At 35.7% G+C, this 144,179-nt stretch overlaps 3 protein-coding genes and 1 long non-coding RNA gene across 7 annotated transcripts; 2 read left to right on the top strand and 2 right to left on the bottom strand.

Annotated features, from left to right (window-relative positions):
- Positions 1-37,746: 37,746 nt before the first annotated feature.
- LOC128549688 (uncharacterized) lies at positions 37,747-54,744 on the bottom strand. The gene is made up of 2 exons (XR_008367864.1): positions 54,205-54,744; positions 37,747-40,579 (listed from the first exon to the last, which is right to left on the bottom strand). It is a non-coding gene; the product is annotated as an uncharacterized LOC128549688 (long non-coding RNA).
- Positions 48,958-101,793, top strand: LOC123539907 (uncharacterized). Of its 4 annotated transcripts, none has more exons than XM_053526978.1 (11): positions 48,958-49,375; positions 78,736-79,532; positions 83,973-84,141; positions 84,514-84,654; positions 86,420-86,530; positions 89,037-89,240; positions 92,467-92,618; positions 93,178-93,304; positions 95,600-95,835; positions 96,511-96,674; positions 96,967-101,793. In XM_053526978.1, the coding sequence occupies exons 2-11, from the start codon at positions 78,810-78,812 to the stop codon at positions 97,124-97,126; spliced, it is 2,187 nt and encodes a 728-aa protein (XP_053382953.1). In that variant the 5' UTR covers positions 48,958-49,375; positions 78,736-78,809; the 3' UTR covers positions 97,127-101,793. The 4 variants fall into 4 exon arrangements, with proteins under 4 accessions (XP_053382953.1, XP_053382951.1, XP_053382954.1 ...); XM_053526976.1 differs by having other exon boundaries at positions 48,959-49,375; positions 78,703-79,532; XM_053526979.1 differs by lacking the exon at positions 48,958-49,375 and adding an exon at positions 49,495-49,726.
- Positions 101,794-119,659: 17,866 nt separating this feature from the next.
- LOC128549328 (uncharacterized) lies at positions 119,660-120,763 on the bottom strand. The gene has a single exon (XM_053525923.1). It carries the CDS (start codon positions 120,761-120,763, stop codon positions 119,660-119,662), a length of 1,104 nt encoding a protein of 367 aa, XP_053381898.1.
- Positions 120,764-124,155: 3,392 nt separating this feature from the next.
- Positions 124,156-134,583, top strand: LOC128549687 (F-box only protein 5-A-like). The gene is made up of 5 exons (XM_053526975.1): positions 124,156-124,273; positions 127,082-127,853; positions 128,100-128,214; positions 128,647-128,784; positions 129,840-134,583. Exons 2-5 carry the CDS (start codon positions 127,090-127,092, stop codon positions 130,080-130,082), a joined length of 1,260 nt encoding a protein of 419 aa, XP_053382950.1. The 5' UTR covers positions 124,156-124,273; positions 127,082-127,089; the 3' UTR covers positions 130,083-134,583.
- The last annotated feature ends 9,596 nt before the right edge of the window (positions 134,584-144,179 follow it).

Raw genomic sequence — 144,179 nt, 5'->3', positions numbered from 1 at the left:
GATTTTAGTGCAAAATGCTCTGTTAATAAGCAATGTCCGTATTTATTTATTGCTTATGTGATCAACTGTAATTGTGGATGGAATATATAATTAGACTTTTGTAGATATAAATATAAACATAGTAATATACATTGACAATAACATGGATCAACTGTTTTTAATAAGTAATTTTAAGTTATGTAATGATAGTCTCCTATAAATCTGTAGTAGATTGGCCATGCTTTTTATTGATGTATTTATTATATGTTTTGTAATATGTAAATATGCATGGATGAGACATAAATAAACTATTAAACTCTAAACTCTGTAAAAGCTAGCTTTAACATCACTATCAGTAGCATACTGTTAATTGATACAAAAGGTGTCAAAAGATAACAATAGATTCTGTGTGATATTTTGGTTGACAAAACTAATTATGTCACACTTTAATTGTTATGAATTTGCACTTCGGAGCTGTCCCAGGTTCAATGCATTAATTTGCATTAGATACACTGTGAATGTTATTGAAAATTTAATTAGTTACAAGCAAATAGTGCTAGTGTTTTAAGTAAAATGGTGTGTTCAAAAATGTTTCATAACTAGATAGCCCATATATGATTTAAATTTTATCAGTATTTAGGCAGAATATTGTGCATACCTGAACATTTGGATTGTGTTTTATGTCGTTTGTGGTATATCTCTGGATCGGATCTGATTCACACCAAGTTAACTTGAACCTTGTATTTCCAGTGATACAGAAAATAATGCCTAAGTAATGCTAAGCATTAGCATTAGCATTACTAACTTTGGCATTAAATTAGCATTATTTTTGATGCTAAAGTTATGGCATTAATCATTACTTGGCATTATTTGAAAAAAAATAATGCATTATTAATGCATTAGCATTAGCATTACTACAACCCTGGCTCTGACAAGTGAAAGTACACTATTAGTGAAATTGTGGTGTTTCATAAATAGAGTAGATCTAGTATTTTCAGGAAAAAAGTGAGTTCATTTAAGAAGTTATAAATGTATTGAGAGAAATGTGACTTGAATTTTTACTTAGGAACCTACTGGCAGCACCAGCAATACAGAGGAGAGCTTTGAAGAAGCAGGCACACCAGCAATGCAGAGGAGAGCTTTGATGAAGCAGGCACACCAGCAATGCAGAGGAGAGCTTTGATGAAGCAGGCACACCAGCAATGCAGAGGAGAGCTTTGATGAAGCAGGCACACCAGCAATGCAGAGGAGAGCTTTGATGAAGCAGGCACACCAGCAGTGCAGAGGAGAGCTTTGATGAAGCAGGCACACCAGCAGTGTTATTCAGACGCAACAGACTCAGCTTGGTAACAATGTATTAGTGGGTTTAAATTAAACTACAGTACAACCTCTCCAGAGCGGCCCTCTCTTAAGCTAAAACCTCTCTGTAACAACATCATCAAAATTTCCCTAAGCTGACAATATACTATCAAATTTTCCTCTCCAGAACAACAACCTCTACATAACAGTATCTTGCTTTCTAAACGTCATCATATGATAACGTATGAGCTTATATATAAAGTGAACAATCGTGAAAAAACAAACTGATTATTAACCAAGTTGGGTAAAAGTTTGATAACGTATATCCTTGGGACGGGGGCGGCACATTTTAATGCAATCTCACCAGGCATACGTAAGTTTTTGAGTGGCAACACAGAAAAAAATGCCAGACGACCTTCAGCTTTTTTTGAAAGTAAAGAAAATGAAAGTAAGCAGGCTAAACTTGGAATCGATAGTCACATTTGCAACGGTCACCCAGTCTAAATGTATGCTCGTGGACATTTTCTAACGATTTGAAAATACATGGGTTTTAGCACATGTTAGCTTTTTATCTACGAAAAATATTTTTGAACTCGGAATAAACAAATCCCACAGGGGTCCGTAACGGAACAAGGGTATAGGGAGAATTTTAGAGCTTCGTCAAATCGTTCAAAAGGTCCTTTTTGATGTTGTCTGAAAATGTCATTATATGCCTCAGATGTACGATATTTTCGTATTAAAGAGCTGCAGACCTAGACATTTCAGAAATATTTTCAAAATGAATTTCGTGCCATAAATGTTGATTCTACGGAAGTGTGAAAGGTCCATTAGACGCTAATACGTTTTATTACGGCCGCGGAAAGGATATATAGATGATATTACACAAGTATCTTTCCATACTGAATTTATTAAATGAGTTGACTAAAAATAATGCAGGGATCTGCCATGCATTTTATCTTTGTTTTCAAACGAATTAAATCTTGTGTATATTCCTTTAGATATGTAAAAGGGCGCTATCGTTAAATTACACAAAGGTACAAAATGACCCAAACAAATATCGTGTAATTATATGTGCTTTATTGCCCAAAATTCTAAAAGCGTACGAAGTAATTCATCTTCGCTGTAAACACAAAATATTAAGTTCTTTAAGTGTTGGTCAACAGGGTGGCGTCCATTAGCGATAGATATACGTCATTTTATTCAAATTCCTGGCGATATGAATACAGTTGCTCAACATGTGCCGGAATGACATATAATAGAACGAAAAGAACTGAGACAACGATTTTAAGAGCTGAAAATTGTAAATATTAGGAAGTTTATATGACAAAAATTGTCATACAAGACACGAGCGCAAAACTGCGACTTGCTTACTTTAGTGTATAGGCAGCAGAGACTTTCCATCAGTAACTTTATCTATATATTTCACCTTGAGAGTTCTTAAAGGTTTAACTTTTTTTGAAATATTGTCTATTTGTTGAAAAATTTCATGCAAAAAATGTCACAATTTATCCAGGACATTCTTGATTTGTATATATTGTAATGGAGTTGTAGAAGATGAATATCACTTTACGATGATGATGTGTCCACTGTTGGATGATATTCGTAAAAGATATATTCCGCAAAAATATTATGATAACCCAAACCTTAATAGTTTTTTTTCGGTTGATGTCATGTAGGAATGAAAACACAATGAAGAATTTGGCTGCATTTATCTATCATGCCTTTGAACTAAGAAAATAATTTATAATTTAGTTACCTTTTGACATGTATATTGAAAATAGTTGCTAAATTAACTTTTGATACTTTTATGTAGCTTGACGTACAATTTATAAGTAATTAATTGTAATTGTTATTGTACATGTAACATGTGTTAAAATATGCTATTTTTATGTACATACTGTGTCATGATGCTGTTTATAATGTAAACTATTGATATGTATATATGTTTTGTGTATGGGCCGGATGCTTTAATGCAAATAATCTAAACTGATCAGATTTGATCTTTACATATTCACTGATCACTGATCTCTAACTGCTGTAATTTATATTTTTTTTTCCATGCACAAAAGTAACAAAAACCGTTTGAAAGAGATCTGATGTACATGTCATAGTCACCTTAGCCTATAATATCGTTTTAGCATAGTTGCCTCAACGTCTTTATGAATATTTTATCTAGGATCATTTTTTCAGCTCAACTCTTTTTCAGAAAATGATTCTTTCATATTTTTTCTTATATTCTGAAACAAATATTGCCTACTTAAAGTTTGTATTTAATGTTCCATGCCTATTTGTGCAAGCAAATCCAAAGTCTGAACAATGATAGTACTTCATCCAAATTATATTTTATTAAATGTGTATGTAAGTCAGGACTGAATGTCGTAATTTATTTAATAGATCACATTACACTAGTGAATTACCAAAATTTATGTAATTTGTTATTTCAATCCCACGACGTCAAACATGTGATGAACATAATCAATGTAATATTGATAATTTCATACTCGTATGTTTTTCCTTTAAAGCTCACTGGAACTCTGCATTTGACTGTTGGCTTATTCAAAGTCTTCTTATGAAACAACTCTCTACAAGGTTCTTACACTTAATAAAATTTAAACTCTCTGTAATAAAAAATGAGTTTTTTTAATTCCTCTCTTAAAAACCCGTCACAGAACCACTGTCTGAAAATATAGATACCTTAGTTATATATATAGCACTTAAAGAAGTTGAAATGATTTACACGAACGGATGAACTGATAAAACTGTATGAATAACATTAAAATATTTTACTTCTTCTCTCCCCTCCTCTACCTATCCACTCTTTGATTTTACTTACCTGTGTACTATTTATCTCAAATAATCCTGTTGTTCAATTCTGCGATATGATACAAGTGTCTGCAAAAGGTTCTATCATTGGGTTCGGATTTCTTAAGTACTACGTTTTATCAAATTATTTTTTATTACAAACTTTCAAAGTATTACCCCTTTACCGAAACACAGTTTTGTAACCTTTGGACCAATTTGCAAATCGCGAAAAGCAGATAAAGAGTCTTCTTTTAGTATCTGTTTGTTTGAGACACTGATAAATGGCGCTGCCAAGAGAACTTCTGGACTTATATTTCTTTCCAGAAAGGCTTTTCTTAAGCCTTGGAAATATAAAAGTCACAGGGACTCGGGTCAGGTGAATAAGGCGGATGGTTTTCAACTTCCACCTTTTCAGAAGCCAAAAAAGACTTAACAACCTCGCACTTGTGAGAGGAGGCATTGTCGTGTATAAGACGGACTCCTGACGGACGTTTCCTATTGTAAAACTATTTCACTTTCTTTAGTACAGAGTACTTGTGGAATCGTCCAGGGACTGTATGACCAGATTGACAAGGCACTTGAACGACTGGCTCATTAGAACTGAAGAAAATTGCGTACATCTTTATCGAACTTATGGTTCTCCTGGCAATACAGCGGCATTTTTGATATTTTGCATTGCTTATTATCAGCCCTTCTCTCTGGTTCAAACATGTGCTCCTAGGTTTCGTCACCTGTTAGTAAGTTAGAATTAATCTGACTATTACAGCCTTTATATGTTTTCAAAAGTTCCCGGGCACATTAAGGGGTTGTTTCTTTTACTCCTCAGTGAGCAAATGAGGTACCCACTTAGCGCAAGGCTTTCTCAGGTTCAAACTTTTTTTTCAGAACGTTTTGCATACTTTCTACTGATATGCCAGTACAGCTGGCTATATCTTTCACCAAAGATCACGCATCCTGTTCTACCACAGCTTTTACAGCAGCGTTGTTTGCCTTCGTAACAGAGGTTTAAGGCCTACCAGAACAGGTATCATCCTCAAAAGATAATTTTCCAGCTTTACAAGCTTTAACCCACCTAAAATCTGTGCGCACTGAAATGGCCTGAGGTCCATCTATACCACACAATTCATCAAATATATGTGTGAATCTATATCAAGCCTAATGCGGTATTTAATATAGCTACGGGTTTCAGTCTTGTCCATTTTACAATGTGACAAGTAAATTGGTCTGTGTATACAACTGGATGTATTTCAATTTGAAATAACTTGGTGATTTTGGAATATCGTTAGCTAGAACACACCATTCAAATGCAATGAAGCGTTTCAAAAATTCCTGGGATAAAATACGGAAGCCCATTAGTGACAGAACGTTTTGCAAGACCCTCGTACCTAGCTTACATGAGGCATGTCTATTCGCCTAAGTCTAACTTTAACTCTAATAATATGAAATATTTAAAGTCAATAACAAAGTGAATCATTTATACTGAACGAAAGAGGTTGTCATAGAAAGTTATAAGAGCTGTCCGTAATACTACGCACTAGACTATACGACAACTTCTTAGCTGAAGATGACTTATGTAACTGAATTATTTTATTACTATTTTACAGTGGCAATTATAACAACTTGCATGCAAAACTTCAAACATTTTTTCTAAGCCAGATATGTGCCATGATAATAATTATTTTCAACGAAGAGTTACCTAACTTGATTATTGCAGTCGGCTAAATAGCATGGAAGTATTGTATTAATTTCAACGAATTACATGTCGTTTTAATACAAATCTAAATCAAATTTTAGTAACTGTTTCGGAAAGAATATAAAATATTACGTCCTGTACTTTTCTATAAAATATATCAAAAGCCCGTTTTTATCGGTCAAATATTGCTTTTAAAACTTAAAAAACAAATATTACTACATGTAGGTAATTTCAGAAACTCATATTCTTTTGACTCTATTTTATTTCATTAACGGAATGGCCTCATGGCCTTTTTCAAAATGATAGATTTCAAGTAATTCTCTACATCATGGCGTTCTTTCAATGCAACTGCAACGATGTTGAGAGCTACTTGAAATTTAGGTCATGAGACCATAACGTTAATGAAATAAAATAGAGTGAAAACTAGAGAATCTTCGAACGTTCGATGTCCCTTAGGCTAAAAACAGTGTTATCAAATTATTTTGACAAAAAGGCTGTGTCGACAAATATACTATTTTCAATGTTGACTTATTTTGATTTACCTTATTTTGATACAAACACGTCTACAATTACAAGTTTTACTGCTTTAATGCACAATTTGAATTATTTGCTGAAAAAAGCACTGATAATGAAAGGAAATATCTTCCTTGTTTGCGTGAGCTACGTGCGACTTAGGCCAGAGTTTTTTATTTTTCGTTTTACGGGAGCGCCGGTCCTAAATATTGCAAAAATGAAATAAAATTAAAATTCATTTTCTCGAGTTTTATTTTATTTTTTCCGCCGGTCGGTTGTTTACAGCCCCAAAGAAAATAAAATTAATGTATTTTCACCTGGACGTAATTTCACAGGAAGGGAGTTTAACGCGTGCAAAATATCGTGTTTTGTGGTACATTTATCGGCATTAACAGGGTGTAAAATTCCACTCGCCCGCTCGCATTGGCGAGTTAAGTCTGAGTAGGACGAGTGGACCTCGCTGTGTACTCGACCGATCGGGCGAGTGTTTTTTTTACGTCCTTACTTTACCAAAATTCAGAAATTACATCTACAAAACGTCAACAAACTTTGAGATGGTTCAGTCGCTACCTGGATTGACTGGAATGTACCCGCGAATCGTAAAGATATCAAAACGTCATGCCGGTAATTTCCCATTCCACAAGCACGTGTGACCTATCGTAACATCTAATTTACATCGACACGTACACAAAAACCGTGCGTAGTGCATTCATTTTTTAATATTTTCGCTTCAAGTTTTCAACACCCCTTGAGAAATAATACTTTTTGAATTCTATAATGATTTTAATAAGATATCGACAGAAATGTAGGCAAAATTCTATAAAAACGGTCGAATTTTCATATATTCATTTGTAAAAATTCAAACAGCGCGATCTTAGTTATTTATTTCTTTCTGAAAGTAAATAAATGATGAATACTATGGGCTTAAAATTCAGACTTTTGACCAGAAAGTACAAAAAAACAGAATAAAAAAATCTTAAATAATGAAAAGGCGGCAGCAATTACAATACATGGAGTAAAACGATTTCTGTTAGTGCGGCAGAATAGGTTACGTGACCTCGTGAACGTAAATAGAAATGCGATTTTAAAATAAAGCAATATGATGTCACTGCGGTTTTTAATACGTTTTAAATGAATCTTTGTATATGTATTTTTTGACAAACAATTTAAAAGTTTTTCTTGTCAAACAATAATATAAATTCCTTGAGGGCAAATAGGTCACAGAGGTAGGATATCCACTATAGTAACTATCGTTTGAGACATTTACCTTTTATACGGGATATAGCACATTCGCTTTTGATAACAAATTAAAGAAGAAACTTTTTATTGATTTCTATTTCTCAGCAATTTTAAGAACCGATGCGGTACGATCAGACAGTGATGTGTCACATGGCGCGAAAACATGACGTAATGCCATGACAATCTCGAGCAAAAATACCGCTTTGATCCCCGCTTCAGATGTCAAGATACTGACACACTTCTTTTAGCTCTTTGAGGGGGTGTAAATTGATCATGAAAACAAGGTCAACATTACCTAGTTTATCACTGAATAATTACCGATAATCTTTAACGTGTTTTTTTCTCTCTTTCTACACGGGTGGATGGACGATGATTATTGTGTCCAAATTTTTTTAAAAACTTTTCAAAATATATATTTTTCGGGAAATAATACTATTGTACATAATACTCCTTTCATAAAAGTGACAGTATTAAAAGTATTAAATTGTCTAAAGATTGTCTTGCTCACATTTTGTTTTCAATAGATTCAACTTACAAGTTTGCCATAGAAAGGTAATACAATATCAAAGGTGCTTTGACATTAAATTTTATTCAAAACATTAATTGTTTGCAGAACAAATAAATGTTTGTAACAGCAGATTTGTTTTACATTTTTATTTCAATGGTGACCCCTCACACTTTACACAGGCTTGAGACTGTCTGGCATAAACCAGCTGGTAGTGTTGGCAAAATCTCAGACAGATGGTCCATTTCTTTTGTAGCTTCATAGAATTCATAAGTGTATAAAGAATATTAAAGAATACTTTTTATTGGAGACAATATTTTGACAAAAAGTGATGCAACTTCAGTACTTGAACTAGGTGCAAATTACAGAGTTAAATGAGGTAAATTTTCAGTTTACTTTTTGCTAGATTATCTTTCGTTTTTCATCACTGAAAAAAAATCTTGCCCTCTGCACTGTGACTGCTATTCAAAGTTATTAAATACTTCATTTTGCTGATAAAACCCAGTATATTATGAGCTGACATAAAGATGATATTGGTGAAAGATACAATAAGTAAATATTATGTATAAAAAGCAGAGGTTACACAGCAGAAGATGCAAGCAAACCAAACCACCAAAACTACTACACTACTAGGCCACTTTATACCAGACGTGTTTAGTCTCTACTTGCTGTCACTGAAATTTACTGTGGCTGTTGTAACAGATAAAATAATTTTTGTCTTCCAATTAAATTAAGTAAAACAAGCTTTCTGAATTTTAAAGACTTGCCAGTGTGAGCTACAGTGCCTGAAGCAGTTTATTCACAAGCATGCATGAAAATAATTGTCTGGCATGTATATTTTGACAAAATTTTATTCAATGTTCATCCTGTATAAATGGCTTTTATAGTCTTAAAACTTAACAATACATCACACTATTTAATACTGGACACAAACACAAGTAAACAAAACTTGAAACGAAAGTTCATCAAAATAAAAAAAATCTTAAAAAATTCTATTTTATTATTTTTTTTTTTTTCCGAGGTGCTCACTTTCAAACTTTTTATTTTTATTTTTATTCCCTCCTCCCCCTGCTCATTTTTCAAAAATCTTCCGTAAAACGAAAGATAAAAAAACTCTGGCCTTAGCCACATGCATATTTTTATGCACATTTAAATGTTGCAAACCGTGCGAGGTAAAATTGGTAAAACAATTGTTCAGACTTGAAATATAATCAGTTGCAATATCTTCTAACCAAACAAAAAGAAGAAACTTTATTCATTACTTTTGTTAAAGAAGAATTTTAATGTGAATGAACAAGGAAAATATCTAAATCAACAAGAAATACATGTATTCAACTGAAATAAAATACGGCTGTGAAATGAAGAAATGTCAAAGATACTAATTCTGTTTGATACTGTTTTCCTTATTCAGATTTAAGATATGCAATACTAAGCATGCTGAATTGGATAACTTTGCAGTGCAATAGATCTCAACAAAGGTGATAAGGTTGTTTCATGTATGTCTACTACTACTATTACGACCACTAACACTACCACTACTAACACTACCACTACTACCACTACTCCTACTACTACTACTACACTACTACTAATTCTACTACCTCTACTACCACTACTACTACTGCAACCAGCACCACCACTACTACCATTATTATTATTACTACTACTACTACTACCACCACTACTACCACCACCACCACTACGACTACTACTACTACTGCTACTACCACTACTACTACTTCTACTACTACCACTACCTCCACTACTAGTACTACTACTACTACTTCCACTACTACTACTATTACTACCGCCTCGAGTGCGGGAGGTCGTGGGTTCGATCCCCGGCCGCCTCATACCTAAGACGTAAAAATGGTACTACATGTAGTAGCTTCCTCGCTTGGCGCTCAGCATAAAGAGGATAGTGCTAGGACTGGTCAGCCCGGTGTCAGTATAATGTGACTGGGTGGGGTATCACGCCATGTGTCTACGGCGTGATATTCCAGTGAGGCAGCACTATAAAGTTGGGCATTGTGCTCACTGCTGCACTATACTACTAGACTACTACGGTTACGACTACTACCACTACCACTACTACGAGGTCGACAACGATGACTATTACGACGACTACTACAACTTCTACTACTACGACTAAGAAGACGACGAGTACGACTACAACGACTACGACTGTTACTATGACGACTTCAACGACTACGACTAAGAGGACTACTACGACTACTACTGGTACTACTACTACTACGACTACTACTACTAATGAACCATTATCATCTTGATAAAAAAACAGAGCCTCTGGTTTTATTTTATGGCATAATGATGGTGACTATCGAAAATCCCGAAAATTAAAAAGGTGGTTTTCAGGAGAGTCAAAAAACTAATTTTTAGTGTTTTTTCCCCGCCTTTTCTAAAACAAAAATAAAATACCGAATAATGAATTTTTCAGATCAATTTCTGAAAAAAGTAAACAACACAGAACATCCATATTTGCAATGCTAATGGGTATTTGGATGAGCTACATGCTTGTATATTGATAAGACACTTGTAAATTAAGATTTATTTCTTCATGTTTCACCCCTTTTCCTTTGGCTAATTGACCCCATATTTGGAGAGAATGTGCGCGAGAAAATGCTGAACATTATCCGGCAAAGGAAAAAATAGGCATTTTCGTTATTCGGGATTTTCGATCGACACCGTAATGTACTACTACCCCATATTGGGAAAAGATAAGGAACAATATTATGTGTGTACACGTTTTTTATTGTTTAACACAGAAAGTAACAAACAACAATACATATGAATTAAGGGTACAAGTATTCATGAATTAAAACATACAAATCAAACATATGCATAGCATGTCTATTACATTTATCTGCTGTACAACATTGACAGGGTTCAGATTTAGGTTATTAGCTTTTGTATATATTAGATATACACATATTTGTTTAAACCATTCACCTACGTCTTTGTCATTTTGATAATAAAAATTAAGGTTCTGCTCGAAATTTAATAGTTAAAATTGTGTTAAGGTCACAACCTCTGCTTAGAACGTCTAAGGCAAATATGTATTAAACACCACACATAGCACTATTTCAACTTTCAAGTATGACAGTATTCATGGTCCAGTTTCTAGCGTTAGTCTCTATAAAGGGTTTAATGTGTTCCTCTAAAGGTAGTAATCCATTAGAATCAAAGTAGATGGCATTATTTTCTTTAAAAAAATATAGCCACCCAATAGCTGGGCAGATTAAGTCAATTATTCGGGAAAATACTGCATTTAGTGATGCTAGCATGAAATTTGGCATGTGTACTCGTCTGAGCTTTCTTCTTTCAAAAAACCCGTTAGCCACTTGAAAATTCAATATGGCGGCCATTTTTCAAGATGGCCACCACAGGAAGTTGATTTTTGACTTGAACAGACCTAAATCGAGTTCTTTTTTGTAAATTTTGAGGAAAAGATATCTTTTAAGATGTTTTGAGTGTGCAAAACCTACTTTTGAGACACAATAAGACTGGTTTCAAAATCCAATATGGCGTCTTTTTTTTCAAGATGGCCGCCATTTTACGTGAAAGAACTAATTTACCATTAATACTGACGTTCCTAGTTGAATCAATTTTAATGTTATAGTCGAATAACATACTTAGAGTGTTGAAGGACAGTTTTTGTCTCGCCTGACGGCGAACTAAGGCGTAGCTTTTCCGGCGGGACGGCAATGACGACGGCGGCGGTGGCGTCAACGTTAAGTTTGTATGTCATGTCCTTATCTCAGAAACTACTCTGTTTATGGGGTTGAAACTTCACACATGTCTTTGGGGCCATTAGGCGCTGTACCAGGCCAAGTTCCATAACTCTGACTTAGATTTTAACAGAATTATCTCCCTTTTTAACTTACAATTTTCAACGTTAGGTCTTCGTATTAAGTATTTTTCTCAGAAACTGTTAGGTTTATAGAGTTTAAACTTCACATGCGCCTTCATGGTCATTAGGCACTGTACAAAGCCAAGGTCCATAACTCTGACATGAATGTTAACAAAATTATCCCCCTTTCAAATTTAGAAATTGTAAAGTTTTTATGTCTCTACATGGAATGTTATTCAATTATGTCTCTTTATGGCCGTCGCTGCTGATTTGAACTTGTGGTCCAGCTTTATATAACGCAAACATTTTTAAAATTAAAGTGTATATAGCATTCCACGTAGACACATCAGTTTTGATAAACAGAAGACCTGCTTTGTGTCATAAGTGAAACAATGCAGATCTACTGTACTTGTTTCCCCTGGAGGCACGTCTCAAGACTTTATATTTTTGCCAAATAGTTGTCACATTTGTAGCTGTATAAATCCATAAACGGGAGTCCAAAACGATTGCATTTACACCTAGAACAACATTGTTTTACATGCACATTTGGTCAGTTCTTTACAGCTATTTGCAACTGGTAGGTTGTTGTCCAGTGCATCTGCCAAAGGTCACATTGTTTCTCCCATCCCTATTCAGCAGGATTTTTCGACTTCCATTTGGCAAACAATGCCTGTCCCCATATCCAAACAGCTTGGTATGCAGCACGCTTTGTGTGTTTGGCAAGGGCTGCTTGTGTTGGGCCAAGAGCATCATATGACATCTGTTTTCGGACAAACATGTCCAGTCTGACGCCATAAATATCTGCTATAGAACTTGACCTGTTTTACATAAAAATTACAAGCTTTTCATGAACCCCCCTTGTCCATTAGATATCACTGGCTGATATACACCTAAAATCTTAAAGACATCTGTCACTTCCGAACAAACATTCCAAGTTTGTCAGACAGTCTTTTTACCTTTTCCCCGGAAATCTGACACTACATCAAAACCTGTAAACGCATGAAAGAAAGCAATACCTTTTGCTTTCTCATGGCCAATTGATTGAATGACATCATTTATCGGAATCCATCTCAAATTTGTTCCCTGTACGAAGGCTACCCACAGTTGTTCAAGGCCACGATCTTTCAGCTCAGAAAATACATGAATAGCGGTGGCAACTAAATCTGTGTCTGTAGCTTTACTGGCAAGCTGTTTATGACCCTCCACAACAGCATGCATGCATAACCATCCGTATATCGAATTCCTCATGACTGCATGGCGTCAGACCTTCAAAACTTATTCTCCTGATTGCAGACTTGTTATCATTATCCCACAAGAAACTGCACCAATTGGGTGGGATTTTCCTGTTGCTAGTAACACTTTGTCTAGCGCCATGACCTCATTTCGTTTTTGTTGTCATCGCTTTTCATTTTCTGAGCTGGAAGGGCTTGGCCTTGTACAGCTGTGGGTAGCCTTCAAACAGGGAACAAATTTGAATTGGATTCCCATACATGATGTCATTCAATCATTCGGCCATGTCAATCTGTATTGACAGGTTTCCGGGGAAAGGGTAGAAAGGGCTGTTTGTAAAACTTTGAATGTTTGCCGGAAAGTGACAAATGTCTTTGAGAACCAAGGAGTATATCGAACAGTGATGACTAATGAGAACAAGATGGTTCTTGAAAAGTTTGTCATCTTTAGTGTGTCAGACTGGACATGTTTGCCTCAAAACAGAGGTTATATGATCTTATTCCCCCAACTCAAGCAGCCTTTTACGAACACACAACGTGTGCTGCATACCTAGCTGGTTGCATTTGGGGACAGGCACATTCTTGCCAAAAATGGAAGTCGAGAATCCTGCTGAATGGGAATGGGAGAAACATGGTGATCTTTGGCAGATACACTGGACAACAACATACCAGTTGCAAATAGTTGTAAAAAAACTGACCAAATGTGCATGTAAAATAGAATGTTGTGGTAGGTGTAAATGCAATTGGACTCCCGTGTACAGATCTATACAGCTGCAAATGTGACAACTATTTGGCCAAAATGTAAAGTCTTGAGACATGCCTTACAGAGGAAACAAGTATGGTAGATCTGCATTGTTTCACCTATGACACAAAGCAGGTCTTTTGTTTAACAAAACTGATGTGTCTACGTGGATTGCTACATACACTTTAATTCTAAAAATGTCTGCCTTATATAAAGTTTGACTACAAGTTCCAATCAAGCAGTGACGGCCATAAAGGTATATAATTAAAATATATTCCATTTAGAAACACAAAAACTTATTGTTACAATTTCTAATTTTAAAAGGAAGTCATTTTGTTAAAATTCATGTCAGAATATGGAACTTGGCTTTGTACAGTGCCTAATGACCATGAATGCATGTGTGAAGTTTCAACCAAATTTGAACAGTAGTTTCTGAGAAAATAAACACTTAATACGAAGACTTAACGTTGAAAATTCTAATGTTTAAAGGGGGAATAATTTTGTTAAAATGTATGTCAGTGTTATGGAACTTGTCTTTGTACAGCGACTAATGATTACAAAGACGTGTGTGAAGTTTCAATCCAATAAACAGAGTAGTTTCTGAGAAAAAAAAAAACTTGACATACAACCTTAAAGTTGACGCCACCACCGCAGTCGTCATTGCCGTCGCCGTCGGAAAAGCTACGCCTCTGTCCGCCATCAGTTTTAAAAGTCGCAGGCGAGATAAAACTGTCCTTCAACACTCTAAATATGTTATTTGTCCATAACATTAAAATTGATTTGACTAGGAACGTCAGTGTTAATGGCAAATTAGTGCTTTTTACATGAAACGGCGGCCATCTTGAAAAAAGACGCCATATTGGATTTTGAAACCAGTCTTTTGTGTATCAAAAATAGGTTTTGCACACGCAAAGCATTTTAACAGATATTTTTTCTCAAAATTGACAAAAATAAACTCTGCATAGGTGTGTTCAAGTCAAAAATCAACTTCCTGTGGCGGCCGTCTTGAAAAATGGCCGCCATTTTGAATTTTCAAGTGGCTAACGGGCTTTTTGAAAAAAGTAGGCTCAGACGAGGACACATGCCAAATTTCATGCTTGCATCACCAAATGCAGTATTGTTTCAGTTATCTGCCTAGCTACAATGATCTCCAGGTTGATATGAGTCATGCGTGTTAACAATATAAGCTTGTGTATGATTAGGCTTTCGTTCTGTTAAATGATCCTTAGGACAGACTATGGCATTGAGCGAACGCGATAGAAATAATTTGTCTAGTATATATTGTAGTTCAATAGTAGCCATATTTCCAGGTGACTTTAACTCGTTCCTCCCATACTCTTATCCACGGTTCATTAGGATCTGAACAGTTTAGATTATGTTGCTCGTTTATATCGCCAAACGTTTAAGTAGCTTCTTTATTGTTGTTTGTATCCGTTTCTGTTATTTTATCATACAATCTCTCTTTTTGCATATCAAGTCAGTCAAGTGCCATATCAATATAAGTTCAACCAATTTGTCCCACACATAATATGGTTGTTTTGACTGGGATGGTAAGCTTTGCATCCTAGACAGTACTGTTTCATGCGCTACAGTCCATGTTTTTTCATTTCATTGAAAATCATCTACGATAATGGTGTGAAGATTATAGTGTAGTTTAGAAGTATTTATCATCATCCCAGGCGGCTCTAACTAGTTTCGCCCATACACTTATCCACGACTTATTCGGATCTGAGCGGTTCAGTTTCTGCTGTTCTTTTATATCGCCTAGCATTATTTGAATAGCTTTTTTATTTTTGTTAGTGTTAAATGGTACATGTTTCATCTCGTCAAAAAAACGTTCTGTCACTTTTTGCATATTAAAATGATCAAGTGCCGTATCAATATACAGTTCTACCCATTTGTCCGTGTGTGTGAATAAACACATAATATGCATCATCTGACTTGGATGGTTAACTTTACATCCTAGACAATGTTTCTTCATTATTATATTGTCTGATTTCTGCAATTTCGCGTTTTCGCCCCGCGACCCTGCCGAGCGAAAACACGGGCGAGAATTAACAAGTTAAATTGCGGGGGAGCGGGGCAAAAACTCGCTGTTTAGTGGGGTCGCGGGGCGAGATTTAGTAACTGGTACGTCGGGGACGCGGGGATGAAACACGGTTATCAGCGCTGCTTAAACGGCGAGTTTTTGCACCGCATCCACGACATTCTAGTTACTAAATCTCGGCTTTTCACCCCGCCACTCCGCTAATTGTCGTGTTTTCGCTCAGCGGGGTCGCGAGGCGAAAACGCGAAATTGCAGAAATCTCGGAGCGAAAACACGATAAGTAACGGGGTCACGCTAATATGCGGGTTGTATGCGGCAGCGCGACTTTTGGCATTTTCGTTTTGTAAGTGTTACGTGTTGCAGTTATCTATGTAGTACTGCTGGCATTCAAAGATGTGTAACATATGGTAACATCCATCCGACATATTGAAAACAGAAGCTTGTAAACCCCTACAAATGCTAATTCACATACCGGAAGACGAAAAGACGAAAACTCGCTATTTAGAAGGGTCGCGGGGCGAAAAGTCTATATTTTAAGCCTTAAAATGTCGGGGGCTCGGAGTGAAAACTCGCTGTTAAGCAGGGAGATAAAACACGCTGTTTAGCGGGTCGCAGGGCGAAAAGTCAAGATTTAGTAACTGGAATGTCGGGGGCGCGAAGCGGAAACACGATAATTAGCGTTGCTTAAACGTCGAGTTTTCGCACTGCGTCCCCGATATTCCAGTTACTAAATCTCGACTTCTTAATATCCCTTTTTTGTATTCACAGTATGTGTTTTCAAATTACATCTTCAAAGAGTTTGACGTTTACTGTAAGAAATTGACCAACCAAAACAATTTACAATAAATAAGTTATGCTAGGTAACCATAAAGCTAACTGAGCATTCTATCAATTTGTCTCAAGAAATGCCTAATACATTTTTTTTTATAATTTCCACAGGAATAGATCTAGTATATCATTAGAATAACTAACACCCGAAACCTACACGTGTCAAACAGCGCTACTATGGTTACCAAATTTGCAATCTACGCCGCGGGAGATTAGCGAGTGATCATGTGCAAATTAACGACTGCGGTATCTATAATTATACGTCCCCTATTCTGCAAAACTTAATGAAACTGAAATATTCAATAAGAAAAGTCCATAAACTACACGAAAGCTGAAGGTCAGTACTGCCGCATGCACACAACTACGGATCAGATCGGACGGCTATGGTGCCTTTTTGGCGACATTGAGTACAATTTACATTATCGTGGGCATAATTTATTCGTTGGGACTTAATTACGAGGCCTACCCTCACCTCCAACAATTAGTCTCCTCATTTAATGTCTGGTAGCATACCTGAGACCTTCGTTCAACATTCAAGCTGCCTGATGTAGTGCATGGTAGTGTCTCGAGGCCTTCCCCACCTCCAGCAACAACTCATTTAAAGCCTGGTAGTATACTCGAGACCTTCCTCTAACATTCAAGCTGCCTCAAGTAATGCATAGCAGTGTCCCAAAGCCTAACCCCACCTACAACACTACGTCTGGTAGTATACTCGAGGTTGCATTGAATAATATCTGGTAGTATATCAGAGACCTTTCTCCAACATTCAAGTTGCCTCTATTAATGCCAGACCTTCTTCCAACATTAACCCGCCCGCTTAGCTCAGTAGGTAGAGCGTTGGTCTACGGATTGCAGGGTCGTGAGTTCGATCCTCGGGCGGGGCGTATGTTCTCTGTGACTATTTGATAGACGGCATTGTGCCTGAAATCATTAGTCCTCCACCTCTGATTCATGTGGGGAAGTTGGCAGTTACTTGCGGAGAACAGGTTTGTACTGGTACAGAATCCAGGTACACTGGTTAGGTTAACTGTCCGCCGTTACATGACTGAAATACTGTTGAAAAACGGCGTTAAACCAAAAAAACAAAACAAAAAAAAACAAATCTTCCAACATTAAAGCTGTCTCTAGTAATGACTGGTAGTATACCCGAGACCTTCTTCCAACAGTCAAGCTGCATCAATGATATCTACCGCAAGCAATTCCTGTAGTTTCACAGAGTCATCAAAATACATGCAAAGTTTCAGCAGTTTCAGATCAAGGGGTCAATCTCAACAACGGTCAAGAGTTATCTCAGACAATCCCCATACTTGCAGAGACTCGTCAGGGTGCAAGTAAAGTATCAGCTGTGCTTTCTACCAACAAAATTAAAATTACTATACATGTACAACGTGAACCTTCCTCTCTAGTTAAAAGTCAGACCTCCATTAAAGTATGTAGTATCAACCCAAGATCTGTTAAAAATAAAGCACTCTCTTTTTGTGACTAAATCATTTCAAACTGCCAAGCCAAGTTTCTGTTACAGAAACTTGGCTTGGCAGTCTTGTAGATAAAACCTGCTTAAGTGAACTTGTTCCAGATGGTTACAAAATCAAGCACGTCCCCCGCTGTAATGGCAGTCGTGGCGGTGGCGTAGCAATCAGACATAGAACTTCTATAGATATTCGCCTTCTTGCATCAACACGAGACAAAGATTTCTGAAATTTCGAATACATGGACTGCAATTTGAGCATAAAAGATTTCATTTTGCATCCAGTTGTCGTTTACAGAATACCACCATCCCGGGGACACGGACTTAAAACCGGAGACTTTCTGGAGAATGAATGGCCCAATTTCCTGTCTAGATTTGCAACAACTGACAAACAAATCATCATTGTAGGAGATTTAAACTTTCATTTTGACATTCCGACTGACAGATACACAGCCAACCTTGTAAGTACTTTGGAATCTCACGGAATAAAACAGCATGTGAATGAAGCCCCTAACGTCGATGGACACATCCTTGATGCTGTCATTACAAGAGATAACGATGACATCGTGTCAAACATTGAAGTCATTGATCCAGGTCTGTCTGACAACAGCGGTAAATCTCTCTGTTTCCTTTCGAAAACTTAGGCCAATTGATGTTGACTCATTCAAAAGGAATCTTCAGAACTCAGAGTCTTTGAAGGAAATCATGCAAATGATAGATGTTGATGAGTTAGTCAACACACAAGAACTTGCATCAGTTATTGATAAACATGCACCATTGCGCACAAAAACCATCATTCAGAGACCAACTTGTCCCTGGTATGCACAAAAACTTAATGATGCTTAACACTTAAGGCGCAAGTTGAAACAGAAATGGCGCAAATCAAGAGTGACAACAGACCACCAGCTGTACAGAGAACAGTATGCAACAGTAAATAGATTACTAAAATGCGCGCCGCTGTGTTTTGTACACATTGAAGTGTTTGCAGTTTGTCTTTGGAAATTCCATACAGCAGCGAGTTACAGTAGCCTACCATTCAAACTGCCTAAATCAATGACTGGTAGTATACCATTGGCCCTTCCCTATCTTTCAAGATGCCTTAATGGCTTAATAACCCGCGACTTCCTCCACCATACAAGCTTAATGTGTGACAGTATACCCGCGCCCTTCCTGTACAATTAAAGCTGTCTTGATATACCCATGTCTTTCCTGCAACATTCAAACAGACTTAATGTCTGGTAATATACCTGTAGCCTTTCTCAACCATTCAAACTGCCTAAATGTCTGGGAACTATACTCGTGGCCTTCCTCTTTCCAGTCAGCCCTCGACACTATAGACAATAGGAAAGCGGTTTTACCACGGAATCATTGTTAGTTATTACGGAAAATTGGAGAGACATTTTTGTTCTCTTTATTAGTGTAATTATATAAGAAATACCACTTATAAGCTGTTCAAAACACAAAAGGCCTGAAGTCTAGATTTAATAATAAGTCCAGACTTAAATAATATACTGTTTCTACCATTTACTCTGTATTAATGTATGGTGCTAAACCCGCGGCCTTCCTGTATCATTCAAACTGTCCTATGGTCTGTTACAATACCCACAGCCATCCTCCATCATTCAAAATATCTGTCTGGTACTAAACCCGCAGCCTTCCTTCAGCATTCAAACTGTCTTACTGTCTGGTACTATACCCGCAACCTTCCTCCACCATTCAAACTATATTACTGTCTGGTACTATTGTACTGGTACAGACGTCTGGTACACCTGGCATGTGTTTAAAACTGGGGCACCTTATTTGCAGATTCTTTTTTCTTTTTAAATAGGCAGTCTGAACAAATGTGAGCAAATGCTTCAGACACAAGAAATGAAGGCAGTTTGTTGTATGCAGGTTGCTACAAACGTTTATATTTTGAAAGGAACACGGAAGTTCCCATTTTACGGAATAAAAACGAATACATTTAATATGTGTCTGTTTCAGGCATTATAGTTTTAAACTATGTTTGCTAGGGAATGTGGGCCCAATATCAATTTTAATGCGCTTACAAAAGAAAAGCGTGTTTTTTCAGTACTGATATGGCCAAGTTTCCGACGGGAAATTGAGGGTAATACAACAACTTGTATGGATAAAATGTGTTAGGAGGACATAGTTTAATCATTTAATTTATTAAACATTTATTGTTTTAGAATGGTGTGGCTAGAAATTTGCATTACATTCTATAAAAACACCTATGTGCTTTACCTTTTCCACAGTGTTTTCTTTGAAGGTACATTGACTGTTATACTCAAATAAACATGAAATCTGATTATAACGGTATATAAATCTTATGGTTAATACTGAAAATTACTCGCTATACCCGAAACAAACATGTAATTTGCAGGCGTTTATACGAACGTTCAGAAACGTGTATGAATGTCAAAAAAGCATTACTTTAGTTTTACAAGGGTAAATTCGGAAATGTGGATTGTGAGGTAAAAAAAATGACGGACTATGTATGAGGATGCAATAATACACTCAAATTATATGACTGAAATACTGTTAGAAAGGTTGTTAAACGTAAAGCAAACACTACCAAATTAATATGGTCGGTTACTGTAGTTAATCTTTTACGTAAGCAGCAGATAATCGCTACATTCAATGTAGGGGACTTGGGACTGTATAACCAGTAGGCCCTCCCTCATCGCGAAATCCAGGAACCTACTAGAGTACAACCTCTATCACCTATCATCTATCATCACTGTCTTAAAAACCTTTTTATGCAGAGAGGGATCAAATTCTCACACAATTCTTAAAACTGGAAACCGATACAGTATTTTTCAAGGGAGATTGTTGCTCTTGCAAAGTGTCGTTTAGGGAGTAAGACGCATGCAAAGCATTGTATAATGTTATTTAAAATATTTTATGATTACTTCTTTATTGATTAGGCACATATACATAAAACTTTGTTGAGATATTAATTTTCTTTTTTACTATCAGTGCTGTGTTATAATACGGGACTGCTTTCAATGAGTTACAGTAATGTACTTGTATGGAATTTAACTATTGCTAACAATTGGACTACACGAGTAAATTGAATGTGTATATTAATCGTTTTCCTTGTGCAGTCCAATATTAAATAAACTGTCCAATATTAAACAAATATTGGACTCCACGTGGAAAATAATGTACTGAGTCCCTTTGAAAGCAGTCCAATACTAAACTTACAGTACTGCGAGTACACAGGAGTGACGTCATGACAATTTTTAACCATGGCTTTCCATCACCATTCAAACTGTCTTATTATCTAGTACTATAACCGCGGCTTTCGATCACCATTCAAACTGTCTTATTGTCTGGTACTATAACCAGGACCATGTTTCACCATTCAAACTGTCTTTTTGTCAGGTACCATAACCACGACCTTGCTTCAGAATTCAAACTGTCTTATTATCTGGTACTATAAACACGGCCTTGCTTCACCATTCAAACTGTCTTACTGTCTGATACTATAACCACGGCCTTGCCTCACCATTCAAACTGTCTTACTGTCTGATACTATAAGCACAACCTTGCCTCACCATTCAAACTGTCTTATTGTGTGAAACTATAACCACGGCTTTCCAACAACATTCAAACTGTCTTACTGTCTGGTACTATAACCACGGCTTTCCAACACCATTCAAACTGTCTTACTGTCTGGTACGATAACCATGGCCTTGCTTCACAATTCAAACTGTCTTATTGTCTGGTACTATAACCACGGCTTTCCAACACCATTTAAACTGTCTTAATGCCTGGTACTATAACCACGGCCTTGCTTCACCATTCAAACTGTCTTATTGTCTGGTACCAGAACCACGGCCTTGCTTCACCATTCACACTGTCTTATTATCTGGTACTATAACGACGGTTTTCCAACACCATTCAAACAGTCTTACTGTCTGGTACTATAACCACGGCCTTGCTTCACCATTCAAACTGTCTTATTGTGTGAAACTATAACCACGGCTTTCCAACAACATTCAAACTGTCTTACTGTCTGGTACTATAACCACGGCTTTCCAACACCATTCAAACTGTCTTACTGCCTGGTACTATAATCACGGTTTTTCAACACCATTCAAACTGTCTTATTGTCTGCTACTATAACCACGGCTTTCCGTCACCATTCAAACTGTCTTATTGTCTGGTACTATAACCACGGCTTTCCAACACCATTGAAACTGTCTTACTGTCTGGTACTATAACCACGGCTTTCCACAACCATTCAAACAGTGTTATTATCTGGAACTATAACCAAGGCCTTGCTTCACCATTCAAACTGTCTCATTGTCTGGTACGGTAATCACGGCCTTGCTTCACCATTCAAACTGTCTTATTGTCTGGTACTATAACCACGGCTTTCCGTCACCATTTAAACTGCCTTAATGTCTGGTACTATAACCGAGGCTTTCCATCTCCATTCAAACTGCCTTATTGTCTGGTACTATAACTATAGCTTTCCAACACCATTCAAACGGTCTTACTGTTTGGTACTATAACCACGGCATTCCAACACCATTCAAACTGTCTTATTGTCTGGTACTATAAGCACGGCTTTCCAACACCATTCAAACTGTCTTACTGTCTGTCACTATAACCACGGCTTTCCAACACCATTCAAACTGTCTTACTGTCTGGTACTATAACCACGGCTTTTCAACACCATTCATACTGTCTCACTGTCTGGTGCTATAACCACGGCTTTCCATCAGCATTTAAACTTTCTTGTTGTCTGGTACTATAACCAAAGCGTTCCACAATCATTTAAACTGTCTCACTGTCTGGTACTATAACTATGGCTTTCCAACACCATTTAAACTGTCTTATTGTCTGGTACTATACCCACGGGTTTCCAACACCATTTAAACTGCCTTATTGTCTGGTACTATAACCACGGCATTCCAACACCATTCAAACTGTACTGTCTTATTGTCTGGTACTATAAGCACGGCTTTCCTTCCATCACCATTCAAAGTGTCTTATTGTCTGGTACTATAACCGCGGCTTTCCAACACCATTCACACTGTCTTATTGTCTGGTACTATAACCACGGCTTTCCAACACCATTCAAACTGTCTTACTGTCTGGTACTATAACCACGGCTTTCCAACACCAATCAAACTTTTTACCGTCTTGTACTATAACCGCGGCTTTCCATCACCATTTAAAGAGTCTGATTGTCTGGTACAATAACAACGGCCTTGTTTCACCATTCAAACTGTCTTATTGTCTGGTACTATAACCACGGCCTTGCTTCACCATTCAAACTGTCTTATTGTCTTGTACCATAACCACGGCCTTACTTCACCATTCAAACTGTCTTATTGTCTGGTACTGTTATCACGGCCTTGCTTCACAATTCAAACTGTCTTATTGTCTGTTGCTATAACCACGACTTTCCAGCACCATTGAAACTGTCTTATTGTATGGCACTATAACCACGGCCTTGCTTCACCATTCAAACTGTCTTATTGTCGTGTACTATTACCACGACCTTGCTTCACCATTCACACTGTCTTATTGTCTTGTACTATAACCACGGCCTTGCTTCACCATTTAAACTGTCTTATTATCTGGTGCTATAATCACGGCTTTCCATCACCATTCAAACTGTCTTATTGTCTGGTACTATAACCACGGCCCTGCTTCACCGTTCAAACTATCTTACTGTCTGGTACTATAACCACGGCCTTGCTTCACCATTCAAACTGTCTTATTGCCTGGTACTATAATCACGGCTTTCCAACACCATTCAAACTGTCTTATTGTCGGTTACTATAACCATGGCCTTGCTTCACCGTTCAAACTGTCTTATTGTATGGTACTATAACCACGGCTTTCCAACACCATTCAAACTGTCTTACTGTCTGGTACTATAACCACAGCCTTGCTTCTCAATTCAAACTGTCTTATTGTCTGGTACTATAACCACGGCTTTCCAACACCATTTAAACTGACTTAATGTCTGGTACTATAACCACGGCCTTGCTTCACCATTCAAACTGTCTTATTGTCTGGTACCATAACCACGGCCTTGCTTCACCATTCAAACTGTCTTATTGTCTGGTACTATAACCACAGCCGCTTCACCATTCAAACTGTCTGATTGTCTGTTACCATAACCACGACCTTACTTTACCATTCAAACTGTCGTATTGTCTGGTACTGTAACCTAGGCCTTGGTTCACCATTCAAACTGTCTTATTGTCTGGTACTATAACCACGGCTTTCCAACACCATTCAAACTGTCTTACTGTCTGGTACTATAACCACGGCTTTCCAGCACTATTCAAACTGTCTTACTGTCTGGTACTATAACCACGGCTTTCCAAGACCATTCAAACTGTCTTATTGTCTGGTACTATAACCACGGCTTTCCAAGACCATTCAAACTGTCTTATTGTCTAGTACTATAACCACGGCTTTCCATCACCATTCAAACTGTCTTACTGTCTGGTACTATAACCACGGCTTTCCAAGACCATTCAAACTGTCTTACTGTCTGGTACTATAACCACGGCTTTCCAAGACCATTCAAACTGTCTTACTGTCTGGTACTATAACCACGGCTTTCCAACACCATTCAAACTGTCTTACTGTCTGGTACTATAACCACGGCTTTCCAACACCATTCAAACTGTCTTACTGTCTGGTACTATAACCACGGCTTTCCAACACCATTCAAACTGTCTTACTGTCTGGTACTATAACCACGGCTTTCCAACACCATTCAAACTGTCTTACTGTCTGGTACTATAACCACGGCTTTCCAAGACCATTCAAACTGTCTTATTGTCTAGTACTATAACCACGGCTTTCCAACACCATTCAAACTGTCTTACTGTCTGGTACTATAACCACGGCTTTCCAGCACTATTCAAACTGTCTTACTGTCTGGTACTATAACCACGGCTTTCCAAGACCATTCAAACTGTCTTATTGTCTGGTACTATAACCACGGCTTTCCAAGACCATTCAAACTGTCTTATTGTCTAGTACTATAACCACGGCTTTCCATCACCATTCAAACTGTCTTACTGTCTGGTACTATAACCACGGCTTTCCAACACCATTCAAACTGTCTTATTGTCTGGTACTATAACCACGGCTTTCCAACACCATTCAAACTGTCTTATTGTCTGGTACTATAACCACGGCTTTCCAACACCATTCAAAACTGTCTTATTGTCTGGTACTATAACCACGGCTTTCCATCACCATTCAAACTGTCTTATTCAGGCCCGTAGCCAGAGGTAAAGAAATAGGGAGGCATTTGGTAGGGGTCCGGAGGCATGCCCCGCTCTTGTTTTTTTTTTTTTTTTTCAATGGTGCCATTTCGTGCGTTTTTCTGCATTTCAAACATGTTTTTGTTATTTTTAAGATACCGATTTCGGAAAAAAATAAATGACATTAAAGGATTCGCGTACATTTTAGTTAATATAGTTAATATAGATCTACAGAAAAAAAAGAGTTTTGAAATAGCCAACGTATTTGCGATTATTGTCACTCTAAAACGCTAATTTAAAGGCATGTGGTCATGTTTGCTTGGTTCATACATCTTCAGTTGAGTAAATGTATATATGTTCATGTATAAACATTTAGCATGGCAGACGTGAAACGAAAATTTGAAAGAAGCAAATTAGGCCAGCATTTTTTAATTTTCTGGTTTACGGGAGCGCCGACCCTATTTTTTGACAAAACAAAATAAAAATAAAAGTCATTTCCAGTACTTTTATTTTCATTTTACCCGCCGACCGTCCATTTTCGCTGCTGCCAAAAATAAAAGTTTAACTGTAAGGTAGAGGTTTTTTAATCAGATCAGGATCAGCAGACGCATGAAAAATGGCAGCCTGCAAGAAAGTAAACTGTGTGAAATTAAATTGGAAAAGTATGCAAGTTAACAGACAATAATCTTTGGAATAAGTTTGCAGAGATAACAAGTATTGTAAAGAAATTGGATCTGAGTAGAAATTACAGCACCTAAAGCTCAACATTAGGAATAATCACATACGAAAAATGACCTTCAGTTCACTATCAACGCTGTCCATATGTTGAAAAATCTGGCGTATCACATGTACGAGATTTGTTGTCTGTATATTATAATTGGACAACGATCAAATTCATGTGGGACTGTCAGAAAAATACCACAATTGATAAAAAGGAAAGAAACCAAAGAAATGACATAATGGAAGAGCAAAAGTGAGTATCAACTTGCTAAACACATTTTTTTTACTTTGAAGTCTTTGGATTAGAGAAGAAAAAATAACTAATACCACAATTTTCAGTAGTTCTGCTCAAAACAAAGTGCAATTTCAATGTAAAATGACACATGTCCCGGCAAATGCTTGACAAAGATACATGTGATAAAAATTCAAACTACATGTACATGTACTATATGATGTAGTCAAAATAATTGGACAGTCAGATTAATGGTTGTTTAATATGTTTGACAGGCGATCAAATCCGAGTGGAGATATTAATTGCCCATATGAAAAGATTATCGCAATATTTCCTAGATCGCGTCAAATTAATTTGACTAAAGTTCTAGCCAGGTACTGTAACTCAAAAGATAATTATCAAACATGAAACTCCCAGCAATATTCTCATGAGTCCTGTTCACTTGAAGTATACCGATAAAATCTGTAAGAAGACTCTTTGAAAGTATGTTTGGGACAAACATTCAGACACGATATGACACAATTGTGCCTTCGACACTGAGGAATACATAATGACATATCCAGTAATAAATGTTTTTTCGGACTCCTAACTTACTAAGTCCAAGTCCCATCTCAGTAAGGAGTCTTATAAATCTCCGATACTGTTGTTTGAACATCAACCGATAAGGTTTTATCAATCATCTTAATATAATATTTCATTTTTGAAATTCAGCACTTGGATAAATAGTGCATATCACATGTCAGATCTAAAAGATCAAATGTTGTCATAAAGTTATACGTTAATCAAAATCTAAAATGTCACACATTTATATAAAAAAGTATAAACGGGAAGATTCCATACTTACGAACAATTAATAAGTGTATCTGATATAAGTTCTTAACTTTTAAGAGACCATATATTTTTGAGAGAAATCTTATAACGAAGTTTTGAAATGCTGTACGTAGATCTATAATCGCGACTTTTTAGAAACGATATGTTCAAAGGCGTAATAAGAACAAAACCGCATGCTTGCAAGACTTCATTCTGTTGTAATGTCAAAATGAATCAATTTAGAAAATATATCAACATTCAGTCAGATAAGCGCCACGTTTTATTTAGGTATGCATAACATAAAACTTCTTTCGCAAGAACATGAACTAACTGACCGCGACAGTGAAAGCTGGAATATGAACTAATGGGCGCATAGATTGTACGAAAACTATGCTATAGCGACTAATGAGGCATGCCTCGGTCATTTTTCTGCCTCATTTGCCTCGGTAGTTCTTTTTTTTATTATTATCTTTAGTCTCCGTCTTTCAGTTTGCCTCAGCTGTATAAATTACCAGGCGGTAGTGTCTAATCTAGGTTTAGTAATATGTGTCACATCCGATATAGCTCCCTTCGGATATAGCTCCTCGGGGAGCTATATTCGGGGCTCCTGTGTAGCTATATTCTCCGTATACAGCTCCCTTGTTTAAACAGGAGCTATAAACGGAACACCTGTAGCTTTGTTCTGTATAATTATAGCCCCTCGGGGTTTTTATGCAACATGGACCACGTGGCTTTTATAGGACATTTCGTTATGTCGCATTTTTAAAGACCATATAATGTCAAATATTTCAAACATGATGCCTTAATTCCGATGCAAGGGTCATAACTAGTACTAAACCACTATTTGCCAGTCAACATTTCTGGACAGTCTTGGAACTTTGGGGCAACTACCTTATTTCGTCAAGTTCGACAAAAAAAAAAAAAAAAAAAAAAATCTTCAGGTACACCTAATTAACATTTGTTCCAAATTTGATAATTATGTCACTTAGTACAGAAGATGTGTGCCTGTCACAGTATGATCAAGTAAGTATTTGGACTCGAGGTCATATTTGCTGGACCAGATACAAAATGTTAAACCCATGTTTCTAAATTAAATTGCCAGTTATTATTTTCTTGTACAAGTTGGCGATTCTTGGTCTAATTATATCCGTTTTCGGGACTGTGTACCTACGCACTCTCGCTTTCTAGCTCAAACGTATGAATGCCACGAGAAATAAAATTTATAAATCCCCACCTGTCTTTCAAGTGGTGTGGAAAATTGTATATCAATATGACACTCTGCCAAATATTCATGTTTTTAGTACTGTTATAGTATTTTAATTTTTCCATGATAAGGAGTCATATTCGGGTCTGTCGTATACAGCTCCTATGTCCCAAGGAGCTATATACGAAAATGTGTGCCGAATACAGCTCCCCGGGAAGCTATATCCGAAGGGAGCTGTATGGGGTGTGACAAATATGTCTTCAATTTTCATTTTCGGATAGGTATGTTATATGACAATTTTTCGTGATATTAAGAAGATGGCGGAAAATAGTTTAACAAATTAAAAGGAAGTAATAGTGCGTCAGTTCGGTTATGCCTTTTAAGATGGTGACTCAAAACATCTTTTTTTCTCATAATCTTGGCAGAAAAACAGGGAGGCACCGGCCTCCCTGTGCCTCAGTGTAGCTACGGGCCTGCTTATTGTCTGGTACTATAACCACAGCCTTGCTTCACCATTCCAACTGTCTTACTGTCTGGTACTATAACCACAGCTTTCCTGCACCATTTAAACTGTCTTATTGTCTGGTACTATAACAACGGCCTTGCTTCACCATTCAACCTGTCTTATTGTCTGGTACCATAACAACGGCCTTGCTTCACCATTCAAATTGTCTTATTGTCTGGTACCATAACCACGCCCTTACTTCACCATTCAAACTGTCTTATTGTCTGGTACTATAACCACGGCCTTGCTTCACCATCCAAACTGTCTTATTGTCTAGTACTATAACCACGACCTTGCTTCAGTATTCAAACTGTCTTATTGCCTGGTACTATAACCCAGACCTTGCTTCACCATTCAAATTGTCTTATTGTCAGGTACTATAACCACGACCTTGCTTCGCCATTCAAACTGTCTTATTGTCTGGTACTATAATCACGGCTTTCCAACACCATTCAAACTGTCTTACTGTCTGGTACTATAACCACGGCCTTGCTTCACCGTTCAAACTGTCTTATTTTATTGTACTATAACCATGGCCTTGCTTCACCGTTCAAACTGTCTTAATTTCTTGTACTATAACCACGGCCTTGCTTCACCGTTCAAACTGTCTTATTTTCTTGTACTATAACCACGGCCTTGCTTCACCGTTCAAACTGTCTTATTTTCTTGTACTATTACCACGGCCTTGCTTCACCATTCAAACTGTCGTATTGTCTGGTACTATAACCATGGCCTTGCTTCACCGTTCAAACTGTCTTATTGTCTGGTACTGTAACCACAGCCTTCCTTTACCACTCAAACTGTCTTACTGTCTAGATGTAACCAGTGGTCTTCAATCACCATCCAGTCCGACCACTTAGCGCAATAGGGAGAGCGCAGATCTACAGATCGAAGGGTCGTATGTTTAATCTCTGGGCGCAGCGTATGTTCTCCGTGATAACAGACATTGTGTCTGAAATCATTCGTCCTCCGCCTCTGATTCATCATGGGAATCTGGCATTCAGTTGCGGAGAACAGGCTTGTACTTGTACAGAATCCAGGAACGCTGGTAAGGTTAACTGCCCGCCGTTATATAACTGAATTACTGTTAAAAAACAACGCTAAACCCAAAACAGTCAACAATCATTCAATCTGTCTTAATGTCAGGTACTATACCCGCCATTGACGCTGCCTCAATTAACCCTGGGTATTCCAGCTTGAGAGTCGCTATTTAACAAAAACTGTTGATGTTATCTAAAAGTAAACAATGACAACTAATCGTTTGCAAAACTATGTTTATTTAATTTATTTAAAGAGGAAGTATAATTCAGGTCATGATTGTTGCATATTTTTTGTATGTAAGCTTTTTTATGAACCACCGATAACCCCAATGAGTGTTAGTCATTTTAGTGAGAGGGATAATGCAAGATACAGAAGACGTTACATTTCCAGAAGCTGTCCTGGATTTGTAGCGAATCCCTACATGGGTGTCTTTATTTCGTTGAAGAAACGGGTGATCGAACTCACGAACTCTTGTTTCGTAGTCAGGCAGTGTTACCACTGGACCACTTCGTCCTTTCTTTTCACACTATCAACTGATCTATACAGTTCAAACCCACTGAGCAATGTAGCTATTAGTGAACATCACTGTGAATAACATTGTTAAAAATGGTTGGGAAAGTTTATAGCGTGCATTTGTGATAGGAATACTTAGACCAGTTGGTGAGTCAGTAGTCTAGCCACTTGACTAATAAGGATATTTCTGCGTTTTTTCCTATTTTTTTTGTATAATTCAATTTCATAGTGACAACAGCCAGTCTATACTAGAGATTCCTTTACAGAAACGATGTTACAATTATCAGATATAGATATTTGGCATAGGATATATAATGGCTAAGTTCACTACCTCATATCAGTGTAAAAATGACAGTCATAGTCTAGCTGCTAGTCTAGATAGTAAGATTTACGCAAATATAAATATATTGCAATTTCGGCACGTCAATGCAAAGCTATATCCGCGGTGATAATCTAATAGGTGCTTTGGCTTGACCTCTTAAGATAAGTTATTTTTAAGTAAATGGCTTTTTAATCTAGTGCTAGGGGCTGACGTGGTGTTCTCCCTTTCATTAAAATTCATGAACAAAATCATTCAAACCGTGACTGCTTTATTTTTCGTTGCTTTGTTTGGAGCATCCGAATGATTTTCTAATAAATTTACTCAACTATCATAACAAAAGTCTTACGTGTTTGTGGCTCTCAGCTCCAGGGTGGCCAACCCATGTAAATATCGTACACGCGGAGAAAGTCGCTCGATTCTGATAAATTTTTGCTTATAATTTCCCTATTACTAGAAAGCGTCGAAGACAGAAAAAAAAACTGCCTGCCTCAACACAAAGCGTCTGCCAGACATTCTCAATACTGTACTCAAACACTTCGCCCAATACCAAATGTGTAGGTAACTGGGAATTTTGCGGAGTGATAGGAGAAAGTATTGCGAACGTGTTGCAGACATTTTTGCCGAGTAAAGCACTCGTTTTCCTATCTTCTGCGCTTTATAGCTTATTAAAATCCATCAAATAATAAAAATGTTATAAGCTAAATTGTTACTTGAATCAGGCTACTTTTTCCGTGTATAAGATACCGAAAATCACGTTTACTGGCCACCCTGAGTACTTGGGCTCAATGTTATTATTATCATTTTTTATCTGCTTGGATCAAAGAGCCAGTTAAACTTATATGTATGGCAGAGGTAAGGTGAAGCCAGAGAAAAGGATGTAATACATAATGAATAAACAAATTTTAACATCCTCACAAAAAAATTATGATACAGTGCGGTTCAAAATGTATATACCATGACCAAATATGCATGAACAAACAAAGTTTTTCAAACTAAATTTTACATGGGCATGTATTTCAAACCACTTGCTGCTAATTGGTACGATATCCACCTTAACTTTAAGAGCATGACGTATCCCCAAGGATGAAAAATTACTTAAACCCTGTCAAATCGAACAAAATAGGAAGCAAATACAGTACTAAAATTTTATATAAAAAAAGACATTTATTCATAAACCTTGCTGTATTAAGTTTCATACGAAATGGTCTGCTTTAACCTTACCAGCAAACGATTTGTAAGTTAGATGACGCAATAAAAAAAAATAATGGGAAAAACCGGGGATTACCCAAATATTTCAAAATATTTTAATGGTGTACTTCCATTTTAAGGTTTTATTTTAAGTTACGGTGATTGAAATACTTATACAATGTTTTGGTAAAAACTGCATGATAAAAGTACGTTTTGTGTATGTAGTACGTCAAGACCTGACTTTATTATAGTTCTGCACGTTTGATGCACCACAGGATTCTGAAATTCTATCAATAAGACCATAGAAGTCTATCTTTACAAAAACTACCCCCTATATATATAAAATAAACACCAGGAATGAAACGTCAAAAACCTAGGGTCTCCTGAAAATACGAACGGAACACAGGGTGATTGGAATTTAGCGAGCATGATGAAGAAATAACACTAAAATACACCTACCACACTCGACAGTGTTCAAATCTGATACACTTTACGACAGTAATCAGACATTTTCTGAGGTTTTCTGAGATTTTCATCTGTCGCCGAAGTCATTCGCTGACGTCACAACAATAACAACAATTACAGTTTTTGTAAAGATAGACTTCTATGGTCTTATTGATAGAATTTCAGACTCCTGTGGATGCACAAGAAATAATGGCGGAATGCATTTTATCCAAATATAACGTAGAACAAAATCTGGACTCGGTATACGGAATCTGAGATAAATGATCGACATTTATTAGAAAAAAAAAGATTTTTTTCTTCGTGTATATCTTTCCTGATTACGTATTTTGTAACTGAAACTAGTATTGTCATTGAGTGCCCTGTGCCATTGACTTTCATTTAATCTTTGGCGGCTTTTGTTTTAGACAGCCTGATGATATAATCAGTTAAAAGTCATTTGTTGCCTTGCTGTCGTTAATTATACGTAATATTTTACAGAATGTTCTAAACAAAATTTTACTCCTCACTTTATTGTCTCCAGAATTATATTGCATTTTTAATCGGTGGCCATTAGATTTAGCATCTGTATAACATAAGCACATATAAGCAAATGTTATTATTATTATTATTTCATCTTGTAGAAAGAATGCCAGAAATTTCATGCATCCCATTATATTTTTTCAGTCTTCATTGTTAAATAAAATTAATCATCGGTGATAAACGTATGCCTTAATTCAAACGCCGTTTTCATAATTTTGTTTTATTGATTTAGAATGAAGTAAGTTGAATCTAGAATGAAAACGCTTTCCAACATATAAGTAATTGGGGTTCGTTTTGCGCCAATCTAATTGGTTGATGGCCTGCGTCCAGTGGAAAATTTCCTACTTTCAGAATCAGTAATTCAATGGACAAAATAACAGTACCTGTAAGACAGAATCTGAATTCCTGACTACAAGTGTAAAGATCTAGTAGGAACATTCATGTTCCAAGAACACAACTACACAAAACGCAAAATAACATGCATTGTCAAAAACATATGTCTAGAAAGTGACACATTCCAAGAACACAACTAACCAAAGCGCAAAATGATTCGCATTGACACAAAAATACGTATACAAAGTGACACATTCCAAGGACACGGCTAACCAAAGCGCAAAATGATTTGCATTGACACAAAAATACGTATACAGAGTGACACATTCTAAGGACACGGCTAACCAAAGCGTAAAATGATTCGCATTGACATAGAAATACGTATACAAAGTGACACATTCCAAGGACACGGCTAACCAAAGCGCAAAATGATTCGCACTGACACAAAAATACGTATACTGAGTGACACATTCCAAGGACACGGCTAACCAAAGCGCAGAATGATTCGCACTGACACAAAAATACGTATACAAAGTGACACATTCCAAGGACACGGCTAACAAAAGCGCAAAATGTTTTGCACTGACACAAAAATACGTATACAGAGTGACACATTCCAAGAACAAGGCTAACCAAAGCGCAAAATGATTTGCATTGACACAAACATACGTATACAGAGTGACACATTACAAGGACATTCTAAGGACACTGCTAACCAAAGCGCAAAATGATTCGCATTGACACAAAAATACGTATACAGAGTGTCACATTCCAAGGACACGGCTAACCAAAGCGCAAAATGATTTGCATTGACACAAAAATACGTATACAGAGTGACACATTCCAAGGACACGGCTAACCAAAGCGTAAAATGATTTGCATTGACACAAAAATACGTAAACAGAGTGACACATTCCAAGGACACGGCTAACCAGAGCGCAAAATGATTCGCATTGACAGAAAAATACGTATACAAAGTGACACATTCCAAGGACACGGCTAACCAAAGCGCAAAATGATTTGCATTGACACAAAAATACGTATACAAAGTGACACATTCCAAGGACACGGCTAACCAAAGCGCAAAATGATTCACTCTGACACAAAATACGTATACAAAGTGACACATTCCAAGGACACGGCTAACCAAAGCGCAAAATGATTCGCATTCGGCTAACCAAAGCGCAAAATGATTCACAATGACACAAAAATACGTATACAAAGTGACACATTCCAAGGACACGGCTAACCAAAGCGCAAAATGATTCGCATTGACACAGACATACGTATACAAAGAGACACAGTCTAAGGACACTGCTAACCAAAGCGATTCACACTGACACAAAAAATACGTATATAGAGTGACACATTCCAAGGACACGGCTAACCAAAGCGCAAAATGATTCGCATTGACACAAAAATACGTATACAAAGTGACACATTCCAAGGACACGGCTAACCAAAGCGCAAACTGTTTTGCATTGACACAAAAATACGTATACAAAGTGACACATTCCAAGGACACGGCTAACCAAAGCGCAAAATGATTCGCATTGACACAAAAATACGTATAAACTGGGCACAGCTGAGGAAGCTAGAGTTTAATGGCTTCAATGTGGATGAAGATATTGGGCAATAGCTTTAGTCTTTGTCAAAAGTATTAAGTATTAAGAGAGATAGAGATAAAGATAAAGTGTATCAAAACATAAAATAAGTATAAAAGGGACATGGTGAGAAAATGCATCAAAATTAAACTAAAATTCTAAGCAAAAAGGGGGCATAATTCATGAAAAATTGATGCAAGAGTGATGGCCCTGGTGTCAAATAATGTTGAAAAACTACTTTTAGTTTAAATCAAATCCATTTAGTTTTAAAGTTATAACTGAGATAGAGAGAAAGTGCACCGAAACTGTAACCTGAAATTCTAAGTAACAAGAGCTGTCCGTAAGACAGCATGCTCGACTTTTCTCAGTGCTTGACTCTGAATTAGAGCTTTGCCAGTAAAAAAAATTCCAAGTCAAAAAAGGAACATAATTCTGTCAAAATTCAAACAGAGTTATGGGAATTGTGTCTCCTGGTGTAGACTTTGATAGAAAGTAACTATTTTGAGTTTCAAGTCGAAAGCCTTAATAGTAACAGAGATATTTGACTTTATCAAACATTTTAACAAAAAATTCTAAGTTAAAAAGGGGCATAACTCTGTCAAAATTCAAACCAGAGTTATGGGAATTGTGTCTCCTGGTGTAGACTTTGATAGTAAATAACTATTTTGAGTTTCAAGTCAAAAGCTTTAATAGTAACAGAGATATTTGACTTTATCAAAAATTTTAACAAAAAATTCTAAGTTAAAAAGGGGCAAAATTCTGTCAAAATTCAAATCAAAGTTATGGGGATTGTTTCTCCTGGTGCAGACTTTGATGGTAAATAAGTATTTTAAGTTTCAAGTCAAAAGCCTTGATAGTAACAGAGATATTTGACTTTATCAAAAATTTTAACAAAAAAATCTAAGTTAAAAAGAGGCATTATTCTGTCAAAATTCAAATCAGAGTTATGGGGATTATTGCTCCTGGTGTAGACTTTGATAGTAAATATCTATTTTAAGTTTCAAGTCAATAGCTTTAGAGATATTTGACTTTATCAAAAACTTTAACCAACGGCGACACCGACGCCTACGCAGACGCCGGGGCGAGTGCAATAGCTCTACATTTTCTTCGAAAAGTCGAGCTAAAAAGGGGGATAATTCATGAAATACTGTGCAAGAGTTATTGCTCTTGTGACATATGATGTGAGTGATGATGCTGAACAACTATTTTAAGTGTGAACCAAATCCTCTCTGTAATATCAGAGATATACATGTAGTGAAAATGCATCAAAATTAACTTAAAACTCTAAGTCAAAGTGGGGTGGGGGCGGGGGGTGGGGGGGGGGGAGAGGGGGCATAATTCATGCACAAATGGTACCAGAGTTATGGACCTTGTGTCATATGATGTGGAAGATAATATGAAACAACTATTGTAAGTTTGATTCAAATCCATTTAGAAAACAGATAGAGTGAAACTGCACCAAAACTTTAACCTGAAATTCTAATTAATCAAAGCGCTCAAAGCGCTGATGGTGGCTGCTAATCAATGTTTAAAATATTACAAAGAAAGCGACAACTGAGGAATTGTTAATATAAACCATAAGAACATTTTTTTTTCCATTTTTTTTAATATTCGGCTTTGGTTTCAAAATTAATCCTTTTTCACTGCCCGTCATTGTTTACATACACACTGATTCAGTATTTAACGAATAGTTTTGATCCTTTTTGTTATTTGTGACGAAAACTACAACATAAATTACATCGAAGACGTTTTACTATGAATAAATAATATAGGCTTTTCTCCAAATCATTCAGCTATTAAGATTTCTTTTTTAAATTAAAGCTTTTGGGCAGTGTCTGTCATGAATTATTATACACACTGATTTAGTCCGTATCAGATAACTGTGGTTTTCACGAGACTTTTGTGAAAGAAAACAACACAAACATGCACCACAAATGCACCTCAGAATGTCAGTTCTGCAGCCAGAGTATTTTAGAGGTACATTAATGATCACTCCATCTGTTATACTCAAAAGTTCGCTAGACATAACAGCAGGCTTCGCAAAAATGCTGGACATTAAGTCAGACAAACTTACAACTTTAGTCAGACCGAGAACAAAGTCGAAAATATGTAACTGGCGAAACGAAACCGTTTTAATTTTTATACATATATTTGTATCCAGATATATGAGCCGCGCCATGAGAAAACCAACATAGTGGGTTTGCGACCAGCATGGATCCAGACCAGCCTGCGTATTCGCGCAGTCTGGTCAGAATCCATGCTGTTAGCTTTCAAAGCCTATTGCAACTAGAGAAACCGTTAGCGAACAGCAATGATCCTGACCAGAGTGGTGTGCGGATCCGCAGTTTGATCTGGGTCCATGCTGGTCACAAATGCACTATGTTGTTTTTCTCATGGTGCGACTCGAATGAATTTAGCTGAAGGGAGCAGAATCTGTCTTGAAACAATTTGATTTTTAAGTTGGTCAGGTCTGTTATCCGACGACTTGCTACAGTCTGACAGATTGCAGTTTCAAAAAGGCGAGTATTAGTATCATCGCTGCGCCCACTTTCATGTGCTTACAAGTTGATGAAATCGTGATACAGTAGCACCACTTAGTCAAAGCGAGCATGCAACACTTCTCAGCTTTGGCGACCTGTGGGTTTCCACGTTGATAATTCGTGTTTTGTCGGACGAAATTATACCGAATACATGTGTATCTATGCATACATATAGTATCTTATATTGTACATTTGCTGAAGGAAGACTATCCGTGAGGGAATATTATTTAGAAAACATGCACGTCTTTGATTCTCACGGCAGGTCACAATGCAAACAATATCGAATGAATTTTAACTGAATGTTCTTTTATTTTTGTTCACTCTCGTATCGCTAAGCATGTTTTAGTATATTTTGTTCTTGATAGTGATATAACGATGAACTGTACATGTCCAAGTTATATCAATAAAGTACTGTCCTGTTCATAAATCATCTCACTAAATTTGCGCTTATTAGTGTTAATCGGCAGTATCAACACCTGAGAAAATCCATATCACTGCTGATTATCGATTTTCTATAAATAGCCTAATTAACATGTGGTCATATTTTTGCGTGCTTGAAATGCTGTCGAAAATTCAGTAACATTCTTAGATCACTAGGGTTGCATTAATATAATATCTTACAATTTGATAGCTACGACGAACATTTAGGTTTGTTCTGACATATTTGAAAAGTGTTACAACTTGCTGGAAAAGCTATCAGAGGTACAAACTGGTATTGTCTACGGACCGGAAATGTTTGGAAACTTTTCCGTTGAAATTCCGTTTCTATTTTTAGCCGCAAATTATTGCTAGCAGAAGTCATTGTTCTTTATCAAATAAAGCCTTAAATTTCGGGAGTTATACATGTGACACTGCGGTCAGGAAACATTTTTGAATTGTCAGTCTGGATTCCCAGGCTAGGTTTCTATATAAGCTAACTTTTCTACGTTATAAGCTACGTGACCTCTGGGGCAGTACTATGCAATAGCTAATCAATTTCATCACTCCAGTTCAGGTGACATGAGGTCATCGTTTATTCACGTGACCGTAAATTTGCATATTTGTATTCATACACGTGGTTGTTTTAATTAAAACGTTGACTTCAATTTGTATTGATTTTAGTCGCCGAATTTACATTAAAATGGTATTAAGGCATATATTATAGCTTTGCATATTCTGCACGTTGTGTAGATAATTGTTTACCTGGAAAGCTTGGAACTATTTTTGGTTGTGTTGTTAGGATGGTCTTAAAGCTTAAAGAACTGACAAGATTTCTCAAACGGAGTATTCTTTTTGACACTGGTGGCAGCTAGCAGCCACCAAAAATGAGGATAATTCATGGCAAGAGTTATGGACCTTGTGTCATCTGATGTGAGTGATGATGTGGAACAACTATTTTAAGTTTAAATCAAATCCTCTCTGTAATAACAGAGATATATTGAAAATCAAAATTCTAACACGATCTGTAGCAATTCCTATATCAACATATAGCGAAATTGCCTATACATGAATCTACGATAAAATATGGTTGGCTGTTACATTTCACTCCCACCAATTGTGACATAAGAATTTCCACCTCTTTTTCCGATATGCAATCTATATACTCATTTTTCCAGCACTAAATTGTAGTAATACAGAATATATATATAACTTTCTGAGACAAACAATTGTATTCTGATATTTATTTGCACGCAAGAAGCATTTTTCGCACCGTGGGAAAATGTTTTGCAGGTGAGCTACCGTAAAATAGTACTAACATCCAGTTAATGAATGAAAACAATGTCACGTGATTTTAACTTATGAATGAACGTAAACATTGTAGTAATTTTGCCCTGCATCATACTTCCTGTACGTCTGCAAAGTTTAATATCTAGCGAGAAATACTATCTATCAAATATCTATTGTGTTTACAATGGCTCAGTACAAAACTGGCACAGTATGTAGTGTCAGAGGTTCTGAGGATGACAAGGAATTCTGGTGAAGTTATATGTTTGTTTAACTTTGAAGTTTTCGAAAATTACACTTCCAAATACAAACAAATAAATGAATTCTTTTAAAATGCCACTGGGATTGGTCTTGATGATGACCTTGGTGAAATAGAAATGGAAGCTGTTAACTCTGCAATTAGTACTTTAGAGCCAACCACTGCAGAGTCCGAACATCAAGTCTTACAGCAGCCAAATAAAAGATTTAAGAGTGCTTCAGAATCAGACATAACAAGATTAAAAGCACAGAACACCAAGAAAACCACTGACAGCAGCACTAAATGGGCCGTTGGCTTATTAAAAGGTATATATTGACTTGATTTGACCTATCATGTAGTATAAATAATAATGCTCATAGATTACTCAGAATATATTGATTACTCAGAATATCATTTCACAAATCAGTGAAGGAAATTTAACACAAGGTACCTTACTATCCCTAAAATGTTCCAACACTATAGATAATACACTTTTACTTAAGTTGTGTTCGAAATCCTTATAATGCGTCATCTTTTCTCAAAGTCTGAAAGCTCTCGGAATGCTTATACGGGTGAAAATTTTTGATAAATGTAGAAACTAGACCGCAAACAATTGCGCAAATTGAGTGTATTTCAAAACACTGACAGTTCACCTGTGTGCACAAAGTACCGTTAACACTAAGAAGTATCTTTTGTGTGACAGGTAGACGTTACCGTACACAGGCCAATAAGGCATTCCAATGCAGGAGTGATCCAGTCTATACCAACAGTTAATCAGTTTTGTTAGTTAACACTTACTTGTATATTTTTTTCTGTTTTTAATCCATCACTTTTCCATCAGAATAAAAAAAATCACTATATTTTAAAATATATGATTGTGTAAATAATCCCAAATAGATTTTTTTTTGCTGCATTTTCAGCCTGGATGTCTGAAAATGAGTATCTGAATGAATCATTTGAAGACCTGGATCCGACAACACTGGACGCACTTCTGCAACATTCTATGCTTGTCAGCAGAGCAGGAAAGGTGGTAATTACTCCAGATCACCACACATTGGTATCCGAGCAGGTATCAACCGTCACCTTACAGCGCCACCATTCTCGAGATTGCTCAATTTAATGAAGGATCGTGAATTCATGGCATCTATTCAGGTTCTCACTGGATTAATCAAGGGTCTGAAAAGAGAAGGTAAAAATATTTAAAAAAACAAAGAGCTCATTTCTGAGGAAGATCACATAAAATTATATGAAAGTGTGTGGGGTGTTTTCAGAACATAAGCCTGAAACATTACAGAACAAAGTAATTTATGAAATAATAGCTCAGTTCGGACGCCGGGGCAGGGAAGGATTCCGAAAAGACTAACAGGATCGGGCTAGTTATCACACTGAGACATTATACAAATAAATATTGTGACTAAATTTTGTGAACATTGGATAAGAACTGCTCAAGTAAGAGAGCGGGCATTGTCAATTTTTATAAATGTGAATAATTAAAGGGCCATAACTCAGAAAAAAAACTTACAGGATCACGCTGGTATCACACCTGGCTTAGACAAATAAATATTGTGACTAATTAAAGCCCTCTACAGACGGTAGGTTTTTGTTGTACAACACTAATTATCTCAAAGATGTACAATTTTGAAATTGTACATTTTTCACATACAGACAGTATTCCATTCCCATATAAATCACAAGAGATTTACCTAGTAAACATAGTGCATCAGGTACTGAAAAGAATGTAACTATTAATAATAAAAATAATATTCACCTTTCTATGTCCCATGAATTTGATTACGCATGACACAATTGAGCCACGCCATGAGAAAACCAACATAGTGGCTTTGCGACCAGCATGGATGCAGACCAGCCTGTGCATCTGCGCAGTCTGGTCAGGATCAATGATGTTTTTTTTTGCTTTCAAAGTCTATTGCAATTAGAGAAACCGTTAGCGAACAGCATGGACCAGACTGCGCGGATGCTGGTCGGAAACGCACTATGTTGGTTTTCTCATGGCGCGGCTCAAATCATTTATCTTTTCAGTGTCATCCTTTTTCCATTATGCATTAGAAGCCATTTTATATTCAGATTTGTGTTTATTTTTTGGGCAATTGTTTCTGGAATTTCATTCACTTGCCTCTTATCAACTAATTATTTACCAATTTGTTGCTTGTCAACGTGGGTGGTACGTAAGGCAAAACTTACGAAATAGAACATGTCCTAATCTGTAAGTCAAGACTTAAGATTTACGAAATCAAGGAATAGCATCATACACACGATAATATTTGGCTGTACATCTTGAATTTAATTGGTGTTGTACAACAAAAACCTACCGTCTGTAGAGGGCTTTAAGTTTTGTGAACATTTGATAGGACACTCTGAACATGTTTAGTGAACACTGGATAATAATTGCTCAAGTTAAGTGGACGCCGCCTTCCCGCCGAAGTTGTTTCGATAATACATTATGTTTTACGAGAGTTAATATCTCAAAGTTTATATTATAATCATTTAAACGCCGGTTTTATTATCGTGGAATGACAGCATCTGTTTAGATTGATTCGACCTTGTACTGTCAGCTCATTTACGTGGTAATATATATCCTAAAATAGCATGCAGACAGCTGTTTATTCATCCGTGCAACGTTTGCACAACTTATACATGTACTTGCTGCATCAAATGAAATGCTACAACTGCATATATCGAGTTAATTGCTTCTCAAAATTTATCCGGGTTCAGTAAGTATCTTGATTTACCACTCGTTTGCATAAAAAGTAAACATTTACTAACTGACATAATATTGTAGTAGCATTTCACTTTTATTAATTGTTTAGACAGGCCGTTTAGCTCTGTAGGTAGGGCGTTGGTCTACAGATCGCGGGGTCGTGAGTTCGATCCCCGTGTGGGACGTATGTTCTCCGTGACGATTTGATAAACGACATTGTGTCTGAAATCACTCGTCCTCCTTTCTGATTCATGTAGGGACGTTGGCAGTTACTTGCGGAGAACAGGTTTGTACTGGTACAGAATCCAGGAACACTGGTTAGGTTAACTCTCCGCCATTACATCACTGAAATACTGTTGAAAAAACGGCATTAAACCCGAAACAAACAAAATTTATTATTTTTTTTTTCGCCTGTATTTTTTATTTTGTGTACGCACATATGCGTTGATCCAATTTTACAGAGGACTGTTTACTTATGTAACAGTAACTCGCATATAACACAATTATAAACTTGAAAAAGGTAGCTACACGATTACATTGTATACTGGACGGCCTGCAATAAACAGGTAGACTTAGGACAATGATGTATATACCATATGCTGGAAGCAAACCTGAGTGTTTTGTCCTCTATTTATGTAGAGCTTCAATTCATGGACAACATATCATGGCATTTTTTTGAAATGATCATTAAAGTCTTACTTATTTGTCACTTTATTGGATACAGAGGTAGACACAGCAAGGTGTGTCCGCTAAGTCTATTATCGTAGATGTACCCCTCTAACTCCGAGGGAAAAGGCACTGCCTCCATCGTGAAGCCTCAAGGATGAAAGTGAGAGAGGCAGACAAAATTTGTGACGTGGACTTTCCTATTCCCGCGCTTGCGTCCTCTGACAGCTCATCATTGCACAGCTCATTTAATGGAGGCCATGGAGAGGAAACAACTAGATCAGAACCGTGTAGGACATCAGTAAGGATTTATGACACAGAGAGGCGTAGAAGGGTACAACGGACTTCAGACACACAGCGGGCACTGGCCACTTTCAGACATGAAAAATTGGGCGAGTTTCGTATGCAGCAACCTGTGCGGGGACCACCAGCCGGCCAGGGGAAGGAATACGCTGGAATAATAAGGCGGTACCTCTGGTTGTCTAAACAGCGATGTTGGCGAGTGCGAACCACAAAACCCGTCCAGTACTTTCAAGAAGGTGAAAAAAAGAGGAACCCCACTAGGGGAAAAAGTTATGTTATATGTCAACACATATCTTGGATACTTGGAACAGCGTGACCCATTGCTAGCGGGAATCCTGACAGGCCAATAACAGCGGTGTCAAGCTAGCGAAGCTAATCACCAAGCAGTGTCAAAAATCTCAAACTATAAACTATTTCGGGCACACACTGAAAACGGTATATAGTGCATTTGGCGAGGTACATGCGTGGGAACTACATTTTTGTTGCATTTACCCCCTCCCGTTCCTTAAAATATAGACAAAAAATTCCCCAGAGGCCACCATTTTATATCTATATTGCAAACTTGTTCAGTGGGAGAACCTCCTTTTCCCTTAAAATGATTGGAGTACCCCTCCTGAACCTTAATGTTTTGAACAAAAAATGCACAAGAGGTCACCACTTCATACCTATATTTCAAAATTTTCCAGGTGTAGACCTCCCTGACCCCCACCCCTAGATGATGGTGAGTACCCCCTCCCATACCTCAAAATTTGGACAAAAACTGCACCGGAGGCCACCATTTCATACCTATAATAATATTATTTCAAAAATATTCAGGGGGAGACCCCTGACTCTCTCTTCTATAATGATTGGAATACCCCATACATTAACATTTAGACCAAAAGAATGCATCATTTTGTACCTATATTTCAAATATTTCCAGGGGAAAACCCCCTGATCCCCTCTTACACGAACGGAAGGCCCCACACACGTACCAGTAAACTAATACTGTAAATGCGTAAATAGTTTCTGAGAGTTTATATGCGTTATAAATAGAAATAAAGCTGGGAGCTGAAAATGTATATGTACTAAAACGTAATGTGGGGTTTTCTTACAATATGTTCACGTGATTAAGTATTTTAGACATAAAGGGCCGTATATGGATTGCTCATCCTTTTCGATATTGATTTCTGCAATAGCTGATATTTAAAATCTTGATAAGAATTGTATTTAAGGTATGACCCACCTAATGGTGGATATTTCAAATGCTCAAAACAATGTTACAGCAATATACTTATCCAGTGAGAGACTTGTTTGCAAAATTTGAACAACTTTTACCATGCCGTTTTTATAAAAAAAAATAATAATAATTTATGATATTTCCTCACAAATCTCAAAGTGATGGCCACCGTCCAAAATGTGTGGAGAATTCATTTTATCATTAATTTTGATAAAAAGAAATGTCAAACTAATGGTAAATAATTATAAAACACAAAATAAAAATATCAATATCATTTTTTCTAGGGTGCCTCAATTAAAAGGATTTAATGAGACAGAATTCTAACTCCAACATTGAAAAATAAAAATTAAGGTTGAGTCCTGTGGGAAATTTGCTCACTTCATTCGAAAATAACATTGAGGCAGAAGTAGAATTTACCTACATTTCTTCCACAATATGTAATCTAAAGAGTAAAGGCAAAATAGAGAACCTTAACCACATGTAACTCAGTATTTTTAAAGATGTCTTACTCTGCCCCCTTCTGTTTCAGTGGTGAATTCACTTTGAACAGCAAAAATTCACTTATTAAATGATTTTTTTTTCACATTTGTACAATAAATCAATAATAAGTCTTGAAAAAAATAAAAACTTATTGGAAAAAGTGAAAATAAGGAAAAAACATTTGGTCCCAATGGGGCTTGAGCCTGAAATATTTAAGTCAGGGTAGGTTTATTGCAAGAATTGAATACTCTTCAAAAGGAGGTACACTATTACATGGTCATACCTTAAGATACCTATCCACCATGCCCGATTCTCTCTTGCTTCCTTTTTAGCCAGTGCTTTAGCAACTGGCTTTAGCTCTAGCTCTAAATCAACTATCAAGTTTCAACCTCACGTTGTTTGAGCTTTTCCTCCTATTTCTATGTGTGTGACTGCATCACACAAATATTCCGGACGTGTAAAAAATAGTCCCATATTTTTTTTTTCATAATACTGGCATTGTGTGAGTGTGTGAGCAACTGAGGACTACTGCTTTGAACAACAAGCAGCAACGGATTCTAGAATGATTATGAACTTTATATTCACATTCAAAATATTCGGAATCATTCTGCTCACTCTGTCTTTTCTATTAATTTTTCTACAGGAACCCACTCTCGCGCATACCTAAAATTCTACTCGTAATGCAACACGCATTAATAAAATTCCGTGCGCTTTTATTGGTTAACAGCATGAAGAGACGGCGTTTTTCTTTGGTTAACAGCATAAAGTGGCACAATATTCTAGGAAAGTCGAAGTTAACACTAACCTTAAGTAACCCTAACCCTGAAATATAACTCAATAAGCACTAGCTATCAGTCCTTTCAGGGCTTTGATTATATTTCCAGGATATTACCTATCGTCGTGACTGGGTAAAGCAAGACAGGAGAGATCATGAATACACAGACTTCCATCATTGTAACAATCTGCCACATTTGCAGGGACAAAAACACTTGCTGCCGTTGCAGGGGCAAGAAGATCAGTCTCAACTTTTAAATTTTACAATTAGATTTAACATTACATGTAATGATTTGCTTGGTTGATTGCATTCTATGCTTCCAAAGGATCTTCTTACAGACATTATTAACTATCACAACAGCAATCTTTAAGTGACGTGTTGCGGCAGTGAAAAGTCGCTCCGTAGTTAGGTTCAGGTTATTACATTTTCTGGTACTTTGGGATCATGGAGTCTATTCAATATCTGTAACAGAATTCCGCTTAAGCCGGTGCTAAGGTGCGTGAGGGGTGTTGCACTTTCCACTACCTCTCATGAACAGACTCGATCAAACCGAGTCTGCTATTATTTTGCTTGGTTGCATTCTATGCTTCCAAAGGATCTTACAGATTTTACTGACAGAGCCTATTCACGGACAGCAGTGGAAATGCAAGCTACCGCCGACGCCCTCTAGCCCAACTCCACATTTACACATGTTACAAGTACTGAAATAAAATTTAGAGACACCCGCAGGTGTAATCATACGTCGGTGTACATGTAACCTACAATGATACACAAAAAGCAATTCGTATGTTTCCCAGTTAAAATAATGTGTTTTCCCTAAACGAGAAAACAATGGCAGAACTTAACAAACTGGAAATATAGAGAAGGAATCTGAGGTTATAGAGCCTGCATATCACAGAAAAATTAAAAAGCAGGCAACAATACCCGAAGTTATTTAAGCCGGAGTATTGGAACCACCCAAGCCTAAATGTTCATGCTGGAAAATTAAACAGTACACTTATACACTGATACAACATAAAAGTCGCGCTGAACGATATGAAGACATAGAAATAAAACAGCTCTGATTAAAAGTACGGGGAGAAATTTTACGGACGCCACACGGAACATACAACGCTGCTGTGATAATTAATTACAAAAAGTGGAAAACCATGGGTCGCCCAACACGACATATATGAACATGATTGAGCCTGGTATTGAGTATAGGATAACTGAACCTGTTATATAATCAATTGACTGTGCTTAAAGTGAATAATATTCTATGAGAAATCTTTACATAATTTCACAAGTCATATGACTGTTGTTTTTTTTTGTCAGTATGAAAAAAACTTGCCGGATTATTGAGGTAACGGTGGAATCAATAAAGAATTTGAATGACCCTTTAGACGTAGTATAATTCAGAAATGTTATATTCCAAACAGTGATTTTATCCTTGAATGAATCATTGTTTGTAGTTCAGATGCGAAAGAATTATATGATGATACGCATCTGAACGACAAACAAAGTAAACCACCTTTATACGTTGATGATTTTTGCCTTGTCTCCCGGCACAAATGCTGAAAAATTCTCTTTGTAAATAATCCTCTTTACATGATCCAGATTTTATTTACCGATAATTGAACGTTCGAAGAGTGATTAGATTATCCAATAATTATACAAGTCAAATGGTTTATCGCGGCCAGAAATTTGTACAAACCGGACAGAAGTTGCGAAATTGTCATTTGTGCAGGAAAGAAGCGTTTACCGTAATGTCCAGTACTGGACAGGTATAGTGACCATGCACGGACACAGCCAATTTTCTCAGAGGGGGGCCGATCCCCTTGACCCCCCCCCCCGCCCCTGGACATTTTGAAATTTAGCAGTTCATTTTTTGCATTCTGGGACAGTTTTATGGACTAACCTGTTAAATTTGGGAAAATGATAAAATCAAGCTTTCTTGAAGGTAAAATTCTTAGTTTCTTTTAGATAAATAATATGAATTATGTCGGGGTCGTATGTAGCAGCAGCCGCATATACTTTACATGCAGTCCTAATGTTGCCTTTTTCGAAAAACATTTTCTTTCCTTCTTGTCTTCTTTCCTTTTTTAAAGATTTTCCAGAGGGTGTCCGGACCCCCGGTACCCCCACTCTGGATCCGCGCATGGTGACATATCATGCTTTCTGTTTATGCAGGTAAACTTGTGTTTGGTTAAATTTCAACAGAGCACAGTTGTCTGAACAGTGTACAAACTCATTACTGTTTTTTCGGGCAAGGGTGGAAAAAAAGTGGTAAACAATGAAAGCAGTAACAGTTTTATTAAAAAAAATAAACAATGAGACAAACATTTCCAACATCTTGGACGGTTCAAAAATCCCATGTTAAACATACGATAAAGCCCGAAACGCGTGAAAATGTTCCGAATGTAAATCGGGTGAAATAGACGCTCGTATAGTTAGATTATGCGTCTAGATTGATTAAACTGGGCGGGTCTACTTACTTATTACTTGAGGATGAAAAAAACGTGTTTTTTAAATGTTGCTCTTAAACAAGGGTGGCGGTTGAACTACTAAAAATACAACAACAGTTAATTCACAACAAATCGTTCGGTATGTTTTTATAATCAGTAGAAGCTAGTCGTATTTACGCTTATGAGACCTGTTTCACCCATAAAGTAAAGAATTGACAGGTCCATCATGAAATATTTTCCACAGCGTGCAAATACTTGACCTATTCAATATCGGCCGCGATCAATAATTTTAGTTAGTTTGTGTGTGTGTGTGTGCGTGTGTGCGTGTGTGTGTGTTTTGCTGTTGTTTTTAAGTGGAAAATAGTTCTTTCTATAGATTTTGGTTTTGTTACAGATAAGTTCACTGTTTAACAGACTTATCTAAGTAGTCCTGGAAATGAAAAATGGTCAACTTAAAGTTAACAAATATCAATGCTATTTTCAACAAGGCGTAAAAAAATGTTTGTTTCCGGTATCCCGACCTACCCAAAATTTTTGGCCCGACCCTAAATGTTTTTATGGCCTTGGAGAATATTTTTTTCAACTTTTTAACAAAAAGTTGCAAAACTGCACTTTTTATACTTTAAACATGGTTAGTGATGTTAGAAGTCAACTTTCTGATGCTCTAAAGGCATAACCCCCTTATTTTTATTCATTTTTTGGCACAAAAGTAGTTTCCGAAGAGTCTAGCTTAATAATAATAAAAAAAATCCGACCTACCTACCCTAACTTTTTTGAGCATGTTACCGGAAACAAAGAATTTTTAGGCCCAAAGGCCTAAAATAAAAATGACCTTCCGTGCCGTGGTCCGTATCGGCTACGAAAATACATGGTAATGTTCGCGGATGAAGCTTTTAATGTTTATGTATAATATATATATGTCTAAACTGTATAAAGAATAAAGTATTTTAATAGAAACCAAAATCATCCATGATGTGTGGGTTTATACTTCCTTGAAAACAAAACATTTAAAGAAATTTACTACGCTTAAAGTAGTTTTTCCTAGTAATCGACGATAAATCTTTACATAGTTTCACAAGTCATATGACTGTTTTTGTCAGTGGAAAAGTATAAAAAAAAACTAGCCGGATTGTTGAGGTAACGGTGGAATCAGTAAAGAATTTGAAAGAGCCTTTAGACGTAGTAATAGAAAAAATAGGCGTTGCCTATGACTCGGAAAGCCCGTAAAATTAAGCTTTAAAAAGCTGCAATTCATGAAAAAATATGTTATGGATTTAATGGATAAAACAGTAAAATTCAATTGGTCTGGATTATATGCAACACAATGATCATAGCAGGCTCATGTTGATGTAGTCGTTTATGAAAGGTAAGTGATAAATAGCTTATAGTTAAAACGTTCCGTTTCATTTTATTGACAGGTTAAAGCAAAAACAAAAAAACTCCATCTAAGGTAAACTGAACCGCGCCCTCTTCAGTCTGTTAGGTTTCATTGGCTAGTCTTATCTTCACTCATGATCGAGGAGTACATGTTTATTACAAGGTCATTTTTAATTTTATTATCAGTCCCTGTATTTGGCAGTTGATCCGCCTCCTTAGACGTATCGTTCAAGCAAGCATTCTAGTCTCTATTTAATCCCGCGAACTTTGATGTCTATACCCATACAACTACTGGTTTCAGAAGATTCACTATAATTGTAGAAATAACCAAAAACAATAGGTAAGTCTTTTTGTCTGGCTTTTGTTTGCTTATATACTAGTGTATGTTGTATTTTGTATTTGTATTGTTGAATTCACGGAGGAAATTAAAGAAATTAAATATTTCATCTCACATTAGTATAATTATTATATAAATTAGTACATTGAGTAATTGTTTTCTTCAAATATTAGTTTTCCTTCCATTTGTTTTATTACGACATAGAGCTTATACCCGGACATACTGCTATAAATATCACATATTTAAAAGAAAAAAAAACATTTTCATGCACCAGTGAAAAGATTTATTTAAGATCTCTTAAATTTGTATTTTTACCTATGCTTTATATAAATATTACACCAAATTGTTCAGGAGAAATAGAAGCTTTCAGATCACTGTGTTTTAAGATATCAGCCATTCCTTTCATGAATTTTTTTGACTGTCTATGGGTTATTTCGGACAGACAATCCAACCTATTCTTATAAGTGTGATCAAGGTGTTGCGGGTAACACAAAGTTATAACTAATTTACTTTAAGTGTAGCAGTGTTTTGTAATATTAAATAGTTCTACTGTTTGTTTTCATATTTTGCAATGCATACGCTGGTACTGCCTTGAAGAATAGGTAACTGTTTGACAACAAGATTTTTTCTAGATTTCTCTTTACATATAAGACAAGACGTCATTCTAAAGAAATTTAGGGGTGTTAAAAATAACTTTCTAAATTTCTAGCCGAAAAACGATTTCGCAAAGGGTATTTCCCATTGTACATTCTAGCCGCTCATGGGAGTAAAATTTTGAAACATCTCACTTTTGACCCTAGATCTATATGGATAAAAAATAACAGTATCTTAGTTAGCATGAAAACAACATTAACATAACACACACACACACACACACACACACACACACACTCACACGCACGCACACGCACACGCACACACACACATACATAATTTTTATGTAAAAGTTTGCGGGGATGGGGCGGATTTCATAAAACAAAATTTTCCACAGGGATGCCAATAAAGTTAAAACGAGTGAAGATTCGTTTAAAATTAAAAAATAAGATTCAACTGCCACCCGGATAAGATATAAATTATATTTGGATTTTACAAAATAACGAAATCAGTCAATAGAAACTCTCTTTAACAAAAATACGTAACTTCCGGTAACAGCGAAATTTGAATTTAGAGAGACAAAATGAAAATTAAGTCGATTTCTTACAGTTACCTCACAACAAGTTTCATTTCAATGTAAGTAAAATGAATGAACTGAAACGACAAGAAAATCTGATCTAACAGAGAAGTGTTAAAACAAAGACTTTGAATTCATTAGCCACAAAAGGGTGTCCGAAATCTTGATGATGTCCGAAAAGAGACCGAACGTGTAAACAAAGAAACATTACAACCCAAAACAAAGGGAAAATTGACAAATCAGATAAAAAATGTAATGCCAATGGGTCATAAAGCAAAACAAGGCACGAGAAGTAACCAAATTAAATCCAAAAATAGACGCATATCCTCATCAACTAAACGAAAAGTCTCTTCACCTGACCAAGAGAAAACCCACGAGAAAAAAAAACATAAAGTAACGCAAAGTCAAGATAAATCTGACACTGAAATTGACTAAAATTTGTGACACTGAATTAAATGACCCATTTGTACAAAGTATAGAAACAATAAATGACCAGGATAGTTTAAACTGTACACAAGGTGAGGCACCAGATCAACAAGAGTCACAGTTACCTGTGTTCCCACAGCATGTTTTCAATATGGGCTCACCAGTGATGCTACATATGTCAGTCCCAATATCAATGAACTCTCCTCTACATGAACCAAATATACAGCCCACAAGTTTATCTGACAATGATCTAGCGAGAATAGCCAACCTCCAAAAGAAGCATTGAAAAAAAAAAAATATACACTCTGATAAGTATGAAAGTAGATGAAAAACATCAGTCATGGAAAAAGATATTGATATTCTCAAAGAAGAAATAAACATCTGAAAATGCAAAACACTTAATTACAGCAGAAACAAGATGAAACAGAGCAATGTAGCAGAAAAAAAGTGTAAGAATAAGTAAGTATAAGGACAACACAGATGAAAATACAGCTAGCATAGTAACAACACTTGCTGCAAAGTCAAAAGTCAACATAACAAATGCTGACATAGATAATTCACATAGAATTGGTGCAAAGAAAAAAGATAAACACAGAAATATTATAGTCAAGTTTACCACTTACAGAGCAAAGATAAAATTCCTTAAAGGCAGAAAAGCTCTAAAGAAACCAGGTGAAAATATAAATAAAGACTTAACAAGACAAAGACGTGACCTTGCCTACGAAGCAAGACAGATGAAACGGATGGTAACGCCAATGTCAAAGGATCATGAACCTTTAATGGATCAATATACATTCAAACACTCATAGATGAAGTTGTCAAAATAAACAGTAGACTTGATTTGAAGAAATATCAAACTGTGCCACCAGAACTAGAAGAATATTAAGTAGAATGAGTTACATATAACTGGCCAGTGAAGAACTGTGTCTGAGATTTAAAAATGTATTACATGTATATGTGGAAACTGTTTATATATATCTGAGTATATCTTAGTATATAACTAAATTAATCTGAAGCCTATGACATTCCTTGTATTACATGTATATATGTTGAAACTGTTTATATATATCTGAGTATATATCTAAATTAGTTTGAAATATATGATTAGTTTTGTATGTAAACTAGAAAGGAATTGTCCTGTTTGATATATTAGTTTGGTAATGAGTATGCTGATGGTGATTATATTGATAATTATGGTTTGATGGTTGATATGATGATGATGATGATGGTGATAATGATGATGATGATGATGGTGGTGATGATGAGTAAGATGATGATGGTGATGAGTAAGATGTTGAAGATAAGGATGAGTATTGTTTTGATAGTATACAGGATTGACATACTATTAGGAGATGATGATGATGATGATGATGATGATGATGATGTAAACTATAATGACAGATAGAATAAAGACTACATGAAAATAATGTGTAAATTAAAAAATCATTTGTTTGATTGTGATGAATTATTTACTTGTATGATATGTGATGGTGATGATGATGATGATTATGATGTTGAATACCATTATGATGGCTAGATTAAAGACTACATGAGAATATGTACAAATTAGATAGCCATATATGTGTTTGTTTTGTGATGAATTAACTAACTGCATGCTTTATGATGATGATGATGATGTTGATTACTGATGGCTAGTGTAATGATTACATGAAATGTAGGTCAAGTAATAAGAATACAACTGACTATCTTGTGATGAATAAAATGTTATAAATAAGAATATTATTATGATGATGATGATGATGATGATGTTGATGTTGATGCTGATGATGATGATAGTGAAAACTGATATGATAGCTAAAGTAAAAATTGCATGAGAATAATGTGTATATTAAATACTCATATACTTGATAGATTTGTGATAAATGAAATATTTGTATGATGTGTGATGATGATGAAATTGATGACTACTGTTGTGATAGCTAAGAAAACAGTGTAATGATTACATGAGATGTAGGACAAATAATAAGAATACAACTGTCTATTTTGTGATGAATAAAACTAGAATAAAGGCTGCATGAGAATAGTGTGTAAATTAAATAGTCTTATATTTGATAGATTTGTGATAAAAGAACGATTTGTATGATGTAATGATGATGATGCTGCTGATGATAATGACGATGATATTGATGACGACTATTGTGATAGCTAAGTGTAATGATTACATGAGATGTAGGTTAAATAATAAGAATACAATTGTCTACCTTGTGATGAATAAAATGTTATAAATAAGAATATGATGATGATGATGATGATGATGATGATGAATACTGATATGATAGCTAGATTAAAACTGCATGAGAATGTACATGAGATGTAGGTCGAAAAATAAGAATACAATTGTCTACTTAGTATCTTGTGATGAATAAAATGATGATGATAATAATAATAATAATAATAATATGATGATGATGATGATGATGATGATGATGATGATTAAAAACTGATATGATAGCTAGAGTAAGAACTGCATGAGAATAATGTGTAAATCAAATAGTCATGTATTTGATAGATTTGTGATAAATGAAACATTTGTATTATGTATGATATTTAAGTACTCTGTGTGAGAATTCATTATGCACTGTACGAAGTAATTTGTGATATGGGCTATAATATTATATTTGATATTGCATCATTCTATATCATACACGGTATCATGTAATTTGTACCATATATGTTTAATAAGTATAAGTATGTAATAGAGAGCTAAGCTTTTTTGAAACTAAAAATAAAAGTTTAACTGCTTTAGATACAACCTCACTGTCTCATCGCTGTCAAACATATATTTTTATATACAATTTGGACTCAATACTTTCTAACGTTACAAGATAGCAATACCAAACTATTTAATATATAATTTACTCACAGAGATGTACGGCACGCTATATCCAACGCGACAGCAACTAAATCCATAGTAAATCCATTTTGAAAAGTAAGCACTTTACACAAACAAATTCAGTTGATGAGCACACATCTTTGAAATTTACACAATATTGTACACTTACAAACAGTATAAATATATTCATTTAAAATTGTAAGCAATGTTGAAATTGTGTTAATTTTATCATTTTATTCCATATGCCCACAATTTAGACAATTATAGTAATAATAGGTAGTAAAACATTTCATTCATTACTTATTAGATAATCCGATGACCGATCAATGAAACATACACGCCGTATCGGCCAATGAAAATGAAGCACTGGTTTAATGTCAGTCAAAACACATCAATGACCACGAGAATTAAAATACACACAGTATAAATATATTCATTTAAAATTGTAAGCAATGTTGAAATTGTGTTAAATTTATCATTTATTTCCATATGCCCACAATATAGACAATTATAGTAACAACTGGTAGTAAAACATTTCATTCATTACTAATTAGATAATCCGAAGACCGATCAATGAAACATACACGCTTCATGTACAATGAAAATGAAGCACTCGATTCACCCCATGTAACCTCTGTCAATCAAAACACATCAATGACCACGAGAATTAAAATACAGTACAGTCGAATAAGTTCCAGCATGTAAAAACAAATACATTTGTTAAAAATCAAACTTGTTGTTAAATCTATGTTTATTATGTTCAGTTGCGCACTCGTACTACTCTCTATCTTTGTTCTATTCCTGTCTACTCTTCTCTCTATCCTTGTTCTGCTAACTTCTTGTCTTAGTCACTTTAGATACTGGTTATCCTCACCCTATGATGCATTTAGTCCTGGTATTACCTAATGGCTAAAGAGCTAGCCATGTAGAGGGTGAGGATCGGACTCTTTGCCTTTTTTCAGATGACTACGCCACTTCACAAATTTTAAGCTGATAACCCGGATGTCCATAATACTAGTATGTGCTGGTGATATTCACAAAAATTCAGGTCCTGATTCATGCAGTACTCTATCATCTGTTCTATCTGTTTCTGAAGTCTTAAAAGGCTTTCGAAATTCTCTCTCATTTGTACACTATAATGTTCAGAGCTTTTTCAATAAACAGGATATTTTGCCAGGAGAACTACCACATTTTGACGTCATTTCCTTTACACATGGCTAAGCAATAATACTGAGTCAGGTTCCATTAACTTTGAAACTTTTACTGCTCCATTTAGAAAAGACAGATCAGGAGATAACCATGGAGGGGTGCATGTTTATGTTAAACGTCATATACCAGCTATTCGAATATATGACCTGGAGCCGGATGGAATTGAATGTATTTGGACAGAACTCAGAACTGGTCACAAGAAATTTCTTTATGAAACATTCTACTGTCCTCCTAATTTCGCTCCTCCTGTTTTGTCCAGTATATAAAACTCGATTGGTCTTGCTTTTGGCACGAACATAGGTAACATAATGATTTCAGGAGGTTACTTCAACTTAGATATGCTCAAACCTATAAGACAAAGAAAAATTTATGACATAGCCACACATTTATAACATGACACAATTAATAAATAAACCCACACATTTCACTGTATCATCTAAATCTCTCATAAACCTTTTTCTTATTTAATCCACATGTAATTTGTACACGTCAGGTGTTGGAGATCCATTCCTTGATCAAAATATCAGATTTCACTCTCCTATATATTGTTGTCTCAACAAATCTAAGCCACAACTAAAGACTTACAAAAGAATGGTATGGAAATTTGACCAAGGCGACTACGACAGATTGAGGCAGCATCTACCAACTGGGACTCCCTAGCAGATGATGATATTGATATATATGCAATAAATATCACTCTCAATATATCATTTCCATATACAGCCAAATAACTACATGGTCAAATGACTGGCTAGTAGACTTTAATCCAAGAAAAACAGATTCTCTTCTTATCTCTCGTAAAGTTAATAAACCCTTACATTCTCTTTTAACCGTGCATGATGTCCAGATCAATGAGGTTGAATCGCACAAACATCTTGGAGTGGTTCTTTCTAACGACGGAATTTGGCACAAACACATAGTAGTATCAAGGAAAAGGCATGGAAACGTAACCTTAAAGTTTATTCTAGATCGCAAATCCCTCGAAACTATCTATCTGTCTTGTATACGACCTCTTCTTGAGTATTTTGATGTAGTATGGAGTAATATTACCCGCCAGGAAGAATTTGAACTTGAGAAATTTCAACTGGAATCCTGCAGAATCATCACTGGGGCAACCAAATTAGTTTCTTTTGAGAACCTATGATAATGATAATGGATTTGAGCCCATTAAAATTAGGAGAAACAAACAAACTAATCCTATTCTATAAAATGTCTAATCTTCTGACTCCCAAGTATCTTTCCTCCTTGGTTCCAGATGCCGTTGGCCAAACATCTGTATACAATCTAAGAAATGCAGACAATATTGGAAACATTCAGTGTCATACACAGTTATATGCTAACTCTTTCCTACCATCAACCATAACTGAATGGAATCAATTACCATTAGATCTGCGAAACTCTCCCACCCTAGCCATCTTTAAAAGGAGACTCTTTTCTGGAGGACATAAAGCCCCCGATCACTACTATTTTTGAGACTGCAAACACCAAAATCTCCATAGCAGACTCAGGACACATTGTAGTTCTCTAAATGAACACCTCTTTTCCTAACCCACTATGTACATGTGATGAGGTTGAAAATACAACCCACTATTTCTTCAACTGTCCTATTTACGCAAGAGAGCGCAAAGAATTAGTCAACAGCATCCGATTAATTTCCAACATAAAACTACATACATTGCTATACTGGTACTAGTAATTCATCAATCACAAACACACAAAATAATTCTATCTTTCTACACGTACACAAAAACATACAGCAAACAAACATATTTGAAACATAACACGACTCCAAATAATCTAATTTCTTAATTCAGACCCTTTAAGAGTAGGTTATAACACAAGTCCGTCAATCATAACCAAGTGCTCTAAAGTGACCACTACATCCTGTCTTTTCTTGCTTCTTGCTTTTCTGTCCATTCTTTCCTGTACGATCTCATAAATATGGTTTTGTCTTTAATTCTGCTACACAATGAATACACGTATATTTGTTTTCCTAACCAGTATACATACGATACAGTTTATTGTGAAGTTGACATGTTACCGAAACAAAATATCAAAATACGCAAGGAGCGAGTTTCAAATAAGCTTAGCTTTCTACTCAATCCTTCATGCTTTAATTATGTAGCGTTTCATGTTGTAAATGTATATATATATGAATAAAATATTGTTTAAACCAAAACTCTATTATTAATTTAATAGATTGTTTTTGTTTTCAATGTTCGATGTTTTATACGGAAAGGACAGTATATTCCTTTCTCATGGTACCGGAGCTTCCATGATACCGGTGTAAACAGTTTCCTCGCGAGACTCTTATGTTAGCCCCGCCTACCAGATGTTGACATAATTACTGGAGCAAAACGGAAGCCTTTCTTTCGTATCACACATTTTTTTGCGTAAATTTCAGGATATCTGGAGAGTTATTTACCTTTTTAGACAAAACTATTTAAAACATGTCCTGTGTCAAATAATCCTCTATATTTCCTGTAAACAGTGTTTATTATCAGGAATTTTTAGCGAAAATATCGTCTGACAGATTGCTTATGACGTCACCAAACCGGAAGCAAGGTTGTTTCTATACTCAGGACATTTCTGAGAAATGAAAGTATGGCAAGCCGTTAAGGCAAAAATAATGGAATCATCGCAGTATGCAAAATATAATGATACCCAATTAAGCTCCAGTACAGCCTGTACATTTGATATATGTGTCTGTCATTTAAAAAAGATTTTAATGTATATTCTCACAAGATAACTTTGCTACTCTATAATATGGTAGCTGGTGAAATTCTTGCCAAAATTTTAGACCTAGATAGATCTAGGTCTAAGAGAATAGACCTAGATATCACTTGTAAAAAGAATATCTTTGGTAATATGCAGTCTAAATGTAAGATTTTGAAATTTGTCTGAAATCATAGACTGTAAACTTACCTGAAGTATTGGGAAATATTAATATAATTGTGTATCAGGCTTTCCATAGTTGACACTTTTTTATGATTACACCGGTATCATGGGAAACAACTTCGACTAGTCAGATTTCAACATGGCATCATACTCAGCGGGAATTGATAAATAATAACCAGAAAATTAATTAGTTTTTAATTCATTATAACAGTGAGGAAGAATGTAGGAAGCAGCAAAGAAATAAACAACTGAGGTGAATTGTTTTCTTTAGATCCGTTCGTTTAGCGCACGTTAAGTAGGTCTACACCGGTATCATGAGAAACCAGGCTACAACGTACATTAATATGGGAAATTACTGGAGTATATTTTCAAACATATCCACCAAAGTTTTCCCCTCTTTTTTATTTTTTTTTTATTATACGAATCATAATAAGAGATAGGATTTGAATGAAAACGCACAGGCGAAGAAAATTTCCTATATAAGTGACCCCACTCCACCCCCAAATGCCAGACATCTTAAATACGCTGATTCTGGTATGCGATTTATGTGGCCTATGGGGATGATAGGTCTGTGTATTGGAGGTAAGGGCCAATATCCAAGACTGGACCATTAATAGACTAGCTTCTGCTACTGAACAGAACAGAACATGATCTTTATTACACTCAAGTAGTTATACAATATGGGGATAAAACATAATGACAATACATAAACACATGATAACATGAACTTCCGACAGGCAAATATTATTTTGTTGGGGGGAAATCATGAATGTATCAGAAATATTATACATCAGCAAGTTAGAAATCAGTATTTCAAATATTAAAGAGACTAGAAGTTGTATTTATAGTTTACAAACCTAATTAAATTGAAGACAAAAATTAACAGGAATCATAACAAGTAAAGAAGTTAAGAACGAATCAACAAAACAAAAATAGGACGTCATGAATATCATGCGGACTTCTACAATTCTGTTGGAGCAATGTGGTCAAAGGTGAGTCACTCACACATGGGTTTATTCTAATTATAGCGTCGCACTATTTTTTAACGCGAGCTAAGTTTTACTATAATAGTAGTGGGGATATATTAATTACTCAGGCATAATATTCATGAATGGAGTAAAAAATCAATTAATTCACTTAGAACTGAGTTATTATATCTCTAATCGTTTTGCAAGTTTCTGACATAATACACGGTGAATTTGAGTAAAGTTAATTTCGAAAGCAACGTTCAGTATCTGTAACAATAATATCCGTTAAAAAATGGTTTCTTTGTTGCTAAAAAAGTTGCATTTGAGTAAATAGTGCTGCCAGTACCTACAGCTCCGCTATTGTATTTTGAACATGTTTGATCCAGAAAATGTGTGCCATCATACCTCCCGGTTTCATCTGGGTGTGCCATTCTTGTTTGCATCGGTCAATGAGAGTTTGTATAATTTGCTTATGCAGATAAGTAGTAACAGCAGTATTCTGGTTTAACCATAGATCAGGTCTTCCAACACTATTTTGAATTTCCTTGATTTTACTTATCCATTTATAGTCGATTTGGTCCTGGGATAGTATATATTTGTAAATTATAGAAGCCAGTTTAGTATCTTTGCCTAGTAACAGTTTATCCCAAGAAGAAATCATTTTTGTTTGAACTATTATAGATATTGAATATCTACCCAATTCGCCATAGAGCATATACATTGGACTACTTTTGCGCGCATTTGTTATTCTTCGGAGAAAGTCATTATGAACGCTCTCAAGCAAATCAATATTTTCAAAACCAAATATTTCTGATCCGTATGTCAGTATAGGTAAAACTGTATGGTCAAATAGTTTTATAATGAGATCGACAGGGAGATCAGCATTGTATGCCCTTGTAAATAAAAAATACATAGCTTTGTTTGCTTGCTGGACCACATGTTTCCTAGCGTTCATGAATGAACCATTACTTGAGAAGGTAACACCTAGGTAGTGATATTTATTCGGAACTTACTGGGTTCCGAGTATAAAGGTAAAATCATTATTGTTTCTTGCACCAAAGACAGTTTTTTTTTCTAAATTAACTTTTAATTTCCAGTTATCGCAGTATGTATTAAATTGATTTAAATAGTTCTGAAAATCAGACGCATTAGAAGAAACAATAACAATGTCATCAGCATAGAGTAACAGTAAAAGTTTAAGCCAGATCTCATCATCGGGACTATATAGCTTTATGCCCATAGCACCATTTGCCTCCAGAAAGGATTGCAAATCATTAATATACCGAAAAAGTATGGGACTCAAATTTTCTCCCTGACGCAAGCCAATTTCAGACTGGAAGACTACCGATTTATTATTATTGTGGGAAACACATGATTTGATATTCTGATACATATTAAATATTACTTTAAAAACCTCCCATGTATAAATTTCTGTGACAGTTTGTGCCACAACCCATAGCGCCAAATTTTATCAAAGTACTGGGAAACATCCACAAATGAACAGAAAAGTTTTTGCTTCTGTTTCTTTATAATTAAATAATAATCAATAAGAGCATGAAGTGTAAAAATGTGATCTGAACAAGAGAAGTCTTTTCTAAACCCAGCCTGATTTTCATCTAACAAATAGAATGTTTCGATATATTTTGTGTGACAATAATTTAGAACTGCGGTAAAAAGTTTGCCTAAATAGCTCAGTATTGTGATGGGCCTGTAATTATTAGGTTCCTCCGAGTTTCCTTTATTTTTAAAAATTAGTATTTGGTTACCTCAAGCCAAGAAGAAGGGACATAGTCAGTATCAAGCACGCTATTGATTAACCAGGGCCCACGCTGTCGTTCGCCACTCGAGCCATTTGGCGAATCTGCGATGAAAGTGGCGAAGAAAAATCGCGAGTGGCGAAAATGAAAAAATGTTCGTAATTTGGACCGCCATTTTGTTTCAGACGTTCTAAATCGTAACCTCCGAGAAATTATGTTAAAAAACGGTTGACTGGTTCCGATAATTTTACCTTATAAAATTAACTTATTTCGGGATAGTACTACCCAGTCTGCGTTTACTTTACATATAACAATGTGTAATAAACATCTTGGCACGCGAGAAGATGCAATTTGCAATCAATTAGCAACCGATTATCGGGTTAAAATAATCTTTTTGTTTCGTTGTCATTACGGCAGATTAAATGAGTGATGCCTTTATTTTCCATGGATCAAATAATTAATAAATAAATCGGCAAAATAATGAATGGTTTGATGAATTTTTTAACGTTGTCACCACCGTCAGACAGCATCTTAGTCACAGGCACGGGTCCAGTGTATTTTTTGTTTAATATAAAAATCCTTTTTTTTCACACAAATATACTTTTTATATGTTAGTCAAATGAAAAAAAAAAAAATGATCGACAAAAAATCCGGTCACAATATCATACACGACACTGTGACCGGATTTTTGTCATCATTTTTTTTTTCATTTGACTAACAGTAACATATAGAAAGCATATTTGTGTGAAAAAATGTTGTTTTTTTATATTAATAAAAAAAAAAAAAAAAAAAAAAAAATACACTGGACCCGTGTCTGTGATCTTAGTAAGTAATTAGTAAAGGTGTTTGCCAAGTTTTTTTAATGTCTTTAAAAGTTAGGAATGGATTTGAAATGTAATCCTGTATCAGGGTAGATTTCTCGGAAGCACAGAGCATCAAAAACACAGCCCCCAGGCCATGCATTTACATAGTAGGCCCACAACAAAAAGAAGCTGTAATGGAAAAATATTTCAGACAGGTTGCTTCAAACATCCAACAACATTTTAAAATACAAAACTTGCTTTAGAGGTATACCCACTTTCATTTAAAAGTCCCCCTATATAGCTAGAGTATCACCATTTGCTTATGGGAAGTAACAAAAATTTTCAACGCGCCGCGGGAAGGGAAACCTCTCCAGCACCCTCCCTACCGTTCCCGAGAAAAAGGGTGGCTCCAACTTTTTTCAGCCCAGTGTGGGCCCTGTTAACCTGACATAAATTGGCATTAAAATATACTTCGTGCTCTTTATATATTCATTAATAATATTATCCAATTGACTCGATGCTTTTCCGTTGTTAAGTTTGTTAATACACGCAATTATTCCGATGTCGTTAATCTGTGAGTTAAGAAATTCATTCGAGTTATCGAGAAAAATTTGATCATCCAACGGATCATACTTGATCGTCAAACAAATTAGTATTTATTTTCTTAAAATATTCATAAAACTCTTAAATGGATGGCGTTTTGTTTTCTTTTCGTTTTGGTTTTAAACTTTTTAGAAAACTTCAGTATTTTTAGGGTTTTTTTTAACTAATCGATCTTATTTTTTGAGCTTTTGAAAATTTGTATTTACCAATATAAAAGTTCATAGTTCTTTTTACTCCTTACTTAGATTTTTAAGCCGTAGTTTGTTATCTTGTGTTGGGTTGTTTCTGTAAGTTGACTTGGCATCATGGTTATTATTTCTTGCTCTGTGCCATTTTGGACAAAACCATTAATTTTTATCATTTCTGAAAGATATATTACTCGCACAATTAAATGTAATATTGGCTAAATGTTCAAAAAGTGCCTTTATTCCGAAAGTAATATTTTCTATAAACTGTCCGGTTTGCGGCGTATGAAACATTTCTAGAATATAGTTTACCTGCTTTATATCAACATTCTGCGTAAATTCGTTACATTTATTTGTGTTCCACTTTGGTTTCGAACCAGTGAACGGACTGTTCACCGGAGCACTTTGCTCTTTCGTATGTAATTTAGCGACAATATTAATGCATTATGACCATTCGAAAAAATTGGATCAGTTTCAGTTATTTCAAATTCCTTTAAACTTTGACACCCTTCCACATAATCATCAATATCAACTAAATCAAAGTTATCAGTATGGGTTTCAATAGCAGAGAAATTGCTTTCCCAATCTTTCCCATTAACGATAAATAGGTTATCATTTCGGCACATTTCAGTTAACATAAGTCCATGAGCATTTGTTTTCTTATCTTGAGATTTACGTGACAAAGGAATTCCTAACTCTTCCAAAGCAGTATATTTATCAAAATGCGTCTTCAAATCATGATCAATATGAAAAACTTCTTAAAAGTACGGATCTGACGGTATAAAATCGGATAACTGTGAAACTCTGGCATTAAAATCGCCAGTTAAGAACACAAGTTTATTTTGACAACAAAATATAATTATTTCGTTTTCAAAAATGTTTAAATCAAAATCATTTAAGAAACGTGAGTTTTCTGGGGGCAAGTAGATGACGCCTAAAACAGCATTTTCACTGGACCAGGTATAAAACAATTGTTTATCGACGGACAACCAAAGAACGTATTTATTATTGTTATGTAAAATTTTAACATATCCAGAGATATTCTTACGGACATATATACCTATACCACTAGATTTACGTTTGTAACTTTGTTCTTTATTTTTTGCCAAGTCAACATAATCATCAGTATCAACCAAATCAAAGTTATCAGTAGGGGTTTCTATAGCACAGAAAATATGCACTTTAATAAATTCAAAAAAATCTGGATATTCTAATCGCTTTTTGAGACCATTTACGTTAAGGTATTGGACCCCTAATAGTAATGTTTAAAAAATGGCATTTGCTTGGTATATTCTTAAAGTTGACCATGTTTCGCACTGCATTACAATTTTGAAACAACTTTTACCGTGCCGTCTCTTTTTTATAATTTTTGTATAATTTATGGTATTTCCTCAAGCTCAAGTAGAGACAAATTTCGAAGTGATTGCTACTGTTCAAAACGTTTGCAGAGAATTCATTATACCATTAATTTTGATAAAATAAACATCAAACTATTGGTAAACAATAATAAACACAAAATAAAAATGGCAATATCATTTTTTCTAGGGTGCCTCAAGTAAACGGATTTAATGAGACAGAATTCTAACTCCAGCATTGAAGAATTATGGTCGAGTCCTGTGGGACTGTTTTAAATTTTGCTCACTTCATTCAAGAATAACCTTGGGGCAGAAGTAAAACCTACATACATTTCGTCCACATTCTGTAATCTAAAGAGTAAAGGCAAAATAGAGAACTTTTACCGCATGTAACTCAGTATTTTTAAAGATGTCTAACTCTGACACCTCCTGTTCCAAAGGTAAATTCACTTTGAACAGCAAGAAATCGCTTATCGAATGAAAATTTTTCACTTTTGTACAATAAATCAATAACAATTAAAGTCTTTAAAAGGTAAAAAAAGAAATAACTAGAAAAAAAGGAAAATAAGGAAAAAATAATTTGGTCCCAACGGGGCTTGAACCTACGCACCCCTTAAAAATTTCAGTCAAAGTAGGTTTATGGTAGGAATTGTATGCTCTTCAAAAGGAGGTACTCTATTACGGGTCTAATACTCTAAGGGAACATATTTTCAAGTCACTTTTAAAGTAGGCAGAGTTCCCCCGATTGTTTTAGAGTGATTGTGATATGTTTTGATCACATGCAATCTAAGTACTGCACAGTAGCTATACAGTAGCTTATTTTGATAAACAGAAGCTTGTCTATCAATGGTCCAGTCTTGTATATTGGCCCTTACCGCCAATGCGCATACCGTATCATCCCCTTAGGCCACATACCTCGCATACCAGAATCAGTGTCTTTAAGGTTTAACTGCATTAATGATAAAGATCCTAATTTAATAAGGGTCAGTTATTGTCTAAATGAAGCTGATTATTCCTTATTATGAGCAAGAAAAATATGTCATTACGTAGAGTTTGTGATTCTGTAAACGAAAATGATGTCTCTTGTGAAATATTATTGAATGCTTTCCGTACTTTTAAGATTTAGCTCGAATTGTAGCAAGTCTTACATTGATAATGATAGTATTTAGGTAATTAGTTCTTATTTCGTTTTTCCCAACCTCAATCAAAATAAGTATTCAGTTTTTGTTAATTAAATGAACTTCTCAGTATTCTATATGATACGAATAGCTACACGTATTATACTGGAATCAGACCGATCATATAAGGTTATTTTACAGTGTTGAGTACAATACTGAATTCTATTGGACGAGTACACAGCAGTAATAACCCATATTTGGACGAGGCGAATGCCGAGTCCAAATTTAGGTTACTACTGCTGTGTACGATTCCAATTGAATTCAGTATTGTACTCAACACTGTGAAATTACCTCTTTATTTCATACCTTTGCAAAAAAATGACAAAAAAGCAAATATTCACACATTTTTATATGACCATTGGAAACATACATTTCCAAATACAAGAAACATTAGAAGTTGATATTCTTCCCTCATAATATATAATGATAACTGTGTTTTGCTCCAGTACCAAAAACACATGAAAACAACTTTTCTTTAATGTTTTAACCGATCATTGGATAGGAAATGTAACTTTGTTCAGAAATAAGAAATTTATCTTAGTTTTTATTTTAAATCTTACTGGTGTCTGCAGACGGAATGCATTATACAAGGAAAGTAATACCGATTGACTCATCGGAAGAGTTGTCCAGTCCAATATGAAAAATATGGATATTTTTGACTCTAGTCCAATACGAGAAAAGTATGGCCTTTTTTGACTGTAGGTTTCGTATATTGTTATTAATATCACGGTTTCTTTTGTATCGTCAGCTGACACTGAGAAAGAAAAGCATTCTATTGGTTTTTATATAGGTAAGAAATAACATATTATCTTAAGCACCCTCTCATATTTTGCACCTGTCTGAATTCAATTGACGAAAAACGGATTTCATCTTATATCGCTGAGAGGTTTAAATACACCCAATGGGGACCTGTAAATCTGTGTATAACGGATTTACAAAATGTTCAAGCTTCCGTTATTAGTGTGTAGCGTGCGTTCAAGTCATTTCTAGAGATGATTTTAATGATACGCACAAACGGTGGAGTTGAAATGAATAAAATGGTTTGTTACAATAAAAGTTGGGAGAGATATTTGGTTCTACCCTTTCGGGAGCTTTCCAAGTGCCACAGAAAAGCTGAATTCAACGCGTGTCTTAAGTTTCCGATTTAATAAAAAAAAAGTAAAAATGTCAAGACAGAACTTTTGTGAAACAGGACCAAGTAAAATATAAACAATTAAATACATAGAGGAGTAAGTCATAAATTCTTTCCGACAAAGTTGGTCCGAATCCATAAAAAGGAATAAAGCACTGAGAGATTTTAAATTTAACAAACGCATCTGCGAAAACATATTTTCATTGTAATAATTAGTCTCTATCTGTAGATACAGACGGGAAATTCCAATTTGAGGGTAACTGTTTTGGCGGTAACGAGGATTTGCATGCCGTATTTTACAAATTATAAAATAAATAAAACGAAACAAAAATCAAACTTTCTTATAATAGAGCGGGAAATTTACGTCCGTAAACAGAAGTGATGTCATAACATTTCAAATACGCATAACAACAGAATGCCGGTTTAGTTTAGCGTAACTTAATCTTTTCCGTAAAATTATTTATTTTGAACCGAGATTACTATAAGGAACAAAAAGCAAACATCAAGGTATTTTTCGTCATTCACTTCTTGGTCTCCTTATAGTACGGATTTACAAATGTTATATACACACCCTATAAACGGCTGTACTCTCCCTCTTCCTCTTGCGAGTGATCAAAACAATAAACTGACAGCTAAAAATTGAAAAGCAGCATTTTAAAGTGACTGATTTGCTTTGAAGGTATGTATATTTACATTTTATTGGAAGCTGAACATGATTTGTATATAATGTGTTAGTCAGATTACAGTTAGAATTATAGCAAAAAACTCGATTGATCACTGATTTTGTCCAGAAATTGTACATTGCCGGCGTCAAAAGTACATATTTTCTTGCTTGAAGAATGACCTACATGTAAATTCCACTTTTTCATGGATAAAGAAACAATACTAGTTTAGTAAAATAAAATAAAATCATTGATAAATTCTCCAATTTGTCTATAACCGTCAATGAAAGAAGATTCGGTGTTATTTCGTGACTGTATGCATGCTTTCTTAAGTACTGTACAAGTGCTTGCGAGTTTTGTATAAAGACTGTATTCCTGTTTGTGAGTGACTTTTTTCTAATAAAATATCGGTGTTTCCAATGCTCCTTTAGTATTTCTTCATAATTATAACCCGCAAACAAAGTTTGAAGATGGATGGTATAAAGCAGTCACCATGCGGTCTGTCTGTTAGGTCTGTTTGTATATTTGTCCTCATATATTTGGTCGTGCAATTACTTCAGTGCTATTACACCTACCTCCCTCAAAGTTTATATACAAACATCGGTCATATGTAGTTAATGACCATCTTATTATTTTCCTTTCTTTTTTAAAGTGACACTTAAAGGTGAAACATGGTCTGTTTTTCGTGTCAGTGCCATAACGTTTTTATACATTAAGGGATTTTGAAATAACTTGGCACGAAAGTTCGCCATTTTGAGACCACAATGAGACGATGTGTCGCACACAAGACTACAATTTCTAGAATTTCAAACCATTGAAACCGATATATAATTGCAACTACAATCAATAAGGTGCGAAAATATGAACAGTAAATGGAGTGATTTATAGTGAAACGGCGCCAGATTGAATCCACTAATCCTTTGTGGATCGCTTTCTTGACCGCGTCGCACATTAAACAGCTCTATTTAAGTTTTGTCTTTGTATTTGGCATAAACACACGAACTTTAACATGTAACTTGTCTCATTTTTACTGAAAATATATTCTGCGAATGAAATAAGTCCCCATTTTACAAGCAGAATTGCCAGATAGAGGAAAAAATGAGGGTTTATTAGCTCACCTTAGCAAGAGGTGCTCAAGGAGAGCTTTTGTGATCACCCTGTCTCCGTCGTCCGTCGTCAACAATTTGACTGTTAACACTGAGAAGTTACACTTTTGGTCCAATCTTAATGAAACTTGGTCAGAATATTACCTTCAATGGAATCTTGGACGAGTTCGATATTGGATCATTTGGGCTCAAAAACTAGGTCACCAGGTCAAATCAAAGGAACAGCTAGTTAACACTCTAGAGGCCACATTTGTGACCATTTATTAATGGAACTTTTTTCATAATGCTACTTTTGGTGGTAGCTTAGGTCGAGTTCAAATCTGGGTCAGACGGGTCAAAAACTTCGTCACCAGGTCAAATCAAAGGAAAAGCTAGTTAACACTCTAGAGACCACATCTATGACCATATCTTAATGAAACTTTGTCAGAATATTAATTTTGATAATCTATAGGTGACGTTTAAATCTGGGTCAAGTGGGGACAAAAACTAGGTCACCAGATAAAATCAAAGTAAAAGCCTGTTTACACTCTAGAGGCCATAATTATGGCAATATCTCTATTGCCTACCCACGACTACCCGCCGTGATTTAATAATCATTTCTACTTACCAAATAACACACAGCTTTCGATATAAATGTCGGAATTCGCCGATCATACAGAAACAAAGACGAGGTACAACTCATGCCATTTTTAAAACAACGGAAGTGGATTGAGCCAGGCTTCACAATTAAAACGACCAAATCCGCAAGGACAGATTCCCGGCCTGTGCGCGTTATCACTATTAAATGTAAATTATTTCTAACATGAGAAATAACGGTTAAATCTTAACAGGTAGTAAACAAGACGGCTGTACTACTCGCGCACGGTATTTGTAACGATAACATGTTTATGTTATTGAGGAAGGGGGAATCATAGGCTATTCGTGAAAAAATAGTTGTACTACTTTTGAATCTTGTTGACTGATTAACCATGAAGTAAACTCTGAATTACTAATAAGGGCTTAATCAACTTTTCCGATAATGTTTTCTATTTATACGTCAATTCGCACGATACTTGCGGGTGAAATAGTTTTTAAAGAAACAGAGGATCATTTTGTTGGCAGACGAACAGACAGACGGGGGTCAACCTATAGTCCCCTCCTGTCTCATCGCATCGATATTTTGAAATCGTCAGGTAACATTTCTTCGCTTGATTTCCTTAGGGAATCGAAGGTCAATTTCTTGCATGACCTAGTAGGGACCCTATGTATACTTTCATTTTCTAATTCGTATTTTATGATAGTATATGTGTGTAAAACCAACACTGAATACTTGCATGTAAACGAAGCTGTAGCATTCAATTCTTTATTTAATTAAGTAGGATTGCGAGTCACAGACACTCCACCCCCACCCCCAATGGATTAGTACAAAAGATAATAGGTAAGGGTAGATTTCACGGAAGCACAGAGCACCAAAAACACAGCTCCAGAGCCACACATTTTCATAGTAGGCCCACAACAAAAAGAAGCTGTAATGGAAAAATATTTCAGACGGGTTGCTTCAAACATCCAACAAGTATATATTAATCTATGCTAAATATTGATGGAGGGGAAGGAAATGGTAAGGGGCGAAATGGGGTAGGGGGAGGAGGAAGGAATCCGAAGGGGAAAGTTGAACAAGGACGAATATACAAGGGAATGATATGTTCTTTAAAAGCATAGCACGAGGGGTTCGACATTAAATGACATTATAAGCATGACGACTGATCAAAAGAGACAATTTTGTATGCATTTATTTATTTCATTTACGCCTTTTAAGGACATTAATCGCCTACTGTACTCTCAAGATGGAATACAGTATCACTCGCAAATACGCGTTCAGATCTAATATCAAAATTGGCAAGTCGGCATACAGTGAATGTTTTTTCAATGACTAGATAAAAATTAATTTCATTCAAAAACGCAACAGATATGAAACATATTATTTACATATCTTTATGGAGTATGCATTCTTATTACAGAAAACATCATGAATTTTTGGATTACAGATCAATTTGTCGTGTTATTCATCAGTTTCGTGACTTGGTCGAGTGGATTTTAATGCAATTAGTGTGATCAGGCAACATTTTGCCAGCATTATCTGTCAGTTTCTTCTATTATATCACCATATACACACATCTATGTTAGACTTGTCGTTAAACTTAGATACACATACAGTGTAAAGCAAAATAATGATTTTGATGACGATTTTTACCTTTCGCATATTTGTTAAATGTTTTGATCACTCGCAAGAGGAAGAGGGGGAATACAGTCGTTTATAGGGTGTGATATACCTTCTGAATGAAAAGGAAGCTTACTATTTAGTTGTTTTTACTGGTACACCTGTAATGCATTTTCTCCACTCTTTCAGTATTTTGATCAAATCATAGTGATAATTTAAGATAAAATGATGTTATGATCCAGATCTGCATACTATTTAGGAATTTAGGAAGTGTCTAGCCGTCCGGTCCCCGGACGCCTAGCCTGCGTTCTAGCCGAGAAAATTCTCAGGTGATTTTTTAGCCGTCCGGTAATCGATTTCTTAATAAATAAGTATTGATTTAATATAGTTTTACCAGTTATTTACTTATCTTATCAATACTTATCTGCAAACACAATTTTGTATGAATACATACCAAAGTATGTTTTTAATCGTCTCGAACGAAAGTTTGCCAAAATCAATAATAGCGAAACGAATAGAAGAGGATGATTGTGTCGTTGCCATCTTCTTGTTAAAGAGCGTTCGTAACGTATGTGCCATGAACATGATGTTTAGTAGGTACAAACGGTGCGGTGTGGGGGGGACCTCCTCAGGGTAAAGGAGCCTCCTCAGGTTAAAAGAACCTCCTCCTCAGGGTAAAAGAACCTCCCAAGAGCAAAGAATAATCGTTAATAAGTTGAATAAGGACGCCTTTTCTACCAGTCGCGCAGTAGCATTACTTTGTGTGTTTTTTTTCTGCTTGACATTTTAAATAGACACTTCAATCTAGCACTTTCCTTTAATCTGACAAAAGTTAAAGTATTCGCATTAGATCTCTTACTAAAAGTCTGTAGATTACAAAGCGTAGAAGTGCATGCACTACGACACAGGGATTACTGGAATGGCGTTTTCTCCCTTGGCGCCGATTCCTGACAGTCTGCGAGTCCTCCTGAAAGTGTCGCAGACCAAGAAACAACCGACGAACCTTTGGCATGATGAAATTTCCCTTGGCACTATTTCTGAAAAGACTGTGAGTCCTCCTGAATGTGTCACACACAGTTCTGAATGTTTTAAAAGGACACAGGGATTACTGGAATGGTGTTTTCTCTTTTGGCACCGATTCCTGAAAGTCTGCGAGTCCTCCTGAAAGTGTCGCAGACCATTGTAAATGATATAAAATGAAACAAGGACTATTAGGACGGTGTTTTCTCCCTTGGTACCGATTCCTGAAAGTCTGCGAGTCTTCTGAAAATGTCGCAGACAAAGAAACATTATTTAAAATGAGTTAAAAACCTTTGGCATGATGTAATCTACCTTGGCACCGATTTCTGAGAGTCTGCAAGTCCTCCTGGAAGTGTCGCAAACAGTTCTGAATGTTTTTAAAGGACACATGGATTACTTGAACAGTGTTTTCCCCCTTGGTACCGATTTCTGAAAGTCTGCGAGTCCTCCTGAAAGTGTCGCAGACAGTTCTGAATGTTTGTAAAGGATATAAAATAAAACAAGGACTATTGGGACGATGCTTTCTCCCTAGGCACCGATTCCTGAAAGTCTGCGAGTCCTCCTGAAAGTGTCGCAGACCAAGAAACATTATTTAAAATGAGTTAAGAACCTTTGGAATGATGTAATCTCCATTTGCATCGATTTCTGAAAGTCTGCGAATCTTCCTGAAAATGTCGCAGACAGTTCTGAATGTTTTTAAAGAACGCATGGATTACTTGAACGGTGTTTTCCCCCTTGGTACCAATTCCTGAAAGTTTGCGAGTCCTCCTGAAAGTGTCGCAGACCATTGTAAATTATATAAAATGAAACAAGGACTATTGGGACGGTGTTTTCTCCTTTGGCACCAATTCCTGAAAGTTTGCGAGTCTTCTTGAAAGTGTCACAGACCAAGAAAAATGATTTAGAATGAGTAAAGAACCTTTAGCATGATATAATACTAGTTGGCACCGATTCCTGAAAGTATACGAGTCCTCCTGAAAGTGTCGCAGATAGCTCTGAATGTTTTGAAAGGACACAGAGATTAATGGGGTGTTGTTTTCTCCCTTGGCTACAATTCCTGAAAGTCTGCGAGTCCTACTGAAAGTGTCACAGACCGTTTTAAATGATACAAAAAGAAACAAGGACTATTGAGACGATGTTTTCTCCCTTGGCACCGGTTCCTGAAAGTCTGCAGGTGTGCCTGAAAGTGCCGCAGACCGTTCTAAATGATTTAAAATGAATCAGGAACTACTTGGGTGGTGTTATCTCCCTTGGCACTGGTTCTTGAAAGTCTGTGCATCCTTCTAAATGTGCCACAGACCGTTTAAAGGGACTTAAGAGGAACCAGAATGTTAAAATGTGGGCTTTTCCATCGTTACAGTCGACTCTTTGTACGTGTTATGTCGTTTCATTGGACTGACTGTCGACCTCTTGTAGGTAATCAAGCAGCACTTCCGGGCTATTCAGATAATGGCGGAAAAAAACTCACAGTTAATGTGGCATTTTCGCGTTTTACGTAAGCCCGTTCCTGTTTTTATTTCATTGTGGGCCTATACTTGATATTTTTGTAGCATTTTCATGGAGATTTTTTGCATTTATAGAAATGTGAACAAGCCTTATTACACATGTGTTCATACCCGCATTTTAACAGCCAGTATGGAACATATTCCATAGTGTTGACCTGTCAGACAAAAAAAATCTATCTTAGAAGATACATGCCTCCTACTTCAAGCACACGGATCTATAAATTTTATTTCATCACTTATATACTGTATGTTTATTTACGACTGTAAGAAGTTTCATAAAAACCCTAAATTGTATAAAACTTATATACGTGAAAATGTTATCGAAATTGCGATTTTCCCATAGAAGCCCATTATGAAAACTTGTGTGAGGTCCAAATTTTTCACGGCAGTTTAGCAAAAAGTCAAGCACAAAACCCTATTTTTTTTGCTAAAATTTCTACAAATATTCCGAAATTTTGAAAAATCACGGTTTATTTCAATTCAACATGGTAGAAATTTTTTTTGATTCGAATGTGCAGAGCTACCTTAAGATACGACATTTCTAATCTTATAGCATTCTCATACCTTAACAGATAAACCAAAAAGGCGGTGTCACGATCATTTTAGGACTTAAAGGACCTTTGAATTAGTCACTCCAAAAAGAAGGTACATCTAAACACGAAGAGTTCTAAGAGAACTGTTCAGTAAACAATGAACTTCTTTAATATGAGAAATAATTATCGCGGAAATATCAGATAATCAAATTCGGATATTGCGTGCCATGAAAAAAGGCAGATATTGAAAGATAAAAAAGATAAATGACTGTTTCTAAACACACTTCGAGTACAGAAAATTGCTAATCTAGCAGAGAATATAATACACTCAAAACTGAAGCATCTATGTGACGTACCATACATCAAACCCATAATGGCAATAGACTGCTTCTTCATTGATATTACTCCAGCCTAAATAGATTTCCAACTTTCAAAATTTAATATAAAATAAATATTGATATGATATATCTAATAATGTCCAGCACAAGAAACATGCATTTTTTTCTATTCATTTCATAAAAGAATTTAATGCATTTATTTGTTTGTTTCCTTCATTTCAGGACTGATATTTAATTCTAGACATTTGTATTTTTGTACAAACTTAATGAAATAGAATCTAGTTGTATAAAAAGAAAGAAGAATTATTCTTTAGTGAATATTTATAGAATGATTCTGGGACTAACTTTATCAAAACTGTGTCCTGTCCCCACCTCCGTCCTGGCTAACTGTCAGCCAATGCATAATTTGTTCGTTTCAGCAAAGATGTATAAATACACAGAATCGCAACTGGAGATAATCTCGCATTTATTTTTATAGCTCTTTGGTTCCAGCTACAGCATATTTTGAAAAAAAAACACTTTCTACTATCAAGCCATATATCAAATGGGCAAATTTTGATCTGATTTGATTTGGGTTTTACTGTACACCAACACAGTACAGGTTATATGGTGTAAAACAGGACTAAACGTTTTGGTCTCGCATCTCATTTACATCAAAATAAAAACATGAAGTATGGAATAAAGATTTTTATACCTGCCTGAATAACTGAGTTACAGCAAAACCAAGTGTTCAGACCCTATTAGTCGCCTCTTACGATCATCAAGGGTAAGACAGTGGTTCCAACTCTTTTCATACACAAGTTGTTCCAGACCCTCAATGGGCTGCCAGGGGCAACGGTGAGGGTGTAGGACTTATTAACCCAAAGTGACTGTCATGTACCTGAATTTAATTTCAACCAACCTTTCATGACTTCTGTATCACTGAATGTGTTTACATTTAAATTTCATCTGCTGGCAATCTGTTACATTATATAGACTTAAATAAGATTTTTAAGTTAAAATGGCCACCATTCAGACAAAATCCTTGATGGTGTTATGCACTCTTGTTTAAAACTGGACATGGTACACTAGTGTTGAAAGTTTCGAATCTACATGTCAAAAGGTTTTATCAAAATGTGGACTGGTATGAAACATTTAACCAAGGTGTGACGCTGACGCCGACGCCGACACCGACGCCGTGGTTAGTTGGATAGCTTTCCTTATTCTTCAAATAGTCGAGCTAAAACGTGGAAAGTTTATAACAAGTGACTGCTATTTATAACATTTAAATGTGAATGTACTTCTACAAATACAGTTATTTTATAATTTATGTTTAGCCAAGTTGAGTCTATTTGATGAAGATTTTCTACATTTAAAGGTAGTATCTAAAAGTAAATTATTTCAGTGAAAGATAAATATAGGATATCTTTAAAACTAGCTCTAAAATATGATAAAAACCTTTTATACACGAGACAGGGGTATATAAGTAAAAGTCGTATCTAATTTTCAATCTTGCACTACTAGTAAGTAGAGCCAGGACTGAATCTAGTGGTCGCAAGTTTGGTTTGACATAAGGAAAGTAGTCAGAAATCATTCTTCCTACACTGTTGATTGCTTGTTACTTGTTTGGAGCAAATAAGCAATGGAACACAATCCAGGAACACTGGCCAGGTAAAATGATTATCATTAAATAACAAAACAACATTAAGTTGTACACTGAAATTCTGTTGTTAGCTCACCTGAGCAATGCTCAGGTGAGTTTTTGTGATCACTCGATGTTCGGCGTCTGTCTGTCTGTCGTCTGTCAACATGTGTATGCGATAGAGGCTGTATTTTTCAACTGATCTTCATGAAATTTGGTCAGAATGATTACCTTGATGAAATCTAGGCCAAGTTCGAAAATGGTTTATCTGAATTCAAAAACTAGGTCACTGGGTCAAATCAAAGAAAAAACTTGTGTATGCGAGAGAGGCTGTATTTTTCAATTGATCTTCAGAAAATTTGGTCGGAATGATTGCCTTGATAAAATCTAGATCGAGTTTGAATATGGATTATCTGAGGTCAAAAACTAGCTCACTAGGTCAAATTATAGAAAAATGTTATGTATGCGACAGTGACTGTATTTGTCAACTGATTTTCATGAAATTAGTCATAATGATTGCCTTGATGAAATCTAAGAGGAGTTTGAATATGGGTTATCTGGGGTCAAAAAGGAGGTCACTAGGTCAAATCAAAGAAAAACCTTGTGTATGCGATAGAGGCTGTATTTTTCAATTGATCTTCATGAAATTTGGTCAGAATAATTGCCTTGACAGAGTCTAGGTCAAGTTTGAATATGGGTTATCTGGAATCAAAAACTAGATCACTAGGTCAAATCAAAGAAAAACATTGTGTATGCGATAGACGCTGTATTTTTCAATTGATCTTCATGAAATTTGGTCAGAATGATTGCTTTGATAAAATCTAGGTCATGTTTGAATATGGATCATCTGAGGTAAAAAACTAGGTCACTAGTCCAAATCAAAGAAAAGCATTGTGTATGCGATAGACGCTGTATTTTTCAATTGATCTTCATGAAATTATGTTAGAATGATTGCCTTGGTACAATCTAGGTCGAGTTTGAATATGGGTCATCTGGGGTCAAAAAGTAGGTCACTAGGTCAAATCAAAGAAAACCCTTGTGTATGCGATAGAGGCTATTTTTCAGTTGATCTTCATGAAATTTTGTCAGAATGATTGCCTTGATAAAATCTAAGTCAAGTTCGAATATGGGTCATCTGGGGTCAAAAACTAGGTCATATCTAAGAAAATACTTGTTTAAACTCAAGAGACCACATTTTTAATCCAGTCTTAATGAAAATTGGCCAAAATATTTGTTTCCATGAAATTACTAGGTCAAACATGTTTACACTGTTATGGTGTGTTTCTCAGGTGAGCGACCTAGGGCCATCTTTGCCCTCTTGTTTATTAAATAGGTGAATTTACTTTCTACACAAAAGAATGTATTTTTATAGAAATAAACATTTTTAATCCGTTTGAATGTATTGTTTAAATTTTGATTATTTGCAGTGAACATAAATGATACTCTTATGACCATTTTACCAAACCCCTGCAATAGAATGAAGCTAATCCCATGAGCCCTCCATCTGGAATGGCAGCAGCTCCCAAACGGAACGTAATTAGCAACTAATTGTAACGTACAAACATAAATATGACACAGAGACTATCAGCTAAGTAATAAATCAGAATGTCAAAACAATTCTAGTTTAAATGGACACTGCTGTCTGTTCTTTCATTTTTTTATTGTTTTGGGGCACCATTTTGTTGATACGTACATAGATCAGTCAGCCTTACTGCAATCCTCTGTATCTCATACATTGACCTAAATAATCAATAATATGACATTAAGAGATTATTGAAGATCATGTAAATAAATTGAATTAATAATATCATTTTTGTATGTGGAAGCTTTTACAAAAAAAAATTTTCATGTTATTTTTCTATTTAGTTTTGCGTTGCTTTTAATAGGTTTCGGTGAAATCCAGATCAATTATCATTTTCGAAGGTTTTGTATTAAAAATGAGTTTTGTTTTTGATACTTTTGTTTACTAGCATAACGTATTTATGTAAGCATGTTTGTTATTATAATGTGTTTTACAACAAATTCACCATAAGCACCTTCAGTACAAAACGTATATGATTTATTAATGCATATATCAAATATAACATAAATGACAAAAATGAATAAATTAGTTCTTCTTAATTTAAATTCACAAAGAATGAGAGGTAAGTATTGTCGCTGTATTTCTAGAACAATTTTATCAAAAGTTATTAAACTGGCAAATAACCCATGTGTTTTTTCTTTGCAGTGTAGTAAAATAAAATGTTATATAATTATATCATGATTTATAATTCTGATTACATTGATATTTTTATGATATATATTTGATCTTGCTTATGTAGCATCTTTCCCCCCCCCCTTTTTTTTTGCAACCAATGATTATAATCTTTGTTGTGAATGTTGCAGTAATCCAGGTGCATGACTACATATATCTTGAATAATACATTAAAATAATAACCAAGTCAAGTTTCAATATCATAGAACCTGTACTTCTGAATAACTGGGGACATCTGGACACGGGGGCAATATAATTGAATACGGTATGTTCTGATCTCTGTCCTGACCTGGTCTGGCCTGGCCCGGTCGAAAATTGAAAAATCAAGCCAGATTTTATCACATTTAATTAAGCCTCATTAGCGAAAACTTAATAGATTCGTCATTTACGATGTTTTGTATTTGCGTAAGTACTCCATTTATTATATCCCTAACGCCACCATGGAAACTTGATAGTTACATTTTATGATCTTGCCTATGGTGGCCTCTATAAATAGATGATTAAGTACGAGAAAATATAACACCTGATTTCACTGGTTGGTGAATTTGGTGCATTCTGGTATTGGGTCGGACTAATTCAATTGTCTTAAAGCTAAATAAAATGTCTTAAAGTTAATTCAATATAGTAGGACCCAGGGTCATACATACTAATTTGAATATGTCCGACCCTGGGTCGTACTAAAAATGACTGCTGTAATTCAGAGTCATTATAAATCAGAATTGTATTAAAGCTAATTAGAATATGTCCGGCCCAGGACCATACTAATTGAAATATGTCCAACCCAGGGTCGTACTAAAGATGGCTGCTGCAATATTGAGGGTCATACTATTTCGGGATTGTTTTAAAACTAATTGGAATATGTTCGACCCAGGGTCGTACTAATTCGAATTGTCGTAAAGCTAAATAGATTTATCTTAATTCAGGGTCGTACTTATTCTATTTAGTATGATCCTAGGATCATACTAATAGAATCTGTCTGACCCAGGATCCATCGTACTAAATGAAATAGCTTAAAGCTAATTCCCAACCAGGGTCATACTAATAAGAATATGTCCGACCCAGGGTCGAATTGTCTTAAAGCTAAATCTAACGGTACGTCATAATTTTAGAAATTTATAAGGGTAAAGGTTACTTTAAATTAAAAGCCTCTTCAGAGAACAGAGATGATATTGTTATTCACTCTCTTGTTTTCTTCTTGTTTTAGATTATTAAGCCTCAGGTCTTCGTGTTGTTGCAGATAGTTCACTTAGAGAGAAGACCAGCAATTCCAGTTACTGAATCAGCATTTAAAACCACAGTAAACCTGAGAAAATGGAAGACAGTACAGAAATATACTCGCATCTTCCACAACCTCAACCATTGAATAACACTGATTCTCATCCTCCCCAAGCCCCAGATGAGAAGGTGTCACTGGACAATGAAAATGAAAAAGCAAAAACTGAACAGGACTCTAAAGGAATTGAAAATGAAAAGAAAAAAGATGATGTTAAAGATCGGGGACAAGAAAATGCAAAGACCCAAAGTGAAGAAATGGTTGCCAAATTGGAACTAATGACTGATGAAGAGATTGCAGAATTTAAACAGAAAACATTTGAGAATCTAAGAAGTACAGCAAATGAAGTAGTCGCACTTGAAACTCGACAAACAGAAGGTGGAGAATATGTCGAAAAGATTAGAAATTCTATGCTACGATTTTATCAAAGTGAGTCTGTCCTAGACGGCATAGAGTTAGAAGAAATAATCAAATTCAGAAAAGAGATTGCAAAAATTATGATTGAAACTAAGTTTTTTAATTTGAGTTGTGAAATCATTATGAACACATACAAGAATGTATGGCAGTTAGAAGATGGAAAACAGAATGATCGGAAATATCTTCTTCTTTCAAAAAGCATGTTAACTCTGCTGAACTTTAGTGACGACTCGGATGAGTTAGCTGTTGCCATGGCAAATGAATCTGGATTTGTAAAGTTGATGAAACAGATCCTAGAAGACACACAGCAGAGGCATTTAGGAACAGTTGAACCGCTACTAAACGTAAGTTTACTTAAATGATATAACAGAACCGGTGATCACTCTCATTTGTGTTTCTGGGATGGAAACCTCTTATTTCATGTATAAGAAAATATCTTAAATTTCTCTCAGAAATTTGGTAATTACGTATTCATGAGGAAGCTAATTACAAATAATGACAGAAAGACTACACGGTACTTTTTTTTGGAAATCTCATATTATGTCATCCAGCATTGCTGTGGGGTCTGTAATTTGAAGTAGACTATAGAAGGATTCAGATGCTTTACACATTATGACAGCCTTTTTTCCTGAAAACAATTTTGTTCCTCTGTTTGGAGATTGTTGTATCAGTGCTTAGTGATCACAGTTTTAGACTTTACGAATTGTATCAGACTGCCTATCATGTGTGGTAAATTATGTGTGTTGACTTTTGGGATCATGGAGTCAATTCAATATAATTATGTATAATAGAATTCCGCTTAAGCCGGTGCTAGGGGAGTGGGAGGGGGGAGCGGGGGGGGGGGGGGGGGGGTAAGAGGTGTTGCACATTTCATTACCTCCATTACCTCTCATGAACTCAATCAAACCGAGTCTGCTATTATATTGATTGGTTGCATTCTATGCTTCCAAAGATTGTATTGGTAAAAACATTGGGAATATTTTACAAAACAAAGCAGGAAATATTTATAGGTTGGGTAAAGGCTGACTGACTGGTGAAACTAATGTGCATGTTCAAATAAATTGTAAGAAGTCTTCTTAGATGATTTAACTAAGCTATGAAATACTAGTGGATGATTTCTCATTACTCCTACACAGGTACTGAATGGCCACTTAAAATTTAAGCAATACCAATTAAATTGGAAATAAGTTTAACTGCCCTATTGTTTTTCAAAACTGACCTGGCAGGCAGGAAAAAGCATGTTGATTAAAATCCACATTTGTTAAATACTTCCTGTTGCTTTGCAATATACCTATTTTCTTAAATCCTACTACATTTCCTCCCCCGCCTTCTTAATTAGTCCATGCGTATGTATGTGCGGAAGCCCATATGTCCATCTGAAATTGTAAATACTTGTAATTCGAAAAGTATTTTAGCTAGAACCACCAAATCGCACAGAATTATTAATTAGCGGATACAGTAACCTTTGCTCACATTCAGTATTACGCCCCTTGACCATGTAAAAGGAGATATTTTCTTCTTGATTTGGTAAAAAACTGTATCTACGTAACCTATTGATGGATCTTCATGAAATTTAAAATAAATATAGATGACTATAGGGCATAGGGCAGTGGTGCTTGCTTATCTTTCATCAGCATCTGTTCAGTACCTGCAGAGTTATTGCCCTTTAATTGTTTTTAAATTCATAAATTCCCACAAAGTAACCCATGAATGTTTCTTCACAAAATTTCATGCAAATATAGATCACCACTGGACAGTGGTGCAAACGAAAATGTTCTCAGGACCTCTTCAATAACTGCTAAATTATTTCCCTTTAGGCCACACCAAAATGATTACTTGGACAAAGGATTTCCCGCTCCATTTTTCTCCAAAATAAAAATCAAATATTTTTTTTTGAAAATCAGCTTCCGCTCGCTTCAGTTTTTGCAGACCGATTTCAAAATTTAAGAGTGGGCGTTTTTCACTGTTTAGGGCCCTTATTTTCACTGTGAAGCGATAGTAATTTCTAAAATTTAATACTTTTTATCATAATTGTCCATTAAAACACCAGAAGAACATGTTTGAGGCTCTGTGTTGCCCCAGTTTGCAAAACTGACAGCCGAAATTACAGTAAGATTGTATAAATAAATCCTTGAAAGATCATTAGAAAGAGTTTCCGCAAAACATTTTTTTTCTCAAGATGAACATCAATTTCTCATGAATTAAAACTGTGTCATTTAATAATGGCTAGTGATTAAAACAACGTTTTGCTGCAAATCCTTAAAATTATACACATATATCAGCAGTAATTTGGTAGTACTTAAATGATGAACAGGTGGTATAATTCAGTTTGGACTTCACATACAGTGTTACATCATAAATAATGTATTGCTGAAATAACTTTGATTTTAAGGACTGGAACATTGCTTCTATCAGCTATGTAAAATGAACACAATTTTCTTGCGGAGAAGGGGTATGGAACTTTATTAGGGCAAAGGAATCCTAAAGAGCTTACAAACTCACAATCCAAGAAAACATGCATTAAAGGCTTACTTTTTTATTTTTCATGTAGAGTTGAAAAACAAGAATATTATATAACTGTTTATAGATCCTTTTTCAGATTTGTTAATGGGTACCATCAGATCTATTTAACTAAAAGAAACCGAAGGTGATAATGCATTTATTGTTAAGACTTGCATCATCAAAAGTAAGTCTTTCCTTATCTGCCAAAGTTAAATGTGAAATCAAAGAACAACAGAAAGTGCAAAATTTGTCATTGAATTTACAAGTGAATTTGGCCATCAGTGGATGATAGATTTCCTGGTATCTTGTGAAATTGCAATGAAAGTTGACAGACACTATGATATATAGGTCATGAGTATACCTAATGTACTCAGGTGGGTTAATTGCAGAATTTTCCATATATATTTAATGATTTCTGTTATACACTACATGAGAGTAACAGCTTTCTTATTATTATGTAGTGACATAGAATCTAAGGCAAAACCCTTTATGTGGCCAGGGTACTGGCTTGCCTAGGATAAAACTTAGCAAACACATTAGTTCTATACACTAGAAATACGGTCAAATTGCAAGATTTTCTTGTATCCGCCTGTTGTCCCTCCAGTTTGTTTAAAAGTCTAAATGTTTGTAATGTATTTTGGGAACGGTTTGTAATTAAACCTTCTATATTTAAAGATCTTTGGTTCTTTTATGTATTTTCAAGCCATTTTGATATGTTTTTGCAGTGCTTGTTGACTTTTGTGACAAGGTTTTTTATTTTTTTCTTAAAATCGCTCCTCGTCCGCTCCAGAAGTAAGTGATATCCAAAAACAAATATTTTTATTTTTATTTCGCTCGCTCGCTCCTAAATTTTTTGGAAAAATTCCGATGACAAAGGAATTAATTTGGCGTGGCCTTAATTATTATATCTTTCAAAATACTGTCTCCTTATTAACAATATAACCTTTTTGGCGGTGGATATAAATTCACTTGTCTGCTCGTACACTTTCGATTTCATTATGTGACTTACGGAGTAAAAAGATATTTACTAAACATATTTTTTCCCCGTCCGTCCGTCACACACCATATCCCTTCAATATCTGGAGAACCATTTGACATACAGCCTTCAAACTTCATAGGATGGTAGGGTTTATAAAGTAGACGACCCCAATTGTTGTTTTTTTTGCGGGTCACTCAGTTAAAGGTCAAGGTCAGAGGGGCCTGAACATGGAAAATTATTTCCGTTTAATAACTTGTGAATCACTTGACCCAGAAAGTTAAAACTTCATATTTATTTTGGGGTCACTTTGGTAAAGGTCAAGGTCAAAGGGGTCAGAACATGGAAAGCAATTTCCGATCAATTACTTGAGAACCGTTTAATCCACAACCTTTAAACTTCTTAGAGTGATAGAACTTACAAAGTAGATGATCCTTATAGATTTTGGGGTCACTCAATCAAAGGTCAAGGTCACAGGGGCATCTGTCCGTCACACTTCATTTTCGACCAATAACTAGAGAACCATTTAATATAGAACATTCAAACTTCATAGAGTGATAGGGCTTACGGAGCAAATGACCCCTATTATTTTTTAGGTTACTCAATCAAAGGTCAAGGTCACACGGGCTTGCACATGAAAAAACCGTTTCCGATCAATAACTTTGAATCACTTGACCCAGAATGTTGAAACTTAATAGGATGATTGGACATGCAGAGTAGATGATCCCTAGTGATTTTTGGTCACATGATTAAATGTCAAGGTCACAGGGGCCAGAACATGGAAACGGGTTTCTGATTAATAAATTTCGAACTATTTGACCCAGAACTTTCAAAATTGAAAGGGTGGTAGGACTTAGAAAGTAGATGACCCCTATAGTTTTTGGGGTCATTCGAGCAAATGTGAAGGTCAAAGGGACCTGAACATGGAAAAAACACTTTCCAATCAATAACCTGAGAACCACTTGACCCAGAATGTTGAAACTTCATAGGATGATTAGACATGCAGAGTAGATGACCCTATTTATTTTGGGCCCACTCGATCAAAGGTCAAGGTTACTGGGGCCAGAACATGGAAAACCGTTTCCAATCCATAACTGAGAAACACTAAACTCAGAACGTTGAAGCTTAATTGGATGATTGGACATGCCAAGAAGATTATCCCTATTGCAGCCAACCATCAATGTCTCTTTGACTTTTGCTCCTATCGACTTCTTGCCTATTTCTACTCTGCTTTAGGGGAGACATGCGCTTTTCTACAAAAGAATATTCTAGTTATATATTAGTTTTGCTATACTGAATTTTTCAGAAACGTGAGGAAAAGTTATTGGAGTATTCGCTTACACTGATTCACAACATGTCGATGAGAGAGTCAAATATTGCTCGACTACGCGATCTGGACATGATTAGATCATTAAAGCCTTTCCTCAGTTCGTCAAATGATATGTTTGCTTTGATCGCATTGGCTGGTCTAGCAGGTGAGTGACTGAAGAATAATTTTACTTTAGGTAACACATACAAGGATATTGTCATGCCTGTAAAATTTCAGTGCTACCACTTCAGAAAATATTAAAACAATTTGTTTTTCATTTCACTTACATTTAAGATCAGACCATTTAAAAGAGCGCTTAATCGTAGATGGAACAAACCCTGTTTAGGTCATCACTTGGGGAAGCCATCCATCTGACTTGTGGAGGGTTGATGCATCTACCCAGGGTACAGTCGGTGCCTGAAATAACATCAAAACCTGGAGAGAGATCCTATGACATGAACTATGTTTGCGTGATTAAAAACTCAGAAATTAACAATTTATAAAGGATATTTACAACGTCATGTTCATTACATTTCAGGTATTATCAACGAGGAAGAATGTGAAATTATAAATGGTCATAAGAATACTGTGAAGATACTGTTAGATTGTCTTCGGGAATGTTTGAAAGACAAGATGCGAAGGTGTAGTGAGGGATGGTCTGCCAAAGAATGTGGGTTCAGTAAGTAAGATCAAATACTAAACAATAGATACATATATTTGTTATAGTTTTCTATGCCAGCTGTTACAAAATTGGTGTGAAATAATGAAGATACAAATATATGTGTACATAACCCAAGACACCTGTGTTTTTCTTAACCAGAATAACACTAAACATATAGGAATACAATGCATCTCCGAAAACAAATGCACACAGGATGACCCAAGTCGGAACATAGCACAGAACAAGTTTTTATCAGACTAATGAAATTATTTATGCTTACCGAGTCTTGATATGTTCTTGACTTATTTTAAGTTTTAACTTTTTTTCATTTTATTGAGTTACGTAATTTAGAATTATCCTTCCTTTGCACAAATAGTCGAGCACTACATTACCAATATATTAATATTCTTAGAGAGATTGCTTACATATTATCAGGAATTACTAACAAAAAGTTCAAGACAAAAAAGATAAAGGTTTTAAAAGGCAAAACCCACAGTCAAATGCAAAGTTGATTTATGTGTACAATTCTAACCAGTAATTATTTTGACTACATGGGTCTTGCTATGGATTGTTCATTCTACAATTGTCGACGCCCGCTCTTTTAGCTGAGTGGGTAGAGCGAGTCCGATCCCCGGGCGGATCGTAAGTTCTCCGTGACGATTTGATAAAAGACATTGTGTCTGCAATCATTCGTCTTCCACCTCTGATCATTCATGTAGGGGAGTTGGCAGTTACTTGCGGAGAACAGGTTTGTACTGGTACAGAATCCAGGAACATTTGTTAGGTTGACTGCCCGCCGTTACATGACTGAAATACTGTTGAAAAACGGCGTTAAACCCAAAACAAACAAACAAACAAAAAACAGTTGTCGACTTTGTTAAAATGTGATAATTTCTTTACATAACATGAGTTCACAGTTTAAACTACTTAAGCCCCCTTCGAAGAAGGAGGAGTATATTGTTTTGAAGATGTCGGTCGGTCGGTCGGTCCGTAGAACAATTGGTTTCCGGATGATTTCTCGAGAACGCTTAGGCCTAAGATAATGAAAGTTGATAGGAAAATCAGTTATGACCGGCAAATGACCTCTATTGATTTTAAGATCAGTAGGTCAAAGGTCAAGGTCACAGTGATCGGAACAATTAGACCGTTTCTGAACAATAACTCAAGAGTGCTTCGGCTTGTAATCAGGAAAGTTGATAGGGAGGTTTGTCAAGACCGGCAAATGACCCCTATTGATTTTGATATCAGTAGGTCAAAGGTCAAGGTCACAGTGACTCGGAACAGTTAAACCGTTTCCGAACGATAACTTGAGAACGCTTGGGCCTAGGATCACGAAACTTAATAGGGAGGTTTATATGACCAGCAGATGACCCCCATTGATTTTGTGATCAGTAGGTCAAAGGTCAAGCTCACAGTGAACCGGAACAGTTAAACCGTTTCTGGACAATAACTTGAGAACGCTTGGACATAGGATCACGAAACTTAATAGGGACGTTGATCATGACCAGCAGATGATCCCTGTTGATTTTGAGATCAGTAAGTCAAAAGTCAAGGTCACAGTCACTCGGAACAGTTAAACGGTTTCCGGACCATAATTTGAAAAATAAAACAGATTACTGAATGTATGTTTAGAAACTTTCGTTTTCTACGAGTTCTTGTTTATACGAGTTCTTGTTTATACTTGATTTTAAACAATCTGTGTATTATAAAATTTGTTTAATTCATAAAAAATTTAGGGGTGTAGTGAAATAATCTACATATATGTTATTGTATTGTATGGCAGTTGTTAGAATGTTAGCAAGGAATGATGCAAACAAGAAGACACTAGTAGATCTTGGATCCCTGGAGCTACTTGTAGAGTTGGGAAAAACTGGGGATCAGACTGAACAGAATGGTAAATATTTTACATGTTTGAAGTTTGTTTGTATGTAAGCTTATTTATAGTCGCCATTGGTAACCCATATGGCCGACCCCTCCGGAAGATTTTTAGTAATATTTGTGGCATGATAGTTCAAGATATAGAAAATGCACCAATTCCAGAAGGTTCCCTTGTTCTTTAGCATGCAAAGTGTAAAGCATCCCTACGCAGGACTTTTATTCCATTTTTAGCGCACCTGTCACAAAGTGACGAGGTGAGCTTTTGTGATCGCGCGGCGTCCGTCGTCCGTGCGTGCGTCCGTACGTAAACATTTGCTTGTGACCACTCTAGAGGTCACATTTTTCATTGGATCTTTATGAAAATTGGTCAAAATATTTACCTAGATGATATCTAGGTCAAGTTTGAAACTGGGTCACGTACGGTCAAAAACTAGGTCAGTAGGTCTAAAAAAAGAAAACCCTTGTGACATCTCTAGAGGCCATATTTTTCATGAAATCTTCATGGAAATTGGTCAGAATGTTTACCTTGATGATATCAAGGTCAAGTTTGAAACTGGGTCACGTGCGGTCAAAAACTAAGTCAGTACGTCTAAAAATATAAAAACCTGTGACCTCTCTAGAGGCCATATTTCTCAATGGATCTTCATGAAAATTGGTGAGAATGTTTACCTTGATTATATCTATTTCACGTTTGAAACTGGGTTATGTACGGTCCAAAACTAGGTCAGTAGTTCTAAAAATATAAAAACCTTGTGACCTCTCTAAAGGCCATATTTTTCAATGGATCTGTATGAAAGTTAGTCAGAATGTTTATCTTGATGCTATCTAGGTCAAGTTTGAAACTGGATTAACTACAATTAAAAACTAGATCAGTAGGTCTAAGAATAGAAAAACCATTTGACCTCTCTAGAGGCCATATTTTCCAATGGATCTTCATAAAAATTGGTGAGAATGTTCAACTTGATAATATCTAGGTCAAATTTGAAACTGGGTCACGTGCAATCAGAAACTAGGTCAGTAAGTCTAAAAATAGAAAAACATTGTGACCTTTCTAGAGGCCATATTGTTCATCAGATCTTCATGAAAATTGGTGAGAATGTTTACCTTGATGATATCTAGGTAAGGTTTAAAACTAAGTCACATGCCTTTAAAAATTAGGTCATTAGGTCAAATAATAAAAAAAACCTTGTGACCTCTCTAGAGGCCATATTTTTCAATGGATCTTCATGAAAATTGGTCAGAATTTTTATTTTGATGATATCAAAGTCAAGTTCAAAACTGGGTCACATGAGCTCAAAAACTAGGTCACTATATCAAATAATAGAACAAAACGACGTCATAATTCAAAACTGGGTCATGTGGGGACAGGTGAGCGATTCAGGACCATCATGGTCCTCTTGTTGTAACTTTAAGTCGGAGGCTCAAACTCAGAACTGCTAATTTCGTAGTTAGACAGTGTTTTCATTGGCCTACTGTGTCCGCTCTTAATGTTTTACAGTATTGGGCCCAGGATATATAAAACTGCTTTTTAGACCAGTTTCAAATCTGAAAAGCTGATTGGTTTTGTCTGAGAATAAATTTGAAATTGACCAAGGCTGTATTCTTAGTCTGGTGTCCAAATATCAGTTTTTATAATCTTTGACACAGTCTGGCTCTGTATTGAAACACCTATACGAAGGCTGCAATGTGTCTGTTGTGCAGAGGTTGCTGCCCCAGAAAAATAATTTATTAATGGATTTAATTTGATAAGCTCTTAGCCAATAACTATATATAACATACACATTTACACATATATGATGTATGTTTGTTCTTTAGCCTGAGTAAAATTGAAAGTACGGACATTTTTTAACTTTTTAAACAGGTGTTCTAAAACTAGTTATTAGATTGCCGAATGTCGTTGTCCAAGCGGGCGGGCGGCCTCCACTTTTGGTTTCCGCTCAATAATTTTTACTGTTATTACTACTGTCACTGTTACTAAAAACAAAAATGGTTTATGCTCAGTATCTTTAGTTTGGATACACCTATTGTTAGCAAACATTTTTGTTTATGTAGCTTTTATCAAAGAATCATAAATTACATAGGGCAATGACACATGTACTTTTCTTATACCTGTACTTTTGAATAACACGACTGGATGCAGTCAGATATGTGTAATAGAGCATGACCACTTTTTAAACAGAACCTGTTGGCGTGATGCAAAATTTGAAAACCTGGTTTTCGTGAAATTTTAACGTTTCTTGTTAATTAACATGCACTAGTTTTTAATCTTGCAACTGTTTATCAAGTTGGCTTTAGAATCATGTTTTTTACTCTCACAACTCAAAACCGTAACACCTACTTCAGGCAGTTTCACATTGATAGAAAGTATCATGTGATCGTAGACAGCAGTTCACTGAAGACGGTAGCAGATACTACAAAATCTATCTGATGTAAATGTTGGTGTTTGAATTGTGACTGTAAGAAACAGGTTCTAAATTGTATAAATACATTGGGAATTTATGATGCAAATTTTTCTTTTACAGAGAGTGTTGCAGCACTCTGGGCATTGTGTTTCGATGAAGATAACCAGTCACTGATTACAGGAAAAGCGGAACTTGGTGTTGTAGATTTACTAGTAGATTTAAAACACTCGGAAGATGATAGTATTAAGAAATCATGCAATGGTGCATTGTGGACATTGAGAGATGCATTAAAGAATACAGTTTGTGAAAAATATAAGAAAATTGGTGAGTTGATGAAGCTTTATTGTTTAATTTCGCCCCCAGTAGCTTAGGGAAAATTTTGCAGAGCAAAGCTATCGGCCAAGTCCCCCATGGGGCAGTCGCTGAATAATTATGTTGACATACCAGTTAGAGTGTACTTAAATGACACCAGGAATTATGTCCCTCTTAGGCATTATTTCAGTTGAGGTTAGGGACTTGTTAAGCCAGCCAGATAGTTTGCTTGATATTGATGAGTCAATTCTTGCTGAGGCTCGCGCCTAAAATGGCAAGAAGAAATGATTCCGAGCCATTTATCTTAACCACTTGGTCACAGAAGCCACAAGTAAACTTAAGATTTATTGGATATTATATTGTGTATGTTATACAGTACTATGCATTGATATATCATAATAGTTTCGGCAAAAGGAACTTGGCTCGATTACTTTCAAGGATGGCAATTACATCTTTCTGGTGGCTATAATAATGCATGCAAAATGTCACTTTTCTGTCCATACTTTCAATGACAACAACATTGAGTTCATACAAGCTTTAAACTTACAAAGGATAACTAGGGAAAATACTTGCCATTTAAAGAGTTGACAGACACTGATAAATCTATGGTAGCAGATTGCTGCCATTTCGTCCTAGCGTGTTGGCTGAATTGAAGAGAGCTTACATTCCAGTAGTGAGTACCACAAATTATTGGCACGTTTATTTGTCATGTTGGCACTGTGTAAATATGCCAGATCAAAAAGGCAGAAATCAGCCACCTAACAATTTTACTTAAACCATTTACCTTTTTGTAACAGGCAAATCATTTGATACAGGTAAATTACTTTCATTGTGCACAATGCTAGTATTCCTAAACTTTCTAAGTTAAAACTTTTGACATTAAATTTATAATGCTGATTGTTTGGTTTTGAATAATTTACTTGAAAAATAGACCCTGCCTTATTTGCTGAAACACTTATGCCAAGTTCCAGACCAATTTTAACATAGAAATAGGGACACAATGCCATATTCAGGAATTCCCATTTTATAGTCTTTATAACCAGTGGCTTAAATGTTTTTCGAGAATACAGGCCTTGCATTACATATTTACTGACATTTTTCTTTGCTTTGTGAAGAAATATTGTTTATAGAAACAGAGATTATGTATTTAAATTTTGTGCACCATCTTGGAGAAAGAAAAACGATTGACAGCAAACACAACTAAATTGCAATAAATAATGAATTTCTTGGAAGTCCAGAAGACTGTTCAAAAAACAAAATACCGGTAATTGAGTGTTTGTTTGAATGGCACATTCTCACAAAGAACATGTAAATAGTCAGGCTAAAATTGTCATCAGTTTGGAAGGTTAAAACAAAAAACTGCCATGAAAATTGAACAAAAAACAAACAAATAAAATATAGTACCTATCGAAATTCTCTTTCTGTTCATCTGTTTCAAGATTTTACGGGGGCAGTAAAATAAGAAAAGCAACATTTTGGAATTTCGTCATTTTGAAATTGGAATTTAGCCAGCTTTTACAATAATTTTAGACACACATGTGACACATGAAACTGAAATTTAGCCAGTTTTTACAATAATTAGACATATATGTTAAATATGGAACTAAAATTGAGCCTTTTTTTACAAAAGAAAATAGAAATACAGTTTTTACAATAGTTTTAGACATATATGCGGCATAATTTTATGAAACTGAAATTTAGCCATTTATTTACAATAATTTTAGACATGTATACAGTTTTTACTGTAGTTTTAGACATACATTTTACATATGGAACTGAAATTCAGCGGCTTTTACAAAAAATTTAGAGCTACAATTTGACTATATAAGTTTCTTGTCATTTCTTTACACGGAAAAATTGACCTAAAAAATTATACCTTTTTGAAAATAACTGAAAAATAATAGCTTACTAGAAAGCTGGCTTAACTCACAAAACACTTAAGAACTACACAATTGTTAGTTTTCTGTGATATTTAGGCTTTTGTTTTGTATAGCTGTTCTCTAGGCATAGCCAAGATTTTATTAGATGAGGTGCAAAGTGCAACCTTGAAACAGTAATTGCAATTACATACAGGATATGCTGGTCCCTCCTGCTGTACAGTTGTAGAAGAACATCAAAAATATTATCTGTTCAAAACACATAGTGATAGGACACATAATAGATACAAACTGACAGGTTTGGCAAACCAAAAAAAAGTAGGAAAGATTAATTTCACTTATTAAAGGAAAATTATATTAGAATATACTGTGTATATTAATAGAATAAAAATGGCAAATTCAGCATTTTATACATAATTATTTAATATTTAGGCATGATTACTTTGATTTTGTCTCGTGTTTTTCAGTGAATTATTGGTGGTATTTTGACAGATATAAAATTTGAAATCTAAGTTGAAAACCAGTTTTTGGACTACAGGATTGTGCTTTTCCATCCTTCTGTTATTCCGTCTGTCATTCTGTCCATCAACACTTAAATGTTCGGTCCATAACTCTGTCTTCAATCGATGGGTTTTAATATTACTTTTGCTAAAATTTTCCCCATAATGAGAGGACATGCAATGCATGAAATTTAGACCCCTAGCTCAAAGGTCAAGATCACACATGGAGGTCAAATATCATCAGGGTTTTTTTTACTGTCTAGTCTGTAACTCAGCCATTGTTCAAGGGATTTTGATATTACTTATTATTCCAAAATCGGGGAGTAGGATAGCTTTTAAAGTTTTTTTTCTATTTTTAGCTCGGGCAGCCATTTTTTTTTTTTTTTTTTGAGAAATATTACTTGACACAAATCTTCTCCAAAATGACATGATGTTTCATATCCCTAGTTCAAAGGTCAAGGTCACACTTGAGTAATGGACCAGAAAGGAAAAAAGAACATACTGACATTTGACCTTGACGTTTTACCTGTCCAAATAGGAAATATGTATAAATACATGGTTTGAAAAGCCCTCATTTCTTTGTGCACAAGAACTTATAATGTTTGAGTCTTTAAAGGAAGTTATAAACAAGAGATGTCCGTAAGACAGCGCGCTCCACTATTTGGCGATTTGACAGTAAAATGAATATATGTCTCAAATATTTTCCAGTATGACACGGGCAAAGGATTGGCCTTGTGCTATTACAAAACTTTGGTAACATGAATATATCTGATATCTTACAGTAAAAATACATAAAACAAATATTACGATAATTTAGGCGGAAAGTTTGATACTGATTATTGTATTGTTCTATTATGGCAGGTGAAGAGTTAGCTTCAAAGAAGGAAAACGTAAATATACAAAGTAGGAAAGAAGCAGTATCAAATGAAGGACATGTCATGATTTCATACCAGTGGGCTGATCAGCATGTGCTGAAAAGTGTACGAGACAACATCAAAGCTAGAGGATATAAGGTATAAACAGACTATTTTCCGGTTTATTGAAAGGGAGTTTCAGGTGAAACCGTAGAGGAAAATATTAGAATTTAAACAGTTGACAGACTGTAAACTTAGAAATGTTCGCGATTTTAATAGTTTGTGTTCTTCCGTCAGCTGACAGTCATATTGCAGCAGTATATTTTGTTAGCAAAGATTTCATAACAATTTAATTTCGCAAGAATATTGTTCTTCCGAAAATGCAAGATTAACAGTAAATTGATTGAAATGATGTGAGTGGGTGATTTTCGTTGTTTTCAATTGACCTAGACACTATGAAATCGTTGATATTCCCGAGGATTAATTTTTGTAGATTTTTATGAATGTGCTAATAAATATAATCCTATCAAACAAATAAAATGTCCATTCATTTCATGTGGAAAATTTTAAATCCACAAATACAAATTCCAACAAAATAGCCGTTTTGGCAAAAAACACGTGAAATTAAAAGCTAACTTAATTAGTTGATCTTATGCCAGGCTAGGATATTACCTGATGTACAAAAGAATTAAGTAAAGCTCTTGTATTAATTTTGTAGGTGTGGATGGATATCGACAAGATGAGTGGGTCCACTCTGCAGGCGATGGCTGATGGTGTTGAAGGTGCTGCCGTGTTCCTCATGTGTATGTCTAACAAATACAAGAATAGCTCAGCTTGTAGATCTGGTAGGTAACTTACAGTCAAACCTGTCTTTAAAGCCCACCGTTTGGAGAACGGAAAAATGTAATTGTAAATGGGTTGTCTCTGAACATAAGTGAAATTGCAATAATAATTCAAACAGGAAGAGATAATATTGACCTTTGAAGCAAGGTTGATGTTTGATTTTTTGTTCAGAAGCCATCTTTGGTACAGGTTTGACTCTTATTGTCATTGTATGTTAACAGTAATTGTATGAAATAAATGTTAATTGCACACTGGACTGTCGTTTCTGGTGAATTAATTCATGTTGGCAAAACCCATCTGGCATCCTCGTGCCTGATGACTCGTGTTTTTGATAACAACTGAGAATATGTGCATTGATTATATGTTGTTTATGTAAACGTCTATAAAGATCAGACACCTTTATAGGTGCTCTTTATTCCTTACAGTATATTTTCAAGTTAGAATAAGTCATTTTTAGAAAAGTTAATATTGTTATGCTAAAAGTTATAAAACTAAACCAGAACATTTTTGTTCTGCCTCATTGAGACATTATGACATCATTTCTGTTTATGTGCATTATAGTTTCCAGTGCTTTGTTTAAATACATTATTATAAGAAAGATTGCTACAAAGGAAGTTTTTCATTTTTGCTTTATTTGTGCTATACAATACAGAACGCAAGACAAAAATCTACCACTCATAGTAGATACTAGTACAGATGAGAGTAACGTAAATGGCTCTAGAGTAACTGTTTAGCAGTATCTCGGCAGAGCTATATTACCGCTTAAACAGGATATTCCTATCTGCATCTACTGCTAGTGACAGAATATTGTAGTAAAATTTTAAGTTAAATCCTCTGAATAGTGCACATTTAGATTACAAAAGTAACTGCCTTATACTAATACATTTAAGTCATTTTATCTCACTCGAGTCCGAAGTGTTCATGCTGTGTCAGTAGTTCCATTGTGCATGAGTCCTTCATCAACAATTTCTTTAAATGACATCTCCTCTAAAACTACCAAATGGATTTTGATGAAGCTTGGCGTGTGATTGTTCAAACAGTTCTACTTGGTTGCACGTAAAGGGGCCACCAGAGCTTAGTATAGAAAAATCTCCTAGACCGCTGGTCCGATTTTGAATTGATTTCACACAAATAGTCTTTATGTAATCTTCTACTGAGTTAGTTCAGATTATTTCAATTAATCAAAAAACATGGCCACAAGGGCCGTAGTTACTTTTCCCAATATATATGTAGTTGAAACTTTAAAAATCCTTGTGTGACCCTCTACTAAGACTGTTCAAACTATTCCGATTCATTTAAACACATGGCTGCCAGAGGACGTGGTCTCCATCCTTTTATGTATAAAGTGGAAACTTAGAGTTTTCTTGTATTACACTGCTGGTCCGATTTTAAAATATTTTCACACAAATGGGCCTTGTGTGACTATCAACCAAGATTGTTCAGATTAATCTGATTCCTCAAAGACATGGCCAACAGAATGTGTGGTCACTTTCCCCTGTATGTATATATTGGAATTTTAAAAAATCTTCTTGTATGAAACTGCAGGCCCGATTTTGAAACATTTTCTGTCAAAATGTCCTTTTGTGACCTTCTACAACAATTGTTCAAAATTATTCTGATTCGTCAAAAACAAGGAGGGTGTGGTCACTTTTCGTTATATGTATGTAGTGGAAAACCTTCTTGTTTCATATGTAGTGGAAAAAAAATCTTTTTGTTTGATATTGTAATATCACATCATTTTCTAAACTTATTACTTACGATACCTCCCCACCCCCTACAACATATATACACATTACCTGCCCATATTTATTTAGCAGAAACTTTAAAAATATTCTTGTCAGAAAACACTCGCACTATATCACTATACTAGTAAATTCACAGACATTTTCCTTGCAAATCCATCTACAAAAACTATTCATGCAAGCAACGTAACTCAGGTGAGCGATCTAGGACCATCACTGGCTTTTGTTGATACAAAATAACGACTACAGCATTATTCGTCATATTGTATAAGTCAATATGTTAAACATCGAGTGTTTGGTATTCAGGATCTTGGAACAGATTGCAAGCTTACAAAAATGTGTTTGCAGACCAGTCTAAATATTCTAGTGCTTGATGGGTTTATTTTGAGATCAGTCTTGAAATTGACCTATCACAAAGATATATTCTGAGACTGGTTTTCCAGCTCAGTTTTACAGTCTCTAACCTTGTCCAATGGCTTAAGTTGATTTTCAGATTGTAATTTATTTAAAGGTTTCTCTACAACCAAGCTAACCTGAAATCATTATACTTTGCAGAGGCTGAATATGCTTATCAGCGTAAAAAGAAAATCATACCACTGAAGATGGAACCTGGTTACACTCCAGATGGGTGGCTAGGAATTTTATGTGGTGCAAAGTTATACTTTGAGTTTAGTCCAAAATATGCATTTGATGACAAGATGAAAGAACTGCTCAAAGAACTAAATCAAGTCATTGGTGAAACTGCAGACACACCTGATTCAGGAGAGATAATCAACCCTCCAACTGCAGCAGTAAGTCTGTATTACTTTGCACAGATTTTATATATTGTATGAAGGATATCTTTACAGGTATAAGTATACTAAAATAAACTGGTTCTGGAACATTTGAAAATAAATGCAAACTATTAATTGGTATCGCTTTAAAGAAGAGGGGTATATCGTTTCCTTCATCGTTTCCTTCATGTAGGTTAGTCTGACAGGTACAAGGATATGAGCATAATACTCAAGATATCTAGGGTTTGAAGTGATCTAAACAGGAAATACATGTATAAGGAAAATGACTGGGGACTACATTTATTGCTCATATGAGCCCAGAAGCTGGAGCTGATAATGTGATGTTTTGCTAGAATAACTTGAAATCAGTTTGACCTCTGGATAAATTCAAATACTTCATAGGACGATTGTCTGTTATACAATATTGTTGTTTTTAGGATCAGTATTCTTTAACCTTGACCTATTTACACATAACGATATATCCAAAATAAACATACATTTACTGAGCACATGAATTTCCGCAAAATAGACCTGCATGCTTTGAAAAGGGAAAAGTGCACATTAGTTTTTACAAATATTTAATACCACGTTTTACTTCTTTTGTTTCTAAGTGAAAGGAAAAAGAAGGAATTTAAAATTTTCATCCCGACTGTGAAAGATATCACTATTTGTTATAATATACCTTTGTCCTAGGTTACCCAGGCAGCTGGAGCACATGTAGTGGAACATCCAGACACTGCCTCCTCTTTGAGTGGAACAGTTGCTAGGATAACTGTTTCCAAGACAACCATTGATAAAGTAAGGAAATGGTCCAACACTGATGTAAAAAATTGGATTGAAAGGAATGGTTTGCAAACGTAAGTACTAGTAAATAGAAATTGGATACATTTCATCCACATTGTTAAGAATTGACAACTTGTAATTTTTTATAATGTTTTTGGACATAAAATTGATTTATAATCACCCTATTTTAGGTTTACAGACACAAAATGGTGCAAGAGATCGTAGTTGCATAATTCTCTTTATTGCAGCCTTTATAAGTTTTGTAGAATAAAGTTGACCAACTATTTAGTGTATTGTTGCCTTTAAATGGGCATGTTGCACCATTTTAAAATGAATGTTTTCATTAACGTTTCTGTTCCATTTCAGATGTGGCATCAATGGCCTGACAGGGGGAGAGATAGCACTTTTAGCAAGTATGCGTGTGGAGTGCCCAGAGTTCTTCTACAAATGCCTACAAGATATGCTCAAAGTGAAAGACTTGCTTACAATGTCCAAGATAGTTTGGGCTTTACATGATCTGTCTTAGAGAATAGTTCACTACTTCCCTTTCCTAGCTGGTGAGAGACTTAAGATAAAATCAGCGCAGACAGACCAGCTCGGTTCAGACACTACAATTTTACTAATGCACCACGACTTAGCTTAGTTGATTGTGTGCTGGTGCACTGTGTAAAGCTTTTGAGAATATGTTAACTTTTTTCTTATTTACAAACAAGATCACTGAATAATGTAGCCAAACTGGTGGTGTGCAAATGCACAACATACCAAGGAAACTAATTCACAAGCAAGGTCTCTGAAGGAAATAGCCTAGTCGATTGTATGCTGGTGCACTATGTATCTGGGAATGATTTGAGAACATGGTAGCTTTAGCACTATCTAATTTCACTAACTTACAAACAAGTTGGCGTAGTGAATGGTTATACAGTACAAGGCTGCTAAGCAGTTGACTGAACAACATGACTTTGTGAAGTCTATTTTATGGAACTTTTAGACTGTCTTATGTTTAGAATGACTGATATGCCTTGTTTAATGTCGTTCTGTTGAGTCAGAGAGACAATATGCTGGATAGAAATCCCAATATGTCCATGTTATGTATGCTGTGTGCTGATTATATTTTCTTCAGTCAAGTCAATGTATTGTTGGATGCTTGAAAGAAACAGGCATGTGGTAACAAAATTATTTTCAGTCAAAAACAAAGATGCATTGTGGGGTGTTACAGTTATTATGTTCAGTTACTGAACATAATAATGTAATACCCCACAGTGCATCTTTTTAACTGAAAATAATTTTGTTACCACATGCCTGTATCTTTAAAGAACTGAATATAACGACTATAGCACCCAACAATACATTGACTTGACTGAAGAAAATATAATCAGCACACAACTTAACACTTCAATAACTGGAAACATTGTGATTTCCACCCTCAATATTGTATCTCGGTCTCAACAGAACGTCATTGAACCAGGCATATCAGTCATTCTCAGCAGAAGACAGTCTATGCGTTCCGTACTGTTTGACTGATATGGGTGGCTCTAAAGTATTAATATTCTGTGAAAATATGATATTTTCATACATATAAAGCTCATATTTTTGTATTGATCAGCAAAAGATAATATCTTTGGACATGACAAATTATCATTTAGATGTATGTTTTTGCATTAATTTGTAAAACATTTTATCTATCCTCTCAATCGAAATTTGTTTTAAAAAATAGATCGACAACCAGGGCTCTGTTCCTAGCCTTTCTGACTTTGAAAGTTCAGACTTGAATTTGCAAAAGCAGAATTTTAACGTTGCCATGATACATTCTAAACAGTGCATCAATACTGCTGATATTTTGCATACTAGTATTTGCAGTGTATTGCTGCATAGCGCACATTAAGCCGGTTTGGATTTTATATGGTCACTAGTTCTGTTTGAATGTTTTTTCAGTGTTGTTGACCAGTCAGTTGATTGAGGTCACTAGTTTACAATCAGAATGTTTTTCAGCGATGTTGGCCAAGCACTTGATTGAGGTCACTAGTTTGCAATCAGAATGATTTTCAGAGATCTTGGCCAAGATTTTGATTGAGGTCACTAGTTTGCAATCAGAATGTTTTTCAGCAATGTTGGCCAAGCATTTGATTGAGGTCACTAGTTTGCAATCAGAATGTTTTATAGCAATGTTGGCCAAGCATTTGATTAAGGTCACTAGTTTGCAATCAGAATGTTTTTCAGCGATGTTGGCCAAGCACTTGATTGAGGTCACTAGTTTGCAATCAAAATGATTTTCAGAGATCTTGGCCAAGATTTTGATTGAGGTCACTAGTTTGCAATCAGAATGTTTTTTCAGCAATGTTGGCCAAGCATTTGATTGAGGTCAGTAGTCACTAGTTTACAATTAGAATGTTTTTCAGTGATGTTGGCCAAGCATTTGATTGAGGCCAATAGTTTACAATCAGAATGTTTCTCAGAGATGTTGACACTACCAAACATTTGATTGAGGTCAACAGTTTACAATCAGAATGTTTTTCATTGATGTTGACCAATCATTTGATTGAGGTCAATAGTTTACAATTAGAATGTTTTTCAGTGATGTTGCCCAATCATTTGATTGAGGTTAATAGTTTACAATCAGAAAATCAGAATGTTTCTCAGATGCTGACCAAACATTAAATTTTGATTGGGGTCAATAGTTTACAGTCATAATGTTTTAGCGATGTTGACCAAACATTTAATTGAGGTCAGTAGTTTACAATCAGATTTTTATTCAGTCTTATTGAACATGCATTTGATCAAGGTCAGTATCACTAGTTCACAATCAGAATCTCTGCATGTGCCATATCAATCTGTTTTTATATGCCCGAAGGGACGTATTATGTTATGACGCTGGTGTCCATCTGTCTGTCCGTCCGATAGCAATTTCGTGTCCGTTCTGTAACTCTTGAACCCCTAGCAGGACTTTGAATAAACTTGACACAAATGTTCACCAAAATCGAGATGACTTGTAGAGCGCATGTTTCGGTTGGCTCGTTTCAAGGTAAAGGTCACACTCAGGGGTTAAAGGTCATACCTTCGGGTGTATATTGCTCCGCATTGCGGGCTTGTTAAAACATTATTATTTGCACAAGTAAATTTTCTAAATGTCAGCTTGGTCCAAAACTCTTTCGTGTCATTATCTTGTCATATTTTTGCGGCTGCTATGTGTGGTGGTAAGATGGATACTCGATATATTTAGAGTTTACCCAATTCACTTAAATGATATTATGTAACTAATATATATGTAATATATATTTATTTTCCTCAGATCTGATCTTTTTCAAGTAATTTTATTATTATTTTTAGATATTAGATAATAATTTGATACATATATTTTGTTATCTGGCTTTTTAGAGCCATAATCAAATGCCATAATAATGTATTTATTTCTAGCACAGGATCCAAGATTTTCAGGTTTTATAGTATATTTTTCAGAGCAGAATACATGTTCTACAATACCTTGCTGAGAATACAGGTATTCTATGAAAAACCTTGGTACAAATTGTGATATATATTTAAGCTACTCCCCCATTCCCACCAAGTTTGGCATGTAACGTATATAAATTATGTAAATTATGTATATAATTATAACACTGATGTTAAAGTGAGTGAAAGAAAGTGTTAGATATTGTTTAAAAAAACAAGTAGAATTTTCATTTTATCCATTATTTTAAAAAGCCATTTATTCGCTTCTGCACAGTATTTTTGGTATGTTTAGGATATCTTGCAAAATTCGTATGTCAATAACTTTGTAGCATTGGTCAATTTCTCAGCACACTTCTTTTATAGATTTTTGAGAGAAAAAAATGAGGACCAAAGGGTAAATGAGTCGCTTAATCAACAAGCAGGGGAAAGTAATGTTTGGATTCTCGATTGTTTAACACAATGATTTGTCAGAAATTATTTATTTAATAGATTTTTAAATGAGGCTAAATGTTCCCAAAAATTGTTGTGGGTGTACTTAGATTTACCCTTGTTTGTATGCCAGTCTGTCCATCCGTACATTTGTCTGTTGGAAATGTGTCATGTATATCTATGTATAGTAAGTCGTCGAACAGGATTGCTGTTCAGCGTATAAAGTTGTGCATCTGGTGTTTTGTTTGGAATTTCACTTAGTAAAGCTGTGGCCCTTGAAGTCAAAAGTTTGTGTTGCACATATCTCAAAATTTAGGTGTTTGACATAAAGTCATGAAACAGGATTGTTATACACGTTGTGAAGTTGTGCACCAACAGTTTTGTTTGGAATTTCAGGTTTATGGCCCAAGGCAGTCAAAAATATGCATAAACGTCGTAAAAGTTTGTTTCACATGTATCTCTAAAAGTATTTGACCTAGGGTCATGAAACATTACAGAATTATTATACAGCGTAGTACGTTGTGCTCCTGGAAGTTTTGTTTGGGATTTCACTCAGCCATAACAGAATTAAAGCCCTTGAATTAGTCAAAACTATCCATATTGTTGGGACCATCATGTCCATTTATTGATTTATTTTTGAGTTTTGGCCTTTTTCACTTTGAAATACTGCAATGCCATTAGAACACTGTGTATTCAACTTCTACAGTTTCCATCCAACGATAATGAAACTCATTATACGTCTTCAACAAGTGCATATTATCATGTCCAGTTTTTTTTTCTTCTTCTAGGGTCGAGGACTCTACTATTTCATTAAGCATTTTCAGGCGGCAAGTCCCATGCAGTGTTGACATTGCCCTCATTTATTTTGTATTATCCATACTCAAATCCCCGCTTATGACATGCACCCCCAACCCAAGGTAATATGAAACTTTACTTAGTTTTGCATTGTCAACATTTAATATATAAACATATAGTGTCAGGATGTTGGGGCAAGAATGTCCAATGTGCACACATCTAGTATTTTATTGTTACCGTTATATGATTTTGCCGGATGTTTTTAAGATTGTATTTTACATGATTTTAATGTTTTTTGATGGTAAAGGTTTATACAACAGTGTAGATATTCTCTCCGTGCCAGTGAAAACAAGTGAATGAAGTATTGCCATGCAATACAAAGTCCCCTACTGGAAGGCACCTAATTTTCTCAACTGCAGTATAGCATAATGAACTGATATCTGGCAATGATGTATAAACAATATTGTACTATATATTCAGTATGTTATAAACAAAAGACTTGGATTAAAATTTGTATATATAAAACCCTATAGTTGTTTTCATATAGCATTTTTGGCCGATTATCAAATAGGTAACGTTATTTATAGTAAAAAAAGATCCATATAAGTCCACATAAAACTCTTCACCAGGTCAAAATACACCTAAAAATTGGATGTAACATGCATGTTGTACCAAAGAAAACTGGTCTCGATTTTTCCCTACGGCCTGTAATAAGTAAGTTACAATATAAGCTATTTATAGTAAAACAAGGGGACATAATTCTAAAGTAACAAGAGTGTCTCATGGTGGTGAACATTTGTGCCAAGTTACATCAAAATCCCTCCATGCATAAAGAAGAAATGCTCCGGACAAAGTCATTCTTGAATTTGACATTTGATCTTTAAGCGTGACCTTGGCCTTAGACCTAGGGACCTGGTTCTTGTGCAAACAATCCGTCTCATGATAGTGAACATTTATGCCAAGTTACATCAAAATCCCTCCATGCATGAAGAAGAAGTGTTCCAGACAAAGTCATTCTTGTATCTGACCTTTGGCATCTGTGTGTGACCTTAACCTTCGACCTAGGGACCAGGTTCTTGTGTATGACACTCTCTCTCATAGTGGTGAACATTTGTGCCAAGTAATTTTCAAATCCTGTTTTGCATGACAAAGTTATACACCGGACAGGAAAAATGTCCCATTAACCTTTGATCTCCAAGTGTGACCTTGACCTTTAAGCTAGGGTTCTGGGTGTTGCGCACGACACGTCGATTCATCATGGGGAACATTTATGTCAAGTTATATTAAAATCCCTTGATGGATGTCAGAGTTCTGGACCGGACAGGAAAAAAACAACATATTGACCTTTGACCTCCAATTGTGACCTTGACCTTTGAGCTAGGGGTCGGGGTTTTGCGCATGACACGTCATCTCATCATGGGGAACATGTGTGCCAAGTAATATTAAAGTATCTTCATGGATGGCACAGGTATGGACCGGACACGAAACAGACCCGGTTCATGCCATGTTAACATTTGACTGCCAAGTGTGACCTTGACCTTTGAGCTAGGGGTCTGAAAGTTGTGCATGACACAATATCTTATTATGAGGTACATTTGTGCCAAGTAATATTAAAATCCCTTCATGGATGACAGAGTTATTGATCGGACACGAAACAGACCCTGTTCATGCCATGTTAACATTTGACTGCTAAGTGTGACCTTGACCTTTGAGCTAGGGGTCTGAATGTTGTGCATGACACATCGTCTTATTATGAGGTACACTTGTGCCAAATAATATTAAAATCCCTTCATGGATGGCAGAGTTATGGACCGGACAGGAGAAAAAAAACCTGTTGACCTTCGACCTCAAATTGTGACCTTGACCTTTAAGCTAGGGGTCCGGGTTTTGCGCATGACACGTCGTCTCATCATGGGGAACATTTGTGCCAAGTAATAATAAAATCCCTTCATGGATGACAGAGTTATGGACCGGACACGAAATTGCGGACGGACGGAATGACGGACGGACGGAAAAGCGCATTCCTATAGTCCTCGAAACTGGTTTTCAACCAGTAGGGGACTAATAAAATGTATACTTGGAAAATGTCAATGTTTTACTTCAAATCCTTCATATGGTGCATTTTCTTAAAATAACTTCAATTAGGAATGAGGCAAGCACACCAAACCTGGGAAATAGGTGGCTTTCACAAAACTGAATAAACTTATCCCAAATACCACATTGCTTTGTGTGTTGTCAACAACTTGACTCAACACTGTAGAAGTCACAAATTTACCCAGTGGTCAGAACGTTAACCTTAGTAAACTCTTGGACGAGTTCTTCAACGGGACATCTGTGATCAAATACTAGGTCACTAGGTCAAATCATAGAAACACATCGTTAACACTCTGAATGCCACATTTTCCGATTACCCTTCTTAAAACTTTGTCAGAATATTTGTCTCTATGAAATCTAGGTGTTCAAAGCTGGGTATGTTGATTTATGAAACTAGGTATGTCACTAAATCAAATCATGGAAAAACCTTGTTAACACTTTAGAGGCTGCAATATTTGTTTGATCTTATTACAATCTGACTAAAGTACATCTCCTATTACGCTACGCATAGGATCTGAGAACGACCTATTCATTGCCTCGTTCTGACGACCCTTTCGCTAGCCAATCAGAGCCTAACTTACAACATCTTGCAAATCTACCTGTAGCCTTGACTTTTGATATTTACAATTCTTATGTCGTAATGTATCAAATAGCCGATTAGCTCAGTCGGTAGGTCACTTGCTTTGTATGCGAGGGGTCCAGGGTTCGAGCCCTGGTTGCAAATGTTTCTCTTAAACTTTGACATTCGAACAAGTCGTCTGAATTGGTATAAAATCAAAATACAATTACACTTGAAAGCCAAAATTATATCAAAACTGAAATGTCTATGAATCAGTTCTCAAGATTTGTTTAGAAGATCCAAGATGACTTAAGTCATAGTTGATCTTATTAAAACTTTGTCAGAATGTTTGTCTCTATGAAATCAAGGTCAATTCTTAGAAAGATATTTTAACACTGAAAATGCCACATTTTCTACCTGATCTGGATAAGACTTGGGATTGTTTGTCCGTTTAAAATCTAGGTTAAATTTGTAACTGGGTCACTTGGGAAAGAACTAGGTCATTAGGTCAACACTAAAGGCCACTTTTTAGGTTTGATTTTCTTAAAACTTTGTCCGAACGTTTGTATGGAATCTAGGTTCTAAAGTTTGGTACCTGAGGTCAAAAACCACGTCACTGGGTCAAATCATTGAAAACTTTGTTAATGATCTACCTGATTTACATAAAACATTGTAAAATGTTTGTCTCTATGAAATCTGGGCCAATTAGATTAGGTTATCTAGTGTACATGTAGGTCAGATGAGCAATACAGAGCCTTCTTGTTTTACCTTGTACATTGTGTATACACCAATACAGACTATAAAAATGCATATACGATTTTTTTTCGAGACATCGAGTAAGATTTATAAATCTGAAAATTACCTGCAACTTATAAACGGGGTTTGTACATTAGTATTAATAATAATAATAATAATAATAATATAAAACAGTTCTGTCGTAAGAAAAGAATTTTATGTCTCTTAAATTGAATACCGGTACAATTTATGATGGAGTTGCCAGTACTATGTGAAACTAGTCTTGGTATTGAACCTTCCTCAAGGTTATCAAACCTATAATGTAATTGTAACAAGGTGTACTTATTTCAATTTCCAAGGCCTAATACTCCATCATCATTCAGTCCAAATATGCAACCAGGCTGTGTGCTGGGGATTCCTATGAAGTTTCATTCCAGTTCCACTAGTATAGTACCGGTAGTCAAGTTTTCAAAGTTTTAAAACTGGCAATTGGCCATAATTCTATTTTTATTATTCTACTAGAAAACAAGATAATACAATGTATACTAAAATAAGCTTTCGTACCGAATCTTCCTACAAAAGTTTAGATGAAATGCAACCAGTAGTTTTCAGAGCATACCAGAAAACCTCATCCTAAACAGACGGACGGAGCAAAGTAACAATTCAATATATCCCAGCATATGCTAAGACACAAGTTGTGACTGAATGGACTCCATGATTCCAAAGAACCAAAAGCTATAACAATGCTTAGACCAAGTACAGCCAAACTTTAACATTTTAAGACTGACATTTTGATAGTCAATAAATTCTGTAAGAATCTTTGCAAGCATAGAACGCCACAGAGCAAAATAATAACAGAAACGATTTCATCGAGTCTGTACCTCACAGTATCTTTACGACTTGTGCTGATAAAGCCTGCTGCAGTTCAGAATATGAGGATGATGATGATGAGTTTCATAGCTCAGATAGATATAAAATTGAAAACATTTTGGTGAAAACTGGACTGCAAGTTTAGCCGAGAAGATTTTGTTTCCAATAAGGCCGTACAGAGGGAAAAAAAACCCACCCCTGTCAACCATGCTTTGTTTTGACATATGAAGATGGCTAAATTCTGAGATGTTGTTTGGAGATTTTTTTTATTTAGCTCTGGCAGCAATGTCTTTTTAACAAACTGATATAATTTGATCAATCTAAGTAAAGTTTGATCAATATTAGTAAAGGGTTACCTAAAGAACATTTATGTAAAATTATTTTGAAATCTGGAAAGCAGTTTCTGACAAGAAGATCTTAAAAGTTGCAACTATATACATACAGGCAAATATGATCATGTCCTTAGGTGGTCATGCCTTTTTGATGAATAAGAATAATTTAAACAAACTTGATGACGAGTCCACTAAGGATCATTCATGTGAAATTATTTCAAATTTGGGCCATCAGTTTTTGACAGGACGATTTTTAAAGCGTCCAAGTTCAAAAGTTTCCACTATATACATTCAGGGAAAAGTGACCACAAACTCCGGTGGCCATGTTTCTTTAGAAATTGGAATAATTTGAAAAATATTGGTAGAGGGTTTTATCCAAAGAACATTTGTGTGAAAGTGTTTACTTCAACAATATCGCTCACCTGACCTAGTGACCTAAAATCAGATCATCAAGATCAACATTCTGACCAAATTCCATCAAGATATGGTCATAAATGTGGCCTCTATATATAGAGTGTTAACTAGCTTTTCCATTGATTGACCAAGTGACCTAGTTTTTGACCCCACATGACCCGATTCGAACTTGACCTAAAGATTAACATTCTGACCAAGTTTCATGAAGATACAATCATAATGTAGCCTCTAGATTGTCAACATGCTTTACATCTGATTTGACCTGGTGACCTAGTTCTTGACCCAACCTGACCCAGATTGGAACTTGTTCTTTAGATCATTAAGAATAACATTCTGACCAAGTTTCATTAAGATACGGTCATGTGGCCTCTAGGGTGTTAAGCTTTTCCTTTTATTTGACCTGGTGACCTAGTTCTTGACCTCAGATGACCCAGTGTCGAACTCGTCCAAGATTTTATTGAGGGTAACGTTCTAACCAAGTTTCATTACGATTGGGCCAAAATTGTGACCTCTATAGTGTTAACAAACTTTTCCTTTGATTTGACCTGGTGACCTAGTTTTTGACCCCACATGACCCAGATTCAAACTTGACTTAAAGATCATCAAGGTTAATTCTCTGATGAAGATTCATGAAGATACAGTCACAAATGTGGCCTCTAGAGTGTTAAGTTTTTCCTTTGATTTTTGACCTGGTGACATAGTTTTGACCCCACTTGACCTTAACCTAAAGATCATCAAGATTAACATTCTGACCAAGTTTCATAGAGATATTGCCATAAATGTGGCCTCTAGAGTGTTAACAAGCTTTTCCTTTGATTTCACCAGGTGACCTAGTTATTGACCCCACCTGACCCTGATTTGAAGCTGACCTAAAGATCATCAAGATTAACATTCTGAAAAAGTTTCATTAAGATATGGTCATAAATGTGGCCTCTAGAGTGTTAACTAGCTTTTCTTTTGATTTGACCAGGTGACCTAGTTTTTGACCCTGTATGACCCAGATTCGAACCTGACCTAAAGATCATCAAGACTAACATTCTGACCAAGTTTCATGAAGATACAGTGATAAATGTGGCCTCTAGATTGTTAACAAGCTTTACCTTTGATTTGACCAAGTGACCTAGTTTTTGACCCCAGATGACCCAATCTCGATCTTTTCCAAGATTTTATTGAGGGTAACAATTGGTCGAGAGGGCCAAGACGCTTTCCTATGTAGGTGAAGGCCCCGGACTCGATTCCTGGCTATTCAAAGTTGCGGTGTCCTTTATCACGATTGCCTCGATCCAGCTGTAAATAGGTACCAGCAAATTGCTGGGGATAAGGTATTTATACATTTGTAATTGGTTTTAACTGTTCTTGAAATAGGGTCACTCAAAAACTCTACAGAGCTTATATTCACTGTTTCACAAAGCGACAGTAAATGAAATTTACCTTTACCTTTTAAATTATACCATAACAGGAACAGTGGATGTATTTATAACTGCAGTACACTTGGCAGGGCAGTACACTTGACAGTTTGCTACCAGTTTAAACGTACAGAATATGTACAGTAAAACTGGTCATGTGGCAGAAACTTAACTGTTCAACTCAAGGACAAAACTATATGTAATTCATAGAAACTATGCATAAAGGTACCTTTTGTACATGTAACCAATGGATAAAATTTTGAGCAGCTCGGATCTGGATAATTATTACTCACTGCGTGCAACAACAAACTAAATGAAAAATGCATCTTTATTATGACATAGGTATCTCGTACAAATGAATCAAAATGACACAATAACACTGAACAATAACTGGTATGATTCAAATGACGCAGAATAAATTGTCTTTCCAAATTTGCATAATGTTCAGAAACTTCCAGTCAAATAAGAATCGTTTAATCGTGGATCCAGCACAATCACAAGTCTGTATTTATTTATCTATAATTCTGTTGCTTCACCTTGCATCAAACACAATCACTGAGTACAGTCAAGGAATACATATATGTATCAAGAACTTATTCTTCAGAAAAGAATGTATAACGGTTACACCATAATTATCTCATTACATGCAATTTATACTCATTAGTTCACAACAAATATATCAGATAGATGAATGGTGAATTTTGACACTACATAGCGTAGTCTTACACTACTGATTTCCATGGAGTATGGACAACAGGTTTACACCTGTAAAATAAACAGCAAAAACTCTGAGTCATACTAATACACTCAGGCTTCAATTGCTGTAAAGTATTTACATATATACTAAAAGATAAGGATTTGAAGCACAGCAAATTCTTTCAACCGGCTATGTGACCAAGATTTGCCTTTGTTAGAATCTCAAAATAAAATCAAATGTAAATGAGTTATACAATGTATTCACAAATATACTTTTTTAGTCCCTTTATATCCTGTAAACATGCTATAATAAATTGATCATCTTCATTTACATTCCCATATTTTCATGTGGGCACTCCGAAAAAATACTAACTGTATGTAATCAATCGTGACAGATATGTAATTCACATAATCATGAAATGTTACAAAAAAATTCACACTGTCTATTTAAGCATTTAGAAGCAACTTTTTAGTTCTTTTTCAACTAACACTGTATGCTAATAGAGGATACTTGCTTGATTTAATCCATTAACACGTCGACAAAATTATCACGCAAAAACTACCTTCCATAATGTAGTTAAATCATAATTACATAAAACTGCAGTATAGATTGGTCACTTCATTAAATTTTAAGAATCATGTTTTTTCTGTGTACAAACTCAGACAGCCAAGAAAATTACCAACTGCAACTTGCATAGGCCTCAAATCAACATGTCCACAAAATAAATACATCAAATCAAACACATCCATCAGCATTTATAAAATCTCATAGGTATACTTGTGTACAGACAATATAAAATTAAGTTAGAAGACATTTTGACTTCTTATTCAATGCAAAAACAGAACCTCAACAGCACTTAAATGAAGATAACATAGAATTTCACCTTAACTAATGAGTAAATTATATCACTTTTTGTTTTCAACTTTTCAAACTGATAAATCAAATATTTTTGCAACTTGCAACAGATTGTTAAAGTTTGTACATACCACCACAAATGTAGATCATGGTCTGCTGTTTGGGAGGAGCAACATCTCCACCATCTGGCCTTGGTGTTTCCATAGCAATGATATAATCCTAGTATCTACAATGTAAAAATAAAGAAAAACTAGTGAAGCAATAGCAAGAAAATACAATTTGGATCATTAATCCACTTGACAAATGACTGCACTCCACCTATTTACATTACTGAGAGGAGACAGGAGCAATTTACAAAACTACAGTCCTAGGCAGAAAGTTTTATTTCTGATGATCATGCCATACAGCACAGTTTGTAAACAGAACTTGGTGTCAGTACTGATCTTCTTTTGTTTTCAGTTTAACAATGTGTGCATGATTTTATTATATGAACGAAAGTGTGAATGACTGAGCATTTCCTAAGTCACTGGGCTCAACAAATTCATCCATCTGCATGAAAATATTAATACTAGAAACTGACTCCGTTTTGAGTGGAACTATCTGTTCACAGTACACTTGCAGGATGACCGTTATTTTTTACCAAAAATACAATCAATTCATTTAAAATGGACACACAGAAGCCAAAATGAGATTATTGAAAAGGGAAGTTGATTTATTGTTAACATCTGTCCTTTCTTTTAGAGTTATGTATTATGGTCACATTTGCTAGACCCTAAAATGACTGTCCATGCCTCCGTAGCAAAGTTCTGGTTTGTACCATTTTCATAGGACTTTTCAAAGAGACATACTGAATATTAGAGTATAATGGGTCTTTTCTCTACTGAATTGCAAGTACAAAATGCAGAGCTCACGACCAGAGAAAATTCTAAGCAGCTTGTCTACTGACCAACTTACTTTCAAAGACTTTGTCGTGTCTGGAGTAAATACAATTAAATAAGTGGTAGTAGGAACTGGTCTAGAGAAGTCAGCAAAATAATGTTATTCCGCTCAGGAATAGTCTTTTACTTGTGTGCGTTTCTTAGAACATCCATGTATTTGCAGGTAATATGCTGTCAAACCTTGAGAATGCATATGTCTCAGTTACTTTTTCAAGTATTATGTAAAATCTACCACTACACTTGTAAAATTCCAGAACTTATCTGATGGGGTGTAAACTGACCCATCTAGTCCTCCAGTATTATCACTATATTAACCGATACTTCCAGTAAATGAGCTGAATAATTCATGACTATAAATATCAAGATATGGACGATGAAAATGAAATCTTTTTTGTATTATTGAAATGATGTATTTTAAAATTGGTATGTCGATTGAACTGAATGGCAATTTATCGATGATCTGCCCACAAAAAGTAAGAGCTATCCAATCCTCTTCATGTTGGAATCTGTTACAAACAAAAATTATTTTTTCTAGTATTACATAACACAAGACTTGTGCTATCAACACCAGATTTACAAAATTTCATCCCATAAACACATCAGCATCACTCCTGCTGCCCCATCCACAGCAACTGGTAATACTGTATATGTAAATCATTCTGTAATTTATGACGCTTTTTACTGGTACCGGTACCATCCCCAAAAAAATACAGCACACTGACTTCTATGACCCCCTTACTAAATGAATGTGTTCTTAATTTAACTAGTTGATTTGAAACTTTGTACATTTTTAATTTTATATAAGAGAGAGTTGAGAGTCAATGCGCTGGAGATCTAGCCTGCGCCATTTTAGTCTGTATATTAACATGTCAGTGACAATGGAGGACTCAGCCCAACACGTCGCCCGTCTTTGGACCGCTTCTATTTAGTCTATTTGGGTTTGTGTGTATGGTGACCAGACTTCGGAGCTATATTCCAGCTGAGGTCTGACACGGGTCTGATATGCCATGGACTTGAGGGGTTTGGACTTGGAGTTAATCTTAATATTCCTGCGAAGAAAACCTAGAGTTTGTCTTTTTGGTTGACCTATTTATATGGGCGTCCAACGAGAGATCATTTGAGACTTTCATGCCAAGGTATTTTGCTGAGGTGACAGATTCTAGTAGTGTATTATGCAGGTAGTATTGTGAGGGAATAGGATGTTTCCTTCTTGTGACGTGGATAACTTGGCACTTCGAGGGATTGAATTCCATATCCCAGTCCAACTCCCACTTTTCTAGAGTTTTAAGATCGTTTTGGAGGGTATTTGATAGCCTGACAGAGGTAAGTGACATGCATATAATTGCAGTGTCATCTGTGAATAGACGCACTTTAGAATGGATATTTTGTGGGAGGTCATTATAATATATTATATGCAAGGAAGAGCAAGGGCCCAAGCACAGACCCCTGCGGAACTCCAGAAGTGACAGGTATAGGCTCTGAGCTTGTACCATTTAGGATTACAGATTGAAGCTGGCTGTCGAGAAAGAGTTTCACCACGTATATCATAGATATGCATTTTAAACAGGACTTTCTCATGGAATCAATCACTGAAACTACATTAAAACCAGTCGAAAAATGGTAAAATGTTGATAAAATGCGTTTGTTATTCAGTGGTTTGTGTTAACTTCAACTTATAGTATAGATTTTTAGCTTGACTGGTGGGAATCTATGATTGTAACACGCAAGCAGGATTATCAGCACAATGGTTGTGCCGATTATTTTTCTTATTCTGATTAGTATTCTTTTCCGCACGACGGTTCTTTCTGTAGTGCTTCTATTTTTAGCGTAAGCTATATCGTAACTTGAAAACTAGCTACTAGCATCGTTTTCAATAAAATGCATGCAAGTTATTCAACATAATGATTATAGGCATCACAACCGCATGCTGCCGTGGGTAGGTGCATAGTTTACTGTCAAATAACGGTTACTTTATGAACATAGATCTGATAAGCAGGGAAACTTCAGAAAAGCTTTATTAAATTTTACATACGTATGCAGTATTTATAGTCATATGAATAACAACTTTTCCTGACATGATCATCGTGCGAATAACAAAAATAGTCTGCTTTAACTGTTGTATCAATAACAACAATAATCGGCACGACTGTCATGTGGATAAGGAAAATTATCAGCACGACCATCGTGCAGATAGCCTCTGCCGTTATTTCTATTCTATAAGGAAGTGGCTATTCTTACGGTCCCGTAGGAATAGCCTTGCAGGCTATTCTTACGGCTCTCCCGTAAGAATAGTGTAAAGCCTGCAGATGTCTATTCCTACGGCAGTTTTGTATTACAATACCTTGTACTAAAGTCTTTCAACTGATATATTTTCAACCGATTTCAAGAATGACATGTAATCTCATTTGGTCATTGTATTACGAATAAAATGCAAGGTCTGAATTGATGCAAACATATCGAGCTGATGTGTGATAAACATGTTTAGAGTGGTAAGAGATTTGTACTGTTGTGAAAAAATTTTCATGTATATACATGAAATATAGATCAATAATTCTCTAACTGGTTTAGTTGAAGAAACTTAGCCAATATTTTTAGTATTTCAATATTAATAACACATGTATAAATTTTACATCTACATCTGTACAGACAAAGACCTATTATATACAAAGATTGGCAGCTTTTCTAAATCTCACCAAATCACGCGGGAGATGGGCCAAATCTCACAAAGTCACGTTTGCAAATATCTCGTGTTCTATTAAAGAAAGAAAAAAATGAAAACTATCATGCAATAGATCAGGTTGTTTGTAATGTAACAAATCGAAGTAATGAAATGTTATAAAATGTGTTATACTAGGGGAAATCACTTCCCTTTTTTGTCTTCTCTGGATTTTCTTACTGTAAAAGTTGGGTGAAATTATACCAGTCAAATGTATTTAGTTTAATGTGACAACACACAACTGTCGTAGGAATAACCACCTGTGGACTTTTCACAGTTCATACGGGAGAGCCATAGGAATAGACACCTGCGGGTTTTTCACTATTCTTACGGGGGACCGTAAGAATAGCCACTTCCATTCTATAAACTTGCTAATTCCAGCTGATTCAAGAACAAGGCATGGACATGGCAACATATACAGCATCAGACACATTGGCACATCCAAAGATTCTTACAAATATTCAATTTTTCCTAGAAATTTAGATTAGTGGAACATGTTGCCCGCTGGCACACACTGCAGCCACAGTAAACTCCTTCAAAGCTTTTGTCACTGTGCCTGTACTAATCTCCGCCCTCAAATCTTTAAACAGCTACCAGTGTCTGAAGTTTTAACAATGTAAAATCTGGAAAGTGTTTTGTTTTGCACTTGTGCAAATTTGTAAAAGCACCATAAAATTTTATTTAGCGCCTACACAATCATAATCTTCAGTTAATCAGGAGTGTAACAACTAGAAGTTCAGATTCTGCCTAATTAACACACTCACAAGGAATGTCTTCTATTTTTTTTCATCACGCAGCTAGGAATTTTCGTTATTCATCTTTGCTATATTTGGCAATCATTTATTCCCCATGTCGTCGAAAACCTATCACTGGGATATTTCATCACTATCTGACTATCGCGAAATCTTATTACAATAATGTACATACGGAATATTTTCCAAAAGAAAAGTACAAGTCGTTAACAAATATTTCTATATACAAATTTATGCTACGGTCATGATATAATTTACACTTAATTAATTGAAACAGAATGCAAAATCGTAATAAACTCTTACAATTTGGGACAACTCGTTCCTTTTTATAATTGTTTGTTTACAAATTTGGATATTTGAAGAACAATATTCTACTATTTGCGTCACTGCGTCTATCAAACTCTAATGATAAAATAGTGTAGTGTAAGTTATATTAGAATATTTTATCATTAGATTTTGATTTATATTTAATTCTTTTATTCGACTAACTTTTTCTACATAAATAACCCATTTTTGTAATAACCAAGAATAACAATTTACCATTTGTAGCTTCTGGAAAACACTGCACAAGGAGGAGGAGGTCAAGGAGGAGAAGTTTTTATACTCGTAGCAAGTACGCTAGTGAAGAGCCAGAAGAACTGATACCAGATGGGGACTGTGAGCTCGTTTGGAGCAGAATCAGAGTAAATGGTGCTCAAGACCTTCTACAAGCCTCCATCTAGGACAGAAAGATAAAAGATAAGTTTTACAGAACCTGAATACCTTGAACAGCTTCAGTCAATCCTCTCCAGAATACCAAGCGGCGCGCACTTGTGGTTAGGTGGAGACTTCAATCTTGGGAGAGAGAATATCCACATACCTAGGCTACACACAAGAAGCAATGTCAACAGCTCATTGATATATGCCAACATACGTTCTTATACCACACAGCTGACTCACCCACCCGATTCACAGAATATACCAGTAACCTGCTCGACCTTTTCCTCACAAACAACAAAACAAGACCCTCATCAACAAGTGTGAAGTCTTACCGGGAATAGCTGACCATGACGCCGTATTCGTCGAGTCTAGCCTCCGACCAATGAGAATGAAGAAACCAGCCAGGAAGGTCTATATCTATAGGAAGGCAGACTATAGCAAGATGTGAGATGAACTCTCTTCATACTTCGATGCATTTTCCGACATCACACGAGACATGAATGCCAACGATTCGTAGGTAACTTTCGAGCAGAAGCTGAAAACCTTATAAACACGTATATTCCATCTAAGACGATCTCGGGCAACAAAGAGAAGAAACCATGGATTGACAAAACTATCAAAGCACAACCGCAGGCACAGGAACAAACTATACACCTAGCACAAGAAATCCGCCACTGCCAAAGACCGACAGCGATACGTACAAGCACGTAGCTCATAACAGAAACTGGAGCGTCGAGCATACTGGAAGTTTGTCGAAAACCTCATAGAGGTTGGTGACCCAGATGTAGACCACCAGCCAAGTAAACAAAAGAGGTTCTGGAACTACATCAAGTCCCTAAGGAAAGACAGCTGCGGTGTGGCAGCATTGAAAGATAAGGGAAAGTTGCACAGCGATACAGTAGACAAGGCCAACATCCTCAACCGACAATATCAGTCGGTCTTCACTCAGGAAAGTACTACATCAGTACCAACACCAGGCGGCGACCCCCTCCCCCACTATGCCAGACATCAACATCTCTACAGAAGGCATCCTCAAACTACTCAGGAAGCTCAACCCGCATAAAGCAACAGGACCTGATATGATGCCTGCAAGAGTCCTCAAGGAACTAGCCGATGAGTGTGCCCCATACCTCTGTAGCATATACAGGAAGTGTCTGTCTAGCGGTGGGATACCTGATGTCTGGACCAAAGCCAACGTTTCGGCCATTTTCAAGAGCGCTTCAAGGCCAGCAACTACATGCCGTTGTCCCTTATATACATATGTTGCAAGATGCTCGGGCACATTGTAGTCAGCAACATCATGCAGCACTTCGACAAGCACCAAATCCTGACTGACTGTCAGCACGGTTTCAGGAGGAAGCGAAGCTGCAAGACACAGCTACTGACTTTGGTGAATGAGCTCATCAAATCTCTAGAAAACAGCACGACCTTGCAGTTTTAGATTTCTCCAGAGCTTTCGACCGGGTACCACACAGGCGTCTCCTAGCCAAACTCAACCACTATGGGATCAGAGGGAAGACACTGACATGGATCCAGGCCTTCTTAACAGGCAGGGCACAGCGTGTGATCGTTGATGGGGTATCCTCCGAGCCGGCACCCGTTACTAGCGGCGTACCTCAGGGAAGTGTTCTCGGCCCCATTCTCTTTCTTGCTTTCATCAACGACTTACCCCTACATGTGTTATCCAAGTCACGACTCTTCGCCGATGACTGTGTGGTATACCGCGAGATTAACACTGAAGCCGATTGCAAAACACTACAGCAAGACCTACATAACCTTGCAGACTGGGAGAAACAATGGGGCATGTCATTCCACCCCGAAAAATGCAGTGCCCTACGAGTACACCGGAAGAGGTCCCCAGTCATGTTTGACTACACTCTCAAGGGCCATACACTCAACCCCGAGACATGCACCAAGTACCTGGGAGTACACCTGACACAGAACCTCTCCTGAAAGACCCACTTTGACAAGATCACCAAGAAGAGGAACAGTACCTTGGGTTTTCTCCATCGGAACCTCAGGATTAGCAATGAGGAAGCCAAGACCACAGCTTACATCTCACTTGTGCGTCCAAACCTAGAGTACTGATCCACCGTGCGGAACACCTACACTAAGGACCAGACTAAAAAGTTGGAGATGGTGCAGAGGAGGGCAGCATGCTATGTCACTAATAGGCACCACAACACCAGTAGCTTCGCCACCATGCTGGACCACTTACAATTGGATACGCTGGAGTCCAGAAGAACTAAACCCCAGCTTACCTTGATAAACAGGATTGTCAACAACCTGGTAGACACCCCAGCCCAACAGCATCTTACTCCAGCTTCAAGCCGCACCAGATCTACAAACAGCAGAAAGTAGAGGCAGCCATCATCATCTACATCATACTATAGGAACTCCTTCTTTCCCCGGACCATCACCATATGGAACAGCCTGCCGTCGGCGACCGCTGACGCCCCTGACTTGGTATCCTTCAAGCAGGGGCTATCATCACTAAAGTTCTAAGTAGGACCTTCCCAGCTACAAGTACCTCCTGATGATTCCTGGGGCTGTGCCGGCCGCGGCCACCGTAACAGGAGAGGCTTGGGTTAAAGGCGCGAAAACGTAGCTGGGTAACACTTTTTTCTTCTTCTCTCTTTTACCTATCCCACTTTTCTAACTATCTATCCTTTCCATCTTTTCTCTTGACCAACCACCCGTCGCGTGATAGTCAAGTGTGACTGAGTCAACGTATGATGTAGATACAGTAACTCCCTCGATCAGTGGCAAAACTTTACAATTAAATCTCCTAATATAACGACTCTTCGGACAACTACTACAAAGCATAATATAAATATGTATAATTATACAAATGATTTATCATAATTCATTAAATAACGCAATAAAAAATGTGAAGAACAATTGAGCATTTGTAAGATTCACAACTTTTTTTACATGTACGTTGGTCTTATGTATGTTTGTGTAAAATTGTACAAAAGAAACAACCCAAAAGTCTATAAACATGTATATTCTAGTAATAGTAATCTAAAATGTTGTTTATTACAACTATCAACAAGCTTTAGGACAAAAAATTGCTGCCTACTCGCAAATGAAACTTTCTTTGACAATCTCTGTAGACTTCTAATCATCTTATGCCGACCTCCTCTCTGTGCAGAAGGTTAAAACATCCAACAGACCACAGAAAATTTCCTCTATTATTCCTCATAAGATGAATAGAAGAAATAGATTGTAAGATATTGTATATAGCAGCAAACTTTTATCTAGACTATTGTAAAAAATTAGTTGTAAATATTTAAACATTTAAAGTACCCTATTTATCCAAACCGTCTTGTGCAGAAATCTCTGTGTAGTAGGTTAAAACATCCAACTGATCACAGGAACATTTCCTCTGTTTAAACGGAAATTCCTATAACATTATTTTGAACATCATCATCATCATCATCTTTGATAATGGCAAGCAGTCCTGTTGGACTATAATGGCCATGCGTGGGGGTTAGTAAAGTGAAAGATTATCAAGCCTCCCAAGCTACTCAATCCACCCAGGAGGACATTGACAATGTGATAAAAAATAGTGCAAAAACCTACTCAAGCCCTTAAAGCCTATACATTGCATAATCTACTATGTACATGGTGAAGAAACAAGAGAGTTAGTACTGTTAAAAGATAAAAGCATATATGTACTGTCTAGGGGATGTGTGGTAACACAGTCAGTCCCGACTTAAACACAGCGTTTGAGTCAGCACTGACTAAGTGCACCGGCAGTGAGTTCCATTCAACTATTGTCCTAGGGAAAAATGAGTACTTTATGTAGTCAACTGATGAGTGTGGTATATGATATGCTAGTTGATGGTGATGTCTGGATGTTCTTAATAGTGGATCCATATATTGTAAAGGTATTATGTCAACAAGCCCATAATGTATTTTATGGAAGAGGCTAAGACGGATGTTCTGTCTTCTGCGCTCTAAGGACTCCCATTGTAATTGCTGTAGTAATTGTGTTACAGTACCCGGCGACTTTGAATAGTTGTTGGTAACAAACCTAGCGGCCCTCTTTTGTACATTTTCTAATTTCTGCTTGTCATTTAATTGATAAGGGTCCCAAACAGAAGCACAGTATTCCAAGGAAGGTCTGACTATTGATTTGTAGGCTGCTGCTTTAGTTTCAGGTTTGGCAGAATGTAGATTTCGTTTTAAGAACCCAAGATTTTGACTGGCCTTATTTGTTATTTTGCTAATGTGTGGAGACCAAGAGAGATTAGATGAAAGTTCCACACCGAGATAGGTAGCTTGTTTGACCTCAGACAAGGGTTGGCTGTGTAGAAAGTAGTCAGTCATGACTGGTTTAGATCTAGGTGGGGTAATGTGCATGATGTGGCATTTGTCTACGTTGAAGGCCATCCTCCACTTCCTCTCCCACCCTGCCAGTCTGTCCAGATCTGCTTGAAGGGTATGTGAGTCCACAGCTGAGCGTATTACTCTATAGATGATACAGTCATCAGCAAACAGTCTCACATCCGAACGAACACTGGCAGGGAGGTCGTTTATGTAGAGAAGAAATAGAAGAGGCCCTAAAACGGAACCCTGGGGGACACCAGAATCAACTGTGTCTACAGACGACATAGCACCATCAACAACTACTTTCTGCGTTCTATTACTGAGAAAGGCTTTTATCCAGTGATGAGCATTGCCTCTGATACCATAAAATTTAAGCTTGTGGAGGAGTCTTCTATGGTCTACTACATCAAAAGCTTTACTAAAATCCATTATAGCGACATCAACCTGGCCTTCCTTTACAGACTTGACAAGATCATGAACAAAGCCCACAAGTTGGGTCTCACATGATCTACGTGCTCGAAAGCCATGCTGATTGTCAACTATAATATCATTTGCATCCAGATGATCAAGGGTGTTACTAACTACAATGTGTTCAAGTATTTTGCATGCAATGCATGTCAGTGACACTGGCCTATAGTTGCTAGGTTTAAACTTCTCCCCCTTTTTAAAGACAGGGGTGACATTTGCCTGATTCCAATCAGATGGTACGAGTCCGGACTGTAATGACTTATTGAAAATGAGAGTGAAAATTGGTGCTATTTCATCAGCACACTCTTTAAGAATTCTAGGTTTTATGGCATCTGGGCCAGCTGCTTTATGGGGATTTAGTCCTTTAAGTAGTTTAGAGACGCCATTTTCAGAAACTGAAATATTTTTCATGTCAGGGTAAGGACTGTTTCCAAGGTCTGGGAGTACAAAATCATCTGGTTTGGTAAAAACAGAGGAAAACTGATGGTTTAATATATTTGCCTTATCACGAGAACTGGACTTCAGTATGCCATCTTCTCTAAGGGGTGCAACACCACAGGAGTCTTTCTTAAGGCTTTTAATGAAACTCCAAAATTTTTGGTAGTTCCATGTTTTTGTTCAGTAGGATCACATACAATGTTGTTAATGTAATTCCAGTAGGCTTTTCTTGTTTTCTTTTGTATAAGTGCTTTCACTTTCTTAAGTTTATCAAGGTACTTTCCTTTTGACTTTTTGAACTTGGCATACAGTCTATCCCTTTTTTTAAGCAACTTTTTTATTTCAGTGTTTATCCAAGCCAAGTGGTGTTTCCCATTTACATTTTTAGATGGTACATAATTATCTGTCAAACTCTCTAGTTTAGACGTGAAGTTATCCCAAAACTCCTGAACATTTAGTTTATCGGACATTTTATTTAATTCTATTCCAAAATTTACTAACTCTGATTTAAAACCAGCCCAATCAGCTTTATCAAATAAAAGTATCTTTCTTTTTTCTTTGTAATTTATTCGGGGGGTAGCTGTTATATCAATGAAAGGGATACAGTGGTCACTAAAGCCAGGAATGACTTTGATATTATCAACTAAGGTTGGATTATTTATAAATAAAAGGTCTAAGGTATTTTGAGTAGTGTCTGTAGTTCTAGTTGGCTCATGAATCAATTGCTGAAAACCAAAGGAGTCTGCTAAGTCAAGGAGTTTGTTACTTTCATCTGCATGGGTAGCACCAGTATCAACTGTAAGAGATTGCCAATTAACATTTCCAAGATTAAAATCTCCCCCAACTATGATGGTGTTGTCACTACTGTCAATAAGTAAGGTGGTACGATTTATTTCATCTATGCAACTAAGGTCCCTGTCTGGTCTGTAGGCACTACAAACATAAAGATCTTGTTTACTTTTTTGTTTGATCTGAGCCCAGATGATCTCCGAGTCTGACTGAAGTTCCGGTAGAGAATTACTTGTAAGCTTATTTGAAACAAGAATGAAAACCCCACCTCCCGTACGACGTTTACGATCTTTTCTGTAGACTTTATAATCGGGTGGAAAGACTTCAGAATTTTTTATGTGTGGCTTCAGCCATGATTCGGTACCAAGCACAATATCAGGCTTAACAGTTGTTAACATTGCAAGAAAACCCAATTTTTACTTTTTACAGACTGGCAGTTTGCAGTAATGATTTTGAGATGTTGGATATTTTGTTTCCTTCGAATTTGTTTAGGAGCTCTGTTTGTCTGAATGTTTGTTACTGGGTGTGATGATTTTCCAGTTGGAGTACTACTATGAAGGGGATGTTGTATTGTGGCTGTTGGTGATTTTAAACATGACAGATCTGAGCTGACATCTGAGATGGAATTATTTGAGTCGGCAATTGACGAGTTTTCAAAAAGTGATGATGCAAAATTTGGTATCCCACATTTATGACACTCCCAAAATTCATCTGAGTGATCACTGTAAAAATTATACATATGTGAGCTCATGCCCTGGCACTGTGCATGATACCATGTACTACATTCCTCACAATAAATACCACGGTCTGGATGCCAACCTACTACTTTAGTACAAATACCGCAAAGATCTGATCTATTTGTAACTGTGCTGTTTGGTCCTGGGTTGGTTTCAGTGTCAAAAGCCATCATTATTAATATGAGGCAGATATACATGAGTGTGAGACTATTTTGATTGAGGAGCCTCTTTCTGAATTTTTTTCAAGTGAAGCAGTCCAGAGGACAAAGCAAAAGCAAGATCTAAAGCAGGAATACCATTATCTGTTCTTGTATATGTACTAAATTTCTGAGCAAATTTTGCCAGTAAATATGGGCTAACCCCAGAGCAACATATGTTGTTTAGCTTAATAGAACCCAACTTTCTGAAGGCACCTCCTCCAATCTGGTATGACAGCTCAGCACTCATAATATATAGAGATAAGGATAGAATCCCCACCATACACAGAGTGATTCTACACATGTCTACTGCAACAAAGGCAAAAAGAGGTAAATTTCGTAAGTCGCGAAAATAGATGACAAAGCGACAGTGGAGCAAGGAAAAAGCCGAAAACAGTTTGGGAAAGGTCAAAAGTTACCCTCACTCTGTATAAGATGTCTCTATGTCCCTATTTTTCATGAAATTGATGGTAAAGAACCTGATGGAAATGGTTAATTTGTGAAAAAAGGGACCTATCGAAGAAAGTGAACCCCACGCATTTCACTTCCGGTTTAAAAATTCCTACTGTCATACTGTCTTTAAATATTATATTCTATTTATGTTGCTTTATAATATTTTGACTTATAAATTGCGAATTATTTTGTCACGAAGCGAATATTGAATATACTTCTTATACTCATCAGAACGCCCATCTCCCATAAGCTGAATGAGATCTGTTGGAATGTAAAGGCAAAAGTTGCTAAACCTCTTCTAAAAGAATGCATGGAAAACTGTTTGGGCTCCCGCCCAATATCTCTGATTACTGACCTTAATTTTGATAGGAATAAATTATAGGATACAACTTCGCCTGACAGTGAGATAAAAAGCGGAGACCCTTCTGGATCTGGTAATTTATCAACCATTTGTTTGAATGCTTAACTGGACACTATACAGAATCTGTGATGACATAGGAGTCAATTATTTTCTTCCAACTGATTGAATATTTTTTGTCCATCCCATATGAACTATTAAATTACATCCAGATCTTTCCACGTCCTTTCTTAAAAGGAATTTAGGTTTAATTAAATCTTTTGTATGAGTAGGAAGCAAGTTTGATTTTCTTGTCATAAGAAAGAATGCAAACAAGAACGAACACCAGTATACTAGATTATCTGTACAAGAAAAAAAATCGTGCATTTTTTCTAGAATATCTGGAGTCATAGGTTCAGCCCTTTTGATCATATGCAAATTAAACTTCGCTATGCCCTTTATAGACAAATAAATCAAAAAGGAATTCAAATGATCAACACTGTATCCTAATAATAAGTTATATTTCCGACTCCACTGATATAATTCTTAATACTATCATAGATTTTAATGATCTACTGAGAAACTGTACATGTAATTGAAGCGTAACTGTACTTGCTGGTAAATAATTCAGACTGAAATAAGTACAGAACAACATAAATGATTTCCACTGTATTTTAAGTTTCCTTCTTGAACCCTTGGCATTTTGTTTGTATATTTTAAATCTTTCTTTAGAACAGTCAGCTGAGATTCTGAAAATATACATCAATCACACATTCGACAAAAATAATAAAATTAAAAGAAAGTTAAAATCATATGAAATGAACTTCTCCTCTGCCATGTTAAGCAAAACACCACGGTAAAGAAGGCAATGAGTTACCAGTCATTCACAAATTTGAAGTCTAGCTCAAAGACTTCTCATTCTAACAAATCAATGCTTTGAGTACTCATGCATTTTGTCTAAATGCCATCTAGATGAATGGTCTGCAATGCGGTTTTCCTGGGATGGTAAAAATTGAGCTTTAATTTCAAATTCATTAACAGCTGCACAAAAGCATATTTCTCTAAGGCAAGATTGTAAGAAAGGACAACGTGCTTTTCCTGTGTTTAAAGTTATTATCACAAAGCACAAGAATTTTGTTATGCTTGAAATATTTTCCTCATAAAAGTAAACAAACTACCAGAGTTAACATTTTTAAACTACTAATATTCAAATTTCTCTGCAAAAATGTGCTCAGGGAATTTAAGTGTGTGAAAAAAACCGCAACATGCTTCTAAATAAGAATCTGATGAATAGACTGCATCCGGTTCAGACCAGGAGCCAAAAGACATCGAGGAGACACCATTATATAATGGTAAAAAAATATTCCACAATAATAAGATATTTATGGGTCGGGGTAAACATCTCGGGACAACCCAGGATACCCTGGGACATCCTGGGATACCTTTATTTTCATAGAAAGCTTAAATTTAACTGTTTTTGTTGCATTTTCCCACATTTAGCAATGAATTGAGCGTGAATATAGGTGTATCCTAAGTAAGAGATTTCTAACACGAAGCCTGGGACGCCTGATTCTTCCGAGAATCGCATACTGCATAACAGAGTGACGAAACAGGTATGCTTTATGAGCAGTGTAGCCTACTTATATTATTCTTTTCATGCTTTATTTATTTCAGAAATAAGTACATCTAAATAACAAAATAAGTATTTGCAAGCTTTCTTAAGGTGTCCCGGTGTATGCAGTTCATCACTGTAATCGCGAAGAAGCGTCCCGTGGTTCGTGTTATGAGTTTGGTACTTATGATGCTCAATTTATTGCTAAATATGGTAAAGTTGCAATAAAAACAATTAAATTCAATACTATCAATTCTATAAAAAAAATAAAGGTATCCCGGGGTACACCGACCGGATATTTAAGTGAGCACGCTTACGGCAAATTCACCCAGGAGCGCCTTTTTTCTCTCACCGCTGTCGTGAAATTCAAGTTTGATTAAATATATGAATCAGTTGAAAGAGAGTCAAACGCATCTGATCTCCTAAACGATTGATTGTTATTATGTTATGGACCATGCAAGCGTCTGTCTAGAAGAAATTTGATTGGTTAATTTTCATTCAGCGGAAAAGTTTGAATGTTTACATATTCTTGGAAAGCAGAGACATAAAAAATATTCGGGAACACTAATTAGGTAATGATTACATTATTTTTTTTTAAATGATTTTAAGAATGCAGGTTTTTTTTTGCAAATATTTGGTTGAATTTTCTTAATCGCCAAAGATGTAAGTGGATTAAATACAAAATTGTCTAAGGGCGGGTTTGACATCGGAAGTTTTTACCGCTCCGAGTCTGACATAACATTTTGTGTAAGCCACAAGGCTGAAACGTCTTTGGAAGTAGGCCTAGCAGCAATCGTGTATTTTTGCAAGATAAATTAAGCATTTTGATTAGTGTGGCTAATTCCAATCTAGGTAGAAACAAATTTTATAGGTCTAGAATTTCATTGTTTTTACACACATTTTGTAAATAACTGACATTCCATCAATTTAAAGATTTTTCAGAGTATAAATTTACAGACTGTAATGTAACAGACTTAAAATACTTCATCCCTAACTGGAAATCTAACCCGAGGTCTCTCACACCTGTGGTGTCAGGACACTCTTCCACATAGTCCAAATAATTAGATGTGAAAAAGTTGTCATTTGACATTCAATATTCTGACATTTTTCATTTTTACTGTCAAAGCCTTTTTCGACTGACATAACATGGAAAATAAAGAATGTAAAATATCAATTAAAATGAACTTATAAAGTGATGAGTTATGTCAGGTCTTATATTTAGGACTATCTTCCACATCGCTATAAAGTCTGGCTCAATAGCAAGGAAGTAAACTACACCGTTAAAAGTTTGAACCTCTGTGGGAAGTTCCAAGGTGTCCATACTGGTAAGTGTCCCTTAGAAAATAATCACATGGCAGCAGTAATTGTAGGAGACCACTGGCACGGAGAGTTTTCCTGCTGAAAGTATGGATTGCAATTTATAAGTCTATTTTCAGATACATTTTCGTTCCTTGATGCAGAGGTCGCGAAAGCCGTCAGACATGTCTGGTAAATTTTGATCCGGTCTGCTGTGATATATCAAGTTCACAAGACCGAGTGTCCGATAGAAATTGCAGGTCAATATGATAAAATCCATGATTTTGCTGAAGTTTGAACGAAAAAACTTACTTTGAATGTTTCATGGAATCCTGAGAAATTGTTGTCAAACTATATTTTAGTAAGTGCTAGTATGATTGATCCTTAAAATAGAAACAGTGGAAACCTCATAAGTCATAACGTCACAACAATTCTAAGAGTAAGAATGCGCGAATCATTGGATGCGTTGTTCCAACTAATCGTGGATGGTACTCGATTTATGTACGTGTTCAATTTTTGTACTGATAGCAGAATTTTGAGGGTCTTTCGTGAACACTGTTGATGTATTTTAAGGCCTGGAATTTTAAATTATGTAAATGTGTTTTGCATTTTCCAGATGGTCTTAAATTCTTTGTGCAATATTTAACAACTGCTGAACAGTACGATTTTATCATATATCATATGTACTGGGATTTTTCAGATGAAAAATGATTGATTTCTGAATGTTATTTTTCCCTAGCCCACAGTAACTCATCACTGTACAAGCTTACTGGAATCAGGGCTCAGCACTGCTTACCAGTGAACTTCAATATTCAGAGTCTGAGTATCAGAGGATGTATATACATGTATTCATATTATGTGTATTGAAATAAATGTTCAATGTGGACAAGAAAGTATCATATATATATAATGCTCCCTGCTGTACAATGTACAGAGTGCATGCACTAATGAAGGTGATTTGTGATTTTCAGCCAATACGGATGACTTTGAATTGTTTGAAAATGTGGAAAAAATTTAGTGATCGAAATGGTCTGAAATTCTAGAATATCTGTAAAAACAACAAAATTCTAGATCTGGATACATCAAGTAGCAATAACCAAAGGAAAGATAACTCTTGCAAACACCTGATTCACAATTTTCAAAAATAACCATGTAAAAAATGTAAATTTTTAAACCTTAGTCTGTAGCATTGTGTGACATAGAGGGTATCTTAAATACAGTCTATGATTTTTAAGACAGGAAAATGTGCAGATGTGAAATAATACACTGTTTTTCAATGTGAAAATACCAAATATTTGAATGGGGCTAACATTTCATATCTTTTTTACTGATACATGTTTGTATTTTCAATAATAATGTATTGTGTTGTAATTTGTATTTCTACAAGATTTTCATTAACACAGGAAATCCATATTTTCTAAATCCTGCTTTTCTAATCTGTGGAATAAATATACTATGGTGTTTAATTAATAATTGATAAAGGAAAGATGTAACTATTTTGACAACAATGTAGAATATTTCAAGAAATATTGCTATAATCAAATGTTAATCAGTTTGGCTTCTGAACAATCTATGGTATCTTAAGCACCTCTATTGTTTTGTTAGAGATGGCAGCTTATACTAAAAAGGTTTAAGACAAGCTGGAGAAATCTGTCATTTTTATTTAAGCCTTGAAGTTGATAATTTCATTGGTTATTTAAATTAAAAGGGGACAGCCCCTACCTTTCAGATTGGACAATTTAATTCACAGCATTTTCAGAATATGAAATCTTTCTTATGTTAGCTGACTGGGTTTTTAGCAACAGAACAGTTAAGACATGAAAATATTCTAGTTCAATAACTTAGCCACATTGGCATTTATAATTAATGATACTTAGTCAGCCTTAAACAAGAATTAGGTATAATTTTCAGTGGCTCTTACTATCTGAAATCAGACAAATTTTTCGGTCCTGTTGAGTTCAAATAAATGAAGTTTGACTGTACTTTTTATGCCATCGGTAGTTTTGACCAGTTGTTCCAGAGTAATAAACTTTCTTTTATAGCTCTTTGAAAAGTCTCACCATTCTCTTATATTTCATTTTCAGACACAAACATGGATTGTGATTTCTTACGTGCTGATCAGTTACTGCTGCCATCAAATGAAAAACACCGTTCATTTAGCACCAGTACGCCCTTTCTGCATGCTCCAGAACATAAGTTACGTTCACTGTCAGTCAGTGTCTGCTCTACAACAGAAAATGATAGCGGTCTTGGTGCATCTCTATCAGAATTTTCTGTCACAAGTTTTGCTAATGCCACAGGAGCCTGTCCAACTATAACAGTGTCTGTTTGCAAGACTCCCACAACATGCGGAGAAATTCCTTCATTCTGTGGACCACACTTAGACATTTGTGTCAGTCCTGTCTCTTCAAAAAGGTTTTCGATTCGAAGGCTCGAGTCTGACTTTAATTCACGAAAAAGTTTTTTGGCTCGCAGAAGCTTGGACTCAGATTTCAGTTTTAGTGAAGGAGATGACAGTTTTGATGAATGTAATAGGACCTTGAACACAGACGAAAGCAAAGCTTCAAGGGCACTTAACATAAGTATTCCAAGAAAGTTGGACCTTGATCTTAATATATATGACAGTAATGAAGATGTTTGTACAGAATCCTCACCATATTTATCTGCTCAACATGAATCTCAGTTAGCTTCGAAGTTTGATGAAATATTGGAGAAGTTTTCACCGGTTGTGAGTGATCGACTTATTGGAAGGAAGATGGGACGAGAGAAAGTTGATATCCTTGGAGAACTCAGTGATAGAAGTATAAGTTGTACATCCACAATATTGTCTTTTCTGACTCCACAGGATCTCTGCAGGTATTAAAATCGATTTATATAAACAAGTAGAACAAAACTATTTTCATTAATTATCTTACCTTAGTTTTGAAAGCTTTTTCCTAGAGCTACCAGGAGTGAATACAGTGTGAGTACTTGACTTGTATCATTTGTATGTGATAGCAAGACACACAGTTTGAAGTGAAGAAATAATTTTTAAGTAGATCCACAACCTAATGAAATTTTTTGTTCCTAGATAATTTTAAATTTTAACTTTTCACTTTACAGAATGTGTATAGTGAGCAGACAGTGGAAGTCTGTGTGTGAAGCTGATAAACTGTCCAATCAGAGAAGGAGATGGTTTCTACGACAACACCAGGAAATTTACAGGAAAAGAGGCAAGGTATGTAACTAGGTATAATAAATATATAATTAAATTTTAAAAAGATATTTTTAAGTCTTGGTCATGAAACATTGAATAAGCACCATATTAAATTGACAAGCATTGTATCCAAAAGGCCTGGTAGTCACCAGTATAATTTAATGTTAGTTTGGGTCACTGCCCAAGATGTTGTCCTTCTTTCATGTAAAACTGTGGTTAGGATTAACTTCTTCCAGTTAATGAGTCAAAGTACTGTTGAAAAAAAATGAATATGGACTGAAAATGCGGGATCTTAGAAAGTCAAAGACATTTCAGAAGTATCTTTATTATGGATAAAAGAACTGACCAAATTATCAAAAAAGTGGGTTTTTTAACTGCCCTGGTTGGTCAGAATGAACATTTGGTAAAAAACAGATAAATATTTATGTTTATTAATATTATAAATATCAACAGGAGAATGCTGGGAAAAGATCAGTTACACCACAGACAAGAGCAGCTGCTGTTCCCTTACAAGACCTACCAGTATTACAGGAATGTGTAGATACCCCATGTCAGGACATTGTTAAAACCACTACTGAACAATTTATGGCAGTAAGTAAACTCTGGTATTTAAAAAAAAATGCTTACTTTTATGAGATTTTGTTTTAAAAAAATTCAAACTGATTTGTTGTTGAATAAAATCATTGGAGTTCTGGTGCAAAGGACTTTAAGCACAAGGGTTCAGCCTGAGTGAGTGATTAATCTGATACACATCTGAACAACAATGCTGTTCACTGTTTGAAATATATTACTTTGATTTTGACACATACTAGTAACAAGTATTATCATCTACATATTTGAAGATTATCATCTACATATGATATTTGAAGATATTCAACAATTATTTGTCTTTTCAAGAGTGCCAGTATGAATTTAAATACAGCACTATGACATACAAACATTGTACTGGTATACGTGTTGCATATAACACACAGTTGCAGTCTTCTTTGTTCAAGTTGACAAGTATTGACAATTTCCGTGTAATTTCATATTCTTGTTTGGCAATTCTGCATTCTTTTGAAATGTTAAAAGTACCTCAACACGCAAGTAAGTTTCCACAAAAAGTCAAAATTTTCACATACTGGGATTACTAAATTTGTAGATTGTTGTTATGGGCCACTACACTAAATGACTAATACTGGAATAAATTGGGTCGTGTTAGGATATCTGGTAAAATTGTACGAAAAAGATTTGTTGCAGTTTATTACTATAAAAGAATCTTAATGCTTAATGACTTGAATTTACAAACCAAAGAATATGTGTTAAATTCTGTTCTTAAGTTTACAACACAGGACAACATAAAGTTTTACTTCAGTTTGTTTTGCCCATGAAGTTCGTGAGGATTTCTGAGTTAGTACTGATGCGTATTTCGAGTTACTGGCTCTAAGTTCCAAAAAAAACCCAGTATTAGATAAGAAACTTTAATTAAGTGTCATATTTGTTCAGAGGTAGTATTTGGATGAAATGGTTTCTCATGTTGGGCCACATAATATACTGTACCGCATATACCAGTAGATTATCACTGGTTATTATGTTGACGATTCGTCATATGAGAAATTCCATCTGCTTAACAAAAGTTTGAAATTATACATTTTTGTTAATTTCAGGTGGCATCAAGTTTGAAGAACGACGAGAAACTTCAGAAATGTCCACGGTGTCGGAAACCGGCAAAAGTACTGCCTGTGCAGGACCGAGGAAAGTGTCAAAATCATGACTGTAACTTTGATTACTGTGTAAAGTGCCTTTGTGAATTCCATGGGTCTAAAGAATGTGCACCTATAGTAACAAAAAAGACGAAAACGGACGCAATAGGAACTCGGAAAAGTAAAAAGAATTTAAAAAGGTTATGATAGGGAATTAAAATGTCGCATGAAGTATTTTCATGAAAATACAGACCTGTGATATCTAAAGTACAGCTAGTCATTCCAGAGTTGCCGAGGGTGTTCAAGACAAGACAAGTTTCTCCAAATTGTTCACACCTTACAGACAGTGATAACCTTGAGGAATCTTATTGAAACAGTATTACAAATTCATTTTAATACCAGAAAGTGTTCAGATAATTTTTTTTATGATCAGTGCATATACCGAATGTGTTCAGAGAATCTACTATTTTTATAGCAATGCTTATTAGTTCAGAATGGTTTAAAAATTTATTTTTTTAAACCTTTGGTGCCATATCATTTTATATATTTATTTACAGTATTCCTTTAAAAGGGCTGATTTTAGAATAATCTCTTTTTGATTTATTTTTTAGCTCGACTATTCGAAGAATAAGTAGAGCTATCCTACTCACCACGGCGTCGGCGTCACACCTTGGGTTAAGTTTTTCGTACCAGTCCACATTTTGACAAAGTCTTTTGAGATAAAGCTTTGAAACTTTCAACACTTGTTTACCATCATCATGGCCAGTTATAGGCAAGAGCACATAACTCCATCAAGGATTTTGGCTGAATTATGGCCCCTTTTGACTTAGAAATCATGGTTAAGTTTTTCGTACCAGTTCATATTTTGACAAAGTCTTTAGAGATAAAGCTTTGAAACTTTCAACACTTGTTTACCATCACCATGTCCAGTTATAGGCAAGAGCATATAACTCCATCAAGGATTTTGGCTGAATTATGGCCCTTTTTGACTTAGAAATCTGGGTTAATATTTTGTACCAGTCCACATCTTGACAAAGTCTTTTGAGATAAAGCTTTGAAACTTTCAACACTTGTTTACCATCACCATGTCCAGTTATAGGCAAGAGCACATAACTCCATCAAGGATTTTGACTGAATTATGGCCCCTTTTGACTTAGAAATCATGGTTAAGTTTTTCGTACCAGTTCATATTTTGACAAAGTCTTTTGAGATAAAGCTTTGAAACTTTCAACACTTGGTTACCATCACCATGTCCAGTTATAGGCAAGAGTACATAATTCCATCAAGGATTTTGGCTGAATTATGGCCCTTTTTGTCTTAGAAATCTGGGTTAATATTTCGTACCAGTTCATATTTTGACAAAGTCTTTTGAGATAAAGCTTTGAAACTTTCAACATCTGTTTACCATCACCATGTCCAGTTATAGGCAAGAGTACATAACTCCATCAAGGATTTTGGCTGAATTATGGCTCTTTTTGACTGAGAAATCTTGGTTAAGTTTTTCGTACCAGTTCATATTTTTTGTAAAGTGTTTGACATATGGCTTTGAAACTTTTATCACTTGTTTAGTATAATAGTCTCTATCTGTAGGAAAGAGAACATAACTCTGTCATCTATTTTGGCTGAATTATGGCCCATTTTGGACTTTGAAATTGGTTCTGTTTCCATACAAGTCCATGTTTGGCAATATTATTTGACATATGGCTTTTAAACTTTGAACACTTGTTTATCATTATGATTTCCATCTGTAGGCAAGAGTACATAACTATTTTGACTGAATTATGGCCCTTTTTGGACTTTGAAATTGGCTCATATATTGCCATTTAGTGCAAGACTTATCGAAATCAAAGTAATACAGGAACATTGTTTGTCTAATCTATTTATTTCTTTTGTCTGAATATCCGTGGAAATATTTTGACACCATTCTTCAATCAATTCTTCGAATAGTCGAGCGCGCTGTCATCAGACAGCTCTTGTTTTATTCATTCTTAAACCTTAATTGATACAGCTTAGTACTTTTTTAACAGACAGTAAAGTGATGCTGTTGAACTGTCAGTAGAAAATTGGTTAAAAGTGCACAAAAAACAAGGGTGTCTTTAGATGTCCATTAGTCAAAGTCACAACAATTCTACATAGGGTGGCATTAGTGCAAGAGATCGAACCATGAATGCTTGAGTCTGTAATTAAGTCTTCAGACTCTAAAGTTTACTTAAGACCTCTATTATTTATATTGTTAAAATTCAGGCCTCGATCTTGACGGTAGCCCGAGGCTACCAGTTTTTCAGACGGACTACCGAATTTTCCAAGCTGGGTAGTCCGTCGGGCTACTAAGTTTTCAAACATGTTAATAATAAAAGCGTGAAGTTTCACCAATTTATCTGATGTTTCATTTTAAATGACAACAATATTTTCGGTCCGCATAACTTTTTCCGAAATTTAAATCCCTTAATTTTCACAATAATTACAAAAAGAACTTCATGAATCTGAAATGTACATCCTAAATACTAGCTTTCGTATATTTATGCATGAATTGATGACTTCAGATTTGCAATATATAAAGTAACTTTACAAAATTCAGAAATTGCATCCCTAAAAATTACCTGGATTGAATGGAATTTACCCGCGAATCGTAAAGATATCAAAACGTCATGCCAGTAATTTTCCATTCCACGAGCACGTGCGACCTATCGTTGATGTTACTTAAATGTTTATCGACACGTACACAAAAAACGCTTGTAGTGCATTCATTTTTTAATATAATCGCTTCAAATTTTCAGCACCGCTTTAGAAATAATACAGTTTGAATTCTATAACGATTTTAATAAGATGTCGACAGAAATGTAGGCAAAATTCTATAAAAACGATCGAAGTTTCATACAATTATTTGTAAAATTTCAAACAGCGCGATCTTAATTATTTATTTATTTCTAAAAGTAAATAAATAATACATACTATGGTCATAAGATTCAGACTTTTGACAAGAAAGTACAAAAAATGAATAGGTTACGGGACCTCGTGAACGTAAATAAAAACAATGATTGTTTTAAAATAAAGCAGTATGATGTCGCTGTGGTTTTTAATAAGTTTAATAAGTAAATGAATCTTTGTACATGTCTTTTTTGACTCGACACTATGTCAGATATTCTTTTCAAACAATAATGTAAATTCCTTGAGGGCAAATAGGTCACAGAGGTAGGATATCTACTATTATCGTTTGACACATTTACCTGTCAGTTTATACGGGATATTGCGCATTCGCTTTTAAAAAAATTTAAAGAAGATACTTTTTTACTGATTTCGTCTCAGCAATTTAAAGAACCGAGGCCGTACGATCAGACAGTGATGTGTCACATGGCGCGAAAAGATGACGTAATACCATGACAATCTCGGGCAACTAAACCCCTTTGATCTCCGCTTTAGATGCCATGATACCGACACACTTCTTTTAGCTCTTTGAGGGGGGTTTAATTGATGATGAAAACAAGGCCAATTACTTGTTTATCAACAGAATAATTACCGATAATTGTTAATGTTTTTTTTCCGCTTTAAACACGGGTGGGTTGATGATGATTATAGACATTATTGTGTCCACGTCGCCCCGGAGGTCTGTGATAATAGGCTACATTTACTTGATCATAATGCAAAAAAAACAAATACCGACCTACCGACCCTACTTTTTTTTGGCCATGCCACTAGAAACACAACATTTTTTGGGGGTGGGGGGTGGGGCTAACCAGGCTGATCCATTATTGCAGTTAAATTTGAACAGCTACACTATATTTTAAAGGTCCTGGCTAAAAAAAGTAAGTTTTAGAAGGGTAGTGCAAATTTGAACCCTACGCCTGGCATATAACTAGATACTGGTATAGGTCTTACTTTTTTTCTACAGTTTTCTCCCATAATTTCTGTCTGCTAGTTACTTGAATATTGTAACATGGTTATCCACTTACGTTGGCTTAGCCTGCCCATGGATAGTGTGGGTAGGTTTGTTGCCTACCATTTAAATAACTGAATGTTGAATCAAGCATAAACTAAAATACATCATATTTATAAACAAAATGATTTCGGGCAATTAAAAATGTTGTCTGGCAAATGGTTTTCTTAACTTACTTGCCTGAAAGGACAATTGCTGAAAAAAAAAATTAAGGTGAAGACTGTAATATATTTTTCTCTTTTCCAAAACGGGACTACCAGAAACCTGGTCGGGCTACTTGATTTCACAAGTTGGTAGCCCTGCTGGCTACCAGCAAAAGTAGGTTAAGATCGAGGCCTGAAATTGACATAGATTTTAATGAAACATTGCATGAATATGTATTCAAACATGACAGACCAAAATCTCAGCAAAATTTCATACACAGAACAAATACACTATAACTACAAGCAAAGTTTAAACAAATTTAATTTTTGCAGTGAACTATTCAAGACTAAAGTTTTGATGAATATGACCCCAGGAGCTGCTCATCAAACATAATCTTTATATTATACATAAATAAACATGGGCATTTTCACTTTTAATAACAAAAAGGCAGTGTTGTAAATCTTACTTAAAAATATAAATGACAAGACATTTGATGGAAGTGCATGCAGAAACTGGTCAGAGTTTTATGTTGTAATGTTGCAATGATGTTTTATAATAAAATGCATGTTTTATAGCAATTTTTTATAATTTTATAAATATGTATAGTTTATATTGAATAAATTGTAAAAATACTTGTTCTCTATGCTATTGAAGGTGTTGTATGGATTACAAATTTTTTGTGGGTGGCATATGGCGTTGCTGCTGTCAGTACATCCTGAAATCTAGTGTGTCCAACTCCTCCCACACTATTAAGACTGACTTGCTTCAGAATTTAACTGATGAGTCATGAACAAGCTGGATGTGTAGATGACATTAAAAGAATGAACTTTTGCTGTGACTAGGGTTTTTTTTTCCTTTATAATAGGGGCCGTTTATAGGCCCCTTCCCCTCAGAAAATTTCTTTAAAACATGCAGTTTTCCCCAAAAATTGACTTTGCATCAGGTTTTTTATTCCCCTTTGCCCAAATACCGAGTTGTTTTTTCCCCAAATCAGAGGCCTGGGCCCCTTCCCCTCCTGGTAAACAAAACCCTGGACTATTTTTACTGCAGTTATGGCCCTTTGATAGTTTTGCTACATACAATATAGAGAAAATCTAGCGTGTCGAACTCTTGAAACACAACTGAAAGGATATGCTTGAAAGATTCACAGATGAAGAACCTTGATGTGAAGATTAATGGACTTTTTTTCTGTGGTTGTTTTTCCTAGAAATAAGGTCCTTGCTTAATTTCACAAAGTAGACCATAGTAAAGGTGTGACACTTAAGCTTGATCCTACTCGACCCGGCATCAGTGTCCTTAGATAAAGTTTCGATGCAATTTATCTCTGTAAATACTTGGATTTGTTTCAAACTTAGAAAAGTTTTTAAGTTATACCTCATCATCATCATCCACATCATATGGCGCAAGGGTCATAACTTTTGCACCAATATTTCATGAAATATTCCCCCTTTCACTTAGAATTTAGGTGAAAGTTTGGTGCACTTTCGCTCTATCTTGGTTATTTCTAAATGGATTTAATACAAATTAAAACACTTGTTCCATATCATATGACACAAGGTCTATACTCCTGCACACATTTTTCATGAATTATGCCCTCTGCTTACTCAGAATTTAAGGTTATTTTGATGCATTTTCATTATATCTTATTACAGAAAGGATTTGATTCAACTTGTGTTGTTCCACATCATCACCCACATCATCTGACACAAGGGCCATAACTCTCACCAATATTTCATGAATTACCCACCTTTTTTACGTAGAACTTCAAGTTTTGGTGCACTTTCACTCAATCTCTATAATTACCAAATGAATTTGATTTAAACTTATAATAGTTATCCCATATCGCGCACATCATATGACACAAGGGCCATAACTCCTGCATCAATATTTCATGAATTATGCCCCGTTTTTGCTTAGAATTTCAGTTTAATTTTTATGCTTTTTCACCATATCTCTGTAATTACTAAAATGGAGCACTGATTTTCAAGCGATGACAAACAAAATATGCCGCCAAACATTTTATGATGTTACAATTATAATTTGACATTATTAGCGATACATTTACATTTCATCTTAATATTAACTCGGTTTAAGGAAAATTTGATATCATATGCCAAATATCAAGGCTCTAGCTATTACTGATTGAGAGAAGATTTTCAAAGTTTCTCAAATAAAAGCCTATAGTAAGTACATGTCAGATACAGGGGCGTGGCCATTTTTTTTCACCTTAGGGCAATAATTTGGACAAGTATGTTAGAGGGTCTAATGCTATATCACATGCCAAATATCAAGCTCTAGAGAAAAAGATTTTTAAAGTCTGATAGCTGAAAACCTATTTTTAACCAAAAAGACCCTATGTTCAATGAACCAGAACCATCTGAACAACTTTTAAAGAGGGCTACCCAGAGATCATTTGTGTAAAGTTTCATCAAAATCTATTCAGTGGTTTTGGAGATGTTGTTTAAAGAAACTGTTGATGAAAAGTGACCACGCCCTCTGGCGGCCATGTTTTTTGACGAATCTGAAAAAATTGAACAATATTTGTAGAATGTCACACAAGAACCATTTGTGTAAAATTACTTTAAAATTGGGCTAGCAGTTTCACACAAGATTTTTAAAGTTTCCACTATATATAGGGTCAAGTCGCCACACCCTCTGATGGCCATTTTTTGATGAATCAAAGTAATTTGAACAAGGCAGTCTGAAAGACAGCTAAATCCCCCACCACTGTTATGGATGGTGAAAGGGTAAACCTTTGACCCCGAGCTGTGACCTTGACAATGAACTGACATGGCTGACTCATAAAATATGCACATCGTCTTGATGAGGTGATTACTTGACCCAAGTTTCATGAAAATCCTTCAAGGGGTTTAGAAGATACAGAGCTCAAACCTTTGACCTTGAGTTGTGACCTTGACCTTGAGTTGACATGGCTGACTCATGAGTTCTTGATGAGGTGTTCATGAGACCCAAGTTTGATGAAAATCCTTAAGAGTTGAAACAAAATTGAAGGCTCAAACCTAAGACCCTAAGGTGTGACCTTGACCTTAAGCCTGCATGGCTGACTCATGAGTTCTGCACATCGTCTTGATGAGGTGATCACTTGACCCAGGTTTTATATGAATCCTTCAAGGGGATAAGGAGATACAGAGCTGACACAAAATAGAAGACTCAAACCTTTGACTCTGAGTTGTGACCTTCACCGTGACCCAACATGGCTGACTCATAAGTTCTGCACATCCTTTTGATGAGGTGATCATTTGACCCAAGTTTCATTAAAATCCTTCAAGGGGTTTACGAGATACAAAGCGGACACAAAATGGAAGGCTCAAAACTTTGACCCCAAGTTGTGACCTTGACATTGATCGGGCATGGCTGACTCATGAGTTCTGCACATCATCTTGATGAGGTGATTACTTGACCAAAGTTTTATAAAGTTCTTTCAAGGGGTTAAGGAGATACATTACCCGTCCCTAGATTTGCCACTATAATGCCACCCTTTTCAATGGTGGAGTATTTAGACAATTTTCCACCAAAATGCCACCTAAAATGCCACCAAAATAGTGAAAAAATGAACAGGACAGTGGCAAAGCTGTTTTCCACTAAATTCCACCTTTTTCCACTTGTGTACACCTTTAGGTGGCAATAAGTGGAGTATTTAGACAGTTTTACACCATTATGCCACCATTATGGTGGAAAACATGTTTTCCACTTATTTCCACCAATCGCCACCTTCATGGTGGCAGTAAGTGGAGTATTTAGACAAATTACCACTAAAACGCCACCATAATGGTGTAAAATTTATTTTCCACTAAACACCACTTATTTCCACCAATTGCCACCTAAAAGGTGGCAGTAAGTGGACAAAATTTCACCAAAACGCCACTATGGTGGCAGTCCTATTTTCCACTAAATGCCACCAAATAGCTGGCAATAGGTGGAAAATAAGTGGCAGCTAGTGGAAGTCGGCTGCACCTGCTGGATCTGTAAAAAAAATCAGTAGTAAGCAAAAATCAAATTTTATTAATATATTTTTTATTTTTATGCAAAAATCAAAGACCCTTCACAAGAAATCACAAAAGATCTGAACTCGAGGATCAGGATGTTGTAAATGCAGCCTTATTTTTGCATATTCCAGGATGGCTTAAGTCTCCAAATTTCGCTCCTTTGGATGTTCCAGCACACAATCTGTAACAGAAAACCATACATCTATTAAAAGATATGTTTTTTCTAACATTCTGAATAATTTAGCAGAAAACTGTAAATTTCCTCTACGAAATATGAAATCAAAAGACTGAACTAACTCACTGAAAACAAACTCTTCAAACTTAATCTTTAACAAATAATATGCCACATCTTTATTAAAACTGTGAGAAGTTTCATCAAAATCTACATTGTAAAAATATTCTATTTACTCAAAAGGATACACTGTTTTGTGGGAATACATGCATCTTGAATCAATAAAAGTGCAATAATTAACAATGCAAGAACTTGAGATTTGATGAAAGATGTGGAAGCACCATTGCTCCAAAGCGATTTACACTTGTGTCAGATTTCATGAATATCTATGAATGCACTTGTTATGTAGGAATTTATGGATTGAAAAACAAAGGGCAATAACTCTGGTTACTGAAGTGATCCTGGCGGAAACTGCACATGCAATGCTGTCCTGTAGTGATCTACATTTTTATAAAGTTTCATGAACATCCATTAATAGATACAGGAAATATCCCCATTTTTTACCAAATAAAGCGGAAATACTTCTTTTATTAGGTAAACAACTGAGCAGTGTTAATGAGCTTATAATAATTACATGAGGTTTAGTGATTCTATAGACTAAGCTACTAAAATAATAAAATTTTCCAATTACAAGCATTTTCAGTTAATCTGACGGACAGATGAAACAGAAAGGACAACACCAAAAATAATATCCCTCCGCCTTTAGCAAATGATAATAATGGCACTTGGGTTTTTCATCACATTTATAATTAACATTTCTCATATAATATGCCAGGAAATTCTATTAATTGGTGTATTTCTTTATAAGAGATAGGTAAAATTCAGGGTTATTTAAACATTAGCTTTTATAAAAACATATAATATTTACCTGATTCAGAATTATCTTGATATGTTTCTTTCATGCAGTAATAAGCTGTATGCTGCTCAGGTATACAGTCAGGCAGGCAGATCATGTCATAAAGTTGCACTTTTTTCACAAAAGGTTCCTGGTATGAACAGTTTAAAGTACATATTGTATCCCAAGTGCTAATCAATAATGTAAATAATTACAAAATGATACAATTTTACAAGCAAGTGTTATAAACATGATTGAGCTATATTCCAGAAAATTTTTCTGGGATTTATCCATCTGCCAAACTTCCCAAGACATAAAAGGAGATTTGTTGATTTTAATTTCAAGCAGTTTTGTAAATGTTGTTTCAATTTAAGTATTTGTGTTAAGATTAAGTAAGTAAGACAATGTTAAAGCCAGTAATAACTAAAAAAAAATAAACAGTATAATATTGTTACCTCTCACAATGTGTTTCCATTTTCTCCCTGACTCATCAAATGTCAGTTTTCAAATTTTGGTATTACTACACAGACAAATTGATTCCACACATACACTATTTTGGTCAGCTAAAGAAGGTGTCAAATACTTATGTTGAAAAGCTATTGTAAAAGCATCCTTTTTATATACACTTCTTTTTTCTCAATTAATGAAGAGAAAAGGCAAGAACTATTTCTTTGCATCTGACCTGATGTTTACCTGCATAAATATATGAATCTTAACTGACCCAAATTCCAGCTGGGGTTGTTTCTATACATTAGTGTGGGAGCTGGTAACCTGATCTATCATTAGTCTTATCTTTAACCAACTTTCACTCATGCAGAAATAATAGGCTGCAGACACATTCAAAAATGATCTTTTCAGATTCAGCCAGTACAGCCAGTTTCCACTAGTTGCCACCTATTTTCCACCTTTTTCTGTCTTTCAGAATTGTTGATTGAAAAAGTTACTTGTTAATATTTACATTGAATATAATACAAAGATATAATAAATAATAATAAATATTCTGTCTCACAAAATAACCAAAGTTCAAATTTTCTGTACTCTACTCTGAATATTATTTTTGTCCAGCTGGAAACAGCGTAGACTTATTCTCATTTTAACGAAACCCTTTGAAGAAGGAGCCTGGTTATACTGTTTTGCAGATGCCGGTCAGTCCGTCTGTCAGTCTGTCGGTTGTTCGGTATGTAGACCAATCGGTTTCCAAATGATAACTCAAGAACACTTGGGCCTAAGATCATGAAACTTTATATGGAGGTTGGACATGACCAGCAGTGACCTCTATTGACTTTGCTGCCAGTATGTCAAAGGTCAAGATCACAGTGACCTGGAACAGTTAAGCAGTTTCCAGATGATCTCTAGTACTCTTGGGCCTAGGATCATGAAAGTGAATGGGAAGGTTGGTCATAACTAGCAGATAACCCCTGTAGATTTTGAGTTCAGTGGGTCAAAGGTCAAGTTCACAGTGACCTGGTACAGTTAAACCGTTTCCGGATATTAACTTGAGAACTCTTAGACCTAGGATCATGAAACTAAATAGGGAGGTTGATTATGACCAGCAGATGACCACTATTGATTCTGAGGTCAACTGGTCGAAGGTCTAGGTCACACTGACCCAGAACACTAGAACATTTTTTGCCCAAATAACTAGAGAATGCTTTGGTCTAAGATCACATTTGATACAGCAGTCATTTTTCACTTGTAAATGACCCATAATTATTGATTTGAGGTCAGTACATCAAACGTCCAGTGCACAGTGACCAAATGATTTCTGTTTCTTGTACAATTACTGAATGCATCAAGGGTGGGGGTGGGGGGCATTTTGTGTTCTTTGAGCTGTTTTGAATGTGGAGCAAAGTCAGGGTCCGTGTCAATTAGGCCTGAAGTTTGAAATTTAGTGTCCATTGTACCTTGATTCCACCGTTCTATGTAAAGATTTTTGGAGCTGCCGTAGTGCAGTGGTAGCGCGTCCGCCTTGAGAACGAAGGGTCCCAGGTTCGATCCCGGCCACTACCTTGGTGGTAGTGTCCTTAGGCAAGACACTTTAATTCCACATTGCCTCTCTCTCTCTGCTCTTAGAGGTTGGTTCCATCTGGAATGAGTCTCGAGAGCCATTAATATAAGTTGTAAGAACTTGTTTGGCAATCGAGAATAAATAAATTAGTATAAACTAAAGATTTTTGTACATGGTAATCCAATGTCTTTCAGTTTGCTTTTAAATCAAACATCACAAAAATTTCTAAGTTTTTTTTCCACCTATTTGCCACCAAGAAAATTTTCTAAGTCCGTATTTTCCACTTAACGCCACTCAATTTCCACCATGAAAAAAAACTACGTTCTACTTTCCACCAGATTCCACCTTTTTGCCACCATAAAGAAAAACTATGTTCAAATTTACACCTTATGCCACCTAAATGCCACCAAAATAAAGTGGCATTTGGTGGCAAATTTACCACTTAGGTGGAAAAAACAGTTGAATTACACTAAACGCCAGCTAATGCCACATATTTCCACCAATTGCCACCCTTTTTACATGGAAATAAGTGACATTAGGTGGCATTAGGTGGCAAATCTAGGGACGGGAGAGGACACAAAATAGAAGGCTCAAACCTTTGACCCTGACTTGTGACCTTGACCTTGAGCTGACATGGCTGACTCATAAGTTCTGCACATCGTCTTGATGAGGTGATCATTTGACCTAAGTTTCATGAAAATCCTTCAAGGGGTTTAGAAGATACACTTGAGCGGTCACAAAATGGAAGGCTCAAACATTTGACCCTAAGTTGTGACCTTGACCTTGAGCCAACATGGCTGACTCATAAGTTCTGCACATCTTCTTGATGAGATGATCATTTGACCAAAGTTTTATAAAATTCCTTCAAGGGGTTTAGGAGATACAGAGCGGACACAAAATGGAAGGCTCAAACCTTTGACTTAGAGTTGTGACCTTGACCTTGAGCCGACATGGGTGACTCATAAGTTCTGCACATCATCTTGATGAGGTGATCATTTGACCAAAGTTTCATGAAAATCCTTCAAGGGGTTAAGGAGATATGGAGCAGACACGGAAGTGTTATGGACAGAAGGACGGATGGAGACCATTCCTATAACCCCCCACCACTCGTGGCGGGGGATTAACAATCTTGGTAGAGGATCACATGAGGACTATTTGTGTAAAATTAATTTAAAATTAGGCCAGCAGTTTCACATAAGATTTTTTTAATTTCCAATATATACATAAAAAATAAAATTATTACAGGGAAAAGTGACCATGCCCCTGGCAGCCATGTTTTTTTGACAAATCGGTATAATTTGAACAATCTTGGTAGAGGGTGACATAAGGACCATTTGTGTGATATTATTTCGAAATCAGACCATCGGTTTAGGAGATGTTGTTTGAAGATTTTCCATTTTTAGCTCTGGTGGCCCCTATGTGCAACCGTTTGAACAACTTTGGTAGAGGACCATCCATGCCAAGTTTCATCAAAATCCATTTAGTGGTTTTGGAGGAGATGTCTTTTAAACACAATTGTTGATGACGGACAGACGGACACACGCACAACTGACACATCGTGATCAAAATAGCTCACCATGAGCATTGCTCCGGTGAGCTAAAAAAAAAAAAAAAAAAAAAAAAAAAAGAGACAAAATTGGGCCAGATGATGTCACATGACATTGCCATAGTGACTCGCATTTACTTATTATTTGTAGAAGAAAATATGATTTTGACAGATCAACTAAGTATTCCCTATTAAATCTACATTCTATGATAGTTCCACTGATTTATGATGGTACCTGATGAAATGACAGTACTATGCTGGGTATGGAACTGCCCTCATGTTGTCCTTTTTGTTCTCTTCCTCATTTTCATTCAAGAATATTTTTTCACAGTTTCATGTGAAATGAATAACAGAATAGAATCAGCAAATCCATGAATTACGTATGGACCCTGAAAATTTTTTCGTATGTTATATTAACATTATATTTCCTTTCCATTTGTAAACAAGGTTTTATTATAACTTGCACATATTTTGCTGTATTCAACATTACAATCAGCTTCCTGGTCATTCTGTTCACTAGACTTAACAACTACGATGTCATCTAAGGAAATTCTCCCTGACTGCAAGTGGACGTCGTAAAAAAGCAGCCATTATCACTAAGCAGTATTATCGAAACTTCCTTATGCAGTTCATACAGAATGAACATCATAATTTACAATAGAATGAATTGGGGACAATATGAAAATATTTTATCATGTGATGAATTGGAAAGTTGTAATAACCCATAGAACACAGTGATGCTTTCATCTACTATTACATTACTAACAGCTGAACTCTACATTGTAGCAAACATTTGTGCCAAATAATTTGAAAGTCCTCATAATAGTAACCCTTACCCTGTTAAATTTCTATAATGAACTTGTCCATTTTCCAATTTGGACAGTACTATTAAATGTTAAAAGGGGTGCTTACCAAAAATAAACTGACTGAATGGCGAACAGTGCAGGTCATGATCAGACTGCATGGATGTGCAGGCTGATCATGATCTACACTGGTCGCAAAGGTTGAATCAGTGGTGTTCAGCATGGTAAGGATTAAGAGGTCAATATATAGTTTGGTTGATCCTTCTTATTTTTATATTATATGTTATTGCAAGAAGGCACACAAGCTGTTTATTGAAATCTTAAATATAAACATTCTGTCTGATCATGATCTACACTGTTTGCCATTAAGCCAGTATCTTTTTGGTAAGAACCCCCTTTAACAGTTAATGGTACTGTCCAAATTGGAAGATGGACAAGTTCATTATAGAAATTCAGCAGGGTAAGGACTGAGAAAACTTTCAGCACCATCTCATCTGGCTTTCTTACATTGTTACATTACACCGACATCAGGATACGCTGACACTCAAGTTACTCAGGGCGCATGAGGCACACTGCACCTTTATGGACCTATCAATGGTGGCCGTAATGACCATATTCAAAGCCATTTCTGTTACTATTGATAGTTAGGCACAAAATAGTGGGTTTAAAAATAATATATACTGTGAAATCATTTAATATCATCGGCACAATTTTTCGTGGTTTTGGCCAAAACGGCTGTTTCGTGGTGACGTGAATTCGTGGATTTTCAATTTTTGAAAAATAAAAATTTCATAA

This window comes from Mercenaria mercenaria, chromosome 16 (assembly GCF_021730395.1).
Source record: "Mercenaria mercenaria strain notata chromosome 16, MADL_Memer_1, whole genome shotgun sequence".
In the NCBI taxonomy this organism is placed as follows: domain Eukaryota; kingdom Metazoa; phylum Mollusca; class Bivalvia; order Venerida; family Veneridae; genus Mercenaria; species Mercenaria mercenaria.
This window is presented reverse-complemented; position numbering and strand designations above follow the sequence as displayed.

Excerpts from the sequence above, each read along its gene's own strand:
- LOC123539907 (XM_053526978.1), top strand. The coding sequence starts at position 78,810 with ATGGAAGACAGTACAGAAATATACTCGCATCTTCCACAACCTCAACCA. Across the intron at positions 84,655-86,419 it reads TGCCAAAGAATGTGGGTTCA|TTGTTAGAATGTTAGCAAGG; the intron begins GTAAGTAAGATC and ends ATTGTATGGCAG. Across the intron at positions 93,305-95,599 it reads TAGCTCAGCTTGTAGATCTG|AGGCTGAATATGCTTATCAG; the intron begins GTAGGTAACTTA and ends TATACTTTGCAG.
- LOC128549328 (XM_053525923.1), bottom strand. The coding sequence starts at position 120,763 with ATGTTAACAACTGTTAAGCCTGATATTGTGCTTGGTACCGAATCATGG.
- LOC128549687 (XM_053526975.1), top strand. The coding sequence starts at position 127,090 with ATGGATTGTGATTTCTTACGTGCTGATCAGTTACTGCTGCCATCAAAT. Across the intron at positions 128,215-128,646 it reads TTTACAGGAAAAGAGGCAAG|GAGAATGCTGGGAAAAGATC; the intron begins GTATGTAACTAG and ends AAATATCAACAG. Across the intron at positions 128,785-129,839 it reads CTACTGAACAATTTATGGCA|GTGGCATCAAGTTTGAAGAA; the intron begins GTAAGTAAACTC and ends TGTTAATTTCAG.